Source organism: Chiroxiphia lanceolata, chromosome 2, assembly GCF_009829145.1.
Source record: "Chiroxiphia lanceolata isolate bChiLan1 chromosome 2, bChiLan1.pri, whole genome shotgun sequence".
In the NCBI taxonomy this organism is placed as follows: domain Eukaryota; kingdom Metazoa; phylum Chordata; class Aves; order Passeriformes; family Pipridae; genus Chiroxiphia; species Chiroxiphia lanceolata.
In genome coordinates this window covers 97869601-97991496 of record NC_045638.1, presented here as the reverse complement: position 1 = coordinate 97991496, position 121896 = coordinate 97869601, and the positions used below count along the sequence as shown (strand labels likewise).

At 40.3% G+C, this 121896-nt stretch overlaps 4 protein-coding genes across 10 annotated transcripts; 1 reads left to right on the top strand and 3 right to left on the bottom strand.

Annotated features, from left to right (window-relative positions):
* Positions 1 to 2019: 2019 nt before the first annotated feature.
* On the bottom strand, positions 2020 to 22825 carry ATG3 (autophagy related 3). Its single transcript, XM_032680214.1, has 12 exons — positions 22593 to 22825; positions 19878 to 19919; positions 16580 to 16629; positions 15279 to 15349; positions 14259 to 14366; positions 12193 to 12242; positions 10140 to 10221; positions 9592 to 9626; positions 8716 to 8871; positions 7946 to 8073; positions 3906 to 3974; positions 2020 to 2257 (listed from the first exon to the last, which is right to left on the bottom strand). The coding sequence occupies exons 1-12, from the start codon at positions 22662 to 22664 to the stop codon at positions 2176 to 2178; spliced, it is 945 nt and encodes a 314-aa protein (XP_032536105.1). The 5' UTR covers positions 22665 to 22825; the 3' UTR covers positions 2020 to 2175.
* LOC116782528 (translation initiation factor IF-2-like) lies at positions 22774 to 24133 on the bottom strand. The gene is made up of 3 exons (XM_032679280.1): positions 24059 to 24133; positions 23516 to 23660; positions 22774 to 23417 (listed from the first exon to the last, which is right to left on the bottom strand). Exons 1-3 carry the CDS (start codon positions 24131 to 24133, stop codon positions 22774 to 22776), a joined length of 864 nt encoding a protein of 287 aa, XP_032535171.1.
* SLC35A5 (solute carrier family 35 member A5) lies at positions 23002 to 88944 on the top strand. 6 transcript variants are annotated; one of them, XR_004355432.1, is made up of 11 exons: positions 23496 to 23622; positions 23734 to 23902; positions 24373 to 24525; positions 25271 to 25369; positions 26514 to 26650; positions 29785 to 29852; positions 31143 to 31938; positions 33674 to 33777; positions 35575 to 35689; positions 60235 to 60318; positions 88744 to 88944. XR_004355432.1 is itself a non-coding variant. In XM_032680211.1 (8 exons), exons 3-8 carry the CDS (start codon positions 24396 to 24398, stop codon positions 33740 to 33742), a joined length of 1299 nt encoding a protein of 432 aa, XP_032536102.1. In that variant the 5' UTR covers positions 23002 to 23064; positions 23734 to 23902; positions 24373 to 24395; the 3' UTR covers positions 33743 to 34023. The 6 variants fall into 6 exon arrangements, 4 of the variants coding, with proteins under 4 accessions (XP_032536102.1, XP_032536104.1, XP_032536103.1 ...); XR_004355431.1 differs by lacking the exon at positions 60235 to 60318; XM_032680211.1 differs by lacking the exons at positions 23496 to 23622; positions 35575 to 35689; positions 60235 to 60318; positions 88744 to 88944 and adding an exon at positions 23002 to 23064 and having other exon boundaries at positions 33674 to 34023.
* CCDC80 (coiled-coil domain containing 80) lies at positions 38129 to 59425 on the bottom strand. Of its 2 annotated transcripts, none has more exons than XM_032680205.1 (8): positions 58780 to 59425; positions 56572 to 58472; positions 52393 to 52549; positions 47828 to 47964; positions 47060 to 47208; positions 43727 to 43830; positions 42076 to 42156; positions 38129 to 39409 (listed from the first exon to the last, which is right to left on the bottom strand). In XM_032680205.1, the coding sequence occupies exons 2-8, from the start codon at positions 58462 to 58464 to the stop codon at positions 39063 to 39065; spliced, it is 2868 nt and encodes a 955-aa protein (XP_032536096.1). In that variant the 5' UTR covers positions 58465 to 58472; positions 58780 to 59425; the 3' UTR covers positions 38129 to 39062. The 2 variants fall into 2 exon arrangements, with proteins under 2 accessions (XP_032536096.1, XP_032536095.1); XM_032680204.1 differs by having other exon boundaries at positions 58817 to 59424.
* Positions 88945 to 121896: the final 32952 nt, after the last annotated feature.

Here is a 121896-nt window from a genome sequence, read left to right as displayed (position 1 = left end):
AGAGGAATGTACTCCAAGTTCAAGATCAAGAGATAGAGATCTAGAAGGCAAATAGAACCACAAGAGCTGTAAGATGTGCAGTAGGAAAGTGGACTGCAGCACAGCAGAACTTCTCAAAAGCTATTCTGATGCAGAGACAAAATTCAGACCATTAATGACCACGTAGGATTTGACAGAAGCTATAACTGAGGTTTACTACGTTCGCATATGTTTATAGCAGTTCCTACAGCAGCAATATTCCATTCTATCGGGAATTTTAAGTATTAGTCCCAAAAGAAGAGGGGGACTAAGGTACAGTACAACTGCTGCAAGTGTACCCAGGTCAAATTTGCTTGCTCAGGTACAGCCACTTTGATATGCAGCCAAGCAGAGCACCACATGTGAGTCACCAAGCTTTGGGTTTTGTAACACCAGACATTTCTGTGCTAAGAATGCCATCAAGTATTAAATATCATGGCGCTGATGGAAGCCATTGGCTAGTTCTCTTCAGTTCTGCTGTGCCTCTGTTGTTCTGCTTGGGTCAGAGAAAAATGCCTTCATTGGTTTATACTTTTTCTTAAAAGAAAAATAAAAAAATCACACCACTTACTTCCATCAACAGCCCGACAAGGAAGAATGTGATATTTGACAACTTACTGGAGACTGGTGAAACTAATTCACCTTCCTAAAGACGAACAGACACCTTTTAAGGAGAAGGATGTTTCAAAAGATTCTGACGCAGCAGAGGAAAAAAATATACATCATCATTATTAGTTATTTTAAGTCCTACTCCCTCTCTTTGCTCCCCTCCAAACTCCCCTCTTTATTGGGTGGAGGACAGCTACTTCCTTTGTTACCAGAAAGCCCAAAACATCTTTGACATTAGTCTGATAGGAAAAATCCTATGGCATGACTCAGTGGGTGTGGTTAAGTTTTAACAGGTTTCAGCTCACTTACATAGATATTGCCTAAGATACAGTCCAAAAAAGAGGAAGTGAAGATAGATATCAAAAGAGGAAAGCCAGTTTAAGCATAGAATGCAGAACTGATTACAGGCTCTCATGTAAGTAAGAGCACGGTACAGAGGACAGCCAAAACAGGGACCAGTTGTGTCAGGACAGGGACCAAACTTCCTACCCAACAGCAAATTCAGACCACTGCAGACACCTAACTTCTGATTACCTTGCAGAACGCAAGGTGGATGTTTGGGAGACAAAGATGCTGCCCTAAAAGCCAGTTTAAGTGAACCTAATGAGTATAAATATATACACATACATATAGTGAGAGATGACGGTCCTATCCTCCCATTTTCATTAATAAAGCCCTTAACATTTCACAGTGCAGAAAGTGGCTGCTGAAGCCTGGACGCATCTGCAATATCTGAATTCATAAATAACTCGGTTTATGTTTACTCCAAAGAGGAAACCATGCTATTAGACTACCAATTAGTGCCAGTGAGGCACACAAATAATCAAGATTGAACCTTGCTCTGCCACTGCAACCCTCTCCCTTTACCCTCAAGCTGTAATTTTGTCAATAAGACTGTTCTTGTCTTTATTAGAAGACGAACAGACTACATACCAATATTCCTGTTTTGTCTCCCAAAACATTCCATCTCAAAACACTAGTCTTGCTCAAGTGTAAATCTAAACCAACTTTCAAAGACTGGTTAGTTACAGTTATTTTAGTTTAAGATGTAGTCAAACTTTCCTAACAAGACAGTCACTCATTTTGTTCAGCTATCAAAATGCTCCTCCACATAGAGGAAACATACCATTCATAGGCAGGGAATAAACCCACATAACTCTAAGTGAATTTAAATAGGAGAGGAAAAAAAAAAGAAAATTCATATTTTCAGGAATCAGCAATGAAGCTAAAAGTATTAGGTTTCTACTATAAAAGTAGATTTTAGTTTCCAACATACACAAAAATAGTCTTCTGATGAAAGGAAATTGAAGAATCATGGAGAAAAAAAATCCCACTTCTTAGTGCAGCGTCTGTATCGGAATGAACGTGATTTATTTATATTACACACAAAGATTTTTATTAAAAAGGCTGGTAATGGAACATTTTATTTTAATGCATCAAGTTGATAAAAGATTAGTTACAGAAATTGTGTATAATGTTGTGTAAGTCACATGGATGGGTTATTTAAAAAAAGATTTTATAATTAGAGGAGTACATCTCTTATTTTAGTTACATTGTAAAGTGCCTCGTGTAGTCATATTCTATTGTTGGAATGACCGCCTGTACAAATTTCAAGAAAATAAGAAGGTACCTGAGTTCCATATTAAGGAAAATGTACAATAGCTAGAAATTCTGTAAAACAAAGTAGAATTCACGTTCAGTGATCAGCTCAACAGTATTTCTAGCTAATAGGAAAATAACACCTAGCAATTATGCAGTTAGAGACTGGGAAATTATACAGCAGAGTTCTGGTAATGATATCCAATGCTTGACCAAACACACAGATCTTCCTCTTTTAAGTTAAGAGAGGGAAACAGGAGCTATTTTCAATAAATCTTGCAGACACCACACAAACACTTACAATACTATTTACATACTTAGTATTTGTAAACAAATGCCAAGGTGAATTCCACCCAGCAAGGCTAATCCCTAGCTACCCTCCTGTAGTGGCAGGCAAAGCAGGATCCTCCTCAGTGTTTCAGTGGCTCAGAAAAAGAAATTGGTTTTCCTGTTCTGAACCACCCTTTGAAAGAGGTCCTTCCTGTTAATGAGTGCAGAGATTAGCCTTACTATGCTGAGCAGTCTGCCTTTGTAGAGGAGAGTTCCCTTGTATATATCACCTTCAAATGCATATTGGGCCTGACTTTGCAGTCTGGAGTATGTAAGATAATTATAATCTAAAGTGTCTCTCCATGAGGGAATGAGGCAGTCAGGGAACTGCAGAATTAAAATAAATCACAACTTTCAATTGACTATTAAATTGCATTGGTACTGGATAGAAGTAAACTCTACTATTTTGACGTATCAGTCTCATGGACCATTTCTTCACAAACACATAATGACGAGAGAAATCGCACATTAAAAATGCCTCAATTTGTTAAGTAATAATAAAAAAAGTAATCAAAACCTTGAAAATAAGCTATTTGTAACTGTTGAGGAGTAGGGGACTTAACTACCTTGCCAGACAATTATTTTCCAGTTCAGTTTCAGCTGATTGCTGCACAAATTGAGCAAGTCTCAACTTATACAGTAAATGGGAATTTTACCAATTCGAGACCTAGAACTGCTCAGTAATTCCTCCTTTCTTGCCTTACAGCAGCAAAGAGCACTATTCTGAAAGGACGCACTTGCTTCTAACATGGAGGTTACTTCAGTCAGAAAGCTTTGTATTTACTACAAAGCATAACTAAGATGAGTCAGCTTGCTGAAAGAAAATTCTAATGGTGAAGCATCTGATATTGATGTACAGAATGGTTTTAGTAATTTTCATTGCCTTTTTGTCAGTTAAATGTTTTACCAAGTTACTGCTCACGTGCAGAGTAGAAAATAATGGGACCTCTACATCTTTCAGAAACGAATTTCAAAGGTAATACAAAGCTGTTCGAAGGAGTGATTATACTCCAGATGGAGTCTATGAATCTCCAATCTCACCCTCCTACACTGGGATCTCTGTTTCATGCTCACAGCTACCTCCTTCACATCCCTACAAACAAGGGCTCAATTCTGTCCCTCCAATCCTACCTACCTTCCCCATTGCTCCTGCCATACACCACTCCCGGCCCCCCAGCTACTTAACAGAGTGTTTGTACAACGGAGCTCATCCGAGAACTCTAGCAAGTGCCACCCCAAGCAGTTGTTCACTGCTTTCACACACAGTTGCATTCCAGTTTAGGAACCTTGAGGTGACAGCTTCTTACAGTGGAGAAATCTCCAAGAATCACCGTAGTAAAAAAGGATACATATGAACTCCAAGTTCTCCCCCACCTTCTGCAACAGTCTCAATTATTTTCTTCATGACTTCTGCATGCCTGAAAAACAGATCAGAAAATATTTTAAGGAAAAAGTAATATCCCCTTCCTCTCAGTAAGATTAGGTTCTCTGCAAATCAAATAATTTTGGACTGTTAGTTTCAGAAACAGCAAGAGGAAATTTTCAGCTTACTGAGAAAATAAAATCCCAACAGTAACTGAAAGATAATACTAAGTGATGAACGTAACATTATCTTTAAAACCCCTCACAAGGAAAGTAAAAAATGTTCCATGCCACAATGGAGACTGAGTGTCATAATAAGAGTCAATATATACTGCTTGACACTAGTATAATTTTTAACTGCTAAATTCCAAGAAAGCCACCAGTTAAGCCCCCAGAAGGTAATTGTGACCAGCAGGAAGCCACCAGAAGTTCCTAGATTCCTCCTGAAGAAGATGCCTAGAAACTGCTGCAACATTCTTGGTTGCCTCTGCTGCACTCTTAAATTTGTAAAGCTTAAGAGGTTTCAAACACTAAAACAAGTCATAGTTTCCTAGGCAGGTTAAACTAACCCTGTATAAATTCGGAACTGCTGCTCTAGGACTGTTTTAGGATATGGAGATTTTCTCTGGTGGTAACTTGGGTTCTATAGCAAATCAACAGTTTCTAAGGTACTTTATTCTCTCTTGTGACTGTTATTGTAAAGCACTGCAGAGGAGGATAAATATTTCCTCAGGTCACTAAGTTTTTACATTCTCATCAGTGACATACCCAACCTACTATGCAACACACAATATTTATGTACAAAGCTGATCCTGGGAATATAACAGAGAATTACAGAATAGCTAAGGTTGGAAGAGACAGTCTTCATCTAGTCTAACCCTCCTTGCTCAACGAGCAGCAAACTAGAACAAATTGCTCAGGACGGACCTTATCTGGTCTAGTTTTAAATATCTGTAATGATGAAGGTTTCAAATCTTTTAATGACCAGGTACAATTTGCAATGGTCTTGTGTTCAGTTCTTACACCACTTAAACCAGGATCTGAAGAACATACCAAGTCAGAGGGGAAAACAACTGTATTTATGTTTTATTTATATACTTGTAACACAAACTCCCAGGTAGTGTAACTAATCTTTCTTTTATCTGTACTTCAACTTTGTTTTAAATGCACGATTCCTTAGGCAATCTTTATCAGTGATGTCATACAGGGCTATGGACATCCACGTACACAGCACTGCAGGTTGGTGAGCAGCAGTAGTCTGAAATGCCCATCCTAAAACAACCTACGTGCCGACTGGCAACAAGGCGAGCGGTAAGCAGAGTTTGCATAACTTTCTGACCATGCTTTGATATCAGTATGTCAATTTAAATAGCTCACCAGCAACTGGCACTTAGTAGTTACTCTGTAGTTAATTGTGCTGCCAGCAACTGCAAACAAGGAAGGAAGCTGTTGCAAAGCTACCAAGACACGTTGTAAACAGGAACATGCAAGTCCAGGGAAATACTAAAGGTCAGCATTTGTCATTTGCTCTTGATCTTTGCAAATCAACTAACCCTCACACTGGATTCCAATTCTGGATCCCCATGATGTCTGTGTGGAACACATGCCCTTTCAGGTGCCAAGGCCAGTTGCTTCTATACAGGAACTTGGCCACTGCCAAAACTAAAGTTTTGACATTATCCATAACTGTGGACTATTTTTTTTCTGATGGTACAGAATATGGGTCACCCTGAAGCTATTAGAAGTCTCTAAGAGCATACTGGCTCAATTCACTGCTCCTTACAGTTGCCTCTAGTTGCTTCCTTACAGATATTTAGAGTACACAAGAAGGAAAAAGAGTTGAGAAGGCTATCATCATTTAGTCTGAAATGGAGAAAAATAAGCCCTCGGAATCAGTGCAAGCAATTACAGTTAAATTGTAAATGTTTAGTAGTAACTTGTTTAATAGTCCCTTCATAACAACCACATAAAAAGCTGAGAATTGAGATTAAAGCCGCTTACAGCAATTAATGAGGAAGTTAACTATGTTCCTCCCAGTACCATAAAAATGCTGACAAGAAATAAAACTTACAGCAGAGCTGCAAGATGAACAATTTTAACTAACTACTTAAAATAGAAGCTATGTCAAACAGCTGCCAACAGCATCCAACTGCTGCTTCTTTCCTTTCTCTGACGCATGACGTGAGGATATTCACGTCACAAGAAACAGATAAGTTAGTTTAGTATCATACAAATATACTACATTACACAATTCTTGTAACATGATGGGAAGCAACAGTGGTAGCTAAACACTGGTATTTCCTAGCTGAATTAAAGACAATAGTTTCAGCTATCACTTTTTACCTCAAAACCCCAGACCTTCTTAGCTGTTAGCCTCACCAAATTAAAAAATAGAATAGCTCACCTTGGAAAGTAAGAGAACATATACTTAAAACCTTCATTCTTGATACACTGTTGGCCTCTTTCTTCACAGTTTCAAGATTACCTTTTCAAATCTTTCAAATGTTAAGCAGTTGCTGGTCAACTAGATTGCTCTTTGAGAAGAACTAGACACAATGTTTCCTCCACATTTAAGTTGAGCAGCAAATCTGTCTCACTTCATTATAAATCATCTCTTTCATTCTTAAAATTGAAACAAGGCTCATGATGCAAACCATTTCTTCAAGTGTAGATGTGCATTACATAACAAAGGAACTGGCACTTCACTGGCTTCAGGGGAAGAAGTGAAAACATGACCAAAGAGCTCTCACCCATGAAGAGACTCAATCCAAATTCACAGATTAACATTACATTGGTTCTTACTCTGCAAAGGTATTAGAAAAGTTAAGCAGAGGTCACAGGCCAGTATAAAACCCACACTTCTACCCAGTCAGTGAGGGTGGTCATGCCCAAATATCTGGTCATTAAGTTCCTTCTGAGAGTGCCCTCCCAGCCTGCATCCATCAACAGAAGCTTCTTCCCAACCAATTTATTAGCAGGGCTTCCAGAAAACACAAACTTTACTAAGGCCATGAATATACATCCTCATAATAAGATCAAAAGTAGCCATAAAATACTTCTTGCAAAGTTCCCTTGCTCTCTCAAAAGAATGGTATACCCTTCCCAAGACTGATGACCAAATAATGGCTTTGAGTCAGCAAAACCTACCATAAGCTTGTCAAGAACAAGCTGATTATTTGACACCTCAAATAGTGATAAAGACCCCTGATGTGTTTCTTTAAGTCAAAGGAAATTAAATGACTTAAAGGGGCAGTCTGAACTTTTTTTAAAAAACATAAACAATATTACAAAGAGTGTCTTTTTTTAAAATGAGATAAAAGCCCAAACTCATATCTCCAAGAACTTAACACTGTCAAGAAGTTGAGGAGTTACACTGTCTAAGATATCGGCTCTGTATCACTGAGACACCTAAAAGGATGATGGAGCCTATAGCTAAGACAGAATGCACCTTTCAAAGACCTAGAAAAAATACCTATGCAGCAAGTCAAACTACAGGCTCCCTCTGTCTTTGGTGAGAAATGTGGAAAATTCATCAGAAAACACCCTAAAAACACAAGTGTGTTTTGTTTGTGTGGCAATCAGAGGATCTCTACTTATAAGTGCAAAATTTCAAGGACTTCTGGGGGAGCAGAAGATAGTTAACATAAAATAAGAAATTGTTATTTCATGTTTGAATAGCTTTTTCTGCTGCCAAAGTACACATACTTCGACCCTCCCCAAAAAACAGCTGCAAGGACAGAACTTTATAGAGTTCTAGTAGTCTGCCATCTTCTGGAGTCTGTAGGGAAGCGAGTAAAAGCAAGTTGATCAGAGAGAAGACAGTACTAACTGCTGAACACGCTACAGTGAGCACTGGAATGAATTCCAAGAATTGCCGAACTCTTCCTTTCATACTGCCTCAGAAAATAACAGACCACTATGGCAGCCAACTGTGGAGGATGTCCAGAGAACCTGAACAAAATCCTTAATAAGGACACTGAAGTGCTTTGTGTCTGCCTGCTGAATCAGACCAGAAGCAAAGATTTACCTGCATGGATGAACTGAGCACATGGGAGGTGGAGGAAGATGAGGATGGTTTTCAATGGTCACTGTTTTCTTGACGTGATCTTGACTAATATCTTCGTACATGTGCTCTACTGTTAAAGGCTGCCGTTGCTATAGAGGCAAAAGGAACAGGAAAACAAAAGCATTAATAGCAAAAAATCTTGCTCTTTTCTAACATCATTAACAGGTCATGCACCATAAATTATAAGCACCTTAAACTTAACAGTTCTGGAGGTACACAAAATCCATATGCTATAGAACTAGTGCTGCACAGCTTTTTCTTTTTAATATACCAGGTGAATGATAAAGTCAATATGTTTGCCAACCAGCTAGGTTCCCACCTAGGTATTTGAGCTGTAAGCTCTAACCAACTTTAACTCAAGAAATTTAGTCATTAAAGGGAAGAAAGATTCATCTAATCCTTTCCCTCTGAAGATGATGGAAACACAAACCTACTTACTTGACTGAGTTTACTGGGGTTATTACCAGCTCTACAGTGATAACAGAAACTCCAGTGACAGAGCACAATTTGCTTCCTTCCAAATGTGCTCACTTACCAAGTGCACTTTTCATATAAGTTGTTCCTACTTCCTGCAAGTACCATAAGTCCTGCCTACAAGCCTGTTTAATCGCTTTCTCATCATTCTTTCCTTTAAATTTCTACTATGAATAAGCAACAAAATAGCCTTGCTATTTGACACAGTGAATCTAATTTTACAGAAGTAGGGAAAAAAACCCAACTGAACTATATACCTCATCATATCCAAATAACCAGAGCCTTGGAGTTTGGTAATATTTGTCATAAGTGATGTAGAGGTCATAGGTTCTAGTCTGTAGAATAGCATCTTCCCCTCCAACATCAACTTTAGCTTTGTTAGCTTCTACAATCTGTCTTGTGTCAAGTGTTGCCTGTTTCAAGATAAAAATGACAAGATTAGTACAGTCTTGTTTGAGTTCTCTCCTTTCCCATCCCAAGTAGTTATGTAAAGCTGTAGAACCTTTATGAATGTTCTTAAGTGAGCATTAAAAAAACCCTAGGCTTTTGGGATTTGTTTTTATCTTTAAATTATGAGTATCAGTTTCTCTCCCACCAAGTATTTTTGGTTTTATTTTTAATGGGGTTTTTTACTTTTCAAAAAAGGTCTGATTTCTTAAGAAGTATGCAACCACCTTGCTACATCCCCCTACCTTCTTTCACAAGTAACAGACAATTCCAATGAAATTCAGAAGGAAGAGGTCTCAGTTTATGCAGGTTCACGAAGACCTTAGGACAGTACCACAAATAATGGTGCCCTGTTTTCTCTCCTGACAGTCTGATGCATTAGTGGAATCTACTGAACCTACAAGCCACTCATCCTCCATATGTAAACCTCAAGAACAACCACTGCATTTTTTACTTCTCATGAATACAGCACTGTGTGAGCAGAGCAAAATGGATTAGCAAAACCAACCAAAATTTCTGTGATCGGAATCTTTGAGAACCCAAGGGTTTAGGTTACTGCAGTAGGTTGTCTGGAGACAAATCCACAAGAAACCAGGCTCAGTAATCCCACTACTCATACGTTTGTTATTTCATTCATTTGCTTGTGCTTATATTGTAACAGACAAGATAGAGAACTGTTCACTCACATCATCTGTCTCCAATAGCCCACTTTCTTCATACTCTGAAAAGAAGACCCATAAAATTCTATGTTCAGCTTGTAGCTAGTCATCATATTTGTCATTCATAAACAACTCTTTAATCTACATGTATCTAAAGATGTTTCATTCACGTAGACTTCCCAATCCCCAAACCAGACTATTCCTTTTTTTCATAAAACTTTGATCAAGACTACAGTAAGCAGGTGATGAGCAATCCTTCAGTGGTTTTATACAGGCAGATTGAGTTTAAGTGTAGATATGAAGCTGGAAGGAAGCTGTGCTAAATCCCTAATTTATACTTGCTTGGATCTGTTCTGCTACACAGATTAACTTCCCAGTCACTAACATTCACACAGGTTTTGGCACACAAGTCAGAGTAAACATGCATCAGTAAGACCATACAAAAGATGTTAAAGAGCATATGCCTGCTGAATGTTCCAGCATGCACTCCATGAAAATAAAGAGTGATTCTTAGAGAGCACTGCTTTACTTAAAGGACTGAAATAAAGCATGTCCCACCCAATTTAAGGAAATACCTTCCATGTCTGCAGCTTCTCCTTCATCTTCCTCATCATCATCTTCACAAGATGCTGAACACTCTGGTATTTTTAAATTATCCTTAAGAAGTTAAATTGAAAACACTGCTTTAAAGACTGTTGCATCTATATAGCTTATAGCCCCAGCAAATTTAAGGTGTAAGTCCAGTCAATACATTCGGTGAATCAGAAGAATAATTTCTGCAATATTAAGAAATACTACACTGGACTGAAATATTTGCTTATTAACTCATCTTAGTTTCAAAGTCCTAGTATGACATTAAAGATCCACTTAAAAAGTTCTCCTTTGACTTTGCAATCTGGAATGATTTAATTCCTAAGCAGAGTGAACACGGTGTTAAACAGTTAAAAGACCTCAAATGAAAGGTAACGACTTAACAGTTGAGATTAAACATGTAGGTTAAGATTTTGTAAGTCCTAACCCATGTCCAACTGTGCAGCAGTTATCATAAAATATCTCAATGAAGGGACTCATAAGGATGATTAAGTCCAATTCCCTGCTCCTTGCCCGAATACATAAAATCATATGACTAAATCATATGACTAAAAGTGTCATCCATTTCCACAAACTACGAGCCTTGTCCAGCTCCATAATTGTTTCTAAAACACAAGAGAGTCCCAAAAGAGATCACATTTTGATATCATAGTCCAAGGAAACATAAGTCCAACAGAAATGAATACAGCACAAGCCCACAGACAACTTTTTCTTCGGGGCCTTGCACAGCATTTGAATCCAGCGCACAACTCCAGTGAAATTCAGAAGGCAGAGGTTTCAATTTACACAGGTTTTAAGAAGACTTGAATACTCAAAATAATTATTATAATTAGAAGCTGTTCTAATTGCAAACATCAGGTGGCTGTTTTTTTAATTTAAAAAACAGGAAACACCACAGTTAGTAAGAAACTAAGTTACAACGTGCATTGTCAAACAGAACATTAGCAGAAAAGGGTTGTTCTCCTGGACTGGACCCATGGTCCAAGCAAGCAAGTTTCTTTTACATACAATAGATTAGAAGTGAAATCCAACTCAAAACACGCAAGAGTAGTTATAAATCACAGTAACATTCTGCAAGTATTGTGTTTGGCAGAAACAGTGACCAACTTTAGCTATTCTTTAGAGTGTTCCTTTCACCCTTATGTTACTGACTCATAAAAAAGCAGTATTTTTACGACATTTAGCACAGTCTCACTTGAATTACACATAATTCACAGTAACAATAGCGTTTTGAGGTGTTTACAATTGTGTGCTAGCACTGGGCAGTCCATTCTCTTTCCTCTAATTTTTAGAATCCAAAGTCTAGTGCTTGGACGGTTTAGCAAACTCTCGCAGCACAGAGTTAGAATTCCAATTTAACAACTAACTTATCTTTAAAAGCATTTTGTGTCTGTGACTCTCTCCACATTTCTTAAACATGTTAGCCAATACGTTGTCATTTCAACTACTTCCAACCGTTCTCAGTTTCCTGAAGACTTCAATTTCAGATTTTTCTCCTGCTGCAGTGACTTTTTGGAAACACATGCAGAAACTGATGACTTTGTAAGATGTATACATTTAAACAGCTTTAGTACTTATAAACCAGAAGCATAAGCCTGTCAAATAGGACCAAATGTGTTAAAACGCTGCTTGCAGTAGTTAAAGATTACAAAGTAATACTTTATATCCCTACAGTATTTTTCCATATAAAAATTTCTTTACATTGGATCTCCAAACAGTAATCTCTTGAAGTGCAAATGTGCTGTATCAGTGTAAACAGAACTTCATTTTCAGTTTGTAGAAGCCTACCTAAGGACATTCTAAAAAGACAAATGCCTCAGTAAACTCAGTAATAAGGAAATGCACATGCTTATAATGCATATGTGCATGTGTCTGCAGACTAATACCACGGGCTATGAAGGTCAATGTATATCTGCAAGACAACTAGTGACAAAGTACATTTTAATCTTTCATAGGGAGAACTAGATTGCTACAGGTAAAACTTCTATTACCTTTAGGTCCTGTAATAAAGCAACAAGAAAATTTAGAAACAAGTACCTTACTGTCTAGTGTGATCTCCTTAACTGCTTCTGTTGCACCCACTATACCTGTTAATTGAACAAGAAGTCACTGTTAAAAAAGCTTGTTTCTCTGTTAGACAATAGAATAGAAAGAGGGTGCAAAGATTTCAGAAAGAAGCATACCATCTTTCCAAGTTACCTCTCACAACAATTTTGTTATTTAGAAGGCTGTTCATTTGGTATTGGTAATGTGCTTAGTGCTGGACATCCAAAAGCAAACCATAGCAGTAACACGGAGCATCACAGCACAGCTGTGGCATGTCATACACAATTTATTGATGGAATACGGCGTATTTGGACTTTAATTTTAAGGTACTTTTGCATAAAAGTGAGTTCAGGATAGGCACTCCCATCACAATAATGGATCTCAACTTCATGAGAAAGGCACACATTTTTGAGTATTTCTGAGTATCTTGAAAGCAATGACAAAGCACAATGTAGGAGAACACTCAATGCTTTTAGTTGAGAGGAAGTGAGAGTAAAAACCATCCCAAATCCCAATAGTGTCTACTCTTGAGTTCCTCCCCATTAGCTTTATAGTTTTACTGCAGTTCTCACCCAGTACTTTTTGGGATACATGCCAAAATTCTGCTTTGACAGAGTAAACTTATCTAATTAACTCTTTAACTCAAAATAAGTTACATCACTGTGGAGAACGAATCTGGAATCACATAACTGCTCATCAGAAATAACTATTTAAAGATCAGAAATGCCAGTTGAATGCCGCTTGGAAATAATACATTTCTAGTGGCTGTATGATCATCTGAACACATTTTTTCCTACCACAAGTGGTACTATCAAAGACATCTATACAGATGGGTGGAAACAGACTTTGTTTTTATCTCATTTGACAGCATTTGGAGACCTGGTCAGGTGTAAACAGTGTGTTACAGTTGTGCTACCACAGCATGGTGCCCAAACCAGTCAACCCTAAATAGAAAACTTGGCATAGAAGTCTATTCACAGCAGGGATGGAGACTACATCCTTAATTCAAGGACATGACAAAGATATTCCAAACCATTTCTTTGGTGTGGGGTGTTCAATTGTGAACTGTGATGCATTTAAGAACTGCCGATGATGAAAAATATATGTCCAGAGAAACAAAAGGCATCATCTCCCACCCTTTTTCTCCCAACCCTGATTGAACTATTCAGCGAACTTTTCCATATTACAGCAGAAAATTTACAGCAAAGAAAGAAAAAACTGAGAGGAGTACCTTCTGGGTTTGGAAATGGTGGACAAAACATCAGTGAAGGACAGAATTTTATTAACTCATTATAGAACATCAAGAAACAAGACTAAAACAAATATAATTTCCAATTCTTAGAGAAGAGCAAAAGGATTTCTAAGAGGCTGCTAGAAAAACTGGTGAGAAAGATTCACGTAAGCAGTAATTTTTAGACTTCTTTATCAACACAAGCTTATCTAAGGACTTATGATAAAAAAGCATCATCTCCCACACATCTCTCTACTTAATAATATTTTCTTTCTTTTTAGTACTACACCCACTTCCTCTACTTACATCAGATACTAAGATTGCTATTTTCTAATGATTCCTCCTTTCAGCTCAATCCAACAATTCAACAGAATGGGAAACACTAAAATAATTAAGTCAGTTGAGGTCATAATTAAGATATAGATCTCAACGTGCTTCACATACAATCTTAACCTAAAAATAAAGAAATATTTCCATATTCTTCAAATACTTTAAACCACCATTATCTTCACAGGATTCCCTTACTCAGGAATGAGCCACTACACAGCTCATTTGTTAAAATAAGTTCCTAGAACTGCAATAAGAGAATACTGAAACTATTGCCAACACCTCTGAAAAGTAGCCTGTTTCAGGCATATACAGCCACAGAGTTAAACAGCTGAGCATTCATGTACCAATCAAGTGGTTAACTGATAGCATAACTTATTTCTCCTAGACTAGATATTAGTACACAGTCATCTGTATATAAGAAAAATTTTACTTTCAGAGAGTGTAAACTAAAAATCAGATTACCAAACACAAAGCCTGAGGCAAGACTTTTGAGTACCTGCATTGTGAAAAGTGTCCACCCATCCCCCATCACCATCATCTTCTTCTATAATTGCTTCCTGCTCATCTGAGTACTCCATCTGCTTACACCTTTTATAGCACGGCACTGCAAAAGATTGCAAAACAAAAGGAATGCAGTCAATCTTATACAAAAACAGACTGGAGCAAGAAATTATCCCACAAGGCCTTCTGAAATGTGGCAGTCTCTCATATGTCCTTATTTAGGGAATCCTAAACCTATACTTCAAATGCAAAAGCCCAAACTTGCAAAATTGATGTGCTGTACCAGATGTTTTATTTCATGTAAAATACAACAACTGCAGTGGCCTTGAAAGTTCATTCTTCTGTTACCCACGAGAGCATTCTCACCCAAACTCTTAAGGATTAGAAAAGAATTAACTTCTAATTTGCTAACAACTGGAGACAATCTATTACTTCACACTGGTAAACAACTTTTGGTTTAAGCACAGTTTTGCCTGGATTTGCATCAGTTTTCCAAATTAATTTGTCTTTAAAAAGGTAATCACCACAAGTAATATACATACACAACTTTGAAGCTGATATAAGTTTATTTAAAATTGCTTTTATATGATTGCTATTGACAGAGACAGTGACATTAACTACATATCTGAACTAGAAGTATCAGTGTCCTCGTGAAAGACATTTTGGGAACTCTTCAACAGCCTCAGTTTGCAAAAGAAAGAGGAAAATAAACACATTTTCCTTTCAGATACTGAATATGAGTTGAAGGATAGGAGAAAGGAAGACAGACAGAGGTTTACAATATTTGAATTTCATTTTTACTCCATCAAGGCAAGCTCTATCATTCATATAAGCTCCATTAACAAACAGCCTAAGGGAAAGAATTTAGAAGTGCAGGAAAAACTTTAATATTGCAAAGTCAGAGCATCCAAAGTGCAAGGTATTTGCTTCCCTTAGCAATACAGACAATGAGTAGATAGCATAGTCAACCATTCCATCAATCCTAAGAACACTTACATTTAAACTTCAGCCTTACCATTTTTAGTTACCAAGAACTGTTTGTCTGTTGGCAGATAAGCCTTGACTTTTAGTTCTTCTCCTGAAGCCCTGTAAAATGAAGTGCACCATTTGAGAATTTGATGATCTGCAAACAAAAGAACCCTTCTATTTTCAGCGTGTATCAGGAACATTTTATATAATCCTCTTGACCTACTCTAAGAATCTGTTTGCTATGACTCTTTCCTGTACACAGACTTTGATATAGATATGGGGTTATGAACCTTGGCCACCCCTAAACTGGTCTGGGATCAAAACTATTTTCTGCCTCAGAAACTACTTTTACCTTGAGATGGCCAAGCAAAGATGGGTTGACAAAATAGTCTATTCTACATAAAATTTTCTAGGATCAGCGACAACACAGTCGCAAATGTCTGAAGAAAGCAACTTCAGAAAAAGCAAGAAACAGACCTCTATAAATACAAAATCTGTCCATAGTCACTAGTGCTCAAGGAATCTTTTTTGATTTCACATGACTCAAGCATTTGCCTTCACCTTTCATGGTTTTTGGTTTGAAATAAGAGTAACATTCTAAATAGTCCATTCCAAACATCTGGCACATAGGTCAGACTCAACATCTATTTTCTCTGAAGGAGATGGCAAAGGGGTAAGAAACTATGATTCAAGCCTAATAATTCCTCCTTCAGCAATTCATGGCCTAGTATAGAGCCAAGACCTTGATGATACCAACTGCACAGACAACGCTCATTCAGGAACTGATTAGTTTCATAATGAAAGACAGTAGTAAAATGTGAGGAAGCACCTTATTTGCACCCTTATTGTACATGAAACATATGTACATGGGATACATAAGGGATTTCAGAGGACAAGCACCGCACAAAGTGTTCTGCTTCGGGCCAACTTTAACATATTTAATTAACAAATGCTTGTCTAAAATAGACCATTTACAACTACTTCCGAGCAATTCCAGTTGCACATGGGCTTTGCTTTTTCAATCACCAAGGCAAATTCAGGGAGACCTGCTGTTACTGCAGGTAAGCACAAAAAGCATTCACAGTATTTAACAACTTATGTCCTCTAAAACCTTAGAAAGACAAATGAAACAAACAAAAAAAATTCTAAACAAATCCTCATTCAACTACTGCTACACAGCAATAAGCAAGCGCCGCCTGACTTAAACATAGAGACATCATAAAAGTTCTCCTGTAAGAGTCTCTGTACTGTTCTGAAATGAGACAACTGTAAAGCTGAACCCAATGGAAACACATCAAAGCACAGGTAGGGATGCCAGCTTTCCATTATCCTTTCAATTTTACTTACCATTGCCAAGTGGGACAGTGGTGAACTAAGTGATCTCCAGCTGCGACAAACTGTTAAGGCAGGAAAAAAATTAAAGTACTGTTAAATATGGTATGAGAAAATCTGCAATTTTCCTCAGTATTATTATTTCAGTTGTACATTCTTTTGATAGATTAATTATGTAACTAACAACTGTTTATATCAGTTGGATACTTTATTTTAACTCCATTTCTCAGCTAACCATGAAAATGCGAAGACTAAATCAACTTCACCTGAATGAAATATGTACTAAGCCTCACAGCAAATTCAGTTAGTTTCAAAAGCTGTGGTATTGCCTACCAGTACAGTAAGAAGCAAAAAAGTTTCTAGACCTGGTAATATTGTATACTTTGTGATAAAGAAACTATTTTTCTTTGCCACTCTTCAAAGTTTTACAAAGACAACAAAGAGCTTAATGTAAAAAACATGTTTAATTCTCTTTCCCTGTTCAAAACAATGTTGCAGCAAGAAGAAACCCAAGAACAACATCAGTTCATTGAATCAATGAGAACTGCACAAAAGAATAAACAGTATGCATTTTAATAATACCATCACTATAATAGTTGATCGCTGATGTTAACTAAATATGGATTACCAAGTACTTAGTACACTGAAAAAAATTACATATAATTTGTTCTGAAGAAATAGTTTTTAAAAATATCCACTCTGCTTGTTCTTAGTATGAGAGATAAAGGCTTTTAAAAAATCTCATTACTATTTCAAAGTGATACTGTCCTATTAGACTTGCCAGCACTAGACTTGTGTACAAACTCAAATATCACTCAGCAAAGTCTAACCCACCAGGCTTCTTTTTTGCACATATAAACTGAGGAAGGCAAGCCTGCACTTAGGAGAAGTGATTTTTTGTGGTCCTTGCAGCAGTTAGGTTTCAATATGAGGTGCACAGAAATTGCTACAGTTGCTCTCTTGTCCTAAAATGCCAGTTTACAAGAATACCCTTCCCAGCTGAGCAGCTGCTGCTGCAGTGACACAACAGGCCTGCAGCGTGTCACAGCCATTTTCTCACATGTCCTCCAAAGCCAGGCAGGTCAGTTCAGGGAAAACACCACAGCACTGCCTAGGGATTAAGAGATTTAATCTTTGTGGAAGTGCTTCCCTTTCACCTATTTTTTTAACAAAAGCCTCTGGCGAAAGGGAAATATTCACTTTAAAGAAAACAGCAATCCTTCCCAATACATATGGAAATTTTAAAACTCATCACCCTTTGCATAACAAATAACAAATGAAACTCCAAAATTATTTAAAGCTCTCTGTTCAAGGAACTGGAACTCTATTTGTGACACCAGTGTTGAAACATATTATTAAAATTAAAGATGAAAAAACACAGAACATTGTTTATGGGTCTAACAGATGTAAAACCCTAAAACAACACTTGAAATTCCATTTACTTTTTTTCAGCTTAGGCAGCAAAATTATCTAGCTGGTTTCACTTTCTGTTTCTCAAGCACTGACACTATCTCATTCCTGAATCAATATTGCAAAGTGGAAGGAGATCAATTTTAGGACATCTTATTTCTAGTCCTGGAAAGAATGATTTTTTAAAGATTTGCCTGTATTTATATATATAATTAAAACAGGTGTCAACTTTTGGAGGCATTAACTAGTAAGAACTCAGGCAAGAATTTTTTGCAGTTAAATCAAGTACACAGATATATGAAAAGAGGGAGTAGGTGTTGAGTTTGATTAATGAGTCATCTTTAGCCTCATTGCTAATTGATTCATCTTCAGAGGCAAGCCACAGGAACCTCACAAAAAATCTACAGAACAGTTAGTATCCCAGACTAAAATACAGCTAAAATTACCCTAGAAATCCAAACTCATTCAAAGATAACATCCTAGCTCCATTGTCGATGATTTTCAATCCTTCTTTAGCAATCATTACTATATAAAGACCAAAATCATCATGGAAGACGAAAGACTGTCAAAGGGACAATCAGCAGATCCACACTCCAGCTTCATCTAAATTTAACAAAAATTTGTTCTTGCTATATAACTGGTTCCCTTGACTACTGTTTTGAAGGATCCAATTTATTCATCCCAGCAGCATCTATCTTGACACAGAGAACACATACTATTCACAGTCGTACTGGGGTTTAAACACTGCAAACTGTGTAATGTAATACAGTGTGGTTCTTCCTACATTCTACAGAAAATACCTTTTCTTTCAGTACTCCTGCAAAGTTTTCTCCCATAAATCAAGAAGGGATTAAGTATTAGCAGAACATTTTCCTAGACTTTATGTTAATCTTGTTTGTATATAATGAAGCTCATGTATTATTATTAAATATATATGATATATAAATATTTATATATACACACATAAATATGGTTATCAGAACAAGAGAACATATTGCTAAGCCTGTTTGTCTGCGTGGTACTCTTCTGGGTCACAGAAAGCAGCAGTGCTTGCTTGCCAGAAAACAGAGCAGAAAACTGCAAGGTACCAATGACAGAAAAGATACTTCTGTCCACGTTATCTACCTGCATCAGTCATCATTTGTTCCATTTTTTTTCCACCTCATCTTCACATTTCTGCATTCTGTTTCATTTTTCTTTCATTCTACACAATAATCTTAACATTGTTTTCTTAGACCTCTGTAAAGACAAGGTATTTGCAGATCAGTAGCATTTCAATAAGAGAAAAAGCAGAACGGGGAAGTCAAAACACAATCAGTGTTTTCACTAGTCCAGAAAAAAATCCCATTTGTTTCTCTTTGCATCAGAGTCCTTAAAAAAATACAATTGCTTGGCAGCAATGCAAGATAGCCTGAAGTAGCCTATAGAGAAGAGGAGGGAAAAATAATAATCACTGGATACTTGGTGTGGACAAGTATATGTAATGATCTTGACAGAGCCTTGGAAGGAACCAAAAGTGAGGTAAGCAAAGACTGTTCCAAAGATAAAGGTTCCTCTTTGAGTTGCTCAGGGGAAAGACTTTTTAAATCAATATATTCCTGCTTTAGTCCTGAACTCCCATGAGAAATGGAGCTGCTGACCCAGCTTCCTTTCAATCTTTTCACAACGTAACAGAGGAAAAAAGCACCCTACATTCAGGTGTCAAGTGTCATCTCAAGAGGAATTATGTTGATACATTTCATCTGTAGAGTAAGAAGGCCATTTACAAGTTTCTCTTTAAGAAAATTGTTTAAAGATGCAACAATTATTTGGCAAAGACATGAACTGTTTGAGATGAACATTTCATTTTGTGTAAAAAATTTACCATTACTTTCAAAATACTTTGTTCTTTCTAAACACTTACTTCTTCAGGTGTAATTACTCCAGTTTCCTTAAACTTGGACTCCTGCAATAAAAAGAAAAAAGTTTAGAAATTTTGAGAACTGCTGACAAATCAACCTACCCAACTTTACTGGAAAGACAAACACCTGCTCTACTTTTGTCTTGCAAACAGCTCTGTCCAAGGACCCATGAATCAGCCTGGAGGCAACCTCTGCCAGGGCTGATAGGTAGCTTCCTTATTCTACAGTATAAGGCTCACTAAAATTAATTGTTGCAGAATGTGAGGTATTACAAAAATGATCACATATACAAAATTTTTGCTACCAACAATTATACCAATAATGAAGAGAAAATCCCCAGCACTCAATATTATATTTGCCAGTAAGAGACAGAGAATCAGTGATTCTCACAGTCAGGACTCTGAAGTTCTAGGCACTGAACAGTACTGCAATGCATTAATACAAGGTTTTGCAGTTAAAAAAGGTCATGAAGTGAATGACCAAAATGACTTTTCTCTGGGCTAGAAAAACTTACACAGAAAGACTCAGTTATTAACTTTCTTTTAATGCCCATTTCTTTGCCTTCACCTTGGTAAGAGCTTTGATTTTTGCATATTGTCACAGGGGTTTTTTTATGGATGAAAGAATAGATGGTAACTAGACACACGACTTAGCTCTGCACGGAGAAAAAAAGTACTTTTGCATTAAAGGTGACATGTACGAAGGTTAAGGATAAAACATCTTTTATCATATTCAAATCTAGAGGAAATGTATTTTGTTTTGACTTCTGGTTGCATGTTTGTTTTCTTCAGAAAAGTCTCAAGTACCAAGGAAATCTACTGTTCCCCAGCATTAGAGCAACCCAAAAAGGGCTTTTGAAAAAGAATATAATTTCTACCATGGCACCGCTGAACACTTGCCCTAAAGAACTTTTTTTTCCTATCAAGACTAAAAGCAGCAACTGAAAATATCTTGATTTTGGCCACAACTTTACCTTATTCAAACAGTCAGAAAACATTAAAGAAAACCAGCCACTGCTTAATTTGGTTATTCCTGTTCCTTCACCCTGGTGTGTGATATCACATATGCTGTGTAAAATGAAACGAGCACACCTGTTTCATATAGTACTGGACACCGTCATTCTCCCTCATTTCTAAAGAAGATACGTTTGAGAACAAGATCAAGATAGGCAAAACTGCAGCTGTACAAACATCACAACATCATTATGTGCTAGCTGACAGAAATCAAAGCAATTTGAATTGCCGTAAGACCCGGAGCCCTCAATAACATGTTGTGCAACACCGCAGTGGAGACAATTTACTGTTTAACCTCAAAACGAACCATAAGGCAACATGCACAGACTTGTGTTTCTGGAATTGCAGAGAGAAAACATGTAAAATATCCATCCCCTGTTCCCTGAGGGTAAATCATTTTTTCCTCTCTGTGCATTCTGTGGTACATAAGCTAGTGAGAGACATAGGTCTAGCATCTTTCTAAAGTTACCAAGCTGGAGTATTTTTATTATTATGAGTTGATATACTCATAATACTATAACCTCCAATTCCTGGGAGGTTCTACTCCTGCTTCCTCTCAGTAGTTCACGAGGACACAAGAATTCCTCCACTATTACATGAGCTGTGCAACGACAACTGTACTACAGTAAACAAGTCACTTCACCTTTACAGGCCACAACTTCACTGTAGCCCACACATGTCACATTGGTGGGCAACTCTAGAAAAGTCCAATATCCAGAGGAGAGTATACTACATACCACAGAGGGACAAGTTCAATTAATAATTGAGGATCACTGCTTTCTGCCCAAAAATCTCAGCTGCAGAGTACAAAGCACATAAAAGGTCAAACCACAAAGCCACAGGCAGAGAGACTGCTGTCATAAACAAGTACAGGAGAAGTATTTTTCCAAAAACATTTGAAAATGCGAAAATCAGTAGTGAGAAAGCTCTTGGCTGTCATACACATAGTTGGGATTTACATAAAAAATTATTTGTAAATAGGGGTCAGAAAGTGCGATGCAGTCTAACAACTGCAGAAAATCACAAATTGCCTCTACCTAAACAAGCAATAACAAGAATTATAACAGATGTGCTGCCAACCTTTACAAGCAGACTATTATAAGAAACAAATGGCTCATTTCTACCATTCACAGTTACCGTAACACACGGAGGCTTGTAGCAACACAGCAATTCTGACACAGAAATAAGATATGCTGCATAATTTAACATCTGCTCACACAATTAAGAAGTGCTTGGTTTTGTTTGGTTTGGTTTTTTTTTTATGTCAGCTGAAGAAGTCGCCCTCTTACCCAAAATAACCATTGCAACGCATTTCCGAAACCAGGCTCCCAGCCTGGCTGTACGCTTGCATTTCAATTCCTGGTCACACAACCAGTTAAAGTTTTGCCACTTTGACAGAAACTAGCAGCAAATAAGTCATTCCTTGAGAAGCAGGACCAGCAATACCCGTATTTCAGTAGGCCCGCACCTTCCAGGTGGGTGCTCCCCTCTCCCAGCGGGATGTGAGCTCCAGCTCGGGCTCCCTCCATCCCGCACGGCCCGGTGCGGAGTAAGGGCCGATGGCTCTGCCCCAGCACACCCAGCACGGCGCCTTCCGAGACCCGCGGCCGCCACCTCGGAGCTCTGGGGCCGGGACAAGGGCAGGGAGCGGCCGCGGGTGTCCCGTCCCCCCTCCCCAGCCCGGCTCCCGCGCAGCGCCGGCACCTTGAGCACGGGTGTGAGGTACTCGGCGACCTCCAGGGCCTTCCCCTTGACGGTGTTAATGACGTTCTGCATGGTGGCGGCTGGTCGGTGGGTCGATGGTCAGACGGACGGATGGACAGACGGACGCTCGTCCGCCCCCCCACCCCTCTGTCACGGCGCTGCCCGCGCCCTCCCCCCGCGCTCACGTGACCCACGCCACCGCCCACACATGTCGCTCGCTCGTGACGTCACACAGGGGGAAGTCGCGGAGGGGGCGTGGCCAGAGGCGGGGCTCACGTGGGTGGGGCTCGAGAAGGGGCGGGGCTAGCGGCGTCCTCGCCGTCACGTGCCCGGTGGGGGGCGGGGCTTGGCCCGCTGTGCCCAAGGAGGGGCTGTGAGGGCGCGCGCCCCCCGCGCGGGGCGGGGCGGTGGCGCGGGGAGGGGCCGCGCGGGGGGCGCGCGCGCGCGGCCCCGCCCCGCCCTGCCCCGCCAGGTGAGGCCGGTGGGGGGGGCGGTGAGTCGGGTTGGGGGTGCGGGGGTGGATCCCTGTGGGACCTCGGGCGGGGTCCGGGGGAGCCCGGCCGGGGGCGCCGGGGCTGCGCCGCGGGGATGAGCGAAGGGGAGAGCGGTGCCGCAGCCTCCCGGGATCCGCCGCGCCCGGGAGTGCCTCGGAGCGTCTGGGTGCGGCGTCCGAGCCCCGGGCGCTGCCGCCCCGCAGCCCCGCCTGCAGCCCTCGGCAGCGACGTGGCCGGTGGCAGATCCGGGCGGGTGGTGCTCGCTCGGCGGAGAGGTGGGTGAGTGTCCCCCCGCGGGGCCGGCGGTCCGGTTCTCCTCCCTCCCGCAGGGCTGGCACGGACCGTCACCAGAGCCCAGCCCGCAGCCGGCCCGGAGGGACTGTCCCCCTCCTCTCCCGCGCGGTTTTTCAGGCCCCGGGGCCCGTTAACGGGCCGGGCGAGTAACGGCGGCGCTGGAGGCGGCGGACGCGGCTCGGGTGCTGCTCCAGCCGTCCCTGTGCCTCCCCCGCCTCGGTGAACGCCGGATCATCCCGGAGGTGCTGCTCTCGCTCCGCTTTTGTAGCACTTCTCCTTGCTGGGATTAGGAGCAAGAATGCTTAAAGAAATATTTAAGAATAATAAGCGTGTGATTTATTTAATCCTTTTAGCTGATCGGTACTCCATAGATGCAAGTCTTATGGGAAACCAGCCTCTTTCTGCCACCTTCAAGAGTCCTCCCTGCGTATATACATTGTTTATACCCCTTTGGTGGTCCTCGTAGCATATCCTTCTCTCCTTATCACTCTCAACAACCAGCTGAAGGGAGGTTGCAACCAGGTGAGTGTCTGTCTCTTATCCCAGACTAGAGACAGGGGGACACAGTCTTAAGCTGCACCAGAGAAGGTTTAGGTTGGACATTAGGAAGAAGTTCTTCACAAAAAGGGTGATTGGGCATTGGAATGGACTGTCCAGGGAGGTGATGGAGTCACCAACCCTGGAGGTGTTTAAGGAGAGACTGGAAATGGCACCTAGTGCCGTGGTCTGGTCGACAAGATGGTGTTCGGTCATTGGTTGGACTTGATGTTCTCAGAGGTCTTTTGCAGCCTAATTGATTCTGTGATTATGATTCTCTGATTCCCTTTTTTTTTTTTAAATAAGAAAACAATAACTGTAGAACAAGATTACGGCTTGTGATGTAAGCATCTTTATATAAATTAACACAAAGCAGTAAAATACACTTGTTACACCTGGTTTAAACAGTTTCTAGAAGTACTATTTATAGTGTGTTTTCATCTTGCTGTCCAAAGGGCATTGACAACGAGACAGGAGAATGAAGTTTGAGTGCCGCAGTCGATTTATGTGTTGCACCAAGGCAATCAACCAGACCTTTCTGCTTGGAGGAGTGTTTATTGTCTTGGGTTCAAGTAGAATCCTCCTGATGAAGTACTCTGCCAATGAAGGTACTGTTGGGCAAACATGGTGCACCTCAAATAAGAAAGAGTTGATGTTTTGGGCTAAAACAGATACACAAACCCCCTAATTTTCCACCTCAGAGTTCTTTGCATAAACATCCTATTATATGTATAGGGACATGTGTTTCTGCACTGGAATGTCTCTGTATAATCACTGATCTAAGTGATAATTTGGATTGTAGGGTATATGAGCTACCCTTAAAAGATGAGGCAGTGAATTATCTTATAGCTGATTTTTCAAAGACTGAAGTGTGTGTAAGCACTATTGATGGTACATGTCTTGACTGAAATATTTTTATTGCAACAGGCTTAGGCGAAAAATGGTATCATAAAACTGACTAGTATTGCTAGTTCTGGAAAAAGGTTATGTCATCCTGGAAGCCATTTTTTTTCTGAGAGTAAAAAATACCATACTGCTCTTTGGGGAAAACATTCCTGCTTTTAATTTTATTTTTTTTTTTTAAAGAGCGATGTTCTTGAGTTCTTATAAAAAAGTTCTGCTGTAAACTGGGACCAAATGAGGAAAGATTTCAACCCAGAAAGGAGGCTATTCAGGAAGCTATATATCATAAAATTTGGAGTATTTGTAATGAAAGTGCTGATATAGCCTTTTGCATTTATGGAAAGTGACCAAAATTCTGATTAGGGTGGTTAAAATAGGTTCTTGCTCAGATCATGAGTGTAAGAGTCAGAATCTCATTGTGTACTCTCTCTGATTTGCCTAATCCCACAGATAACAAATATGATTACCTTCCTACAACAGTGAACATGTGTTCTGAAGTAGTAAAACTGGTCCTGTGCGTGGTGTTGGCACTATGGAAGAGGAAAAAACGTAAGTACCTATGTTTAAAATAACTAAAATATGTTGACTTGCTAAGTATTGATGTCCTTCAAATATGTTCGTTTTGTTTGGGATTTTTTTAATGAGAGATGACACTTTCCATTACCCACAGATTTTGCATTGCAGGTGATTTTTCATTTTTTCTTTCTCGACTTTTCCATCCTGATGCAAAAACCTTAACATAACTATGAGAGATTAACCTCATAGCATTTCAAAATGGTAGAGAACAGATATTTAAATTGGAAGAGGGTGTCAGGCACTGGAGGCTCATGTTAAATTGAAGTGTTGTTTTTGTCCGTGGAACAGTCATGGCTTTGGCAAGCTAATGAAATTTTTACCTTCACAGTTTGGTACAGACTTACCTAAGACAGTAAATATATTCAATCAGTGTTTGCCATCGTTGGCTATTGCTGATTACATGTTTTCTGGTTTTCTTTCTTTCCTTTTTTTTTTTTCTTCCAGATGTCTGAGTTTTGCTGAACTCAATGTGTCGGTGCTTCAGGAGAGGATTAGATAACATTGTATAGTCTTAAATGTGTGCTAACAAAGTGCTTCTGTCATCAACTCTAGAGTAGTCTAAGGCTTATCACAGTCTTCCTCCTAAAGTTTGTGTCCTGAATACCTAAGTAAATGTCATTCTTTGTGCTTTGTCCTTTCTTTCTTCCTAGTGAGTTCTGGTTTAATTTGTATTTCTGGCATTACTGGCTGACCTGTGGATGCTCTGTGAAGGGACCCACTGTCTGTGCCATTGTTTCAGTTCTAGATTTGATCGATAATCAACAGAAGAGTCATACCCAGTAATGATGCCGTCATTATGTGGGGACTCTGGAGTGCTTTTTGGCCCTCAGAGAATGGTTGATACTTCAATTTTTGTTCCCAGTGATAGGGGTAACAAGTTCTGTGACATTTTCTCTGCTGAGACAAGAAAGTGAGCATCTATAGGCACAAGATTGCTGCTCTTGCTGTGTATTCTGCCCTGGAACTGCCCTCATCTTGCCAGAGGGGCTGTGATACCTTGGTTTTTAATGACCAATGATGTTCCTGAATAGAGAACAGTGGTACCTATACTGTTACACAGGAATGGGCTTTTGATAATAATAAAGATGATTTTATTACTGATTTCTTTTTCTTTCAGAAAAGAGTTGTATGGATCATCCCTTTGAATGTCTTTCCTGGAAGAATTTATGTAATTTGATGAAATGGTCAATTCCTGCCTTCCTCTACTTTTTGGATAATTTGATTGTCTTCTATGTACTGTCCTACCTCCAGCCAGTAAGTACACATATACTGAATAAAGGAACTTCCAATGTCTTCGTGGTAGGTAATACTGCTCTTAGACTATCTACTGTTGTAACACTGGCAAGGAAAAATTTACTAGTGAAAGAATAATCTGTTACCTGACCACCCAGACCTTCCCATTCTCTTGCCCAGTGCTCAGTGTTGTACAGCTTTTAGCAGAGAAGAGTCTTTGTATTTTCTCCATCCAAAGTGATTTAGAAATGTAAAAGGCTGAATTGCTAAAGTACTGGGCAGGTTTTTTTACTTTCCCTGCTTTGATTTCTTCAACTCTATATTTTTCTTTCAATCTATTTGTTCATCTTGCTATTATTTGAGCTGCACTTTTCTGTGGGGGTCTTGCCACTTTATGTATGTGACATAAAGTCAGTAAATGTAATCTCACAAGGGGAGTAGGTGTAACAGGAACTGAGGAGAGGAGGAAGAAAACTGACTTAATTTTTGTATTTGATAGTTATGTTAAGGCACAAGATTTAATTTGTACTTTCTTCTAGCTACATTCATTTTTTTGAGTGAATCTGCATATGCTCAGGAAATGGTACAGTTTTTGTGCTTTCTTTTAGTTTTGTACTATGATACTTTTTGGTTCAGAATCTACATTTGAAGTAAGATGAAAACAGATGGTTTGTGCTTGCTATAAAGTACTGTGGCTGCCCCTGTTGGACATTAAAAGGAAATGCTTTTCTGCCTTCTCTTTCAGAATTTCTCTTTAAAATATTGTCCTTTTAGGTATAGATTTCTGTTGGTGACAAGCTAGTCCAGAGTCTAGAATAGGACCCAGCTGAGAAAATCTAATTAAAATGAGGAGTTGGGTATCTTAAAGTAATGTGCACAAATGCTTGGTTCTGGGGTTTGTTGTGTGGGGTTTTTTGTTGGTAGATTTTTTTTTTTTTTGCTGTTGGTGGTGGGGGTTTTTTTCAGTTGGTTGGGTTTGAGGTTTTTCAGTTTTAGGAAGGAAATTCAGCTATAATATTTGCCAGAACAAAGCCTGATATTTAGGAGGTTGCATAAATACAATTGCGTCCTTAAGCAATTTGATTTGGCTCAGTTAAAGTAATCTTTTGTAGTATGCACAGCTTTTGTTTTGCTTACACACACCCCCAGACATACCTTGTCTCTTTCCCCTCAGAACATTGGCTATAAGATTCCTCTTTTTAGAACTTTTAGCATCTTTAACTGGATATATTCTATGATGGTTAGCTGAAATTGTAACATTATTATGATAGACAAGTATTAAAAGAGACAGCTAGACACTTGTAAGATAGAATATATTGACAGCATACAAGACTATGAATGTGAAAAGATGGAGGCAAGATGCTTAAAGGGATTTGGCTGTATCTGACTGAATTTGGTTTCATGTGAGTTTAAAAACAAAGTAGGTTTGGGACTATGTAGTACCTGGGTGAGTAGTTGCTTGAAGTATAAGAGTTGCTTTGCTGAGATTTTTTTGCTTGAGGCTTCAGTTATAGCCATGGATATTTTAATGGCTAAATTTCCTAGTGATAAGACTTAACTTTTAAAGAGTTTGTTTGTGACATGCAAATTAGTGGCATGGAGATCTTTGATATTCCTTTTCATCTAGGACAGAGGTCCCTTGAGGCTTCAGAGAACAAAGTAACTCCAAATTAGTTCTTTTTAACTACCCTTCTTAAGATTTTGATCATATTATGTTACCAGATGTTGGATGGAGAGCTTTGACTGTAAAGCAAAACCAGAGTACGCATGGAATGCTTTTACATTTTACATCAGAATCCTTTTTTCCTGAATGGTTTCTGCTAGATTTACTTGTTTATTCAGTATTTTTCTCTTTCCACAGTCTTCATTTAACATGAATATTTATTGAGTTTTAATTTTGCAAGGTGGAAAATTTGTGTATTCTTAGGCAGATATCTCTTGTGTCAGTCACTCCTCAGCTTACTCGAGACCCTGTGTTGTGCTGTTTCATGGGAATTATTATTCATCAGATAGTTTGTTGGAATAGAGAGGAATGAAGATAATGGGAAAAGGGTCTGTGCTTTTCCTCTGGTAAATGGGAAAGGCTCTGCTCTTGCAAAATTGGGAATGTGGAAATGCAGATGAGAAAACTCAAGACAAAGTCTGTGTTTTGTACTCCTGAGTCCATATATGCTTTTATATAAAACTGTCTAAAAAAGTGAGTTCTCTATAAGGATGAATTGGAGGAAAGACTTGAGATATTTGCATCTTTTGTACATGTACTGGCTACACAGGACAGGCCTGAATAACACACAGTTTCCAAAACATCCCAACCTCCAAAAAGAAGGGGTGAAGGGGTTTTTTTCCTGCTGGTCCTGGTAGATTCTGATCTTTGATGGTAACTGCAGTGCTTGAAAGAGCCTCTTCTTGGTCCGGTGTCCCAGTATAGAGTGTCTTAATACAGAGACAAAACAGACAATCCTTGCCACAAGCTTGGGATCATGGCCGTGGATTAGGGCACTGACATTATACAGTTATTCCCAAATTAGACAGTAGCTTTAGAGTTGTCTTCAGTTGTACTTTGAAATAGCTGACTTTTTATTACAGTTGCAGTCTTGAAAATTCATGCCAAGCACCTCCTTACCTTTCATAAATTATGCAGCAAATGCACTTGACATACAAGAAGTTTTATTTTCTGCAAGTGCCTTGTCCAAGTCTGGGATTACCTGAGCACTGCAAATAGCACTGCAGCCAGAAGCAGCCTCACCTTTTTATTCTTTGCTTATTTTCATTTTGGAGCAACTTCCTCCTTTGTGCTGACGCAGCTGTTTTTGCAGCTGACTGGTCAGCCTGGTTGGGGAACTGATCTGATAGAAAACTAAACTGTTTTCTGTTAAATAAGTTTTCTGTTGCATTGGTTTCCTCACATCTTGGTTTCAGTACAGCTTTCCCCACTACAGTTGAACTTGGGCTGCCTGGTTTGCATGAGAGTTTTGAAATGGGCCTTGAATGTCATTTCACGGGTGTGTTATTCTACCACTTGGGTGAGGAAGAAAATTCAGTACCAGTGCTTTTCACTCTGTCACCTTGCAGAGTGGTGAAGACTTGAAGTCTGTAGGTTTTTGGTGTCCCACTGTGTCTGGAGTATAACTTTATTCCCCTTTTTCTCTTTCAAGGCAATGGCTGTGCTCTTCTCAAATTTTGTCATTATAACAACTGCTCTTCTCTTCAGGATGGTACTGAAGTAAGTAGTATTTACTAAAATAAATGAAATTTTTGATCTTCCTAGCCTTGATGAAGTTAAGTTGCATTTCAACTCTTGATGGGAACAGTAATTCTCTTTTCTTGTGGCTATACCAGCTTGGAGAGATGGTTTTGTTTTCTACATCTGAAGGTATAGGAAATATTAGGTTATTAGGACTCCCTTCATATTTCTACACATTTGTTCAACTCTAATAGAAAACAATCATGATTATATAGTCATTGAATGGTCAGAATTAAGTTTGTGTACTTTCATTTATACATTAAATCTTTTATTTCATGACTACCAATACTTCTTACCAGTCTGTTGCAATGTAAATGTGATCTAGCAGAAGGGGATGAGATCTGTACGAGTGAAAGACAGAGGTGTCTTTGGTGTCAGTCCTGATGAGTTTCTGGTCAACTGCCTAATATGTTTTGAAAAGCAATTATACGTCCCTTCTTCCTTATTCATGTGACAAAAGCCAAACTCTGTCCCGTGTGTTCCACTTTGCCTGATTTATGCTCTTTATCATGTGATTTAGATTCAGAAAAGACTGACAGGGAAATGGATATTAACTTTACATTCTAAAATTTGCTTGTGTTGAATGTGGCGTAAAGATGTGTTTCCTTGCAGGTGTTAATAGTCTGTGTCTGACAGTCTGACTTGAAATGCTTTTTCTCAGTTTAGTTTCGTGTCTCTTGTGGTGTCACAGTTCGCTTAATCTTCCAAATTTTTGATTTTCACCCAGATAAACAGGCTTTGCTTGAGTGAAAAAACAGTATAAATAATTCTAACAGTCTTATAAATTACATTCATAGATTTGTAAGAGTTACCATCATAAAGAAAGGGGCACAAAATCATGGGGGAAAAGTGAAGTGTAGTGAAAGTTTACCAAAGAAATGGTGAAATTATTTGAATGTATGTAATTTTATTCATCAGATCAGTATTCTCGTGGATACAATGGATACAACAGTTGCTTTTAAGTTGTTAGGCAATCAGTATCTAGAAATAATGGGATCTTGAAAGAGTTTCCTTTTCCTTATCTCTTCTGGATACTCCATTTTGCATTTCTTTGATTACCAGGCTGGACCCCCTTTGCCTTCTAAAACGTGTTGCGTTTTGGCATTGTACTGTTAATTCTGAAAAACTTCTGAAAAGACTTTTCTTTGTGCCTGTCTGTCTCCTTATCTGTGTGGCATGATGTCTTTATGTGGTTCGTAGACCTGGTTCTTCTGTCGTTTAATTTATGCCACTGTGTTTCTAAATTTGGTGGCTCTTTTTGTCCACTAGGCGAAGACTCTCTTGGGTACAGTGGGCATCTCTGGTGATTTTATTCCTGTCCATCGTTTCCCTGACTCGAGGAACTGGAGGCCATCAGCAAAGCTTGGCTGCACATGGATTTCATCACAGTATGTTTTTTAGTCCGTCTAACCACTGCCTTCTCTATGCTGGACCTGAGGAAGCATGCGTGGAAAAAGGCAACTGCGTAGCACCAAGTTTCCTTCACAGCTTCCAATGGAATGTCACCAATACCATGGCAGGAGCATTGAAACCTCTTCGCCTCAGCCTGGGCCATCTGCTTATTCTAGTGCAGTGTTTTGTTTCTGCCCTGGCCAACATCTACAATGAAAAGATGTTGAAAGACGTGGATCAGCTTGGTGAAAGTATCTTCACGCAGAACAGCAAACTCTATGCCTTTGGGGTGCTGTTCAATGGGCTTATGCTGGCACTGCAGACGAAGGACCGGAGGCAGATAGGGAACTGTGGCTTCTTTTATGGGCACAACATCTTCTCCGTGGCTCTTATATTTGTCACAGCTTTCCTGGGGCTGTCTGTAGCCTTCATCTTGAAGTTCCGAGACAACATGTTCCATGTTATGACCGCTCAGATCAACACTGTCATCATCACCACAGTGTCTTTCATCATCTTTGACTTCAGGCCTTCTCTAGAGTTCTTTTTGGAAGCTCCTGTAGTGCTTCTCTCCATATTCATCTATAATGCCAGTAAAGCAAGAGGCCTGGAATATGCCAGTCTGCGGGAAAGGGGAAAACTCGTCAAAGGAGATGGATGGGAGAGGTCAAGTGGGGTAAGGCTTTTCTGTACTTGTCTCCCATGGTTTTCTCTTTTGTTTCACCTCCATTTATGCTATGGAATGTTTGGAAGACTCATCTTGGATGTGACCAGACTCATCCCTCAACACCAAAGCTCCTCAGTATTTCTTAAAATCATGGTATTGCTTTCTATATGCTGCATTTTGAAATCATGAAGTCTATGTAGGCATTGCTTTCCTGCTGTGACTTTAGGCAGTCCTGTGAGCAACTTCAGCTTTGTACAAGTCCTTTCTTGAAAGCTTTATGACCAAGACAGTTTGCTTGCCCAGGGGATTCAGAAATTGGAATTGATTCCTGGGAAATAATTGTATTTAAGTAGAACTGATAAATCTCTGTAGCTTAGCCCACATCATGAAGAGGTCGACATGTATGATGTTAAGATTCTTTCTACCTTAACAGTCAAAGATAGCTGAAGACAAAAAGGTAATATTCAAAATACTGAGTTTTAACACATTTTTTTCTTCTTCTTGTTAAATATTTCTTCCAGGCCTGCTAGTGGTTTTTGTTCTAATTTGAATAGTGATCTAGTTAACTAGTACATGTCAGGGAGGGCTCGCTCTTAGATCTGTCCATCAGCTGAGCTGAGCAGTGACCTGAGGGGAAGGGGTAGTGTCTGTGTGCCTTCACTCTGCCTGTAGGGACGAATTGTGGATACATGCTGAAACCAGCAGAGAGCACTGTCCCCACTGAAGTCTAAGAAATACTAAACTTGGAAGAGAGATTTTTCAGAAATTCCACAAGGTCCCTTTTTAGGTTGTTGTTTAATGAGCAGTAAATAACACAAAGTTGTATATTTTTGGTATGACAGGTGTCATCTATTTTAGCACTAACAAGGGAACAGCTGTGGTAAAAACAAATAGCACTATGTGAACAGGCTAAGCCAACTGTATCTTGGGTTGCATCAAAAGCAGCAGAAACAGCAGGTCGAGGGAGGTGATTTTGCCCCTTTACTCTGCTCTTGTGAGACTCCCACCTGTGGTACTGTATCCAGCTCTGGGGATGTAGATCTGCTGTAGTAAGTCCAGGAGAGGGCCACAATGATGATCAAAGGGCTGGAGCACCTCTCCTCTGAAGACAGGCTGAGAGAGCTGGGGCTGCTCAGTTAGGAGAAGAGAAGGCTCCAGGGAGACCTTGTAGCACCTTCCAGTATCTAAATGGGGCTGGCAAGAGAACTGGGGAGGGACCTTTTACAAGGGCATGATGTAGAGATAGGACAAGGTGGCATGGCTTTAAACTGAGAGTGTGGATTTATTTAGATTAGGAAGCAATTCTTTCCTATGAAGGTGGTGAGACACTGGAACAGGTTGCCCAGAGGACTTGTGGATGCCCCATCCCTGGCAGTGTTCAAGACCAGGGTGGATGGGGCTTTGAGCAACATGGTTTAGTGGGAGGTGTTCCTACTCATGGCAGAGGGGTTGGAACTAGATGATCTTGAAGGTCCCTTCCAACCGAAACCATTTTATGATTCTAGGCTGTTTTAGGCAACAAGTCACTACAAAGTATTAAAGATGCAGGGAATGTTTTTATGAGCATGTATATCCTAAACCTCATAACACACTGGTGAGAAATTTAAATTACAGCATCTTGATTTTATTATAAGTGATGCCTTCAAAATAAACCTTGCTCTTTTTTTTTTTTTTTTTTTTTTTTGGTGTTAATAACAAGATGACTTTTGCTCATGTTCTTCTCTTTTGCTTCTGGTTCCTGTAGGATGGAGAAGAATTTGAGAGGTTGAACAAGCCAGGCAGTGACATCGATACAGATGAAGATTCCCTCTAGCATGAGGCTGGCTCAGAGGAGTGCTATTGCTCATAGTGAGAGAGAGTTAATCTTTTATTAACAGGGTTGTTTTTCCCCACTGGCAGACTAATCGAAACTGTTTTGGGGCTGGATCTCAAATGTGGTTGCGGACAATATACAAGCTGTATATATGGAGATTTGTATTCTTCTGTGCCTGTCTCCCAGTGTCTGGGGAAGTGAAAATCTGGAATGCCTTTGTAGCAGCTGGTGAATTTTACATGCAGCTTATGTGGCCTAACTTTGAAAGAGCTTGAATAAAACAAAAATATGTTGAACAGTATGAATGCATCATAGGGTCTTTTTTTTTTTCATGTTTACAAAGGCTTTATGTAGAGGCTTAGTTTGCACTGGGGCCACTATCTGAAAACAAATATTATGCAGCTACAGCGATGCCCTTCAGCATCTGGAGCACTGAGCAAAAGGGTACAGGTGGTACTATCATCTGGTGTTGCTCCACCCTGTCAGACTGATAAGCTCTTGGGTTAATTTTGTAGAGAGAGAAAACATTCTGCAGAATGCCAGGCATAGTGATCTTGGAATTGCTGTTGAGGCATCTGCTGGATTGTATTTTGAGTGAGATGAAAAATTAGTAAGGTTCCAAATTATTCAGAGAATTTTGAAACTGGGAAGGGAATGGGGATGCTGATAAGGGGTTCTTGGTATGTTTCGAAAGCCTCTTCTCTTGTAGCAGGAGAAAACATGTTGGTTTATAGTTTCCTCCCTTCAAAAATGTGTCTTTCATAGTTGAAAGATACTGTCAGAAGAATTTTTAAGAAGATAAGCAATGAGTTCAGTGTCAGAGCCTCATACCACAGTGTATAGTAAGCAGTTAGTGATGCATTTCTCTGGACTGAAGACAGTCCTGCCTTTGTTCCCCTCTGCCATTCTGTCCAGGCTTAGTATATAAAGCTTACTTATGTGTACTGTATTATATTAATATAGCTTATTGCTATATTAATTAACTTAGCTCCTGTCATTAATCCATCAAGAGGGGCAGCCTGTTTCCATGTGTGACTGATGACTGTCAAATCATAAACTATGAATCTAAAATTATTTTTTTTCTGTATTAATTTTTGTCTAGTATATATTAAGAATGACTGTACAAAATTAATTTACTGTTGTGGTTGAAAAATCTTCTGCATCTAATTTCATTGTGCATGGATAGTAGGCCATTTCAACACAAGGAACCCTAGTTGTTTACATCTGTACTGAATAGGAAGGCATATTTCAGTGTAAATTCCAGAAATGTAGTTTTTATTGGTTTATGATGACCTATTTTGGGAGATGAAACTTGGAAAAGAATGCTCAAACTGTTGAAGACTTAGTGGCAATAAGACTTTTTTTTCATTACATACAACTGTGCAATATAAACCTGCCTGAGTTTGTTGTCTATTTCAGTCATAGCAGGTGTTTCTAAGAAGAGTGAAAGTACTGTTAGCTTTAGATTGCTTTGCATTTACATGAGCAGTAATAGTTTTTTACATGAAGTAAAAGCAAGTTAGAACATAGAAATCAGCCTCATCCCTGTAATGACAGGGCATCAAACCAAAGATGAATGTCATCTGTACAGATGCAAACATATGTTTGACCTTCCTGCCTGAAATATCAGCATTAAGAGAAATGAGATATAAAAATGACTGATCTGCAACAACTCTTGTCCTGCTGAATGATTTTCCCCTCTAATTTTCACCAATGCTGTCCTGTGTGGCTTACTTGCAAAAGTACTGGTGATACGATTGTTGATCAAAGTGTTTACTTGCACTGTGGAGTTGGTCCTGTCTAACATGTAGAAATCTTTCTTTTGGCTTCAGGTTGGAGGTCTCAGGGAGATTATGTTGGATGGCCAGGCAGGTTTCTTAAAGTAATGGAGGAGAACTGTATATCTCCTTTGCAGCAGCAGGAATGTTAACGGATGCCTAAAAATGGGTAAGGATTTGCATCGTCTTAGCAGTAAAATAGTGTGTATAGTAACCCAAAAGCATAATCATGCAATTTTTGGCAGCAGTACTACTCATGACAATGGTCAAATTTAGTATGTAAATGAGACTTGTTAGAGGAAGTGACTGTAAAGGATTGTCAGCTGGAGAGCAGCCCTAGTTAGCAAGGGGGAGCAATTCTCTAGAGTTACACATCTTAGATCATGGGAAATCTCTCTTGATTAAGTATTTCCACTGTATGGAAACTTCTCCATGTTGGAAAGCTTAACTATATTTGCCTTAAATAACAATAGGGAAATTTATGAGGATATTTTTGAAGAGCAACATTAGTTTGGCACTCATAGCATTTAATGAATACATTGGGCAGAGAACTTTTTCTGAGCTTTGATTTAGAGCCCAGATTCACAAACATTTGAACTTAATTGCTGCTGAGGATGTTATGTTCCTCCCTCCAGGTTTGAGGAAATAGTTCACAAAAAATCCCAGGAAGTGAGTTGTGTTCATGTTTCTCTTGTTTATAACAAGCCAATTAAAGCAATATTTATTTTGGTTAATTGCAGCTATTTTGTGAATGTAGCAGCTTCAAAGACAGACTGTGGATGAAAGCAGCCATCTTGGAGCTGAATCAAATCTGATAAATATGTATAAAAAAAAAGTTTTTCTTTATCATGTGGAATCTTCCCACAAGATCTGTAGGAGCAGGATCTTCAGCTCAGTGAATCTGTCCGTGAAGTGATGCTGCAGGGACTGATCCAGTGCTTTGGGTTTGATTTGTGTTTTGCCAAATGAAGTGTTCATTTGGAGTATTGTAGCTCCCGAATGCCTATAGCCTGCAAGATAACTACATGTTGTCATTGAAAGGATATTTTGGCTTGATGTTCCTTCTGGCTTTGCTTTTAGTTTTCCACAGGGAGAAGTAGGTTGCAAAATCAGGATTTTAAGTAATTGCTAAAAGTTACTGGTAATTTCGAGCCATTTTGTAATGAAGGCAGAAATGGGCACCAGAATGTAGAATGGTACAGTCTTCCTCGAATTTTATGAATATTTCAATGTGTACTTTTGTTTAAGATCTCAACCTCCCTTGATAAGTGGACAACTTGTTTGAAGTTGTATTTTAATGCAATTCCCACTGAATGCCTAGGCTGGGTTTGGTACTTGTCCAGCTTAACTTTGAATTTTGGACAGGGCTAAAAAAAAAGGCCATTTGGATTAGGTGTTGCACTCTTTTTTTTTTTTTTTTTTTTGTAAATTAACTGTATCTTCCTCCAGCTTAGCAGAGGACATTTAGTTTATATGATTTGTAGTGTGAGTTAAAAGGGCTTTCATTTAAAGACTTTACATGAAAACAAGATTACAGGAAAGTAAATGAACACCTGAAAGAAAACACCCCAAAGGCGTTTTTCTTTCTGTCTACAGGAGATGCCTGTTAATCATCTGGGATACTTTCCTCTGTTTTTGCTTCAGGCAAGGAAAGTTAGGCAGCTGACCTTAATATAGTGATGCACTTGTTTTCTAGAAATGAGCTACAGGACACTCCATTTTTTTCTAGAAACCTTTCCATTCTGTGATTCTTCTTTTTTTTTTTTTAATTTCTCTGTCCGCTGCTTTCAGCTGTGGAAGTGATGTAGTCAGTGAGAGCTTGGAAGCTCTCTGCAGGCAGCAGTCCTCTCAGACTGGTTCTGTCAAATACCTGCCTTCTCCCATTTAGCTCCAATCACCTGAGAAGGGTAAGTCAGGAGCTGTATCCTGTGCTGACTAGACCTTGTGATACGAAGGGCAGCCAGCCTCAGGGGATGACCAGGTTTGTAAAATAAGGCCTTGAGACCTCCACGTCTGTCTGCCTTTCTGACACTCAAAAGAGCAATCAACGTCTGAAGTTTTGTGGCTAAGTTTCTAAAGAAAGCATCTAGTTTTGAGTGAAGAAATCAGGAAAATGCTAAAACACATGCAGAGCATGCTCTGGCCAGCTTAGGGCTGTAGCCTTCTCCCTATTCCTGTGCTATTGCTGTGATGGCAAAACCTACTACCAGTGCCCTGTTGCATGTGTCTATATGTGATGTGCACCCACATCACGGATTATAAGAAGAAATGTGACTGGTCAGGCACACCTTCAATGTTAGAAGTGACCACTGTGCCACTGTGAAGGCTTGAATGGTACCTTCTTCACTTCAGGATATTCCATCATCTTTCTGCTGTGTTGAAACCATGGCTATATGTGCAACTCTTGCCACTGGTTTCATTAGAGTAGGGTGATGCAACAAATCGAATGCCCAAAGACACCCATGAGAAGGGAGAAGAAAACCATTTCAGAAAGTGTGCCAAAAATAGAGATGGTTTAGCAGATCAAATTAATCTCAGATAGTTTTATAAACATTTAATCTAGATCACTTTTATGGGGGAGGGTATGAGAAGAAGAGGTAAAAGAAAATTTGAAATTTAGAGTAATAGTTTAATTAAAAGCATTATTATAGAGAGCTAGTTACAACTTATTTAAAATATATGTGAATGAGATTTTGTTTTCTGATAAAAATAATGCTTTTCAGTTATCTGTATTTCAGACAATGCTGACTCTGGTTGGTGTTTCCACTTAGCTCTCATTAACTTGGATTTAGTTGTGAGATGGGCAGGACCTAAGAGAAGAGGGACTCCAATTAAAAGAATAAATGGTTATGCAGTAAGCTTTGTAGTTAAGAACTTTATATTGTATTGGAGCAAATTCTGCCATAGCCATAAATCTTATTTTCGTTGATAAAGTCAGCTAATTACAGTATTAATGCACTGTAGAAGGGGTGCTGTCTTTTTAAACAAAGTGTTTCAAAAAGATTTTATTATTGTTGTTATTTTTAAAGAGCACGCCCCATACTTCTTTCTTAAATTTTCCTTTTCTGGGGGAGACCTGAAGTGTGATCTTTTGTTTCTCCATAAGCATAATGAAATCTCACTTTCCAATAAATATACTTATTTTTTTTCTTCTTAGAAAAAATATTAAAAAGCACATTGCAACATTTGTTGGACAGTTTGTGTCCTGCCCTACCGCAGTGCCCATAGACTGGGGCTGGGGGGGTTTTTTTGTTTGGTTTTAATACAAACAGCACCTGCTGATGGCCTTTGTTTATAAAGGTTTAAAAATATAAAGGAGTCTTTATTGTTTAAAGCTTCAATACTACTGGTTTGAATTGCTTCACTGTAAAGGCTTCTGCGTTTTTTGAGAAGGCAAATGACCAAAGTCCCTTGATCGAACAGTAGAAGAACGAGGCGTGGATATCTAGTTGGCCTGGGAAGACTTTCTGCAACTGGCCATGTATTGCTTGGATAGCTATTAGAAGGCAGACAGGGGGCAGTCAGAGGCTAAGTTGCCCTTTTCAGTATGGATATCCATGGTGGTAACTCCCGTGGTGACGGTAGTCATCTTGGTAACCTTCCTGGTATCCCTGGTGGTAGCTATGGTAGCCATACCCACCATACTCATCATCTGGGCACTGCATGCCGAGCGACTGCTGAATTGTCATCTCCTGTCGCCGAAGCTGCATGGAATCAATCAGGTCATACACAATCGCCATAGACCACATTGGAGAAGGATACCAGGACTTGACGTTTCCATCTTTCCCCACTAGAAGCATGGAGAAATATTCTGGGCTAATTTGAAAATAATTTCGGATGTCTTTCACCAAGTTAGCTGGGATGTCTTCTCGGTCTACAGTTGAGCTTCCTAGAAAGTGATCACATAAAATCAGCATTGATGTTTTGTTTAGGCAGTGATGATGGTTTGTAGGTAAGCGAGTTAGCAACATGAGATAGGATACAGCCCAATAGTTGGCAATGTATGGTGCTTGTAATTTACAAGTTCAGGATTTCCTGGATCCAAAATGAAGTTGCTCTACTGTGAACTGTGAACTAAGGATGTATTTTGAACAGTTTTGTTAGATTTAGTAAACTTGTCCTTTATCTCTAGGCTGAAGCTACTGGAGTGTGGTACATCTTTTTGTCACCCAACTTCTTTGACTACTATACAGCTTGTGTCACCAATTCATGTATTGCAGAAGGCATATGTGAACAACAGTCATGGTGAAAGAAATCACAAGAATTGAAGCGTGATAGAAGAATTGAAGGATGAATTTGCTGGGTCATTAATGGCACTATAGAACCTCACTCGTGATATGTGAGGTGTGGTAGATGTCATGTCCACTTCGAAGTACATGTTCTAGTGCAAATCTGGTGAACTCCAAGCTTTTAAGTGTGAAGTCTGTGTTGGGTAAATGAGTAGAAACTATAACACAACTAAGATCAGTGGGCACATATATACATAGTTGGCTTGGCAGCTGAATGCTTACAAAGTGGCATCCTGCCTTACAGATTTGAGATTCTCTGAAGGAGGTCAGCAAGCAGGTGGTTAAGGGTGGCCTGGCTGTTACAGATTAAGTGGATTTCCAGAAGGCTTCAAAAGGTACTTTGATGGTTTGGTTGAAAAGCAGAAACAAGGTGGGAGTGAATGATAACCCGGAGTGGAATGAAGTCATCAGTGAAGTTCTGTGATTTTGCTGGGACTGGTGCTGGTCAGTGTATTTGTAAATAATGCATGTAAGGTATGAGGATGGAGGTTAGGAAGTATACTGAGGATGTGAAGTATACTGAGGATGTGAGGCATTGCAGAAGATCCTTGTAAGGCTGTGTGACTGATTAGTAAAATTAGAGAAGAAATTCTATTCAGATTGAAGAGATACACATGGTGAAAATTTTTCTGACTCCACATAAGAAATGGTGAAAATCTTTCTCACTCCCCATAAGAAATGATGAAGATTGACCATCACCACTTGACAGTGAGATCTTAGGGTTATGAAGGAGTTTCATGAAAGGCTAGTTCAGTGCTCACTAATGACCAGCAGCAAAACCAGATGTTATAAATCATGAGGAAAATAATAACGAAACAGTATTATTATTCTACTATGGAAACCTGTTGTTTGTGTGCATCTTAAGCACTGCATGAAATTCTGGTTCTCTGACCTCAGAAGACTACAGTAGAACTGGGAAAAAAAAAGTCAGAAAGGCAGCAAGGTTGATCGCAGGTTGGGAATCAACTCTGTATGATTTTATGTCCAAGTAAGTGGGGACTGCAGTCTGTCATGTAGATGGGTTGGGAGAGGTCTGCAGAATTGTGAATGTCACTACAGGGATGGATAGGAATTAAATGTTTACCTTTTTCCCCACACAAGAAATAAGGGGCATCAAACAAAGCTACAGGGGCCATATTCAGGACAGATAAAAGGTACCTCTGTAGAGGTTCTCACAGGAGAACACATGCTAGGAGTTAACATGGATCAAAGGGTCATTAGACAAGTACACAGAAAAGAGGACTCTTGATCTTTATAGAAACTATAACCAAGATCATGAAGCCTTCAGTGAAAAATAAGCAGAGGCTGCAAGAACGTTGATGGAAGTGCGACATTTGCTTCTTCTGTTCTTATTTGTTCTTATACATGGACTTAATGTTCCTGTGCTATAGAAGGACTAGGATGCTTTCATGCACAGAGCAGTTGGAACAGAGATGGGATAAATGAGCTCCTTTCTGTCTCTGTTCTTCTACTGATGGAGACAGTTGTTTGGATTAGGTAGTAGAGGAACCTGTAGCATTTGAAAAGTACCCTGACAGTGACCTCTCCTGAGAATATCTACTTGAAGTAGCCTGCTGAGATGCAAGTGGAATACTTAAGGGGTACTTATAAGAAAGACAGAGAAAGAAAGACTTTTTACCAGGGCTCACAGAGACAAGACAGGGGGTAATAGTTTTAAACTGAAAGAGGGTAGATTTAGATTTGATTTAAGGAAGACATTTTTTAGGATAAGGGAGGTGTGACACGGGAGCAGATTGCCCAGATGGATGCCCCATCTCTGGAAGAGTTCAAGGCCAGGTTAGATGGGGCTTTGAGCAACCCAATCAAGTGAAAGATGTCCCTGCCTATGGCAGGGGGTTGGAACTTGATGATCTTTAAAAGGTTCTATTCACTCCAAGCCATTCTATGAATATGAATGAGGGACCCATATAGGAAAATCTGCTGAGTGTGTGTTCTATTAGCCCTGCAAACTCTTGAGCATGTAAAAGACACAGACATCCCCTTGACAGCAAGGCTGGCAGAGGAGTGTACTGGGGAATGTAAATTTAGGTGAGAGATAAAAGTGTGAGTTAGCTTCTAGGTATTTGTGCTTTTACGTCCTGAAGAACCTATATAACGTTTAGCGCAGAAACACTTATGTCTTAAAAGAAACAAAACAAAAGGGAAAAACTGTCAATCCCTCTAAAGAAATTACAGCAAAGAAGCACTCAGCACTGTGTAATGCCCTTCATGGGTAGTACTGAAGAAACTGGGAGCTGTTGCTTACCATTAATTGGATACAACTCTAAGACGCCTCCAATATCTTCTCCAAGTCCTAGCAATTTGAGAATAGTTATGTGGCGCAGACCTGTGGAGGAAATAAAGAAGGTTGTGAGTCAGACCAGATCTTTCTGTTCATCCTTGGGCAGATTTCAGTTTCATCAGCCCAGGTCTGTGCTTGCTAAATTAGGGCCCAGTCTCAGCCAGCCCTCTAGAAGGAAGAGTTACTGATTTCTGTGGAGTCCCTGCCAGTCACATCACTTGTCCCAAACACAGGGATGAACTGGTGTGTTGCATGAATTGTAAATCAGTTGCATAAAAGCAGTTGCTGGTGTCCCAAGGACAGCAGTGTGGTGCTGTGGTTCTGTAGCATAGGGATACAAGCATCAGATATGCCAGTAAATTGCAGAGGCCATTCTCCAAATCTGTAATGTTTCTGCACTGTTTTGTTCACTAGTAAGGCTTTTACTTGTCATACGCGCTGCAACAAATTATTTAGAGGCAATATAATCTATCCCAGTTAAACTCTGAGTGAGGGAAATAGCTTATGACAGGTACTCACTTCTTTCATTTGTGCTGCACAGAGGCTTGGACTGTTGCCTCTGCTTTGAAGAAAGACCTTAGGGATGGCAGAAACTGCTCATGTAAAATGCATCTGTACAATCTAAAAAATCTTTGATGTAACTGTTTTACAACTTGGAAGTAAGATGCTTGGAAACATACCTCTTAGTTAAAACACGTTGACAAAGGCTTTAGAAACTCACTGGATCTCCTTTAAGCTGTCCCTAAAAGGGTGGGGATAATAACTGTTCTGGTTACATTCCATTCTTCAGAAAGCATTTTACAGTGGTCCATGTCGCAGTTTACTTTGGTAGTTACGAAATAAGATGACGCTGATGCTCTGAATGAAAGCCAGGTGACTATGAATAAACAATGATACTATGCAGATTTCCCTTCAGGTGTAATTGGAATGTAGTGATATAGCAGCTGTTGAATGGAACCTGTTTCATTCTATTGTGGGAGTCAAGTCTACCCCCTGTATGGTATTGGCATTTCTAGGAACTTAACGAGTAAGTCTCTCTGCGCTTCATTATGAAAAGACAGAAGAGTGTTTCTGGGTCTTGCTCTTAGTTGCCTGCTGGAGGAGCCCATGTCTCTCCACTGACTATGTAGTTGGATCGTTAAGTACCTAGTTATGGGTCTGGGAGGGCCTTTATTGGATTAAAGTGGCTTCCATTAATATTTTTACCTGTTTGGGCAATGAAGCAGCAAGGAAATCCATGCATCTCTCTGATACCTGGCCCAGTTCTGAGCTGGATGTTACAGGATCTGCCCTTCCCAAAGCATTTTATTTATGTCGTTCATTTGTGCAGTACAAAAAAGAAAATACTATTGTTCTCCTGAAGTACGAGCCTGGAGAGAAGCTTTGGAGCACTAGCATTTTCTGCCTCACACAAATGATTCCATGGAACACTTTGTTTAGCTGTCAGTGTGCTGTACTACCTGCTTAACAAACCTTTTCTGTTTGAATTTGGAGGAAACTTTTCAGTTATCAGACTTCTCAGACTGTCTGTGTTCAGACTTCAGCGATGGAATGCATCACATCATCAGGAAGGATGTGGTTTGGGGGAGCTAGAATATAATTTCTTTTGACTCACCAAAATTGCAGGCTTGTCCACTGAGAGCAGCAAGCTGCTGGGAATAAGCCCAATCTTCGTCACTGGGAGCAGAGATCACTACCAGCCTCCTTCTCCATCGGAACCTGAAAAGAGAGTGACAGGGCGTGGTCATGACATGTGACTCAAATTGTCTCAGCATTTTCATTTGCTGTAGGCTGAGACATGTCATACCTCTCACAACTTGTCAGTAACAGCTGGGTGGGAAATATTCCCAGTTCTGTCTGTCACTGGGAGAGGGTAAAGCTTGGTTTGAATTTTGCAATTCCGAAACTTTCATAGAAACACCTGCAGTGCCACTGCTTCACCAAACATTGGAAAGCTCACAATCTTTGCTCAAAGCCCCCTTCAGTAGTTACAGCAATGCAGAGAAGTGTATATTTAAGAGAGAAAGATTCCTGTGGAATTCCTCACTAGACATTTAGCTTTTACGTCAGTCACCACTACTGGAACTGCGCAGTTATTTTGCAGTTCAAGGGCTGTCTGAGAATTAGGGTGTATCTTCATTTCAGACATAACTCATACTTCTGTGTAAATAATCACTGACCTCCTTTTTTTCCTGTACCACATTTGCTCCAAATACCTTTAACAGGGCTTTAAATCTGAGCTTGCTTATAAGTATGTGGTTGTGTGAGCCTATGGCTATGTAAGGCATGCATGGGGCAATAAGATAAACCTTGAAATATTTCTTTAGTAGGGGCTGCACCATCTAACCAAGATTTTGCACAAAAAGGTCTTTCCATTTTCCTGTCAAGGAAAGGCAGTGCCATAAGGACACTTGAAACCTTTAAAAATTCTAACTCTACGGGATTTAAATACTCTCTCAACAATTTCTTTTTTGAATATAGTTACTTCTCCACTTAACCTAAAGAAAACAGATTTATAGGAATTTGCAAAGCTGCAGAGATATTTTTATAGCAGGAAATGATCTTTTAAATGGATGCAGATGTTACTCTGTTATAATAATAGCCTGCATTTCTGCAGCACCATGTGAAGATTTCAAAATAAGGGATAATGCAATGGGTCAATTCTACTTCACTTGAGAAAAGCTGAAGATATGGTGAAACTTGCTCAGTCACAGAACAAGTTGTTAAAAGAGCAGTGTATACTGATGTCTTTGTCTTGTTGATTGATACTTATATGTATTTTTACAATTAAAAATTAAATCCTTGAAAAGCAAACAACCCCAATTTTAATCTTTCCCAGGAGGAACAGCAAAGATGTGTGTGTGTACAGTTATGTGAACAGGAATGAGAAGCATTAGGAATCACATATGTGGTGTGAAGGAAAGGAGGGAAATTTTGTGTCATTATTCTGAAAATGTGTAACAAAATAATCTTTGTGATACTTTGTATAGAAAAGCACCTGGCTACATATGAACAGTGACTGAGAACGTAGATGTTGGATCATATTTTGCCTAGGGCAAAACTGTAAGTTTCTTTGAGATGCTCTTAAATTGCTTCCTATTTTTTTAATTATCTCCTTCAGAGATGCACAGAGCCGAAAAGTGTTGAAAGCCACTCAAGCTATTTATTCCCTCACTCCAGGCAATCTGTATATTTGGTGTGCTTGTCTGGGCCTATGTTTTATTGAGAAATTAATTCAGTTGGTCTGTCACAGCTGCTACTTCACCAACACTAATATACAGACTGATGCCTTATTTCTGACATCAGAAGCCATGGACCAATACTCCTGACAAATCTACCATACCTTTCCTGTGTGCATCCTTTCTTCCTCTTGTAGCTGTTTTGCATTCTGTTCTGATTTGTGAGCCCAGAGAGCAGTACAGCCAGTGTTGTCCCCACTGTTACAGGAGACCTCCCTCCCAAACTCAAGGTCTTCCTCCTTACAGATGTGGATTTTAAGCATTACTCAAGCCGGCTCTGGCTCTCATGGTCTCCTTTCGTGCCAGCCAGGCTTGTTAAGAACAATATTTGCGTTATTATAACTGACCTCTCCAATGAGCAACACCAGGGAGATGATGCCAGGGCTCTTGTTCAACTGGGAACATAACCTTGGACAAAGCTGGAATGAATCTTGCTGGGAATCTGACCAGTTAATGTGGCTAGAGAAGTCTACCCAATATTTAAAGCCTGATGCTTCTTTCGCAAACAACAAATGCATTCTGTACAGTGGCAGTTCTGTTTATAGATGCAACATTCTGTATTTTTTGGACCTGTTTTTCTAATGTGTGTTTATTACTAGGGCGATTTCCAAGCAAAGAAGGATTTGGGGCCCATCCCTTTCCAGAATACAAGCCTCTTTCTTGTGTTGATCAGCTGTTTCCGAACTGTGGTTCTTCTTGGTGGTCTTGGGGATGAATCACTGAGACCTAAACAGGAGGTGGTGAGGTGGGTGGGGTGGATCTTGCTAAAGGTTCCCTTTCTGTTGAAGTGGCCATAGAATTTTAAAATGTTTATGAACCAACAACCTATTCATTTACTTGTTGCTCCTTTCCTCCCTCATCAGAATCCAACATGTTGCCTCAGTTATTTTTAAAACCATCTGGCATTAACAGTGTATTCCCACAGATTCCAACAGTATGTGAGGAGGATGCAGTTGTAAAGTTGTAACAAGTAAAGCCTACCCAGAGTGATGGGGTAACCTTAATTTCATGTAAATTATCCTGTGACAGAGAGGGCTGTAGCTGCACAGCTCTTCTGTGGATCTGAATTCCCACAGTCCAGACATATTTATTGCCTAGAATTTAGGTCTCACAAGTAGAGCAATAATATGGCATATAGAGATTGCATAAACAAAACTTTCTTTCTGCAAAATGTCTCTCAAACATTTTGCAAGAGACATCTGCCAGACCTTTAATAATATGCATGACTAATACTGACCAAGACCAACTGTTATCTCAAGCAGGATAAAAAGGAAGTTACAGAGAATTAATTGCTGATTTGAAGTACATGGAAGGGATTAGAATGGGATTAATGAGATTGGGATGGTCGGTGATCGAAACACATAAACACTGTGCTTCATACATTCAAAGCACTGAGCTAACATCTGTGAATTAATCCTTATTTGCTCTTCTAATGTAAATCAGTGTTATGATCTCCATGTCATGATGGGAGGAACTGAGGTACTGAAAGTCAGTGTCCAAAGAAGGTGCAGTCAGTCAGGAAACATCCTTCTTGACTTCCAGTATTCTGTGCAAGACTGCATTCAGTTCTGGCTGTGTCTCTCTATTTGCTTAACACTGTAAATACTCAGTAATTTATATTTAAAAATCAGAGAAATAGTTGTATGGGTATTTTTCCTATAAAACAATAATCAGTAGAACTAGCAGCAGATAAGAACAGAAGATAATACCTGGATAAGAAGCTCTCAAGGGATTGCTTCTTATCTTCTTTGCAGACAATGCCCTCTTTTTTCTGTCTTTCCATGTCTTTAATTCGTGACTGGAAGGTGTCAATCAAATCAAACACAGACTTCATTGCTATGGGTACTTCATAGTATTGCTGTTAAAAAAAAACAAAACAGATGAGTATAAGGATGCTCATATTAGCAGCCTTTCTGCGTGCATCACAGCACCATAGGAATATAGAGATTCAAGTAGTCCTATTTACACACAGGTAACAAAGCCTAAAACATATCAGAAACCATGGAAAATATTATTGCTTTTGCAATCAGACTGCCCTTTGGAAGTGGCATATTTTCAGTATTTGCCCAATGTGATAAAGCCAGGACATTGCAGGCAAAAAATTATCATTATATTCTTCTGTCAGGCCATTCAACTAGAGGATTGTCCATATGCACTGTGCTGGCATCCCTTTGAGTGGCCAAACTGCATGCTTTAGAATGCTGGGTACTACATTAAAACCCCTGTCAGCTGGGGGTCCTGTTCCTCACCATTCCAGCAGAAATCCACAATTCCTGAAATCCCCTAAGCGCAGAAAATGAAGATAGCTACAAAATTCCTGAAAATTTCTTGCTGCTCTTTTTCTTGTCCTCCAACAATGACCAAGTCCAGCATTGGTCTCTTATGTACCTCATGTAAAAGGCTGCAATGTAATTTCCTAAAAATTATTTTTTTTCATATTGTTTCAATGCCTTTTCTTTGAAGAGTTGAAACCTCACCTTGACCTTCATGTCAATGTCAGTAAGCACCATGAAAAAGTCATTGTAGGTCATCCCATATTCTTTCCTCAACTCGCTGATGAGCTGCTGGTCCACAAGGTCTTCATCCTCTATCACTTTCATGGGCTTTTCATTATCTTAATGTGAGACAAAGGAGAAATAAAAATAGTTGTGGAATCACGCAGCACTCTGCCTTTAATTCCAAACTTGAAAGAAGGGGGAAAATTAATTTCCCAGAAGCTCTCTTCCTGCTGCATAGACAAGATATTAAAAACCATCAGTATGGTATTATGACTTTTAACTGTCCAGTTTTCAGTTCCAATATTCTTTGAAAATCAGTCTATCCTAGGGCATGTGCACTTCAGTATTTAACATTTCTTCATTCTTTTGAAAAATCTTCCTTTTTCCTGGAAAGATCTTTTAGATTTTTTTGGTATTATCTCATTCATGTATATGCATGTACTAATCGTTTCACCAGCTCCTGAAATGCAGCCATTTCTGGAAAAGACAGTAGAAATTTTGACAATGTGCACCATGTGCAAATGAAACAGCATGGATAATTTAGGTCAGTAAAATATAGCTAGAACAGCTTGAGGTTGGCCAGGACACTAGAGTTAACCTTGCCAGTCTTAAAAAAATTACATGCAAAGTTTAGTGACTACAAGAAATCAGAAACTGTTTAATGTGTTTTGAATGCTGCAGTCCTTACAGCACACCTCTCTATAGACCCTGCTTTGATACTCCCTCCTCCATCTGTGTGCTGATGTCTTTCCTATTCTAGCACCCTGACAGACCAAACCTTAATTCTGAGAATGTTTTGTACCTAGTCAGTGCTCCACCCCAGGAAAACATTCCTAAACATTTGAAGAGAAAAAGACCTCTGAAGACAGAGATTTGAAGACAAGCCTGTGGAGGTGGTGAGGTTCCTTACTTCCTGTGGAACCAGGGTGTATTGGGGTCACGTCCTGAAAGCCTCCCTGTCATCAGCTCAGCCTCAGCTCCAGCATCCAGCACAGTCCTATATAACTGCAACAGTGCTGGAACAAGCCTCCATATGCAACCGTGGGCCTGGAAAACTAGAGACAAGCTAAATCACACACAAAGGGAAATGTCACTTGGGCACCCAAGAGCTCCCTGCAAACGTTACTTGTCTATACCCTGTGACACCACTATGAATATTAATATTCACAGTCTCAGAAATCCCAGCCATGGCTTAAGTAACCTGCCTGAAGTCAGAGACATGAGAGGTGATCAAGAGGTAAAATCCAGAGGTACAACTTGCCAGTCCCCTGCTCCATAATTATTCACCAGAAAATAGAGATGAGATTAATTATCCAAGTTGATCACACAGCAACAGAAAATAATTGATGCATTATACAACAAAGCATTCTAACTAATTTTTTAAACATCCATAGCCTTTAAGGCTGTTTCAAAATTTGCAGTAGGTCCAATCTGTGTATAGACTGAATGAAACTTCTGAATTAAAATTTTGGGAAAATATCTGAATCAGAATCTGACCTTTAGGTTTCACACTTTGAACCCTCTTCTTACAGAATAAAAGCCAAACCAGCAAATTTTAAAATTTGGTTATACTAATCAAGCTATAGATGTAATATATATGGGTTTTTATGGATATATGTACCTCAGTTGAAAGTTTTGTAAAGAATTAACAGGCAATGTTATCAATTTCCCATTGGGTGGGCTGCTGCATATGCTAGTTGGTTATTCACTTCATAAAAGATATGTAAATCATGTATCAATGCTTCATAAGTGAGGTTTACATGTTACTAATGGCAAGCATGACCATTAAAACACAGACCAAAGAATCATATTTAAAGCAAAAATTATCTCATTGGCCTAGATGGAGGTAGAATAGTGCAAAAATTGTTATTGTGAAATTTGATGTACAGCAGTACCTTAGACCAACCAACCCATGGCACTCTTCTGCTTTATACTCTAGATAACAGTATGAAGTTAGCACTTTAGAGTTTCATTGTTGGGAGATCTTCTTTCAAAACTTATGATAAAAAGAAGAAAATTAAATTACAGAGAGTGATACAGAAAAACGTTTCAAGGAAAAAAATAATGCCACAAAGGCTGGCCTGCCTTCCAAACTTAGAAGTGATTTCTGTAGAGAGAAAAAAAATAATTTAACCTAATTGCCTCTTTCCAATTCACTACTTGTCCCTGACCTCAACCTCATGAAGGACATTTGGGTTCAGCATGACAAACCACAGGATTTGAGACTGTCTGCTGCTACCTGCAAAATTCTCACTCCCTTTGCTTTTTCTAGAAAGGTCACTGAAAGAGTGTGGAAATGTTTCTCCATATATCTTTGGCAGCTAGACAGGCTGGGAAGATGAGTTACTGTTTAGAAGTGACACTCAGCTTTTGTGTCATTCCAGTGGGAAACTGGGAAATACTCTTTGGTTTCACTATGAGCTGATCTTGGCCAGTGTCAATGAGCTCTTTCATTCACTAGTTCTAAATGTGTTTGAAATTTCAAGTGAAAAGTCTTTTCTGTGGACTTTTCTGTTGTTGTCTGTTTGTATTGCAATCCAAGATGCAGCACTCTGAGCAGACCTCATCATGCTGGGTGCTCAGGCTTCTCACTATATCATACATGCTGTGAACAAAACGTTTCTTAGGAGAAACATTTGCTACCTCTGGTGGTGACAGAGAGTGAGTCTTGAAGATGCCATGCAAACAGGAAGGGTAGGGGAGAAGGAGAGGTAGAACAGAAAGATGTTTGTATTATTTGAACTTTCTAAAAAGCTCAGGATTTGGTGTTTTCAGCAGCACTATAAGATGAACTTCATGTAAGGCTTAACCTATACCCTTCTAAGTCTCCTGAATTTCTTGAACAATTTAATTTCTTCTGTGAGAATTCAGCTGTTATATACAGTCATGTGGTTTGGGGAAAGTTTGGATGTAGGTAAAGTTTAGAACTGAAAGAGTATGGTCTATGTCAGAGTGAATATCTGTTTATTAGCCAGACTAGAAGCTAAATATAACCCTAAGCAGTCCACTGACAGGCAGATGGGTCTAGGTACACAGAAAGTGTCCTTGAGTAACCTTGGCCTGGTGTGGAAAATCCTGTACTGCTCCTGATTTGTCATGGAGATGCACAAATGGACAGTCTGGCAGGATTTGTGACTCACTGTCATTCAGGAACACAAGGCTAGGTCCCCTGTTAGGTCCTCTCCCTCTGAGAGTAGCAGAGGCACAGCTGGAAGCCAGACATAAATCTGTGATCTTCTGGCCAGTTATATGCCCAGCCTGCAACACCCTGGAGCTGGTGTGGTCCTGAGCTTTCTGTTCTATCACACATCTCTCCCCAAAGTTTGGTAAAACCAGATGAACTTTGAGGGGAAAGCTGTGGTGGACTTAAAAGCAAAACTAACAGCTTTTATTCTATTTGTAGAATAGAATTGTAGAATATTTGTATTTCTTCAGCTTCATCCAGCAAAGCATTCACAGTGCTGTTAACCTTTAGATGCAGACAGCAATGAGATAGTGCACATGGTTCAAGAGACACCTAAGCTTAAGTGCTTTGCTGGACTGGGACCCGAAATCTTTGTCCAAACATTACTATTATGATAGGAATGGTTCTCACTGGCTTTGGTGAGTGCTTCCCCAGGACCTGAACACTGAGAGCAGTTGTTTCAAAGCTGCCTAAGAGAAATGGATCCCCAGTCTTTAAATATCAGGTATGCTTGTGCAAATTTTTAAGGTTGTCCATACCTAGAGGCTGTGGTTGAAATCTTCTAAAAATAATACCTGTTTACCAACACAGAGAGGAAAATGCACCTGGACCTCTCCTTGCTGTGGGGGGCTGATCTTGCAAAAAAAAGGAACTCATGGCAAAGGTTTTAACTATCACCCTACTCTGTCCTGGGTTTAACTAGTGTACGCCTCTGAAGAATAAAGAATTCCAGGACCCTGTGAGGAGTACAAAGGCATGAGAAAATATTATATGGCAGTGGGGAGATAATGATGTTGAACTTCAAAATGGGATTAACTTGGGCCAAATTTTTAATATACTCTCAAACAATTCCCTTCAGTGTTTCCTACCCCCAATCTTCTCTCCTTCATGACAACAGTCAGTTTCTGTAAGTATCTAGCCACCCATGGCTGATGTCTTGCAAAAACCAAGGGCAGGAGGGCATTGTATTAGTGCAGTCTTTAAGTTGGGCAGTGAGGTTGGTATTCAGGATATTGGTAGAGCTCAGCTTAATTTCCTCTTTCTGTCCCATGCCCTAATCTCATTTTTATCCCGCCTTTTCACTGTTCCACTGTTTTACTGGCTTTAAGAATTCCCACAAAGAAAGCTGAAGGTGCTCAAGTTACAGCACTGGAAACCTAACCATGGAAAATACTAGAGACACTTATGTAAATATAACAGGGAGGGTAGTTAGCATGGAGGGAGGAGGAATGGGTTTGAAAGTCAACTGGACCACAGCAACAGATCCTGCTTAGATTTTGACCCAAGCTGGGGAGATTTCTTCCTTTGCTGTCTATATTGTGCCCATGAGATGTAAAGAAATCATTAAAAAAAAAAGAACCTAGCTGGAAGTGGTCAATTTTCATGCTGCTGTTGTTCATGGTGCCAAAAATTGTAATGACTGAGATCTTCCTCGTTGCCATCTTGCAGAAGCTCTCCAGATACTCGTCTCGCTGCTGTACGTACATGGTGTTGTCCGCCTTGGGGGTTGTGATCAGCTGGTTGGTGGCAGAGATAAAAGAGCTTGTTTAGTATAAGGAATGAAGCAGATGAGTATTTTACTGAAGGAGAAATAGTCACTGTTTGCAAATTGGGCTATCTTTCTCATAAAGCTGTTATTTATTTGTGTTTGGAGTGTACCTTCAGGCCCAGGTCTAACCCAAAGGTGTTCAATCAGCCACGGGAAAACTTTTGGAAGCATGTCCTGCTGGTTGCATAAGCTCCTCCACTGTCTCTCCACAATTCTGGTAGAAGAAAGCATTGGATTTTACAGAAAACCATGTATTTTCCTATTATCCCTTGCCCTGCCAGTCCTACCAGGTCCCCCTCACAGCCTTCAGTGGTGTCATGAATCTAGGATTCCTGTTACTCACTCACAGTGGGAGCGCTGGGAACATGGCAGCTGCTCTGGCCTTATCCCATGGTCCAGGCAGGGCTCGCAGTGGCTATTTTGTCTGTCAAGGGGTGAGTGAAAAGGGCTACATGAATACTTATGTAACTGATGGCCATATAAGAAGACCTTGAAGACTTGCTAAGGCCACTGTGATCTCATCTGAAAATGGCTGATTTAGCTTTTGTTTGTTTTAAGCCATTTTGATGTCTTTTGGGACTTATATTTGCTAGAAGACACGGCTATGGGGGGAGAGGAAGAAGAGGAATAATTACAACAACAAAAGTATAAAAACTCTGTATGGTTTGTAGTACTTATTTCAAAGCCTTCTAAGAATTGCAAAGATTTAATTTATAAAAAATTTAAAGCACGTGACTTAGATCCTTCATCAGCGACTGGGATGCAAATATTCCAGGGAAGGTGTGTGTGTGTGTGTAACACCATTCAGTGGTCCTATGCAGCAGTTTCCAGCAGAAGGTGGCTAGGGATGCTGCAGCTCTAGCAGCGTAATCCTTCTGACTAGCAGCAGTGGACTGCAATCAACCACCTGCCACTGATCCCCCAAACATAAAGGGAGCTGGAATCTGGATCCAAATTTTATGGTTTAAGGTCACAAATAATCACCAGAATCCTTCAATTGCAAGCTTATGCTTTAGTCTGTAACAGGTGGAATCATTTTCTAGCTGCCTTCTGAAGTTTGTAGGGCCTGGAGGTTAATTTTTATGATACACTCTTTATAAATCCAATTCATCAATTTACTGAAATGTAAAATATATTTCTGGGCTTATAAGATCTGTCTCTCATTTATGCAAAGGCCCGTGGCACAGCTACAACACTGGAACATGAAGGTGAATGAGAGTCAGACACAAAGAGGATTTGAGTTCTGGGCTACAGCATGTAGCACGTTGCTTTTAAATGGCATAGAAATGCTTAAATGGAACGAAAAAGAGTCATGAAAAGGATTTGAGGACTGAGATCAAAACCAGACCATGGGTTTTGTATTGTCCTCCTAGTTTTGGAGGTCATAAGCTGGAAAGCAGATGCAGGCCTGAATTTGATCTGCTTCATCAAACCTTGTAGAACAAAGCAGGGATCATTTAAGAGGCAAAGCAAACTGCAAATCAAAGCTTTGTGCCAGGACTGTTTTAACCCAGGCATTATATACGCTATATCTATCTGTGTTTGCATCATAGAATCACAGAATGGTTTGGGTTGGAAGGGACCTTCAAGATCCCCGAATTCCAACCCCTCTGCCATGGGCAGGGGTACCTTCCATTAAACTAGGTTGCTCAAAACCCCATCCAGCCTAGCCTTGAACACTTCCAGGGTCCAGGGTTGGGGTATCCACAGCTTCCACTCTTTTTCTTTATATGCTCCCTTTAGGTACTGGGAGGCTGCTATATAAACTGTCAGTCTGCATTTCATCACCACAGGGAAATAAACAAAGAACCCAAACTCACTAGCCAAAATTTCTCAACATTAGTAAGACTGCAATAAAAGCCTCACTATAGAGAGATGGGGCTACAGGACTCAAAATTGATACCTTTTTTTTTTTTTTACTTTCTGCACCTGGGACCTATATTTGTCATTACTTGAACTTAACCCAGAATAGCTTTCAAAAATCTGGGTGTTTGAAATTCATGCTGAAATCTTAAATCCTTAATGATCTAGAACTTAAAAACCCATGTCTCTCTCAAAAGACCTTTGGAAAAGGACTGAAGCAATGTCTTTGGGAACCAGTCTATTAAGGCATCTGAAAGATGCAAAAGCAAGAGGGAAAAAATTGCATAGAGACACTTCTGCAGCAGTGTGGCTTAAGTCTCCAGGGGAGGTTTTAAAGACTCATGAATGATAGAGTTCATCTAACTGGAGGGACTGACCCTAATGGAACAGAGCAGTTTGATAGGAAGGGATGCAAAAAGGCATATGTGTGGGTTCAAAGAATCTTGAGAAGTTCTCTTTTTTCCACGTGTTCCATTCATGGCAAAGAGATAGTAGAATTCAGCCACTGCTTTTACTAATAACCAAATCAAACCTATTCTCCAAGGCTGAGGATGATTTTAGGTTCTGGAAAAGTGAAGTTCAGCGTGGCATAGTCATATGTCTTCAGTGAGTTTTGGCCTGACAGCCTGAGATTGTGCAACTTTTTGCTTGGAGATCCAGCTGAGAAGTGGCCTAGTATCAGAAGGTTCAAATTTCAGACAACCCTTTAAGTTGCCAGGACTGTGGTGGTGTAATGAATTAGCAGCCTGACATCTGTGAGCTCTGCTTTTGACTCTTTTTTTCCAAGTTTGTTTTTATTTGTCCTGATGCTACACATATTCTTGAAAGTCACAACATTGAGACCAAATGTCAAAGATCCCAACTTTTGCATAATTTCTCTCTCGAGCTTTTGATTTGGCTAAATATTAGTTAACAAGTAACTAAGAGATATTATTTGCAAAATTCAATCAAGTTCAGATTTTTCAAATATATGGCTTTTTTCCACTTCCAATGCTAGCCCTACAGCTGGAAGAATGGAGGGGAGGAGAAGAAAGTTGCCTTCTGTTCAGGTCCATGAATCATCAGCAGAATGATTAATTAAATTCCAGTGGTTGGAATCTTAACTTGGCATCTTAGCTTGGCATCTTAGCTATTTGTATTGGAATATAGAGCATGAAAGTCAAAGGTGTGTTTTGACACTGACTATCAGACAATAACTGTGAAACAGGCCAGCTTGCAGTAGAATAATTGCAAAAAATCAGCTCCCTCAATAATATTTTTAAAGAACTGTTTTTCAAAGTGTACCCTTCAGAATATGTCCCATCTGCCAGAAAAAACATTTCTATTACAACTAGAACTGTTTCCTGTCCCAGGTGAAGTGGTTTTTATGATAAGTAGTTGGAAAAACATACAGCACTATTAAACCCAGGGACAAGTAACTCCAGATCACGCTGAAGTTCTCAGACATGAAAACTTATTATAGTGTTATAGTTTAATAAAAACAGCAGGAGAACAAAACCAAACCAAAATAAATTTTGCACAGGACCTCTGAAGATGTCTAGGAGATCTGAATGCCAAATTCCCATTAGATCTTAATCCCAAATTCCCCATCCCTCAGGGCATCTGATCACAAGCCTTTGTGCGTATCTTCAGTCAGACACGCACTAGTATTGCCAAAACACCTGGCTTGCTTCCAGTTTTAGGACACCAGCACCAATATGAAGCAGGTGTGCCAGCTGGCAGGACATGCTGAGCATTGAAATGTGGTAACATTGGCAAGTTCCCTAAAGTGGTGAATGGGTGTAATCCACACTGGAACCTCATTTTACTGATCATACTGATACAGATCCTGACACCTACATATCCACTGGAAACAAGATAAACTGATGGCTATATGGGGGCTCACGGAGGTGACTGGGAAGAAGTTTTAGTTTAATTTTTGGCTGCTGCATATAAGATTTCCAATATGAGTCTGCAAAACCTTCCATGTTGAATACGGTTGTTTGGGTCTAGAAATTTTACCTCTTGAACAAAAGCACCAAAAAGAGTAATATAAAACCACCGCAAACTTACAGTTCCACATATTCCTGCCAGGAGGGAGATGTGACTTCGTTTAGGTAATAAGATTCAGATGAACAAGGTACTTACGATGAGCCGCCTTTTGCCTTCAAAATATTCCAGGAGGTTGGTTGCTGATTTCCTGGGAGGCTGTAGGAAAGGCTTCTTATTGGGCTTGGGAAAATCCTCATTTTCAGTCCTGCTCCCCTTCTTATTCTTCTTGCTGCGGTCTTTGTCCTGCTTGCTCTTTTTCTCAGCTTTGTCCTTCTTGGACTGCTTTTCACTCTTCTGCTGCTTGTCAGGTCTGTCCTTCTTCTTCTTCTTCTCAGGTTTATCCATTCGCTCATGCTTCTTTGATTCTTTTCCTTTCTTTGGGGGAATATTTCCCACTGCAAACTGTTCCTCTAAATGGGAACTAGCAGGCTTGCTCGGGTCATATTTATCCTCATATTCATTACTCAGTATCTTTTCTTGGGCCTTCTTTTTTGGTGGTTTAGTCTTAATTGGTTTGTGTTGCCCTGGTGTGACATTCAGGTCCCTATGGTTATAGTCCTTTCTGTCTGTTCGGTTATCTTTAAATCTACCCACATTTGCCTTTGTATAGTGCACTGAGGGAGCTGTTGGGACTTCTGTGAAACTGTCATAGCGGGCAGCTTTGTTTGGTTTCCGTGTGGCTGCCTGTTGTTTCTCCGACTGTCCACGCTGACGGTCCCTGCGGTTTGCTTTCCACACAGGAGAGTAGAAGTCCTCAGAGGCTGTGACTCGTGGAGTGGTGGCATCAGGGGCTACTGGCAGCCTGTGGTACTCTGTGGTGGAATGTGACTTTGTGGTCCAGGTCCTCTGTGTGGTAGGGAGGGGTGTAGTTGTTGTAGACCGGCCTGCTGTTGTCACTGCACGGGTGGTGGCACGAGTAGTTGTGGTGGTGGGAGGGAGAGTAGTGGTCCTTACTGTAGGCAGAGGAGTGGCCACTGTGGTTGTCATTGGTTTCCTCACTGTTTTGGTCCTTATTGGCTGATTATTGTTCTTCCTTGGCTCCTCCTTCCTTGCTGACACCTGGGCATGTTCACCACCAGGGGTAGGCTGGGTGCTGCCTCCATTATTGCCTTCCTCAACCACTTGCCCCTCCACTCCAGCTGCTTTGCAAGTCTGGATGAAGCCCTTCTGCCTCATCTTCTCAATTTTTCTTATGGGGTTCTGATCAATGACTTCGTACATGGCCTCTAGCCTGACTGGATAAGGATACCTTTCCTCCACCTGCAGAGTTTTCTTCAACAGTACCATGCCAAATTTCCCTTTCTCCAGTTTCAGAAAGCTCATGAGCTTAGGGATGAGGGCAGGATCTAGTGGCTGTTCCAGGATTTTTCCTTCATTGGTTATCCTTCTGACTTTCCCCCCTTCTTCCCCTTCTTCATGGAACAACACAATCTGCTGGATGTGCCTCTCGGCCAGTTCACAGTAAACATCATTTTTCAGCAGGCTCATCATGAGCCGGTAGTAGCCCTCAGAGGCATGGGGGGCAGAAATGACCCACACCCGATTTTTCCCTGCAAAGCTGGCCAGGACATTGGGGGAACTTGACCCTGAAGGGAAACGTACCACTCGTGACTGTGAGGCAGAGGATATCCCTTCATCCTTAATCATCTCAGACTTGGAGTATTTGGCTGCAGCTGTGAGTCTCTGTACCCATCTCGTTCTGGTCCCCGTGCCCCTGGCCTGGGAACGTGCTTCCCCTTGGAGGAGATTGGCAGGTGGTTTTGGAGGTGTGGAAGAATCCCTCTTGGAGACAGGGTGTTGAGGATTTGGACTTGAATTCCTCAGGGATGCTCCAGACCTTCTTAGGACACTGCTTGAAGCCCTGTAAGCCAGAGGCACTTTCCTTACTCCATGGCTCCCTCTCTCTGCCAACCTCTCTGTCTTCTCAGAGCCACACACTAACCATGCTGCCCACAGCAGGGCTAAGCTGAGAGCTGGCCTCCAGTTCATTGTGCAATCTGTATAAGGAGGGGGAGGAGAAAAAGAAAAAGTTAGGCGGTAACAGTATGATGATACCTTGCAAAAAGCGTAGGCTGGCTGGTTTTTGTGATTTATAAGTGCTGATTACACCTCAGTCCTGCCCTAGTGGCTTTGTAGATTTTACAGTTATTTTTGGAAAAACACAATTTTATGAACAAATGAGATCATCCTTCTGTAACATGATATTGTCTATCCAAAAGGACACTGTGATCTGCATCCTTCTCTCTGTCTCTCTCATGCTCTCACTACACACACATGCAGACACACAGAGAAAGGGTCCCGTACCTAGAGCAGAAAGCCAAGAAGTTGACTTGAAACTTACACTTCCAGAGATGAGGTTTCACGTCTTTTTCCTTTAAAAGGAGACCATACAGCTTTGCTGCTGCTTAGTGATTTATCTTTGCACAGCCCAACAGGTTCCAGAGCCTGTCTTGTGTATCTTTTAACTCTCTTCTTCACCTTCTTGACAAGCAGGATGAGGTTAGTGGAAATTTCCTTTGTGATCTCTGCTTCTCCATTTACCTGCAGGTCTGGATTTTTGCTGTGCCGGTTACCCACACAGGCAGGGATTTCATTTAAGGAAAGGGAACTCCGGGCTGCTCCAAGTCTCTCTGTTTTATACTTCCCTTCCCACTCCTTGCTTCCTCAGTCCCGTTTAGCTTCTTTGTTTCCAGAGAGGAAAGCACCAGCACTAATATATTTTCCAGGCTGAAGAAAAACACAGGAATGTGATGCTGAAAAAAAAAGAAAGGACGCTTCTCTTTCTCCACACTTTGACAAAAGCAAATTGTAAAACACTCGTCTTTTTTTCTTCTTGGCTGGCCGTGGTCCCAGAAATGTCAGGGCAACCCCAGCCCTGCTCCGAACCCGCCTCAGACAACGGTGGCCACTGGAAATGGGGGAAACTTCACTCAGGATTTAACAGCTCAGCAGAACCCGCCTCCTCCCCAGTCTGACACAGGGAGGGAGGAGGAGGAAGGCTCAGGGGGCTGAAACACTGCACAGCATCACAGAGCACTTCAGAGAGGGTGACTCCAGCCTTAACTCTTTCCTTCACGCATCCCAGCTCCCTGGTGTTCTCCAACCCCAGCTTTCTCTTTCCTCCCATTTAACAGACACTAGTTGGACAAAAAATAGTCCTGTGAGAAGTGCGTTTCTCCATCAGTATCAATAACAGCTCTGGTGTTTAAGAATGATTATTTTTTAACCTCATAATTTCTACCTCCTATTCCCCCTTTCCTTCTTTTTTATTGCTTTCTGGGAGTTCCTCAGTGAAATCCAACTTCTCTTCACTTTCCAACCAATTTCTCTTTCAAGTCTTTGTGTGTGTCAGTATATTCTTTCCTGCAAAACATCATATGGGCATAGCTGTTTGTTAATTTGTAGTTTTTAAAGAGATCAGCTTGTTTATTATTGTACTGAAATTAGGGTCATATGTATTTCCCATGAATGTGCACTAGCAGTGAAAAAAAAAAAAGATAAAAGGTACAAAAATACCTAACGAGACAAGGCTAAAGACAGGGTCATGTCTTTTGCTCTCCCTTTATGGTGTAAACGACACCATTCTATTGAGCTGACGTAAACTGGCACGGCTGTGCTGCCAACACCTGGTCTTTAACAGATTCACACTGGCTTCAGAGTGCGCCCTGCACCTTCAATGTAAAACACTGCTTAATTTTAGTTGATAGGTTGACACCTGAAAATATCCAAGACCTTAATACTACTTTTACTGTTTTCCAGGGTTTTGCTTATTTACAGAGATGCTGTTACATTTTTGTGATAACACACTGGATTTGACCTTTGTTATATTGGCTGAAAGTGAAGGTACACCTTCTGCTTCCCTTGAAATCAATGTTTCAAAGAAAAAAAACCTTCCTTTTCTTTCTCTCTTTTCTTTTTTTCTTCATTTTTACTCTAAGTCTTCTAATGCACTGATAAACATTAGTAGTGATTTCACCGATATGTGTCCACAGTTTGGGTTCTGTGGTTAGTGGTTTGCCTGGGAGGTAGGGGAGGATGCTAAATGCCTGTGCTCACATTAACTTGAGGGCAAAAATGCTCAGCCTCTTCCAGAATATAATATCCTATCCTACAACCAACGGGAGGTAAGGGGACTGTATCTCATACAAGGATCACAAAACTGAGTTCTGTGGAGCAAGGGTGGGTAATATTTTCTGCTTAAATTAGTGTCAGGTCTGCTCATTTGTTAATCTTGACAAGGAAAAAATGTCTTTAAAAATTATACTGTTTCATTGTGACATTTTAAAGAAACTGTAATTAAAAATATGGGTGTTATTTCTATGTTTCATCCAGTTTTATCACAAAGATTTAAAAAGAATTGACCTGAAGCCAAGTATTTAATTTGGGGTAAATTAATTTTAAAAATTAAATTACTTCAATTTTGTTGGGTTTTGTAATAATTTGAAACCATACAGAGGCAAAACATCACTCATCTGCACAGGTCTAATGATGCCAAGGAAAACACGCTCAGTATATGATGACAGCAGAGGAAAGAAACAGATTTCCATACTAGCTTTGCTGTCTATTCTATCCAATTTGCTTTGCTTTCCCAATCTGACTAAAGAAGTAGCATGCTACAGAATTTGCCTTAAAGTATCAAAAGGTGGCAGATCAAGGAAGAAGATAGATCTTAAGGCACTTGTAGAGAGGGACTAGCACACAAGACATGGAACCATGGGGATTATTCTCAAGGCCAATGTTTGTCAGTATCTTTATCCAAGGTGAGGAATAAACTTGAAATGACTGCTGGAAATATTTGACATTAGAATCTCTTAGAAAGTAAATAAAAGTAAATAATTTATACAGGCCAGCATGGTACTACTGGTAAAGTGAACATATATTTTAAAGGACCAATTCAAGGTCATGCAGCAAGAAGAAAAAATAAATGCATAAAGCATGCTTAAGATAAAGAACAATATCCTAGAAGGCTGCTATTCAGTAAGAGACTTGAAGGTCACGGTATATAAGCACTGGAAATAAGCTTTTGGTGTGATATTGCAGCAAGGAGAAAGCCTGGCAGCAGCTCAGTGAGAAGCTGGGAAGTCGTACATAGTATCAATAATGTGGTTTATGCCGTACACATCAGGCTTTTCAAAAGGATTGCAAAGGGTTCAAAAAGTGACCTGGTGGATGGATATGATCCTATTGAAAGGGAGGTGGGGAAATAACTATGTGGAAGGCACAGCCACACATTGGACATGATCTTCTCATGCATACAGAGGAAAGAGATGTCTGCAAATAAATTGCTTTTTAATCCAGCAGAGGAAAGCAGAAGGATAACCAATGATTAGGAATTAAATCTTGCTAAATGCAGACTTGAAGTAATTGCAATTACTTGAAAATTTTAATTATGATCTCAGTTAACCCCTGGGATAATTTTCCCAAGAATGTGGTGGTCTGTGGCTTAGTCATCAAATCAGACCTTCTTGGCTGAACTGGAAGTAATCACAAAAGGATGGAATTAAATCCCTCAGGACACATCTACATGGAAAATCTGAGATCAAAATGGCACCCAGCCCTGAAAAGTACAACTCTCTGAAGACTTATAGAAATTAATTCTGTAGTCCACTGAACTGAAATGAGCAGTTTGAGAAAGGTGGAATGCAATGTAAAAATCCTGTATTCCCCAGAGTGCTTTTAATAAGGAACTGGAAGTTAATGCTATGATCACAAAGGGAAAGGTCTGCTTAAGGATGAAGTACTGTGAGTCTTTCTATACTCTGTTTTAGGTATGAGACTTAAATATATCATATGTGTCAAGGGATGTGCACACAACTACACTATTTTATCTGCTGAAGAACTAAGAGGAAAGTAAACTACCTCCTGAACAAGGATTCTTCCTCAGTCCTACAAAACCTGGAGAAATAAGGCAGAAGCAAGAAAGGAACAGCCAGAGGAGCAAATGGGAAAAACTTTCCTTTTAAATAGACTTCCAGGCAATTATTCAGGGAGTGTGGAAGAAACTGCTTTACAAGGGAGGTGGAAGGAGGCAATGGGCTTAGGAAAACTGGCATTGCCTGCTCTGTACAGTGCTGGGAAGCTGGGAGCCAGATAAACAGGTGTAGGTTCCCCTGCTGATGCTGGTGGGGGGTTATTAGAGTAGAGAGCACCAGAGCCTGAATCCCACGAAGCCAGACATTGTTGATGCTCCAAGAAGGGACACGTTTCTTGAACCCCGCTGGCTCCTCTCTTTCCTGAGAGGGAAAGAGGCTATTATTAGTAATCTGACTCAGGTCATAACCCAGCCAGCAGCTGGGGAAATAACAACTAGTAGTGTAAACAGGGGAACTGTGCTGCAGCCCCCTGTGTGTAAGCGGGAAAGGGAGTCAGTACAGGGAGGCTTGCAAAAGCAGTGACCCGTAATAAAAAGAGCAGTGCCTGGTTAGTCAGATCAAGCTCCTAAAATAGGCGCTTTTGATATAGGTTGGCCTCATTTGAATCTTCACTTTTAAAATATACATTTTTCCTCAAGAATGTTGCTTAGAAACTGGTGATGGAAATGTGACACTCAGGCTTTAAAAATATATATTACAAACTTCAAGGTTAAATGTTTTAAACTGAGGCTAAGCTTTTTAGCTACTTGGTAGGGTTGCAGCCCCAAATGTTCAGGCTATAATTGAGATGCAAGGAAATTCTGATGTCTGGATGTTATTATTGGCCTGTGCTTGAGCTGACCTTGACTTTAGCACCTCTGCTTGTCTGGTTTACAGAGCTTCCTGGTGAGAGGAAGGCTCTCACATATACCCATTTTTTATTCTACATCTGGTTGTCATCTGGGATAGAAACATCAGCCAGGGAGAACAAAACATCTTCTGGCCAGGATTGGCACAAGTTCTACATCAAACTGACTGATGCAACTGGTGCTATGTACACTAAGATGAAATTGTAATACATGAGAGCAAATGAATACAACATTGCCATCTGCCGGCCTTGAAAACGGTGTTACCAAGCCACAGGCAGGTGGGACTGATATAACCACAGCAGTGTACTCCAAGTGGTCTCTCATGATACAGCTGCTGAGGTGTAGCATTCAGAAAGCCACAGAAATAGTCTTGGAATAGTTACAGACAGACAGTCACAGAAATAGTTCATGAGATGAAAAGGAAAATGAGACTTCATTAGCTCAAATCATCAGCACAACATCCCTCTCTTACAGTGCATAACACCACTGGGAAGCTGTACTACAATCATCTCATAATGCTGATGTTGAAAACTGTCTCATGAAGTGCCATGAGTTACCACTCCCAAATCACATGCCTGCACAGCTAAATGAATTTGGCCACAGCAAAAAGTCACCAGCTGCAAGGGCTTGGATTCTCATCTCACTTTCGCACCTCTGCAGCAGAGGGCTTTATCAGGTCTGAACACTGATCTGTGCCACGTCCTTTCTCTAGTGTGCTTTCTTTGTCCTTCTCCCTTTGTCTGGGGGACTGCCAGAGCTGATGTTGAGCCTTTCTGAACAAGAGAGGGAATTGTCTCCTGGCTCTTGTGGCCCCACTTTGTGGTACAAAGCAGATTTAAGCGGGATGGAAGTTGGTGCTTATGCAACTTCTCTCTTTGTACAAATACTAAGACTCTGTTTCTTAATGCAGAGCTCCCAGGTCTGATCTCTTTGACAGCTGTTTTGTCCAAATGCAATCACTTATGGCTTTGCACACTTGGAATAAGATCAAGTAGAAATTGTCTTGCAATACAATCAGCTCATTCACTTACCAGGGAAGACTCAGCTGTCCTCTCCACTGGTAGAGGAACTTCAGTGAGATTCTGCCAGAAAACAGAGCCCACTGATTCAGTGGGGATTGTTCCTTACATATTTGTGGGCCTCATTATCTATCCTAAAATATCCTGGCTTACAAATCTTTTCTTGCACCCTGTAATTTAAATTAAAAAAACGTTGGTTTGTTTGTTTAGGTTTTTTTCAAAGAATTGTTTTGATTCTGAAATTGAAGGGGTAGGAATGGAGGAGGATCATGTTTAAAAACCAGATTGTGCTACAGTTCAGCAGTAGAAGAGTATTCCAAAACAGAGCTGTGCACAGTGATTACGCTCAGTGCCTACGTGTCAGCATGCTTTAGGGATGAATATAAAAAATTACTAGTTACATGGCTGCACACATTCTTGTTTAACATTCATTAGTAATCAATGGAGAACATTCAAATTCTCTGTTGGTTTTAAGTCAGAAAAGCAATTAAGCATATACTGAAATACCACCTCACTTTGCTGCTTGCACAGCTCTGTGGAGGGAAGTCAAGGCAAGGCAAGGCAAGGCAAGGCAAGCCAAAAGACTGAGGTAGAATGAGAATTTAACATTTATGTCCCTTTATTTCAGGTCAGACTGAAGACAGTTTGAGCCTGAAAGTGACAGCAGGAAATATCATGTGCAGATAACATAGCACTCTTTTTGTCAGGCTGTTTATGCTCACTTGCAAGCAAGCACTCACAGCACTTGTCTTTATTTGTATGCTATCAGGCAATTACAGCATTTAATCTTCAGTGGAGTCACTCTTTTCTCTTTCTTTCGTGTGAACAGGCACTCTTATGTCTCACTCAGTGGCAACCTTTGGCTCTCCCTTGTCTCCCTTGGCCTGAACCAAATCTTCTCTGCCACACACTTTTGGAATCTTTCCTTGGTGGGTGGCAGGGGAGGGGGGCACCCATTGCAGTGGGTGCTCTCTCAAGTGCTCCACAGGTCAGATGTCTGTAAGTGGGGTCATAAAACCGGGGAAAAGGAGTACAAGTAGTTGGAAACTCAGGGCTCTTTAGTTCTTTCCTTGAACTAGTTTTCAGCACCAACCCAAACCTTGGAGAAGCACACTGGGAGACAGAGAAGAAATGGACAAGTATCTGCTTAAACTCAAGTATTTAGAAAATCAAGTCAAAAGCTACAAGATCATTTAGAGTGGTGTGAATATCTATGACCTCCTTTAAAGGGCTTCATTTGCTCTGGGAAGGCCCATGCCATTCTCCTGAATATACTCTTTGGCTGGTGAATACAGTTTTTCCTGCTTCCTTGCAGAATTTTGCTTCTCTTCTGAGGCTGTGTAAGGGCAGAACCTACTCACATGAGAGAAGGGGAGAATGGCTAATCTGGCTAGTGTCATCATTCTACCAGACTACAGGAACATGAAAAATGTGACTTCCCTGTGCTACTTCTGGAAGTAGAAGTATACACATAATGATGTAGGCAGCTGGTTCTGCTGGTTCATAATTCATGAGATGGTGAGTGGTCAGCAGCTGGCAATACAACAATGCTGACTACTCCAGTCCTTTCAACTAGTAACATATGAAGATGGTGAAAAGTGTTGTGAGAAGTCACAACATTTGTCCAACAGGTTGGGAATTAGGAGTTTTGTTGTTTGGTTTTTTTAAGGTCTTTGATACAATCTCAGCTCAGATTGGAACTGAACCCTCATGCCATGTGGATAGGTTCCCACCAGGCCAAAAATTAACAATACAGTTGAATCCTAATGGTTTCCCTAGCAGTGAAAAAGCAACAAATAAGAAGGATCCTGGTCCTTGATAGTGTCTCAAATTAAGAAGATGTGCATTTGCATCTCTTCTGTTTGGTAATACTGGTACTACTTTTTAATCAAACAATAATAGAAAATAATAGAAAATCTGTGTTTTTGAGGTTGCTGACACGGTCTGCTTCACAGACATTAAATTCACATAAGCAAAATTGTTGCAGAAGGGGTTAGGACTTACAGCAAAGCTAGGGAGTGGTCTCTGCCATGCACAATCAGTGTCAGTATTTTCATTCAGGATAAAAAAATACTTTTTAAGGGTGGAAGAACTTATGCATATAAATTCCACGGCTCAGTTTTGCACTGCAGAGTAAGAGACATTTTTCACAGTTATTGACAAAGGACATTCCAGCAACTAGTGAGATCTGGATTTCATTATATATTTTGGGCTAGAGTGCAAAAGTACTATCTGCCAGAAAAAATGTGGTCAAAGCATGTTTTATTAATATATTGGTGCTGTTCTTGGATTATACCCTCGTAGAGGCTCACGTCTGAAATGAGACATCTGATTGGCTATATATTAGATAGCATTTCAAGGTTTATTTTTTGGATGGGATTCCCTTACAATATACAGAGACCATGTATATTCCTATTTTTAAGCGTTCAGAGACAAACTCTCACTGCCTTTCCCCAATAGATCATTACTGTATGCTGTTTAAGGAGCATGTTAGTACCTGTGTACTAGAAGCACAAGTATTATTATAGTGCAGTTAGTTCTTACTATTGAGTTTGGTACCTCTGTATGTATTTTATGACTGGAGAATGACTTTCTAGTCCAGGTAGCTTCTGTCTAAATGCATGGAGTAAAGCAGCCCAATGATGTCAACGTTTCTGTCCAATGAATGGGCTAAGCCACTGGAGAAACAGTGTCAGGAAGCCTGAGCAGACCTGGAAGACCAAAAGAAGTGCATTTATTTCCCTGTAACCTCACCTTGGAGAGTTAATAATAAAAACTCCCTGTCAAACCACGGTCTCCAAAAAGAACAAAAAAGAGGGAAATCTGTAAAACAGATTTCATCAAAGAAATACACAATAAGGACTGATATTTCCATTGCTTGTTTTGCTTTCTTATCTTCATGTTAAGGGCATCCTTGTATGTAAAGCCACATATGATCCTGATATATGGAACCCAGCTGCCTTGAAATCAATGGCAAAGTTCCTGTGTTCAGTGAAGACTCTTGGATTTTGCTCATTTTTATAGGATACAGTTAAGCTGAGAAGTTAAGAGAGACCACAGCCTTCCAAAATTAAAGAGAAGAGAGAAAGAAATGAGAAAGCAAGTATGTGGTGAAAGAGATCCCAGGTGAAATAATTGGTCCAAGTTTTCATGTCTGGATGTTGTTATTTTTTCCATAATTACTGTAGCAAACTCCTGCTTCCAACCAGGGGAGGTGACCTGGGATTTTTCCAGTAGCAGTGGAAATTTAACACAAAAATGGCCAGAACTGTTAAAGCTGTTTGACTCTCCCATGTCAGCACTGGGAGAATCAAGATATAGCAGACATCATTTAGTCAAAAGCAAAATTTTGTGAGTGTATGTGTGTGTTCATGCAATCAAAATGGAGACCGAGGAACTGAAAACTGCTGTCTACCAAGAAGAGATTGTCTTAAGTACCAAGTAATATACAATAATGTAGGCATGATAAAACATGATTTAGATATCTATTTCTTGCAGTTATCTTTGAAAGTCACATTGTTGGAATAGGGAAGTCGAATTTACACTGATACCACCTTCAACTGTGGAAGTATCTGGCGCATCATATCTACTGCTTTTGGAAATGCCACTGTATTCGGACCTCCAGTTCTCTTCAGCATCCTTTCTACTGAGGTGATTAGTGTTAAACAGTTGCATGATGCAGATGCTTATAAAATAGCCAACTCACTTCACCTCCCATAAGGAATAATTTTCTAATCTCCAGAAGCATGAGGGCACATATCCATGCTCTGCAAAACCGTTTGGGATCTATCACATCTCTGCAGGATACAAGGGAGATGATCAGAAGCTCACTCCATTTCCTTCCTTTTCCACAGACTTTCTTCTCTGATTTTCATTTGTGTTACTAGTATTATAGTTGCTAACCCTTCCAGAGGGGGGAAAAAAAAGCACAAAAAGCAAACAGAGAAGGCAACCCACATCCTATTATGGACTAACAACATTGCAATTTACCAAAAACTACCTACTGAAAAGTCCTGGTTTCACACATCCACTAATGCTCCCCACTGCCTTTCAAAACTGTCTTCAAATATCTATTGCTAATAGTTGTCTGGTGCTAAAACTGTGACCAACACTCTGAACCTATTTGTCCTTAATCTCACCCTTGCAAATACATTATTACATCTGATAAAACTTTATTCTTGCTGACTGCTAAAAATTCCTGTAAGGAGTTAAGGTTTTATTATTTCGTCCATGGTGGCTATTAGTAGCCTGGCTGTAGCTGCAATGCTATTGGACATCAAGAAAATATCTTCTTCAGGGGAATTATAATCTCTGTCAAGAAAAGGTGGATAGACAGATCTTAAGGGACAATGAAAGCATGGAGGCAGGGGTGCCAGGCCATTGTGGTAGCGCACCGGTGGCCAAAGTTATGTCAATTAACTCAGTGGCAGGGGTGTGGGGACATCTTAGCAAAGAGAAGGTTTTAGGGGTTTTTAAGAAACAATACAAAGGAGAAGAATGAGCATTTTTTCCCCAAATGTAACTGCAAAATGTGATTTTATTCATCAACAGTGAGAAGCGAAGGGAGCTCAGTACAGAACTCAGTACAGCCTTTCATTACTTAGTTCATTTAAGGCGAGATCTCAAGTTTTTGTGTTAGAGAAATATTTCTTTATTGCTGTGCTGGTAGCCAAAAATGTCTGACATCTGCATGACTAACATCTGCATGCCATCATGCACAGCCAGATGGTGGGCTATAAAATGTCAAGAAGTTTTGGTAATGGAAAGATCAGCAGCAGACTGAAACACACACAGAACTATTTATAGAGGGAGAGATTTCATTTTCTTTGAGAATAACAGTACAAGTGATTGAGAGACTGAGAGACTGACTTAGGAGGAGGTAGTGAAAAAAGCAGATACATAAAATTTAGGCAAATGACCAACCACCAGCTTGTGACATGAAGAACCAGAGACCAGGAGATTTTCTACTGGGAAGGCTAGAGCAGTGAGATCACTGGTCAAAGGCAAGTCTAGGGTGAAGCTTCTGAGGCTAAGGAGGAGATGTTTTAGAACTTTGGAAGTAACATTCCAAGGGAGATAGCTCATGGAGCCCGGGTCACTTTAATCTGAGCTGGGCAAAGCACTAGAGGATATCTTGTTGGCAGGAGAATAAGTCCTAGATGATTGTACTGGCCTTTATCACCCACTCCATCTCAATCTGGCATTCCAGTCCTGGACAGTATTGGATACGTACACACATTCCATGCAGAAAGAAGAAGGAAAATAGGAAATGTCCAAGCTTCAGGTGTGACTTGACCTTATGTAAACATGAGCCTGCTGGCTCTGCAGAACAGGCGCAGTTCTCGGCGAGGGATCTGAGCTCTCCTAGGCTCACACATCATCAGCAAACTCATTAGCTAAACTGTAAAGGCAGAACCAAATTGTTCTCCCCTTTCATTTCTGCCAATTCTAATGCCTCTGGTGCACCTACACAGCTGTAATTGAACACAGACCTGGGAGGCAATTGGCAGTGCAGTCGTAATTCAGAGCTAAATTCAGCTGACAGCCCTGGTCCAGGTAAGTAGGAGACGAGATACTGGCTTGATTCCCAAAGCTCCCAGCAGAGTGGCAAGCTATCTCCTAGCTATTATTTTTTTAAATGTTAGGATTCTATGAGAAAATCTCAAGTATTAATAGACATAGGACCTACCCATATAATTTTTAGAAAATCAGCTACGCAAGCTTTAAGGGAAGGCAGTGAACGAATTGGCTGCTTGACATTAGAAATGTGCCTGATAGAGTTTCCAAGTTAGGGCCATATTCAGTATGGAAACAGTCCCAGCTTTTCCACTCTCCCTGGTTTAGTGGATTAGCTTGGTATGAACCATTGTGTTGCTATACTTGCAGGAGTAGCAAGTAGGGTCTGTGGTAGAAAAAGAAAATGAATAGATTCTATGTGTTTATTCTTTCAGTTTATTCAAAAGAGATTTAAAATTGATGGGAGCTAGTACCCATAAACATAAACAGATTCTCCGAGGTGTTGCAAGTAACACAACCTTATTGTCTAAGCCTGTTACACAACCTTATCAGCCTTGTGGTTCGCCACTAAACTGTACCATAACTGTTTTGCAACGCCATCTAGTGCCACATGGGGATGCCTCAGAGGCACTCAGAATACTGCTTTTCTCTGGTTCTATCGCCCTGAATTGAACAGCCAATGGCTTTGCAAGGAGAAGAAATGTTTGCATGTAACAGCACTGACAATTAGACCAACAGATAGGAGAGGAGTTTTTGATCCACGGGATCTGACCTGCTAGTTTATTCTAAATGAAAAAAAAATTTCACTGAAGCAATAACTGATTCCCAGGCACTATTGAAGTTGGGGGTTTCACTCACAGTCCTAGCCCAGCTTCAGGTCTTGGTGTGAGGCTTCGTGATGTACTAATGTCCCTCTGCTATTAATATCAGTGAAAAAAACCTGCTGCATAGCAAGCTTCCAAGATTTATGAACCTCTGCGGAACGAAAAGGGAAAAGAGTGATGCAAGATCACAGAAAAACCAATAACCTCCTTCTGTAATCTTTAGCCAGCTAGAAATCCACAAATAATTTTTTCCCCATGTTTTTTCAAACATTAATATTTTGGAAAGTGTTGAATTTATTGTTGGATTTTTTTTACTTCGGAACTGATTTTTTTTCTCTACTTACAAAAAAAAAATGAAAACCTTATGCTTGAAGAATATTATGATTATGAGGAACGATGAAGCCCTTATTATCCTGTGACAAGTTTGTAACTAAATTCTCCCTCTTTCTAATGATATTTTTTACTCTGGTTCTTCATTTGCCATTCTTGTACAGCACATAACAAGAAGTTACTTTGCATCTACCAAATTCTTCCCATCCTGTCCCTTTTAAGGATTCTGGCTGTTTCACAGTGCAAAGGTTTGGTGGTGTGTTTTTTGCACTGAACAGAAAGTTTTGGAGCAATCCCTTAATCCAAAACAGACGTCTCTTTGCTCATCCTTCTCTCTAGCCGACTCTACAGCCAGAGGGCTGTGTGATTAAGGAATACGCAGCACACAGTGCAGGCCAAACTCACCCGTAGGGGGAAAGATGGTACTTAAAACTTTTAAAACTTTCCACTCCATGTGTACATGGGGCTAAAATAAACACATGCAGACTGGGGAAGTTCTCCATCATCCTGGTGCCCTCTAGGAGGCAGCCTGTGGTTTGAACAGAAGCTATGAGGGGACGTGCGATGCAGCAATAACTAGAAGCCCAGTTTGTGTGATAAGCCTGTTTTACTCGTAAAATCTCTGACCACAGATCCATGTCTGTAGAAGGTAAGTTTCCTCTCTGTTATTCCAGGAAGCAAATGTAATAACACACTATCTGACAGGTCAGAAATACATGTGTCTAGGCATTGCGACGTGTTTTTATTAGAATCGAGTGAGACAATGCAGAACAATGCCATGGTGCCTTCATTTAGTACGTTCACTGAGCCATCTCAGGCCAGTGTTTATATGAGGATCTGTACAGACTCATATAAATACAATCCTCAGTCCCTGTCGCGCCATTCACAAAGCAGATATTGTAGCAATGCTGGAGGTTTTTTCCTGTTTCACACATTGTGGCCTATCTTGGAGGATAATGTTGTCTATATCTATTATTTCCTATTTGAGATCGTAAACTGGAAGCTGACATTTAGCAATATGTAAGCCTTTGCAAGGCACTTCTGAAATAGTGCCTATGCCTCATGACAGCCTTTCATTAGCCACAGTTTGCAAATATGGAAACAAAGACTGTAGGAAATTTCAGTGGTTTGATCTGTCACTCCTTCTATTTGGAACAGATTTCAACAATGTCAGCTTCTACTCCCTATTAGTCTGCATAGGACATGGACTCAGACCTGCTGTTCTTGAAAGTGGGTTTATCACTCATTAGCTCTTCTAGTCGATGAAACTATGCAGAAGGGGGGGGGGGAATACATGGACAAATAAGGGGATGATCCTGCATTCTTGTGTATTACCCTGAAGAGCTTCCTAAGGATATGACACAAGTTCTATAATTTTAATTCTAAAATGCATGGCCTATAAATTCCCATAATGCCATGTTAAAGCAGCCAGTCTTAGGACAATGTGTTTTTTTAACTCTGGAATGTATGATTCATTGTTTAAAATGTATTTTTTCTGTTGCTGCTACTAGTGGGCCTCTCATCACCTCATTTGTGTATTTCAGCCTTTTCTATCCTTAGTGACAAAAGATAGGATTCCTATTAGTGCAGCTTTTCCATCCCATAAAATGCTACAGTGTTAGCTGTGAGTTTGTTGAAAAACCCAAAACTGTCCTGCTCCCATTTACTGAGCATGTTGATGGATAGCAATGACTATGTAGCCCTGATGTCAGGGAACGTTTCTATAGTTTAGCAAGCCTGGCAGGCAGCTGTGCATATAAAAGGACAACTAAAAAGAATGAAGATCCAGTATCACATTAGGAAAGCAGCAGGGAGAGGAGAGGGCTGGCTTCAAAACCAAGCAGCGAGAGGACTGAGAGAGCATGGACTTGCCTACCAGAGCATAAACACACTGGCTGGTGGAAGGATGGAGGATACAAATTGCAACTCACCACTAAACTTTCCCTTCTCAGCATTTTCCTTTCTACCTTGACCATGGCTGAGAAGCTTTTTCCTTTGGTTTCAAAAAGAGCTCTATATGCACTACTGTTCTAACTCTTCACACATGCCATTGTTTCTGAATGTGTTGTCATCTCTCCTATTCTTCCATAGGATGTGACCTCCTTTTTCTTTTCTCTCCACCTGCCCTGACTGGGGTGATTGGAGTTTAAACTTGCCTATGAATGACTGCATTGCTGCCTTAGCCCATTTCATTTCCACTTCAGCAGTGGCTGGATCTTAAATCATTGCCTGCAGCGCCAGATGTCAGCATGACATATTCGAGTTGGCAATGACATTCCTGGACATGAGCAACCTGACTCTTCAAGTTCAGAGTTTGAGTCCCAGCTATTAGAAAATTAAAAGCTCTGATGAGGAAGGGAAGGAGCATGTTGGAGAGCTGGTGTGAAGCAGCTGACTTCAGAAAGAGCTTAAATTTTTTTGGACCAGGTATTGGACCTTGGAGCCTGTATTGATCTTCGTGGAGATCATATAGGTCCAAAGAAGGATTAGAGTCAAGGATGAGGACAAGGACTGTGTACTGTCCTATATGAATTCCAGATGTAAGCAGAGAAGCTACATCCACAGCCTTCCTCTTGAGCTCAAACATCGCAGACATCTTCCTACAAAGCAGGCATGGCACGCTGCATTGCAGGTGTCCTCTGTACAGTAACAGCTTGTTATATTTTCCTCAGTTTCTACATAACGTTTCCTACATCTGAACGTTATGTAGATGGCTGTGTGAGAGAACCCGTTACCCCAGGGAGTGCTGTAATATGTAAGATACTGGGATGGGTTCTGTCAATGTCTGTGGAGCTCTGTGGTCCCAGATGGTTTGAGAGGAGAGAATTTTGGTTTGTCCTCAAAACCAGAGCAGGAAGAAGGAATTTCTAGGTACACTATGTTACAATATGCAGCCTTGGTGGCCACGGAGAATTTTTCAGACACAAAGATTCTCTAATTAAAGGTGGGATAGTTTGAGGATTATGATTCCAGCTTATTTGAAAGACCATGAGAGAACAAAGCTAACTGTTAAAAAAATCCCCAAAATATCAACAGGAGCAGAACTGTTCAGGGGAGAGAGTAAAAATGCAGTGGATACTTATGATCAGCCACTGCATAGGTTCAAGCTGAAGGAAGGAAGAAGGAAATGGAAAGCCTGCAAGGGATATCCATCCCTACAACTCTTGAAACTGTCAGAATTCAATAGCACTCTGCAAGCAGTGAGGTAAATTGAGTACCTTCATTGAGTTAACACTGGATATGTGGCATAATCTACTACTGATGATGGAAAATACAGCTACTTGATTTACCAAGGACAGAAAAAGTGAAAGTCCTCTGTGATGTTTTCTTTGGGTTCTGACTGCCTTCATCAGAATATTTGCAGATATATTCTGATGAACAAACGCTTACAGACATCATCCACCTCCAGTGCTATTCCTCTGTCAGTTGAAACAGATGCAAGAGAGTTCCCAAGCATTCATAAGACTTAGTGTTTATAAAGAGATTGTAAGAGGCAAATGGGAAGGCTACAGAAGGCCAGTAAGCAATAATCGAAGAAGATTCTGTGGCTTCTCTTTAAAGGAATACTTTGAAAGCTTCTCCTCTTTGGAGGAGTCACTAAAGACACATATTTACAGCCCAAAACTCCCAGTTTGGGAGAGTATCAGTTAGAACCTTGGCAATGCAAGTGAGAATGAACAAGAAGAGAGTAGCTTCATTGAACTTGTGCACTGTTCAATTGAACTGATGAACTAAGTCAGACATATCTGAGAATCTCTTTCATTTTACTAGATCTTTTTCAGGGCAAGGGTGAGTTGTGGAGGAAATGGAACCATCCCTTGAATCACGACATCTTATAGAAAATCCAACCTTTCTTTTGGTTTACTACCTGGGTAAAAAGTTTATTTATATGAAAAGCTGGATTGCTTTGTGAACTACTTCAGCAGGCCAAGCCAAGTTGGTCTTCCAGCACCATGAATTTATGTCCTTGCTGTGGCTTCCTGCCAGCATCCTCTTCATTGAACTGTATTTACATTAGCACTGTAAAACATTACTTCATTCAAGTGTCTGAAGTGAAGCACTCACTCACTCCATGCACTTTGTCCTCAGCTGTTGCCAGCTGGTGAGAAGGTTGCCTTTCCCAGCTGGGCCCTGCCATTCTGAATGTAATGAGAATTAAATGATGAGAAATAAATGATTCACTGGGACTGCTCAGGTTCCAGTTTCAGTTTTAGTTGTCATATATAAATGCAAAATACTGGACAATTAATTTCTTCAATTAAGATTGAAAGATAAATTCTTTGTTTGAAAGACAAATGCCTTCAGCAGGCATTGCTCTTGGCATCAGATCTTGGCATCCTTCAGTCTATGTACTGGTAAAGCAATCTGATGGTTTCACTGCATTTCAGTTTGTTTTTTTCTTCTGTAACTTTCAAAGCCATTTAGGAAGGGGAAGTGTTTTCATCTTATGGAAGGCAGAAGTGGCAGGAGAAAGAGGCAGATCATATTGTCTAACCTGGTGTAGCTCATGTAACCCCATGTGAAGCTTCTCTAGTCTGCTGAATCAATGGGATGGTCCCAAGGTCTCTTACTGACAGAACTAAGACAACTTCTATAGGAATAAAAGATAAAGAAGGTTTGACTCTCCTTAGTGTGCTCTAGTGCACAGGCTGTATTACTTCTGAATAAACACTTCAGAATGGAGTTGTTGTCATATGTTCTTCTACATGTTCTAAAAGGGCTTGCCAAAGGGGAAGCTTTGCTTTCTCTATTTCAAGATGAAGTTTAGATTTGTTAAATAGTTTGGAAATGAGATTTCTCATGGAGGTGTCCCTGTTTTGGAACACGTAACTATATCAGTGTTAACATGCAGACTGTGGTATCACAAAGCTTCTCACACAATAATCAATTTCTGGTTTAAAACACAGATCTGCATGTCAGGAGACTGCATTTCACTTTCTGGCTTAGAGGTCCTTGCTCTGAAAAGGGCAATAGCACTTACTGTTCAACACCAGAGTGTCAGGGCTGTGTCAAGTCCTTAAGATGCTTGAATAGAAAGTTTGAAGGAGCTAGTAAATACTGCTATCTCTCTTAGTGATATTGTTTCAATTTTATTCCTTCCTCATTCTTAACTTGCTCAGAGTTTATCTTCAGTCTGTGGAAACCACAACCAGAGAATAAGGAAATGTTTTCGTGGCTTTGTGGGAGGCAAGGGAAGAAAGTATGTTCTGGGGCTGTAAGGATGGTCAGCTATGACAACTATGGGCACTACCTTCTTCCCTAGGGGTAAAAAAAACCCCAAACAAACAAAAGTAAGTTTCTCTATTATTGTTGTGGTACCTACCAGTGGAGCATTGATATTCATCAAGGTGTCTTTACAACACCTTTAGATTTGAAAGAAAAATTAAGATAAATTAATGGTAAATTGTTGTTTTAAATTTGCTGTATGGGTGTTTGCATCTTCATGGGAAGAAACTGTTTCCACAGGTCAAAACCACTGGACAACTGCAGTCTTTCCTGGAGGTACCTCACAGAGGTGAACCTCACCTTTCACTCCTGGGCATACAGGCAGCTGCTGCCCTCTCTTATGTTCAAACAGCTTCCAAGTGCTGTGAGCCTGTTTGGGGGTGACTCTACCTCACTGAAGCAGGTCTCAGTTTCTGAATCTTAAACACACTAGCTCTCTCACACGCTGGCAGAAAATACATCCTGCCCTCCATGTTACCTGATACGCCACTGGAAGGATTGTCTTGGAGAAAGTGCAGGTGACACCTGTGGAGATGCATTTAAACTTGCCTGGGAACTTCGCTACTTTTCTTATGAAGAATATATTGACTACTTTTGTCTACAGGGTCATGGCTGGTCAGCAATGAAGAAACATTAAAGACTCTGGAAGTCCATTTTGGATCTGTCAAAGACTGTGAGCACATCTATTTATTTATTCTTCCCTCCCCTCTCTTTGGTGTAGATTAGAGGTAAAATTCTCCAGGGAGTGGATTCCCTATTAATTCCCTAATTCATTAAGATTTCCTATACCTCCCAGTATGCAGAGTCTGGGATTACCACATGAAGGGCATCCTGCTATTTTTGCCTCTGGTCCAGTCCCTTTGAAGGGACCCTGGAACACTTCACAATGGTGCAGATTTATGAGGACTGCGCAGCCTGCCAGAGCCTTTCTGACATACTCCTGTAAACTAATTATGGGAAACTGCCCCAGGCCTCTGTCATTAAAAATACATTCTTAGCATTTCATGAACAAAGCTTGGTTTCCTCCTTCTGTTCCTATAGGATATGATCCATTTCCTGACAGATGTTTATTCTAAAACATAAGCGATTGTTGCTGAGGAAAGTAAGTGAAAAATAATGTGTCACCTAGGATGAGTCACAATGTGAATCCTGAAATCCCAGCATGATCTGAACTTCTCCAATGCCCAAGAAAATTGCTTTTTGAGATTTTTAGTTGTTTAAATTCATCTAATTAGAGACTGGGCACTTTGAATTCTGTAGTTTGTTGTCAAGCCTTCCTTTTCAAAACTGCCTTAGCATGGCTTTTGACCAAAATCCATTACCCACCCACTGGCTATTTGGGCACCTGAACAAAACGAGTCTATCCATCCAACTGCTTGCGCCTTGCTGGCTCTTAGATGCTACAACACAGAGTGCCAGGACAGGCAGACAGATATAGAATAAACAAGAATGGTTGTTGGCAGGAGTGGAGCTCTGGCTCATGAGGGCAGATAAACACAACGTGTCTTGGCTGACTGAGTTGCATGTGTGATCCCAGGCCCTGGAGAGCAGGGCAGGCTGTGTGCGCATGGGCTGTGTGGGCCTGGAGCTGATTCAGAGGTTCCACATGCAAATGTAGATGTTACTGTTGTGCATATCATAAACAATGCCCTTGGAAACACTTGTTCCCTGTCTAGGCAAGAGCCACTGGGACAACGTGGAATACAGAGACCAAATTCAATTCACCCCTGTGGAGGAGACTGAGGCACCTTCTGGTTCAGACAGGTGATGAGGTTATCACCACTTACCTTATTATCTCAGGCCAATTGAGCTGCCAGAACTAGGTGTGCTTCAGATTGTCTAAACTGCTAATTACTGTAACATAACTCAAACCTCAGTGAAAGGCCTGACATTTGTCAAGTCATTCACCTGAGCTGTAACTTAAACTTGCATTTTGCCAGTGAGCAGGGTACTTGTAAGCACTTCAGCTTGTTGCTGCTGTTGCATGTGGAGGGTATCAGCTGAGGTCCTAGTTCCTGTTGGGACCTGAACTCCTGTGTGTGTTTCAGATGCAATATGTATGTGCACAGTACTCACATAGATCTTGATTTTAAAGGAGCTGAAAATTCCAGGGTGGAGTTCTTCCCAAGGCTTTCAGTTTGTGTATAGGTCAAGCGCCAGATGATTTGCTACAGCACAAGGCTTTGAACTGATCCCTGAAATTCTACAGCCATTCTCCTGCTATAAGCTTTTGAGCTGCCAAGTTAAGTGCACTGGGAAAAATAATATGCAGAAGGATGTCCATATTTTTCATCTGTAAATTCTTAAGACCAAAGATTCCAGAGGAATGGATATATCTGTTTTGTGATAGTATTATTGCTTAAGTTCTGATATAAATTAACCCCTCCTTTTCCCATTCTTGGTTTTTTTTTTTTTTTTGATGAGAGGAGAGTTGGTTGGCTGGTTTTGGGGGAGTTTTTGTTTGGTTTTTTTTTTGGTTGCGTGTGTGGTTTTTTGGTTTGGTTTGGGTTTTTTGGCTTTTTTTTGGTAGTTTGGTTTGTTTTTTTTGTTTTTTGCTTTTAATCTCTTACAAGGGATCCAGGTTAGTAATGGAGGCTGGGCCACAACAGGATGTTTACCATGAGGTCTTCTGCTACATAGATAATTTTTTTCCCCCTGCAAATCATGGGTCTGAAATTCTTCCTCAGAGGGAGATCAGAACAGGAAGAGAATCTGAAGACCCTCCTCCCCCTGGACAGAAGGGGAGATGAGGTCTTCTGTGGGGTGAAGATTTGCGGAGGCAGAAGGCCTTTACAAATGCTGCTGGAGATGACGAAGCTGCAGAGGCGTCAGAGAGAAAAAGGATATTGAGAGATAAGGTTAAGGGACATGCAGGAAACTACTGGTGCATGTCTATACCAACTGCAGTGAGTCAGAGAAGAATTGCAGGGTTCTATTCCTGTATCTCATCCCATGAAGAATTGTGCAGTCAGGGAGAGCCCCTTCCTAACATGGATGGTGCGTAACTGATTTCCATTAGCTGAAGCTCTGGCTATTGACCTGATAATTTTCTACTCATTCTTTACATTGGCGTAAATGATTAAAAAAATAGGGGAGTGGAGAACCAGGGTGTGAGTCTCTGGAAATACTGGAGAAGCAACACAGCACAACCTCCATTTTGAAATGGGTATGGGTGAGGCAGTAATTGAGATGTGCAGGGTGAGGAATGATTTGGTCAAGCAAAGAATTGGTGTAATTAGCTGTCTGTTTATGCATATGGCTCTTCTGGCTATTTTTCCTTTTCTCAGCAGCATAGTTTGGATCTGAGCCTATTCCAGACAACTCTGACTTTCCTCTTCCTAATTTCCCATAGTAAGGGTTGAATAAAATCAAATGCTAAACAAACTGTGGGCTCAAACTTTCCTTTAGAAGTTAGAGGAAACCCCCCCCCCCCAATTTCCTAGACTATTCCAGCCTGTTTTGTGAAAGATTCTCAGTCTTTCCTTGTGAAAGCTGATGGATGGCTCCAGCAGGGGAGCCAGCGAACTCCCACAGAAGAATGGGGCAGAGGTATTTGCATCCCTGTGATTTTTCTGGAAGGGGAAAATGAAGGAAGGAGGTAGGCTGCTTTGCAGCTGGAGTCCACCACAGTGTGAAACAATGCCAAACAAAAAACTCAGCTCAGAGCCCAGAAAAAAAATAAGGGATTTTGATGGCCTTTGGTCTGGCTGATAAACAAGCTACAGGGGCTCCATTCTGCTACAAGCCTTTTGATTAACCATACCCTCCAAACACATTACCTGCAAATAAACATAAACCAGACCTACACTAGCTGAGGCTGAAAAGCTGCGCAAGCACCATCCTCTGTGGACTTATCTTTTATTTATTTATTTATTTTTGCTACAAAGTCATGTGATAACAACAGTTACTGTCTCCTGTTCCGGAGCTGGTGCAGCACACATCAGCTGGAAGGCCATTTCCACCATGTTCCTTTGCACAGCATGGACCTGCTTTTTTACTACACCCTTGCTTCTCAGGGTCTGTGTTTGTGTGTGCAATCTGATGTCATTCTGTTGCTGCTTCATCAGCAGGAGACAAAAGCATTTTAGTGCCACTAAAGCTTATGAACCACAGGCTCCTCCACTCCAGCTTGTCCGTTGACTTCTATCCAGAGACAGGGGAAGAGCTGTCTTATTAATGACTTTTTTGTGAAAGCATGAGTTAATGTGGCACTGACTTTTTCAGCCCTTTCCATCTACTTCCACTCCAGAAGAAACCAAAGGTAGAAATGATATATTTGGTCTCACCTAATAAATCACTGGCAGTATGGAATAACTCCTACTACTCTAATGCCGGTATTTATTTTGTTGTATTTCTTGCAGTGTAAGTGCTCTCCCTTCCTTGTAGGTCTATTTCACACCCTGACAGACTCCACTATCTTATGTCAGTACAATGTAGACGAACAAGAAAGAGTCACTGTAGGAGCAACAAGAGTGATAAGAGGCTTAGGGAACATGAACTGTGAGTAAAGGCCGAGAGAATCCGTTTTGTTTAGTCTAGAAAAAAAGAACATGGCAGGAGCAGAGTGGGAAATATGAGTGTTCAGACATTTTCAAGAATTTTGAAGATAGGACAGTGATCAAACCTGCAGGTCAAGATGGGGTAAAGCAGGGAGATATTGGCCTAAGTTCAGTAAAGAAAGAAGACTTACGTTAGCTCTCTAAGAAAGGTAGAAAAAAAAGCCCAAAATCTTTCTAGCTGAAAGAATAGTTGAGCAATGGCTGTCTAGGGATTATAAACTTATTGCTCTCAGGAGGTTCATAAGAAGCCTGGATAGGTGAAAACTGTAGAAAGGGGATCCCAAAATTTCACTGCCTTTCCGTGGTAACTTTTGTGTATCAGCACCAAAACAAATTCTGTTTAGTTTTGACTAGATTCAGCTGCTTGCAACCATCTGTCTTTTCATTTGCCCTCCCTGCCCCCCTTCCTTCCAACGTTTAGATGTTTTCCTGTATCTTCCTCTCGACCCATTTCGTATTGCCAGATCAAAACACTGAGTGGTTGTAGATCCAAATTATCCTGTTCCTGTACCTCATCAAATTTGAACACTATTTTTGTAGAGTAGCAAAGCTCAGCATTTAGCTCTTCTTTTGTATGGCATCTAGCATAGCAAGATTCTTTTCCGTTACTGGAATCCCAAATGATCACAGAATAAGCTGAGTTGGAAAAGATCCACAAGGGTCATTGAGTCCAACATCTGGTCCTCCACAGGACCACTCCAAGAATCACACCATGTGCCCGAGAGCATTGTCCAAACACTTCTTGAACTCTGTCAGGCTTGGTGCTGTGACCACTTCCTTGGAGAACCTGTTCCACTGCCCAGCCACCCTCTGGGTGAAGAACTTTTTTCTAATATTCAACCTAATCCTCCCCTAACACAACTTCAGGTCCTTCCCGTGGGTCCTGTCACTGGTCACAGGAGTGAAGGGGTCAGCACCCGCCCCTCTGCTTCCCCTCATGAGGTCTCCCCTCTGTCTCCTCCAAGCTGAACAGATCAAGTGAGCTCAGCTACTCCTCATACAGCTTCCCCTCAAGGCCCTTCACTATCTTTGTATTCCTCCTTTGGACATTCTCTAAAAACTTTATATCTTTCTTATATTGTGGTACCCAAAACTGCACAAAGGACTTGAGGTGAGGCCACACCAGTGCACAACAGAGCAGGAAAATGCTGCAGGAGAAATAGTACATATAATACGAAGAATTGCAATTATCACTCTTCTGCAAATAACTCAGTTCTATCGGTGGCTGCAGTTAAGCACTAAAGAAAGAGTGGGATATTTCATCCAGTGTTGAACTGGATGAAATATTACCTCTTAGCTATGGTAGGATAACTGCAATATGGAAGGTACAGTATGTTTCAGTTGCAGGGTCCAGGACCGATTGTGTAATGCTTCATGACAAACACATTTGATGTTTTATACGCATTCACCGGGGAGCAGCAAATCAGCAGTAAGGTCTTATACTTTGAAAGAATACACTGTGCTACACACATTTTTACATCTTTGAACTAGCATAACTAGTTGTTTTGAAAGAAATCAACTGAAGACATATGATGCAACCAGACCTTGTGTGTCAGCTATGTATGTTAGCTGCCTAATGAGGCAGGACCAACACTGTAATATTGTGTGAGAGCAGCCCCTGACCCTGAATGAAACAGACTGGAGGCAAAAGGAGAAGAAATGAGTGTTAAATCATATGTCCTGCTTAACTACTCAGTGTCTTTGAGCAAGCTACAATCATCCTGTGCTTGACTTTCTGGAGGCATTACTGTCCCTGATGAGGAAGAAGAGGCTGAGTTCCTCCTCTGTCTGTACAGGACCACATGCTGCTTCTGCATTAACATCCTGATTTACAGCCCACTGAGAGTCATGTAGGACAGCAGAAAATGCAGCCAAGGTTTCCTGTGGAGAAGCTGGCAGCCCTCAGGAACCCCCTCCAGGTCCATCTTGCTCCCTGTCTGTAGCCAGGCAGCCAGCCCAGAGTCCCCCTAACAGCCCCTCACTCCTTAGTCTGTGGCTGTGACCCTCCCATCATCCTGAGCATTGACTGTCCTGGGGCTGCAGCTTTTCTGGGAGCACTGCAGCCCAACAGGCATTGGAACAATCCCTTCAAGGGAGCAGTGTCTGCCTGAGGAGTGTGTGTGTTGAGCTCTTGAAACATCTCTGTGTCCAAAGCCAATATCTTCAAGCTAAGGGAAATCAGAAGTTAAGGGTTGCTTGTAAAGGTTAAATTGTGACATTTTTAAAGGGCACTGAGTCTCAGTCAGTGCATGCTTTGGCAGTGTGTCCAGTCTGTTACAACCATATTGTGCCATCCCTGGGAGGCTGTGGGAAAAGGCAGCAGCTCACTCCTGCCCCTAACTCTGCTGGCCACCACACAGCCCACCCTGCTGGAAGGGGCAGGGGGAAAAGGACCTCCAGGTATGACCTGGGCTTCAGCACCACAATTGGATAAAGTTAGTATAAACCTTCTTCTCAATCAATTTCTGTCAGAGCTAGTGGCAGGAGATGCAAAGAAGATGAAGAAAACATCAAGCTCCTTACCTCAATGTATGTAGGCATTGTTTGGAGGTAATGGAGAGTCAGGACCAATGATCTACATGGAGATTTCCATGGGAAAGTATCTGGCATCAGGTGATAGCTGCTTCACTTGGATTGAACAGCCTCTGCCCAACTCGTCATTTTGTAAAAATAAAAAAGATTTGGTGGAGTGTTTGGTTTTGAGGTTAATGTGTAGAAAATGTGGGGAACGTACCCTTTTTAAATAATTTAAACCTGAACATGTTGCCTCTTTCCTCTCTCCATTTTCCAGAGTTCCCAGAGGTATAAGCCCTTCTATGATGCTTCCTCCTCCACTTGGTGTTTCCCCCCACCACTGATGTACCTACCAGCTGCCATGCAATTATGCTGCTTTTCAGGCTTTTCAGTCAGTGAGGCAATAAGAAGAAATTGGCATTTAAATTACCCCGTAGGATGTTGATGACATTTTCCCCTACTGTGTTTTAGACCATGCTGGCTCAAGCCATCTTGTATCTACCCAAAGTTATTGCAGACAAGGCAAGCTTTGATCTTTCCAAAAGTGCAGAAGTGTACGTCTGCTGTAATGTGATGTCTCTCCTATTATTGCTGAGCCTGGAACAGAATAACATCTTATAGAGGGCTTTGGAGTTTAGACTACAGCCCATTTATTTATTTTGCTGGAGCACTGTCCCATAAGGAAAATCCTAGGCTGGGTTTAAAGAGCCAGACAATGGAGCAGCCGTCACATTTAGATGTTGCTTTTGGAACAATACCCTAATGCTACATCACTTTGCTCTGCTGGGTTCTGCTTCTACTTGTCAGTAGCAGAAATCACAAAATCAGAATTAGTGAAAGGGCTTTAGTGATGTTTAGTGCAAAGCATGTTGAAAATCAAAACACCAAGCTCAACTCTGCTGAAAAAGCAGCTCTCTGGTTCCTAGGTTTCTTCTTGACCAGCGGGTAGAGGCATTACCTCACACTCAGTATGGAATCAGGCAATGGACTGTGTGTTTCAGACTTTTGCAAGAAAATAGTAATGTTACACTTAGAGTAAATATTAAGAGTGCCAAATGTATGTCAAAAATCTAGACCATTTACTACCATGGAAAGGGGCTTGAGATTCCCAGCATTTATAGAAAAGAAAAAGAGACATGTCTAGTCTTACTGTCTGTGAAAATAATCTTAGAACATTTTTGGAGTCTGCAGATAGCCCAAAATAAGAACCTAAAGCTGTAGGACTTGCTGTATTTACAGCCTACTGATTTTTAATGATAAAATGAAAAAAAAAATAGTATTTTTCACCAATATATTCTGTTGAAAAAAAAAGTTATCAACAGTTTTTAGTAAAAAATTTTTATATTGTTTTGCTTGCTCTATTGCCAAGCTCCTCCTCCTGCTCCCAGTTTTTAAAAATATGAAAGTGGTAAATATAAACAGGTAGAAGCAGCTGCATATTGGGAAGAGGCATGGGGTGAATAACTTTTTCATTTATTAAAAAAATATGGAAGCTATGATTGAAACTGGCAAACAAAAAATCCTGAAAAAACATTGGAAAGCAAACACTTGACATTTATTCTGTAAAGTGAGCTTTCAATTCTCATTAGCTTGATTAGAACAATTTATATAACAGTTTTGGTTTTGGCTTCCCTGTGATATTAAGCACCTCTTACAGATTGCTTAATACCTTAAACATCTTCAAGGACTTCCATGTCCCTTAAGCATCTCTGTTAAACTTCTAAATCTCACTTGCTCTCTTAAAATCAGTGACTTTTACAATGCAATTATGTGCAAGGATTTTGAAATCTGGAGTTGTGTATGCATATACCTGTATATATCTTTCCAAAACAGATACTAAGATACTGTGTAAAGGGGATTCTGTATTACATAGTAATTTCCTGATGAATCCATTGGCAATGTTAATACTTTTAAGGTTTGAGAACTACTTGAGATCTCTCTGTCACATCAGATTGCTGCAAAACCTTGGGATCTTGCCATGAAAATGATTAGTTTGACACGGATTTCATGCGTTTTTGCTAGTAATTACAGGAACAGGACATTTGGCAAGCTGGCATTTGATGGGGGCACAAGTATGACAGGTCAAGCAGGGTAACAGGAAATACTGGGAGCAGCTCTTTCAGCCAAGTTTGGTTTTTAAAGGACCAGGTCAGCAGTAACAGACCAAAAGCCTAAGTCTAAACCAGAACAGCCAAGACTGCTTGTGATACCCCACCTAATTGCTCAAATCTTTCTTACTTATTACCACTTTCAGTTTAAGCCCTGTGTTTATTATGAGTGTGTAAGGAGTTTCTGAGCCCTTGTGCTGTGTATGGACACAGAGCCCTGCATGTGTGCAACTGCTAAGATCCATTTAAAACTTACTTTGTGCACAGGGATATTCTATTGGATAACCTGAGAAATATCAGAACTAAAAACAAAACACACATGCTTGGGGGCAAAGCAAAGGCTGTGGATCCAACTGGGAGGCTGAAATTACTAACTTCTGAATGATTAACTGTGTGACCTTTGAAGAGCCTGTACTGTAGGAGCTTCATATCTTTGGGATTTTTGTGAGATACCAAGAGCGTAGGTCTGTGGTCTTTCTGCAGAATAATTCAAAGCTTGGAAACCTTACCTTTGGGGTAGACATATAAGAAGCTTAATCTATTCATTTCAGAAAAGAGAAGGTAAAGAGGTGGCTTGGTCAGAGCCCACAAGACTTTAGTGTGGTAGAAGGTTTCTGTGAACAAAGAACTCTTTTATGCAGCAGAGAGAGGCATAACAAACCCTGTGTCTGGAAGCTGCAGTGCAGTTTATACAGATGGGAACTGAGGTGCAAAATAATGGGCTTGAGGCAGAAATCACTGACAGAAATTCTATGCCTGGTGTTACACTGCGGATCAGACTGGGTCATCACAACCAGCACTCTTGGCTTTGAAATATGTATGCCTATGATTAACGTGATTCCCACATTATATGCACACATCAGCATTACATTTAGTCACTGAAGAACAGAGAGAACGCATTCAGTTAGCTCTGGGCTTTCTGCCTAAAGAGGGAAAATGAAGTGAGATTTTGTTTAAGGACAACTCTGGTAACTCTGAAAAACAACATGGAATTATTAGCATTTGGGCAGATTGAACAGGTTTTCAAAGCCCAGTACTTTGCAGAAAGATCTCTGTTCTCAGTGACCTGTGCAGAAAGAAGGCCAGAAGGAAGGCCTGTGCCTACCCTACTGGGGCTTAGTTGTGGTCCTAGAAAGCATAGGACATACTTAGATAAGCAAATCAGAGGTAGGCAGGGCTATACTAGAACCCTTTATTTCAGTAGGGATCTTGCATAAATAGAAAGGGGAATATCCTTTTGTCTGAGGATGGTCTTATTTTAAAAGGGTGGTATGGATGATGGTAATGGAAGGGAACTGCATCCTTTCCAGAGCAGCCCTGGTTTAAATGTTTCATTTTGTTGGAAAACTCCTAAGTTCTTGTAAGAACTTTATAAGAGTCACTTTAAAGTGTTCCTGACTCACATGATGGGAATTCATTCCATTGAAAAATCTAATTTTCAAAATGAAAAAACTATGATTTTCAAATGTAAAAACTGCACTTTCAAATCTCATTTAAGTATTCAGAGGGTATCAAAATGAAATTTGTTGGTGATTTCAGATAGAAAACATTTTAATAATAATTATGGTGCATGAGTAGTGTTTCATCCTTTGATGTTTATTCAGATTGGAAATACTTTGAAGTTGGTTATCTCAGAATAACAGAATCACAGCCTGGGTCAGGTTGGAAGGGACCACTGGGTTATCTGGTCCAACCTCCCTGCACAAGCAGGGCCACCCTAGAGCACATTGCACAGGATTGCATCCAGATGGTTCTTGAATATCTCCAGTGAGGAAGCACAGCCACCCACACAGTAAAGAAGTTCTTCCTCATGTTCAGGTGAAACTTCCTGTGCATCAGTTTCTGCCCATTCCCTCTTGTCCTGTTGCCTGGCACCACTGAGAAGAGCCTGGCTCCATCCTCTAGGTGCCCTCTCTTTAGGTGCAGGACTCTGAATTTGCCTCTGTTGAATTTCAGAAAGTTCCTCTCTGCCCTTGTCTCCAACGTGTTGAGGTCCTTCTGAAGGGCTGCACAGCCCTCTGGGGTATCAGCCACTCCTCCCAGCTTTGTGTTGTCAGCAAACTTGCTGAGGAGGCTTCTGTCCCTTCATCCAAGACATTGATGAATGGGACAAGAAAATCACTTCCTATACAGTCTTATTTTCTGCTACCATGGGGTGCATGTCACCCACACGTATAGACGAGTCCTTTCAATGCAGCTGCTTTGTTTTGCTTTTCCATTTTTTCCATCAGAGCACCCAGTTATTCCAGACCAACACTTGTATTTTTTGAACATTTCCTATCATCTGTCTCCAAGGTCCTCAGTTTAAGCAGAGTGCTGAGGCATGGATAATTGAACTCACTCATTTTGGGGTCCAGGTTGTTGTTGACTTCTCTTTCTCTTCTGTCTTGCAAACTTTCATTTTAAAAGATCACAATTTTCTTTGCCAAGTTGTGAAACTTGATTTTGGGTTTTTTCATCTGTTTTCCAGCCACCTTGCAAAGGAAGTATCATGTGGAGTCATGCTTTTGATGTCACCTAGGACTGTGGGTCTGCACTGTGCAGATCTGAAATAGCTGGTTTAGACCCTTTTCATTTTCATCTTGTTGCTTTTGGCAGGAAAAAAGGTGTTCAAAAGTAAGAAAATTTGTTCCCAGCTGATTTGAAAACTGAATGGCTCCCTGTTTGTTTTTTTCTTTTCTAAAAGTCCTTTACAAGGGACTGTTTTTTGAGGGCTTGTGATCACGTGTGTAGTTTGCTCTCTGTCTAGCCACAGCAATTTACCACTTACAAAAGAGTCTTTCAGCACCTGACCCTATATTCAGGGCAAGATCTGCAACCTTTAATTGTTTAATTAGCTGGTGCTAGCTTAAAAATATTTAACAGAGCTCTCTCAGGTAAGTAGGTTATTTCAGGAAGCATCCCCACAAATTATTTTCATTCCTTTTCCTTTGCTACTTTACCCAGCAGAAGGAAGCAAAGGTTGTGATCTTTGACAGTGATCAGCCCACCTTCAAAATACTTGCAAGTAGCCCTCATCTTCTCAACTAATGATATAAAAGCCTCTATCGGAACTCTCCTGTACAAGGCTGTTCGTGTCTGATGTGCTCTCTGCTGAGGAGGGGTGTGAGTGGTGGTGGCTAAAAGAAAAATGACCTGATATCTTTTCATTCCTTCTTTGTTTGTTTAGTGGTGAGTGGGCAACCCTTTCATCGGAAAACTTGTGCATTCTTTTCTATCCCATAAAAGTGTGGAGTCAAATATAATCCCAAGTTGGGTAGGAAGGTACTTTACCTACAGTAACAAACAGTACACGGAACAAAGGCTGCTTGTCCTGACTACCTCTGTCAAAAACAAAAGATGATGAGTAAAGGTGAAAGGTAGTACTTCTAAAATGTATCCTTTTAAACATCAATTAACTGCAGAAGGTGACACTGACATAATATGAGGTTTCATTTTATGTGTTTGCAGATTTTGACATGATGAGGAGAAAATTGAGCTCCTGAGAAGTTTTTCTTCTTTTAGAGACATTCAGACACTCGTGCTACAGGAAGATGAGTTAGCATTTGCCACCTTCATCGTGCTGCCAACTGACCTCTCCCAGTTTATTTCTGGTAGAATTTCCAATATTTTTAATACCATAATGCTGGCAGATAAAAGATTAAGAATAAACTGCCTCTATTCCTATCTTTTCTGTGAGAGATAAACAATAACGAACATGAAGTACATCAGCAGCATTTTTATGGAGCCACTTTTTAAACTGTAGCTTGCTTTTGAAGTCAGCAATGCACTTGGCTCAAATGATGAGATGCTGACATTAAACACTACTCAGCCAGAGCCAGTGTTAATATTTTCAATGCCTTATTAAAAAGGAAAGAATGTAAACTAATTCTACTTCTGTTATGATGAAGTTCCTTCATAACATCTGAGCAAAATCAAAGCTCTTTGAGGACTTAGGCAAAGTATAATTTTTCTGCTGTTTATTTGGGGCAGGGAGCAGTGAGGGAATGATTTTTAAAATGCTTACTGAGAGTCAGCTAATTTTCCTCATCCCTGTTTGAAAGTTTCCAAAAAAGGAGCATGAGGAAATCAGGTTGACTCCCATGGTCAACAGCAGCCAATGCCAATGAATACATGTACTGTTGGTTAGTGAAACTCATTATCCCTATGTGCCAAAACTGAGACAATGGAGACAAAAGTCACAGCCTTTCAACTCCAAATATATCACTGGGCTAAATTGCCTTACATGACTAAGAAAATAATCAATCAAAAGAAATTACTATGCAAGAGAAAAACCCTTCTTCTCTATCACCAGTCTCTTGTCCCCTCCTGCACCTGGCACTGGCTACCTAGTCAGTCTACAGGACACTTAACTGGGTGCTGTTATTTAGCTACAGGAAACACATAATTTCTGCAGCAGATGAGCACTAATGCATAAATTCTCATAACCTCACTGCAAAATATTGATATGTTAATCTATCCATTTTGCAGATTAAGAAAAGGGGCAATTGCTAGTGTGCCCCTTCAGCGTTACTGTCTGCCTTGAGTCCTACCCATGTCTGTATAGTAGACTGACATATGTCAATTCTAGCAGGCTCACCTGCCACGTGCCTGCTTTAGAGCCTGAACTGGTCTAACACCTCCACTCTGTGTTGCTAAAGTTGTACCCTGTGCAGCTCACACATTAGTTCACAGTGTGGTCGCTGTGTCACCCTCTGTTCTAGCTTCTAACCATGGCAAGCTGGTGGCTCTCAAACACTAGGGATGTTGCAATTCATCTGAAGAGGGTTCCTCAGATGAAAATCTGGAAATGAAGACTGCTGACTGAAAAGCAAGAACCAGACTGTCTCAGAACTAGACTATCTGATAAACTTCATTTTATGAGCTTGTTGGATCAAATAGGATAGATCAATACCATTCCATCACCACAGTTTATCATCTGGAATCCCTCTGTAGCTTACAGTGGCAGATCTTAAGAATGACAGTTCCTTTCCAAATGCTCTACAAAAAAATATTGGCTCCAGTTGGTGTTAAATAAATTAGCTTAAACAAAGTCAAACAGTTCAATGCTTTGCATTCCATAGAAGTTAATGAATATTTCTTGCAACTCTCTTTTTATTCTTTGGATGACACTGTCTTCCTGGAGGGTTGATAAGAATATGAAGTCTGTGAAGATAAAGCAGTGATTCTTGCTGTGACTCAGGAGAGAAGGAAGGCGAAACAGACCGTGAACTAGAATCAATGGGATGTATGAAGATTGCATACTTCTTGTCCAAGTATATTGGCTGCACAATTCTGTATCATGATCCAAGGTTATGCCTGGTACCAGCTCAGCTGTATTTCAGCCAGGTTTTCGCTGAAGAAAGGTGGACTTAAGGAATTTGTTCTATTCTATTTAGTCTCCACGTTCCAGGAGAAACCCGGTGCTGCCACAGCTGAGGAAATGGTATAATATACATATATGTTAAAAGAGATGAAAACCAAAAGAGAACTATGTACTCATGGTGAATAAGTAAGAAATTAAGAACATATTTCTGTTGTAAGAAACATTGAGGTACACACTATTCCTCTCTCCAGTTGAACAGTACCTCCATAAGCAAAGAAGTTGTACTAAAAAATACCTTTATCCATGTTCCTAACTCCTCCAATAAGAATCTAATTAGGTCCAAAGATTCACCAAACCTGGCTCTGCAAAGAGACAAAAGCAGTGAAGATGTGAGGAAAAAAAATCATTTTAGTAGTTTTTAAGCTACTGCCTTCCATACTTACAGTAGTGTATTCAATTCTCTGTTACAGTGGGAAAGGGAGATCATCTTGTCCCACCCTGGACATCACAGTCTAATCTGTTCTTTTTATTTAACTGGTCTCTTAGTTCAACAGCCAATTATATATTCACCAAGTTCTTGGTTTAAAATCATTCTTAGGCTTGTGGAATTTTTGCTGCCAACCTCAAGATTCCATCTACTTGTCTTTGCTAAAGACTTGTATCAGCTTAGACAAATTGCACTTGGCCAGATGGCAGTGCCCTTGCCCCTGGTAAACAGAGCTTTGCTACACAAACAGGCCTGGTGTCATGAGTGTGCTGCTCAGCAGAGGAGGTTTGAGCTAGCTGCAGTAAAATCTGTTGTCTTGATGTAAAAATCTTCTATGTGATAAGAATCTTCCCCATATGGATGAGGAAAATCTGTTCCTTCTTTCCTTTGCTGAGCATGTTGAGCTCTACAGATGTAAACCTGCCGATATGTGCTAAACACATCTGAGTATTTTCAGGCATTTCAGTGGTACTGTGAGTCAACAACATTGTGAAAGAACCTGTCAGAAGGTAGAGAAATTATCTTTGAGAAGCTGGAGGTATTTTTTTAAGAGCCAGAGGGAATGAAAAAAATCAAAATTTTGTCAGGAACAATTTTTTAAAACATTTAGTCCAATGATTTGCTAGATGTTAGATCTATTTGTTGAAATCTGTGTTCTATGTATTAGAAATAGCTGCACTGTATTTAGGTGAATATTTATAGAAAAGCTAAGCCCTGGTCCTAGAGCTTGTCTCTGCTTTTCTCTTTCTTAAAGCTTGCTATTTATATCATCTAACCATAGGATAGTTTGGCTTGCAAAACTGTGGCTGACCAAAGTCCTGAGGGCCTGCCACATGAAAGATGACTTCTCCACTGGTTAAACCCCATCAAAAACAGCTTTTCCACTGGATGTGCCGGGAAGCATCTCACTGAATAAATCATCTTTTCTAAAGAGAAAAAAGGTTTGTGGCATAATTCTGCTGACTACATTGAACTTCTGCCCCAGAAGGATTCTGGCCCTTGCCTCTCGCCTTTGCTGTTATAAACTCTTCTGCTTTTAATGAATAATTGAATCTTGATGAGTTTCTTCTAAGTAAGCTTACACAGCAGTAAGACTGCAGCAAGATTTTCTACATGGCAGCAAATCGGAAAGAATAAATAACTGCAGTATTTTTCATACAAGCAAAGAAAAGAAACCAATCATACTCTCTGTTTGAAAACCTTGGTAAGTTTAATGTGAAAAGCAGAGACCATATAGCTCCCATTTCAGAACATCAGAAATGTGAGATCCTCAAGTTCTTTTTGACAAGCTCTACCACTTTGGTAGCAAAAATTAGCATCATTTAAGGTAAAAGGCCATTGCCAGTTTCATCTGTGTCTTATAAACAGAAATTATCTAAAATTGGAATTTTACCGTCTTACCCATCCAACCACTGAGGTTTAGTGGAATGCTAAAATGAGCCATCCCATGTCTGTACTAGCAGAACAAAACCAAAATTGGTGAGGTTTGTGGCATCAAACTAAACCTGCCTCTCATAACAGAGATGAGAATAAACTGAAATCTTTTATCTGAGTCACAAACTGTGGTGGTTTACATGAGCAGGGACCAAAGGTCCAGTTGCCCACAGAAGGCAGAATGCAGCCACCCAGGTCAGAGTCTGGCCCCAACAGCAGAGTCGATTTCTTGTAGTTTCTGAAGAGAAAACTGGAATATCTCTCATGATCAGAAGGCTGTCTTTCTACTCAGAGAAACCCTAAGTGTTGACATCATGATAACAAGCTGTAACCATTACATCTGCAGAACAAGCTCTCTCCTTTGCCATTCACAGCAGGGCACTGTACCCAGCTCTTTGGGGAAGCAATAGCTTCATCCATAATTAGTGGCTGAGCGGCTACACACATAAAATGCTCTTGTGATATTCTCTCCTTTTATTAGTTCTTTTGCTGCAGAGACAAGCATAAGTGACCTTCAGGTTTCATTTGGATTTATTAATCTAATGACCACCTGTGGCCTCAGAATGACACTTGACATATATCACATGGCCATTTGATGACATCACTCTTTACTGAAGTTGGCCTATGTTTTTCATCTCCGTGTTCCAGATGAGTTTGCTTGGCCTCCATTGATCTCCCACCAAGAATGATATTTCTATTCAGGCTTTAGATAACCTTTCCAAACCCAACTCTCTTTCTGCTAATCTTTCAACTACTTGGAACATTCTTTTTTATCTTTTCTTTTCCCCCTCTATTAAATACACAGTTATTTTAAAGCTGAAATGTGGAAATGCCTCCATTAAAAGGATATATGTAAGAAAAACAAGGAAACAAGATTGGTTCAGTCACGCAAGCTGTAATTTAGTTTAGGGTCTCCTAGCTGAATTATCTATCTACCATACTTGAGGATGTGAACAAATAGATAACTGAAAGCACATGTGTTCTTGCAGAAAGTCTGACTCCATAAAAATGATGAAATTTGCATTTATGGTGTTTAAACAAGATAGTTTTTGACTGACCTTTGTCCACAGCACCTTGGAATGCTTTATGTCAGCTGTCTCTCTCTAGCAGTAATGCTCTGTCATTTTCTAATTAGATCTGTGCAACTGTTCACACTGGAACTAGAACTCAGCTCTAAGGTTGCAGCGGGATGTGTCTTCATTATCTATTTTTCTCATCTCATGACTCACGCTGAGTTACATTCTGCTTAAACAAATCAATATGGTTCTCACTATTGAGAGCAGAAGAGGGCAAATATCATGCTAGTCCATGTTGTTTTGTACAGTATCAGCAGGTTTTTATTGAGGAAACAGTATTATGTTGTTGAATATTTTTTGGTCTCTACAGGCCTTATTGTTCTGTGTTGGCTAGGGTGAATAAGAAAGTACTAAATCCTTTGAAGAGTTAGGAAATTACAGTAACTGGAAGAGTATGTACTCCACAGCTGGTGAAGAACCAGATGATCTTTTTTTTTAATTTTTACTGAAAGCACTGATTGACTTATGATGGTTTTACTGAGAAAAAAAAAAAAAAAAAAGGAACTTTCTTCTGTTTTCCTTCTTCTAGTTTCAAAACTATTGGAACATAACACTGCTCTTCCAGAGATCCACCAGCCCTGAACTGTTTCACTATATCACTGCCTAAATAGCTCACCACATTTGCATTATCTGAACATGCATCAGTTTCTTCCACTGTAAAATATTTTGATCTCTTAAGAAGACTTCCCTTTCTCTAAAGGTTGTGAACAACTTACAAACTTAGAGATCTGAGGCTGAAAAAATGAAGATCACACTGTAACTACTCAAAAAATTGATTATAGGTCTTCCGTTCTGACACTAATGCTGACAGGTGTCCAATAAGGCATATGTTTTCTTTCTTTTGCATGTACATTTCTCTGTGCTCTACACTGGGGCCCCTAAGTTTTTGCTCTGTTAAGTGATGAATTTGACACTGAAAAAAGGTCTTTCACACACACTAGTGAAGAATCGGGCTGGTGCACTAAGTGAAATTTGTGTTTGTGTTGCTATCTACCCTTAGGTAGAGCACACAGGTTGCAAATGGTACTTGCAAAAAAACCCCTATTTCATGATGTTTTTTGACGGCAGCCATGAGTTGAATGACTTTGGACTGCAGGTCCTTACAATGGGGATTCTTTCTGTGAGTCAGGTCAGAGGGAGAGAATCAGCCGGGGAGGTGGCAGAGGTATGAAATGTCTCCTTGTTCTCTACCAAGTCAGCTTTTTGGGAGGACAGCTGTCTTGAATATCTCAAAGCAAGAAATTGTAAGAGATCAGAGCTCAGCTCTAGACTTCATTACTCAGTTTTCTAGTGTGCTTGTGCCAAAGCAGAAGGTTTGGCTTGCTTGAAAGGAACATCCTCGTGGAATGGGGACACTTCTTTTAAATGAATGAAGCTGGATGGAGAAGAGTGGGGAAGACTGAGCGCAGAATTTATCCTGTTGCACATTTCACATGATGAAATTTCCCTTGCTGAAGCAAAACAAGCCAAAAGAAAAAAAAAAAAGGAAGGGAAAGAACTGAGGGTTTTTGTCGTAGAGCTGTGCTTCACATGCTGTGTTATGAAATGAACCGAACTGTATTCAGCAGACTTTAATTAACTTTTTATTAGGAGAAAAAATCAGCTCTACAATATAAAAGATTATTTAAAAAATGAAGTATCTTGGCTATTTTTCATCCCAAATGCACAAAGGAACAAGACTACCATACATTCCAGTGGCTTGAAATATTTCTATTGGAATAAAAAAGTGAAGTTAGTTTTGAGTCATGCAAGAAGACATCGACACATCCTTAGGTTTCATTGCTTTTATTGGAACTGAAATAAATAGAAATAATTTTATTCTGAAATTGTGAAGAAATTACAGCACCACGGTTTAGACCTTCGTGGTGAATTTCTGCTTTGGTGGAACATTTAGAACTAAGTTGCTAACTTCTTTAAAAAATCTTTAGCTGAATGAGACAAGTCTGTGAAGAAGAACGCTGATTTTGGGTTTAATATCAGCAGTATATCTGTCCATGTCAGAAATTACATAAATAAAGCAGGAAGCATGAACTTGAAGGCCCTCATCCTCTTGTTCCCACTGCTTAAAAAATTACTAACTTATTCTAACCTACTCTCATTCTAATTTCCTCTGGCAAATTTTCTCTGGTATGTTTTCTTAATATGATGTAAAAGGAGATTGGTTGATTGGTTGTTTTTCTTCTTCAGCTGAGTTAGTACTCTATCTTTTCTAACCCTAGTTTTCATCTTCATCTCGTAAACTTTTGAACCTGATGTATATCTCAAAGATAACTATTTCCCTTCAGGTTTTGTGCAACTTAGAAGAGAAAAAAGGTCCAAAGTAATGCCATTATGAAGGAGACACAGAAAGCAAGCAGTGTTTATTTTCACCAGCCATGCTATCTCTTATGCAGGAGTGTACACGAGGAGACCTTCCAAAGAGTGGAAATTGGCTTTTTTGTAGGGGAAAAGAATTGTGCAAAGTAGGGGAAAAGAATCTTACAAAGTCATTACACCAAGTAACTATTGTTTTTATAATTTTGGAGCAAAAGGAGTCAAACCATTTCGGAAAAACGCTAACGCCTTCCTCTGCACCAAGAAAAGGCAGAGTATAGCATTAAGCTAGTCCTTCTTTTGAGAGTTATATGCTTCTGTCTGAGAACTCACAGACTAAATTTTGTTCAAATTCAACTATTTTCTAGATTTGCAGAAAGAAGAATAAATAAGATGAAAAACATTGGAAGAAATCTTTAAAGGTGTAAATTTGACACAACTTCTTTCAGCTCTCAAAGAAACACAGCAAATAATCTGACATCCAAGATCCAGAGAGCAAAAATAGATAATCCAGTGCAAGCATGTCTTCTCTCACATTCAATTATTCTTGAAGACAGCAAATCTGTCTTTTTGAAGTCTGCTATTCCTGTGTATTTTTTATTAAGAAATAACATATTCCGAGAGCCATCTGAAATTTTTCTTAATGAAGCCAAGAGGAACACTGTGGGAAAAAATTGCTTAAGAAGACATGCATTTGGCCCAGTATTCGTAATTTATCACCATATCATATTTTCTAAAGATTGTTGTCCAGAATAAATCATAAATTTATGAAGTCCAGAACTGAATCCAAAAGGATTTTAATTCCATGGAATCACCATATTGCCAAGGGGCATATTTTTTATTCCACTCCATTAGCAAAGTCATTGCTTCTAAACCACAGTATTCGGTCTTTCTTCCTCAACACAAAAAGTACACAAACTTTTTTTGTCATTGTTAGAATACACATTTCAATCTTCCATGATCTAGTGTAGGTATAAGTATTTAATATTTTTACAGTAAAATAGTACATCAGAATATGGGTGGAAATTTTAGGTCATAAATATAGAAAAAGGTCCGTAGCTGAAGTCTAAAAGGTTAATACTTTAAATTCAGACACTTGTTGTTGGGGAGTACATTAATGTTTTGTGCAGGACAAGAGAGCAGGCTACAGGAAATGTTTAGTGGCTGCACACTTTGGAAGGCAAATTGCATTGAGGGGCACGTGCCCAAAGCAAGACAGCCTCTGCTGTGAGGAGCTCACAGCCTGAGACAAGTATCCCCAGGGTCTCTGGAATCACTGGCTGGCTGAAAGAGCCGTGCATGATCTGCCTGCAGATCATAACTTCCTCAGTATCACTGCCTGTGCGTCAACAAAGGCTGGGGGCCATCAGTATAAGCAGTGGGTATAAACTGAACTGGGAAAAAGGGGAACTGGAAACTCCTGGCATCCAGCCCAGGCTTCAAACCACACAGCTATCCTATGTATTTCTCTGTGTATCTGAACTGGGGTTCTGTTTGGGGTCATCTTTATGATCTGTGTATTCACCCCAGGACCAGTTCTATATATAGCACATTTGTTTATGTTGCCTTGCTGTGCCAGAAGCCTTCTCTCCAGGAGATCCACATTGTTGACTCATTTCATCATTTTTCTTTCCCATCTCTTGCTGGTGAAGGGCTTAGTTGTTGCCAGCTGGTACTCTGCTGAATTTGCAATTCACTATATATCAAATAACTTTTAAATTTCATAGTTTGATCTTTCCAGTTACACACAGTCTCCAGCTTTGTGCTGCTGTTTGATTCTCATTATAAAATAGAGTTGACTCAAAGAGGAGGGGATTTCTTAAAAGAAAATCCGTGTGTGAAGGGAAACAGGAAGGAAATATCCCAGAAGTAGTTAACTGGAAGATATATCTGGGAGTAAACCGTTCAGATTTAACATGTTGCTTTGTTTCCACAACTTTCAGCTCTTACAACACCTGTGAGCTATTGTTCATCCCAATGTAAAACTCCAGGGTTTCTGGTGACCTCCCAGTGATGGCCCAGAGGTTACTGCAGCATCTCCTGCCATACAGAGGGCAGAGGTCTGAGCAAATTAGGAATATAAGGATAATTCTGATTTGGGGCAGCTAGATTAATTCCATCCTGTGGTTTTCTGTGGTCCTCTAGTTTTCAAATTGTCCTATTCATCACTAGAAATTAAGCCTATCTGGTGGATGAAGGCAAACCCAGGAAGATGAGTGACCACACTGGGGCCGCTCTGGAGCTCAGGATGAGGATGACACAGTATGTGGCCAAAGAGTATGATGTTCACAGAATGTCATCTGGTACTGATGTTATTAGGAGCCTTCAGTGAGCAATTGCAGTGAGGACGGCTTTACATGCTGAGCTTCAAGATAGGGTAGAATTCATTGATGTGCTTCTCTCCCGGGGCTGCAGTACTACTTACATTTCTAGCACTACTGCATGACTGTTTCTCTGTACCTCCCTAAATCTGCCTTGTTGAGCAGAAAAATTGTGGTGAAGCTGCTGCACAATGGTGGGTAGTTACAGCATTTTGGCAGGGAAGGGAAAATCAGGCTCACCAGTGTCAAAGGACTAGAGATTCTTTACCTTCCCTAATTAACCTGTGCCTGTGCAGCGCATGAACATACAGATGTGCATGTGGGATCTAACCTGCACTCAAAGGTGTATCCAGCTGCTTGGGTTGGATGGAGCAGACACAGAGATATCTCAGCAATCTCACAGCTCATTTCAGACAGAGGAATAAAAAAATCAGCAAGTTTCTCCAGTGAGGAGCACCAATTTAGGTAGGTGAAAAAGTTGCTGTGGTGAACAGCCTGCTGCAAAGGTCTGCAGAGCAAAGCAGCATCACAGTGCACATTTGTGCAAGACAGATGGGAAAGCTGATGAATGGCTAAAGCTGTGAGGTTCAGAGCCTGCTAGAAACAAACTGTTCCCATGCAGAAAGGTCCCTGGTGAAACTGTCAAGTTCTGATCTGTTATTCTGAACCAGAAAAATCAATGTTTTCTTATCCTGGCTCAGCTTCAGCAAAATCATCATAATAACAGTTTACTGTGTGGTCTGAGATGAAAAAATAGCAGCTCAAATTGGTTTTTGTTCAGATTCAGTTCAGCACCCTCTCCAAAAGGCACTTAATCTCTTGAGGAACTGCCCATTCTCAGAGTGTACCTGTGTGCCTGGATGGTAAGAGGAAAAGTTTTAATTGCTCTGTGGATTTTGACCTCAATTTTACCTGTGTTTTGTTGCCCCTGCCATGTGTAAATCTCTATGTCATTGCTCCCTAGTCACTCAGCAGCTTCACTGGAATGAGCAAGTGGGCCACATCTTGATTTCTAGTAGGTAAAGACCCCTCTTTACAAAGTTGCTGCTATGCTTCTTCCTTCATAGAATTAAAGAGGCCAGTGGCTGACTAGGCCATGGAAATGGGCTTCTTGCCCTTAAAAAGGAGCCTGGAGATTAGGGTTGCAACACATCAGCATGTGCTATCTTGGCAGTAGCCACTGCTATAGCTAATCTCTGAACACGTGGAAGATATAAGGCTCCAGGATCATCAATCATACATTCATTTATTTTAATGAAAGGAAAGAATGAAGGCTTCAGTTTCCCTGGAAAAGGATGAAGAAAAGTTTGACCTAATGCCAGAATAAAAATGATTAAAGGAAGACTGTCCCTTTCCCCTTCTCTATAGATATGTGTTCTGCCAGTTCCTGGGCCCCAGACACTCCAGTCACTGGAGCAAAAGAGCTGTCTTCCGTGCTATTCTCTGTGCAACAAATGTAGTGTTTAGACCAAGGTCAGGCTCGAATTAGTGCTTTTCCCCCCGAGGGGCATCATCACTGTATTATGCCAGAACCAGTCTGCACTGGGTAAAGTTCCTTTATGGGATTATCCCTTCCCATCCTGTCTGCCTCCATGTCCTGTGACCCCCAGCCTATTCACAGCAGTGTCCTTTAGGGCGCCTGCAGCACTGGGATCCAGCTGGCAGCTTACCCAGAGTTGCTCTGGTAAAGGTTTTGGTGGGCTATTCTCCTCTCCCTCGCTCCCACCCTAAAGCCACACGCTTTCATACTTAATGTATACACAGACATAGGCACATATGTACTTGGGCAACAATCTGCTTTATCAGCTTGGGTCTTTTCATACAGTGAGATTTGCACTCACAGCTGCCATGGTTACAGCCTGACTTCACTGGCCAGGAATTAGACTACTGCATGGTCTCCTAAACTGTGTAGGCATTTGAAAGGCAACTGCTTTGCAGTGAGCAAATTTGTTTTGCGCAGAAGGAGGCAAAATGATCAAGTTATCAGTTTTATTTTATTTTGGGCCAAATCTCCCCAACTGAAAGACCTAAAAATCATTGCACACATGGCAACAAATGAGAGAATTTGGACTGCAATATTCAAGGCCGTTGCTATAGATAGGGTGACACAGCCTGTCTGGTAATGATGCAATGTGCTGTATAACAGTCCCTTTCAGCTGTGTTTGGGCGGTAGAACGCTGTTTTGTTTTATAGTAAGGATTCCCATTTAAACTACTGCTGAATCAGTTCCATTGCCATCAGTGAACTGTTCCAAAAGAGCCTTTATTTTCCCTTGTAAAATGCATCCTGCAGTGACTCTTACTTTTGCTGGTAAAGTTTGTAAAATATTTACTGAGAAGTGTGACAAGAAACAAGTTTTACTGGATGGGTTTATTTTCCATTGACAAAAGTTTTGCCTTTTGGTACCGCAGAAGAAAGCAACAAGAAAAGAGCAATAAAATAATAACTGGTATAGCTGAATTATCATAATGTCTGTAACTCTAGCTTATTTTAATTCTTGCAAAATAACCTGTGAAATCATAGGCAGCCCACTTGGCAAGTACATTTCTCTCACCATTTGTTCTACTGCATTTGGTCTTCTGTAAGCCATTTTATATTTCCAAAAATATAAGGTTTGCCACATGGGATTAGTTAAACCTATTCTGGTATTTTGTATCCATATATTACCACTATGAATTGCTTCAGGAAAACTGTTACTGTCTCAGTAGTCAATACTACATGACTGGCTATCAGTTGAAATTATGTCCTTCCTCATCTTGCTCAACTGGTGAGAAATTGGTTGTGCCCAGCATAATACACTTTGTAGCATATTCTGTCAGTCACCCACTCTGATTCTGTGTGGGTTTTTTCCCTTTTGAAATTTCCAATTCCATGACACCAACTCCATGCCACCAAATTCCTGACTACAGTGACTGCCTCAGTAGCTTCCTGGTTGGTTTTTTTTTTTCTTCTCTCTGACACGGGAACTGGACTTCACCTCTTCGGAGTACTACTCACCTTTTCAGTTTGATGTTAATATGGCCAAATTTCCCCCCACTATAACATTCCTCGAAATCATTGCACATTTGTGACAGCAACAGGATTGGGTCCATGGTACTCAAAGCTGATGCTACAGATTTACACAGCCTCTGTGGTAGTCATCCAATATTCAGCAATGGTGCAATGGTTTTGGATAACTTCCTGATTTTATTTAAGCATCTTCATTCTGACCACAATAGCCCTAGTCTCTCCCTCTACAGAAACTTTCTGTGCCTAGACATATTTTTTACTTAACTCTGGAATGTCCTCTGTGGCTCTTTTGGAGGTGAATAGAGTATTATGGGCAAATGTGTGCCATTGATTCATATAATGTTATATAAAGTTCAATATGTTATTTCTCATTCTGACATAATAAACAGTTTTTTAAGTTTTAGGAGATGAGCAGATAATGCAACATTTACTATCTTCTAGTCATCCATCACAGAAATTGTTGTACATGACAGAAGCCCATTGTTTCATTTGCAGTTCATCCATTCTGTTCTTTGGTCCCATCACGACTTTTGGAGTGTCTGTTATCCAGCCTTTTCTTTTGTTTGTTCATTCAGTGCTTCTAGTTTCTGACATATTGTCCGAAGAGACTAACTCCAGAGTAGACTTCTCAGTGTTGTTCATTTAGTCAAAGGCCAAGGCAAGGAAGTTTTTCTACAGCAAAATCCCTGTGCATCAGATACACAGGTTGCCCATCCAGCTGATTTCAGAAACACCATGAAAATATAGATTACAGGAGCATTTTGTCAAAGGAAAGGAGTGATGAGAGCAATTAGTAGTAACATACAGAGCCTTTCACCTGGAAGTCAGTAGTTCTAATCTGTGATAAACAAAACTTGGTTAGCCCTTAATCTCTCTAGTTGTTTTGTGCTCTCTCATATTGTAGTGAAAGCCTGTGTAATAACAAGCACTAACAGCTCCAACTACAGTGTATTCTGCAGCAAGGCAGGCTGGTTTTAAAGTAGCAATGAGATGGATTTACACCGCTCCTGTACAGCTTTCATAATGGGGAAGAAGCACTCAGAAAGCTGTTAAACTAGTGCTAAACAAAATTTGAAAGGAATGCACTTACTGATCAGTTATTTGGGTATGAATTCTTGTCCTAATGTAAACACTGGAAAAACTCCCCCTGAATTCTTCTGAATTTTGCCACAGGCCCCTGGAATATTCACGTGAATAAACATGGGATCTGTTAAAGAAGGTCCCTGGCCAAGGTGATACAGGCCCCTGCCTTACAAAGTGGCTGTTAGACAGGTTTTCCAGTTAAGTTTTGACTTTTGGTATTTATCTAATATTTTAAATTGCTTGGGAGGGGAAAGTCAGGAAGAAGTAGATGGAATTTTACCTTATCTGGACCTGACTGCTGTTCCACAGCTCTGATCAACGTGATCAGTTTATCATGATCAACAAGGAAATGCTGCAGTGAAGTCTGTATCGTTGCCCTGACCTCAGCCACAACCTCTCTCTGGGTGTGAGCTCACATATGTCTTTATGGTGCCTACTCTGAATATTTGCAGGCTGGAACAGCAGTTTGAGCTGCTCTCAAGCCGGAAGGGAGAGCCAAGGTGCATTACATCATGTGTAAGGAATTCAACCGAGAGGCACTAAGAAATTCAACCGAGAGGCACTTCTACCCGGACTCACTGAACTTCTTTTTTTTCTCCCTCTTCTCTTAGAAAGTTATTTTCCATTGTAACAGGTGTTAATGACATATTATGACTTTCCCGGAGTGCCCAAATGGCCTGTTGAGAGTCAGGGAATAAACTATCATTAAAGAAGTAAAAATTAATCACAGCAGTATAGTCAGAAAAAAATATATTCGACCAAATTTTTCCCTAATCCCCTGCAGACAAATGCTCCATAAATAGCTGTCTCACTGTTATACAATATTTTTGTGGGTGCATCTAGATTTGTGTGGATCCTTATAGACAGTGTCTCCTAGGATTCTGTGCAACCAGTGATTTGCTCTCTAGGTAAACAGATGTTATGTAGAGAAAAAGCTATGATAATTTCTTGTCTTTTATTCTATGCTTTCATATCCTATGATTTCACAATAATCCTTAACTCTCTGCTAGCACTTGCCTTCAAGAAAAACTTCCCACTGCAAAGTCTTCAAGCAAAGGAGAGACTATTATACATCCAGTCATTATGCAAAAGATTGAAATCCCTCGTACTCATTTCTTGAGTATTCTCTTTAAACTAATTTGCCTCAATATTGATTTCTAGTAATGAGATGTTATGGAGCAGTTGGGCTAGGATTAAGCACATACTGTTTTGGGCAGAAGCACCTTCTTACATGCAAGCCATAAATCTTGATTCTCCTTTAGATGTGCCAACAAATTCTGCACGAGGCATTGCTTAGCTGTTGAAAATGAAAAGGACTTCCGAAGATAAGGATGTGCCCCATGAATCTTGGGAGCATGGTGTCAGTAACTACATTGGGAAGACTGAATAAACTAAACATTTATTTTGCCACAGCAGTGGCAAAACCATTAGGGAAAGTTTCCTGGAAAGTTTGAGGCAGCATATGTTAACGAGAGAGGGAGACACTTGCTCCAACATCTGTCTGGTATCTGTTGTTTTGTGCAGTAAGGTCTGGTCTTTTTTAATCAATGAATATTATAAGTTAATCCTGGTTTAGTGCTTGAGATGTAGTGTATTGTAAAATTAGTATATCATTCCCTAGGAGACTGACAATCCTGCTTCAGTAGATCTTATTTCCATTTGTGCAGGAATGTCTTTGAGGACAAGACATTTTAACACTCAGAGATGGGGAACAAGGAGAGGTAAAGCTAATATCTGACTACTGCATGGCTAGGAGAGGAATTGGGGAGTTTGTCATGAGATCCAATCAGACTTTACTACTATTATATTGCATTTACACTTCATGCATGATCAAAGCACTATTACATTTGTATGTAGAAAAGAAGGTTCAAATCTGAATCTGGAAAAAAGACTTTGTGAAGTTCCACTCAACATCAGTCGAAATTTGCTTTTATCAAAGCTGATGGCTTACTCAGGTTGGGATGAGGTACCTTATCTCTCAATTCGTGTTATAACAATGGCTCACAATTAGTTTTAATGTAGCAATCAATCGATTTAGTGAAAAGAAATTGTTTTTCTTCTGCTTTTTCAGTCTTCAACTTGATCAGGTCAACACACCTACATTGTCAAGAGCACCTTCCCCAGACTAAGTGGTGTAGTGTGGCTTATAGCTGTACTTCTCAAGGCTAGAAAGAACTCTAGAAAAATATGACAATGTACACACTGAACCTCCCTCCCCTGGATCTCATGCATTTAGCCCTAGATATAGTCAATACTTTAAAATTTCCCATTCAAAATGCAGCTCACAGGGACGATGTTTTCATCAGATTAATTCAGTGGTATAAATTACATGCAGTGCAATGCATATAGTGAGGGTTGTTTGGAATGTGTGAGAGTGCAAAGCATGTTGAGATCATGCTGTAAATGTGGGCTCGGGTTTGATGTGGTTTGTACCTATAGGTTATGTCTATACCAGCTGTCTGGAATGGACCTTAGAATGAACAGTCCTGCTAATAGGGTTTCCTCTTGCAGAGACCCATTTGGCTCACTCCTGACAGAGCACGAGGGGTAATGGAACCCATATGCAGCACAGATGGACAGGTATTCCCAGATTGGCTGGGAAGGAAGTTCCTGGACAATGAAGACACACTTCTGGGAAACCTGTGTGTCAGTTACAGCTCAGCCATAGGCCTTGTGTATGACCTGAAAGAAATTATTTAGTCCTCTTCACACCTAGTTTTCCCATCTAAAAAACTTCCAATACTTTTCTTATCAACGTAGTGTTAAATCTACTAACGGGGAGTCTCCTTTCTTTGTGTAGAAAATTTAGCACAGTAAGATGGCTTAGTTACAGCTTGCAGGCTCTGCTATAATAGAACTGGTAACCATAGTAAGAAAATAAAACATTCAGTCATTGCTTTTGTACATTATCATCATCTAAAAATCTGATGTGAAGAATATCCTTTTTTGTAGTGTTTTTAGTGTTCTGGCCTTTTAGGAATATTTTAAGCTGATACAGCTTAATTTTCCTCTTTCATAAATGAGCACATACATTAACCATGTGGAAAAAGGAAACATCTTTTTCACACTCAGGCTTTCCTGCAATCATCCTGTGCATTCTATGCATGCCAGGTTGAACTGGTCAGACCCTCTGAAGCTGTCTGCAGAGATGGAAGCTTGCTTTGGTTGGTGTCCAACATAAAATGATTTACATTTTTTTCTGAGAGCTCTTGAGATCTCTTACAAAGCATCAGCCCTGAAAACTAATACAGAATTCCTGGGACATGACAATAACACCTGAACTGTTGTTACAGAACTGAGTCACTGATGCACAAACTGAGACAGCATAGAGGAAAAGAGGACCACAGTGATGGGTAAGATTTGCAGACTCTCTAAATTGTTTTCTGATGTTGTTATCCCCTAGTTTTTCACTGTTCATGAACTCATCAAATTCATCTTAAAACACCAACAGTTGTTTACATTATTTTGTCAGCACTAAAAGGGATTCACAACAACCTACTTTATTGACTTCTGTATATCACAGCAATGATTCGAAAAACTTGGAATCAATCCCCTCCTTCATGTTTGAGGTCCTGCTACTAACCTGGGCACTATTTAAAGATGTACCTAAACAGGAGTGAGCACATCAATCAGTGAGTACAGCACTGTTCTTCAAGATATGAATGTACTTAGCACCTTATTGAATTTATGTCCTTACTTAGACATACCGGCTCCCCTGTAACCAGTTCACTAGGGTTTTTCAGAACATGATTAGCACTCCTAAGAATCCAAAAAGGTAGTAAAGAAATTCTTTTGAGGTGACAGAAAAGGAGTAGAAATCCTTTGCTGTGTATGAGATGGTTTTACATGTCGAGCAGCAAGCTGAATTGCCCATTCTGCATGGTTATGTGATGAAATACCCTGTTGTAACAACATGAGACATTCAGGGAGAAGGGGTTGGAGCTGCTCTGTGAACCTTCAGTTTGAACTTCCCAATCTTTCTACAGTTAAAATTTTAGACAGCCTTGCATGTGTGCATTCTTTTGACACTGAGAGGGTGGCTGTTTCGATTTTGGGCAAGGGACTTGAAAACACTGTTGGATAAATAAATGTAAATCAACTGCAGATGCCATTGTCTGACTATCACTCTTCCCTAAAACTCCTGCAAATACTAAATGTCTGTGTAATGCAATGAGTGGGTTTTGTTAATAAGGTAATTTGAAAGGTGTTAGGGTGAGGTAAGGGAAAACAAAGGATCAGTGAAGTGCTTATGAACTTGAGTCTGTTTTTCCTTTCACTGGTAGTGCAGCCAAGTGCTGTACAAAACACACAGGTTTTGCCCTCTTCTTTAATTCACTTTCCTCTATAAATTCCAAGCAGGCCTAACACGTCTGAGTGTTAAGCACAGACCTGTTCTTCAGGCTGTCCAACAGCTGCCTTTCCAGGTACAGCTCTCAGTCTCCTGTAACTTGTTAATCACATGCTGCATAACTGAATATGCTGGATGACTATGTGAACTCTCTGTGACTTAATATTTACAGTGTACTAGTCCCTCATGCCCCATCTGAGTTTGGCCCGAGTAATGCAATATAATTTCTGCCATATAATGTACAAACATGCCTTAAGAACAGTATGTTGGAGAGACATGTGAGCCAGTCCTGTGTATGGAGCCTCATCCTCTAAGCAAGGTCAATTAGCCCAACAGGGTTTCCTTGCTAAACTGTTTCTGAACTGGTTTTGGTACCTGGACAGTGCAAACATAACTCTCTAGAGACGAGGCCTGAATCTGGGCTGTGGACTTTGCTGCCATCCTTTGTACATATGCTAGTTAAAACTGCAAGCCTCATCTTAATAAACTCCAAGGCACTTTCAAGTTCTTGACAATGTAAGACTGCAGGAACATGAGAGCAGGAGACAGTACGATTTTCTGCCTGAGCAGTGCTAAAGGTTTTAGTGTAAATGGTGATTAAGCTCTTTGATTCTGGATAATACAACACAATCACAGACACTAAGTCCTTGGAATTCATTCTTTTATTTCCCCCGAAATGAGAACAACCACCGTCCCAAGTCATGGGCTTCTAAACAGGGAATATTTCCGGATGGAAAATGGACTAAGCTCTGCACAGAGAGAGGCCTCTCTGGTATGGAAAGAATGAATAAACTATGATACATGTCCTCCAGTATAGTGTAACTTTAGTAAATTCCAAGCAAGATAAAATCTTTTATTCTCTACAGGACAAGGCAATGTATTCATTCAATAGATTCACCTTCACATGTTCTTCTCCCAACCTCTCTGTGAGTATATTCTGGTTACGAGTCATCCAAGTGTCATAACCAAGGTCTAGTAATACCACACAATACCAGTCTCATGCAAGGTATAACTCCCACAGGGATGCTGAGCCATGTAGTGTTTCAGTCATATAATTTCCTATCTAAACACATTTTTGCAGCCCAGCTCAGGTCTAGACAACTGTACATCACAATCCAGAAAAATCAACTTTATACTCCTAATCTGAGGGATCAGAGGAGAAGAAAGAATTGAACCTTACTTGGACATGGTCAATAGCAAAAATACAGCTGCTCCCTGGCTGAGGAAGATGTGCTCTTGAAGACAGTGCTCTTGAGGGCTGAATTACTCAGAATCTGCCTGTTGTGCTCTTTATGGAGAAAAGTAGGTCTTTTGCCAGTAACTAGAGCACCAGCACCTTCCTGAACTGCATAGGTAGGGAAGGGCATAAAACTGGATTGGCACCAGGATTCCCACATCCTACTTCCAGAAATGGTTTGGATTCTCTGCATGGCATCTTACTTTTCTTACAGAAGAAGAATTCACTCAGAAAGTTTGATTAGTATTTTGGGATCCTGTGTGACAAAGACAAGTAGTGGAGACACAGATAATCTACTGACAGTAACAGAAAGGTTATAAATGGTGAATAAAACATGGTTTTCTAAAGAAAGATTGGTTCACATAAGATTTGCCCTCAGGTAAATCAATGTGACTAGGAAACTGCAGTGTAAGTAAGGATGTGTCTCATCAGGGGGTCAAGCAAGTTGCTTTTTTACCTCCGTTCCACTTCAGGTATATCTGGAACTGAAATTATTCCTGCTCAGTTTCAGTTCAGGCCATTAGAAGTTTGTTCACTATGCTGGTAACTTGGAATTGACTCATAGCAGTCAGTTGCTGGAAAAGATTCAATGGAACAGAGCTTCAGGCACAGAAAATATTACCTCCCTTTGCTAATTAACTCAAGTAAATTTTGAGAGGATCTAGTTCCAGTTGAGGTTCCACATGGCTCCAAAACTACTCTCCAATTCTAGTTCAAAAGAAAAATGACATTTTTAAGGGGCTTGGTTGGGTTCAATTCTCTGGCTGCATTGCCTGCAAGCATGGGGTCTTAGTCACCTGCTCTAAGATGTGATGGGTGCTACAAACAGAAAATCCTACTGACTCATTTACTCAGTGTCCCTAATGAAATGAGTCTATTTTATTCCCTACATTTACAATTCCTTAGTCCAGTTAATTGTATTTGAAACAGTCAATAAAGCCTCTGTTACATAAGAGACCGCTGTTCTGATTAACAGATTTTCCTATCAGGAAGGTCCCTTAATTTTCTTACTACTTCTTCCAGCATCAGTGTGGATAATTTTTTCTCCAAGGAGGCCAGACCAATTAAATCTTGTGGTAGCTTTTTCTCCCTCTGTATGACCCCATACAGAGGGCTAGATTTGCTCCCCCTCTCCCCATTGATAACTTACTCACATGAGTAGTCCCACAGAAAGGAACACACTTGTATGACTAATCTGCTCAGCAGCATACAAAGTTCACTGTCTGGACTAGAATTAAATGACTTTTCTAAAGAGTGCTACAGAGGTTGCAGAGGGGGTGGATTAAAACTCAAAAGTCCCTAGTGGCAAATGCCATACTTTGAGAACTAGACTGTTCTTCCTGTCTAGCTAAATTGTCTGGACACCAAAATTGTTTCTCAGACATTTTTTTTTCCCTTAAAAAATAAATAAAATGCAAAGGTTTTCCTGTAAGGGTCTCCTAATTGTACAACTCTGTCTTAGTTGGATTAAATGCCCGAAAATGTTGATGGTCTTGTTTTTCCCAGACATTTGCTTGCCAAATTTGTTGAGCTAGCAGGCGTATTGCTGTATGTTGGCGCATACATTACCTCAGCTTAAACTAATTTATGGGATGTGGCACCTCTGACACAGTTCCCCTGTTCCAAACAACAGTCTTAATCAGTCACACTCAGAAACATGTATAATGCTGAGAAGCTGTAACTACTAGTAGCTTTTCTCTTGATTAGGACTCTGGCGCTGGTCCATTATTCAGCCCTCTGTGAACAAACGCGTGAAGCAGCTCACTGAAGCAGAGATGGCACTGACAGATGGGTCAGAGAGGGTTTTTTTCTGTCCGGAAGAACAAAAATGTGTTGAGACAACTGGGGGACAGGGAAAGTCATACAAGAGACTCTTGCCTTCTAAAATTTCCTTCTTGAAAAAAGATGTTTGGAGTGGGCCTGCACTAGACCATGATAGCATTTACTTGTTGTTTCTTGGGATGCTGTGTAGGATAGAGCTTTCTGAGGTAGTGAATACCTCTACAGTCATTTTAGAAGACAGGGATGCTGATGCTAGCTCTCTGCTGTGCCTCCTAGAAAACTGCAAAGAAGGCACAGACTCATAGAGGAGAATAAAAACTGGATTTGTGCCTCTGTGTGTCCTCTTTCACCACCTGAAGTACCTTGAAGTTTATGTGGCCCTCAGTATAAGGATAGCCAAGAGGCTGCTTCAGGTTGTAACAATGTTATATACCTGTTTGAGGACTACAATGGATTTTGGGAGGAATAGCATCTGTACTGTATATCTCTCCTAGCTGTATTCTGCTTCATCTTTTCTAAGCTAAGAACTACATGAGAACTCCATAAGAGAGCTGGTGGTTATGCACCATACTTGTTCTTGCATAGGCTGTGGTCACTTTCTCAGCAAAGTTGTGAATTTAGCCTGACATCCCCTTCAGCACTGTTTTTACTGAGAAAAGGAAAGAAAAGCAGGAACCAAGGGTTAAGAATTTACAGAGAAATGCTAGATACAGTCAAGTACAGACAAATGCTAGGTACAGTTAAGTACAATCCTTGGTCCATCTGTTTCTGCAGCTTGTTTCATAACTCAGAGAAAGAATTAAGGAAATTAGCTAAAGGAATTCACTTTAAAGAGTGATCAACATTTAGAAGTGTTTTCCTTAAAGTTTGCCAAAAGTATTTTTTCTATTTAACTTAAAATTTCTCACTGCCTCTTCATTTATTTTCAGCTGAGTAGGTTGTTTCAAAAAATACTTACCTGTCCTTTAAATGAAAAAGGAGAAAAAAAGGGAGGAAGCTAAAAAAGCGGTCAACAGAACCAAACGAAACCTTGCAACTTTTTGCATTTTCACTAAATAACTTGAAACCATGAACAACCAAATCCCTATGAAGTTTGGTTTGGCTTTTTTTCATCCTAAAATATGTGGATGCTCAATAAGATGGATGAAATCTTACCACAGGCAATGGGCTCGTGGTGAAGGGCCCACTGGTGAGGGTGAAGCAGCTTCCTGCTAAGCCAGCATGGCTGGCAATTTTACCTTACTTTGCCCTACAAAGGACACCCTGAAATACAAGGTCTTTCACCCCACATTTCAGACAAAAAGCAGTTAAAAAAGAAGAAAATCATGACTCTGTCCTTGGTTATTTTTGTCAGCCTGGGTAGGGCGGTGCTGCTAGCAGTGTACCAGACACCGGAGCTGGCGTGGGCTGCACTGAGCTGGGCAGGAAAGAAAATGGAGCTGTTTTCAAGCACTCTCAAGCTGCCAAACCACCCCTTCACTTGGCACTAACCCTGCCCTGACCCTCCTACCCTGCAGAAGAGGCCATTCTGCTCTACCAGGCCAATGCTGCCTCTGTACAAGGCTTCAGCCCGTGCTGTAGATGTGAGGGTTATGTGATGGCATTTGGATGCTAAACATTCCTGCACCACAGCTGTGAGGGCAGGGGAGAGGAGGACACCCTGTGGGCAGGGCACAGGGAGCAGCTGTGGGAGAGGAGGCATGGGCAAGGGTTTGGAGGGGCTGTTCCTGTGGAGCAGCAAAGGGGATTGGACTCTCTTCAGCTCCTGCCAAGGTAAGAGGTGGTGAGCTCTTTTGAGCTCTCCTGAAGTGGGGATAGAGCTTGGGCTCTCTGTTTGTCCAGTCCTTCTTTTCAGCTGCTGCAGTGCAGCTCCCTTGCACTCATTTCAATATTCCCCACCATCAGCTCCTTCCTCCCCTCTTCCTCCACCCCACCACTCCCCCTTGCTTTTACTCACAAATTCTTCTACTGACTCCCCTCCTCTTCCCCCAAACAAACCACCAGAGTGAGACCCAAGGGCTGCTACACAGCTGGGGTTCCATTTGCTTTTCCCATCTTACACAGTCCTGTCCTTCAGCCAGGTGGTATGGGCACTTCATCTGGGATACACGTAAGGCTCCGGGTATTTGGGTGAGGAGGGAACTCCTGCTTCGTCCTGCTTCTTTCAAGCCTGATAAATACCCTGAAATCTGTCACCTCCACCAAAAACTAATGGGATGTGCAAATATCTGGAACACCACTCACCTACATATAATGTCCTATCTGCCTGGAATAAGAGGGGTTTTTTGCACCTGTCTAGAATGAGAGTGGACACTGCGTGACTTTTGAAAATACAAATAGGCATAAATTAGTCCATTTTTCTCAGTGAATAGTGTCTTGTCACATAAGAACTAAACAATAAGAAAAAAGTGCAAGAAAAATTATGCCTGAAGGAGAGATTGGAAGTACCTCTGGTGTTCTAGCTGTATCCTGTTAGAATTACATCCCCTTAACAATCTGCAACCAGCCTTCTCATCCCTCTGATTTAATGAGTTTAAGACAAATGCATTTGATTGTGTACTAAGGGCTGAAGAGAAAAAAAAGACAAAAATATAGTTAAAAGCCAAAAAGTTTGTCAAAGCTAAACCCTAAAACTTTGTAAGTCAAACTTCTCACATTTTCCTTCATAAATCTAACTTCTGTGCATTAAACTAATCTGGCACCCTCTTTTCACTGGTAACTCCAAGTAGGACTAAGAGACTCAGCACATGCACCTCTAGGTTTGTTTTTGTCAGCACACCGTGCTCTCTGACTGCCAGCATCCCCTAAGAAGCCAATTGCCATGACTAATAAGTTCCATCTCACACTTCACATGAAGAGGTTTGGTAGCTTTTTCCAGACCCTTAAATTGAATCAGGGATAAGCCAACAAAGAGATTACAGATATATCAAGAGTTTACTTTGCGTGATTGCCACATGTTTGATGCCAGATACAGTATCCTGTTTTCCCTCTACACTTCACTTGGAGATCACATCAAATAAATCTCAACTTCTCAGTTATGTAGAAGTAAAGCAAACTGCCCTCCAGTTCTGAAATTCTTTTTATATAGCCAGTTATGAAAAAAATAAAATCAAAGGATAGGCATTATGCTGAGGGAAATCACTGTGATTTGAGAAGAGATTTTGGTGAAAGATTTTTTCAAGTATTGATGAACTGTGAACCCAAACTATGACAAACAGGATGGGGGAGGGGAGAGAGAAAAACAATCCACTGTGGACTTTTTCACTTAGAAGTATTTTGGCTATTTTCTGAGAGCTTTTCCTCTCAGCCCTGACCTATTTCCACCTGCTGCATGGCATTTGCAAATCACTATAATGAATCCATTGTTGCTGTTGGAAATAAATTTCCTCACTGACAGAGGTTAGGATTAGGATGCTTTTTACAGCCTTAGACCTTACAGTTAGCACATATTTGGGTGGTTTCTGGAGCAGCTCCTGGTGCTGCCTCTCCTCTTAGGCGTCTTGATGTGACTGAGCACAAGTGACCTTTTCTTCTTTCACCTACAGAGACCAGTGTAGCCTCTGTAGCAAAGTAGCTGCTTGTTACCCAAAAATGATAAGTTCATAAAAAATGCTTCACCTTTTACCTCTCACAATGAAAACCATGTTGAATTGCCAGTATAAAAACATCTTCAGGCTAGTTATGTCTCAAGCATTGGCATATTTAGAAAGTTTAGCTGTCTTTAGTTGTGGTCAGTGAGCAAGAGGACTAAAATGATCCTACTGCTGAATGCTCTTGGAATAGACAGGTCTTAGTGAATGCAATTGGTTCTGGTAAATAAGGATGTGTGAGTCTGTGGTGTCCCAGTACATTTATCTGTGAGCACGTGAGTCATGGCTGCATGACTTATATGCCCACCAGACTTACCTGTTCTCTCCCGTACTATATATGCACTGCTCTGCTTACAACTTGGGCCAGCTCAGAATATGGCTTCTGGAAGTCAAATGAATCTATTAGAAACCTGTCATTCAAACAGCCTGTTGCTATTGAGGTAAATCCTTTCTAGCTGCTGGTGGAAAAAAAAGTCAGCTGATCCTATGAAATGCAAATTTCACTCCAAGTGATCTAACTAGAGAAGCAGAAGTTGCAAACACTGATATGGAGGATGGAGCGGGGTGCCGGGGAAATGCAGTTTATTGGCTTTGATGGGTGTTAAATGTTTGTATGTGTTTTGCCATGGATGTTTAGTGCAGGAACTGTGCAGACATATATAACTTAAATCATCCATCTTCTATGTAAATCACAGGGTACTTAACAGCAGATTCTGAAGGCTTTAGTGTCATGGTAGGTAAAATGTCTGAAGATGTAAAAACATGCATTGTTCTGTACAGAAGAAAAATAAGGCAGATTCTTGCCCTGGGAGCTCATCAGTTAGATTCCAAATGCTAACACCGAATTCCAGCTTTCAGAATTGTAAGTACCAGGAAGGCTTTCCCCATGCCTTGAACTCAGGGATTTGCTGAGGTCTCAGCTCTTGCTATGTAGCTCCAACCCTTTCTTTCTCTGCCCCTCAGGGCTGGCTTAAGAGGCTGTTGCACTGTGAGCTGTGAGAGAAACAAATGATTATTCCAGTAACTATTGATTCCAAGATTTGTAGGGCTCCGAAATAGGTAGAGAACTGGGAAGTGAATTTGAAAATTTATCCCTTGGCACTTTCTCTGTAACCTGCTGAGCCTAATAGGTGTGAGCAGGGCACCTCTAGTGAAATGTGCAATCTCTAGAAGAACCAGCAGTGAGTTGGGGCCATCACACACTCAGGCAGAGGGAATGAGACCAAGGCTGCTTTACTCACTGCCTTTGGTAGCTGCACTGTAGTAATCTGTCAGGATACTGGGTGCTTTCCTCATGATCCCCAAGGCCTGGCTTTGTTTTTTCTGATTAGAAACATATGACTCATGTCTTCACATCCCAGGGTTTAGAGGAAAAGGTTGAAACTCAGTGGGAAGCTGAACTGGTTGGCTCCAACCCAACTGTAACAGGAATAAGAGCCTTAATGGATATAGGTGAATATCAGATCTGAAGTACAAGGACTTGACAGGGTGGGATGGAGATCACTGTTGCACACTAAAGAAGATTCGACTTGCTCTGACCTATAATTTTTTAGATGTGCTGCTTTTTCACTGAGAACCATTTCAACCCAAGAATTTGACTGTTCTCTTCAGTTCATGTTATGGAAGATAATTCTGTTCTACACATCCTAATATCACTGGGAGAGGAAGCCTCGTTGCATAACCTTAAACCCTGTTGAGTTTTGTTTATTCCTACCAACATGTTGCATGGATTGTTGCCACATTCTGCGGATGGCAGGAATCAATCTCAATGAAGTACCTAGAGAACAGTTGTTGTCATGCTAAAGAAATCGCCACAGCAATAGACTCCAATTCATGTTTTCCAGCAGAGGTTTGTGGACTCAGACAGTTGCTGTCTCTTAGTATCTTTTAGCCCCTTACTAGAATTTCTGTGCATCAGGCAAGGGCTGATGAAGAGGACATAAGGAGAGAGGCTATATTTTTCCTAATAGGAACTTAATTTTTAGAACTCTCAAGTAAGCATTAAGTTCATGAGAAAGAATATTGACATTGTCTTACAAATGCTTTTATCTGTCTCCGGGGCAGAAAGCTGCTTTTCTGGAGCTCAAACTGTAGCCCTTAAAGCATGTAGGCTTTGGGAGCCTGTTCTGTGTAGAGAACAGGCTTGCCAGTGAAAGTTACAGGAATTTGCAGTTTATAAGTATGTAGCGCTTGCAATAACATCATAAATATCTCCTTTCACATCACACTTGCAGTTCCCAGCACTGTTAATACAGATGTATTGTTAATCCCCAGCCACTGAGGAAGGCAAGCTTGTCTGGAAACTGGTTCATTCCTTTACTGGAAGGCCCACTCCCTCCCAAAGTCTGTAGTGAGCTGGTTGTAAAGTGTGGGCCCCTGGTTTCCCTTCTAAGCACAAGGAGATTATTTTTGTTATTTCTTCCCTAATAGAGGCTCTGTGGTCTCTCATCTGACTTCCTGACATGTTTGTTTATCCCAGGGTTGAACAAGCCCTCCACCTTTTAAAGCTACAGATAGAAGAACCATGTCTCGGTGTAACATCTCAATTTCTTTAAGTCTGTTGCTGGATAGGTGGTAAAATCATCTGTGCTGCCGATTTTATCAGTGATGCAATGAGAGCAGGATTGTAGCAGCAGTAAAACAATGCTACAAATAATGAATATTTTTCCCTTGCAAGGCAATCCTGGTATACACACATTAGAATCCCAGCAAGCTTCCTTAATCCTTTCATACTTCTGTACATCTTAACATTTCTAGAAGTAGTTAGCTATGAAATAATCTGAAAAATAAACTGACATGTTGACATGAGAAATTAGCACAATTTTATATTTTTTATGTATCTTTTATAATAAAAATTTTTAAAAATCCACTCTTTGCATTGAATCTGAGCAAAGAGTGAATCTGAAAAAGAAACTGATTCTGCTCTTTAAAGCTTTTCATGTACAAAGTGTGGGGATATATTAGAAATGAATGGCAAGATCTGTGAGAATATAGGTGGAGACATCAAAACTCCTGCAAATTTAAAGAGATGCATGTCCCTAGAACTACTTCATCATCATCTCCAACAGCTAACTTTAAACTCAGAGTTGAGAGTCCAGCAAAGAAGATTTTTGCTATCTTAAGTTGTACTCACTCATCTTTGTGCATGTCAGATAGTGGCCCAGAAATCTGAAATGCCATGACTCAGTCCAGCAATAGCCATGACACCGTGCCTGGTGTAGCTCAGTTTCAGCTTTGTTGGCACTGACAAAGCTCCATGGAAATGAAGAACACTATAGACATGATGATGATGATGATGCATTTGCTTAAGACCTGAAGACATGGCTTTAGGTCTAAAATCTTTGAATACTACTGAATGTAGAGCCTGATGGACCTGCTTTTTCAAGTGTGTTATTGAAGGAACCCACTGGCTTTACAGCTATAATCTTGCACAATTTCCATGTTTCTTAGGGTGCAGCCCTGGAGAGCCCAGATCTCACTGAGTACCCAAACTCTACCAAGAACTAAGAGCTTTAATTCTACCACGTTTTTCGAAACCTGCAAGAGCAAAATCCTCAGTGGAACCCTGCAAGGGGGATGTTACACATCTAGCTTTCTGCAGGGAACTTAGATGTGTAAGATTTGACTGTCAAAACCACCATTGTTTCTGAAGAGAGTATTATCCTGCCTAACAACACAAACCCAGATTATAAACCTTTGATGTCATCTTGTATACTTACATAAGTATGCAAAACCCAGGGATACATTCCCCCAAACACAGTAGGGGTCAAGGTGTCTCTTTGTTTTCAGTTCTTAGCATTTCAGTGACTGCATGGTAAAAGTGCCTTTCTAGACTTTTTCTCAGAGTTCCCAGTGCTGCTACTTATATGTTGAATTTTGTTTCTTTTCTTTGCTCTCACTCGCACAACTTTCTCCCCTACTCTAATCCACAGAGAAGCATGCATGCCCTTGTGATATAAATATGTACCTTATGAAGCAGTTTTGCTGGTGTGTTTTGAGGTTTCCAATTTGCTTTTCATTTATCTGTGCCTTGGGTGGTTAAGGTACTTGTGGTTTGAGGTTACTATCAGCTCATATTGTTAGTTATCAGACTTTGATAAATTGTTCTCTAATGACTTTGTGTTTAATGACTTTGTCCAAAGGACTCAGACGATCTTTAAGGCAGATTTTAAGAGCCCCTTTAATTTCACTCTTTTCCAAATCCAGATAAGCAAATTGATGAGGTAAATGCTGATCTCTCTGAAAACCCAGCTGGACTTTTTCTATCCAATCTCATACATTACCACTAAGAAATACTCTGCTGAAAGTGAGATGACAGTTACATTAGCAGTGGCTGTTGCAGACTATACCCCACCTCGTAATGGGTGAGGGTAGATGTGTAAACTTGCTTACCAGGAAACAGAGCAGTCCACAGTCCAGTCTCACGTGGAGTAAGAACTGTCCTAGCAAAAAAGAGCAGAAGAGAGCTATGTGGCGCCTTGGACTACTCACAGGGGCAAACCCATGTCAGTTTACTTTGTTGCTTTTATACAAATAACCAGGTTTTGAGTGAGATTTTATTTCCTCTCCCAAAGTTTGTATATTCAGAGTAGCATTTCCTAATACAGACTCTGTGCTCGTCCTATGTTCGTTGTCCTTTCATCCCCAGCGTTCCAACATTAATATTTTGGTTCTGTGTTTTCCTGACCGTTCTGTAGTATTACTCATGGATGCCTCCAATTTAGCTAACGGCATGTGCTTTGAATTATTATTATTATTATAATTATTAATATTCCTATTGTTATTTCTCAGAAATATAGAGTCCTTAGACAGAACCACAGCCCTACTGCAACAAGTGCTTTATACACTAATGCACTGTCTCTAGAACACATCTAGTTTTCTAACTATTTCAATAAATTTCTAATTTGCTAGCGATCCAGAAATTTTCAGTATTTCTTCAAGCAGATATTTTGTTCTTTTTTATTATGAACCCGAACTTTTAATTGTGTATTTGCTTTGTAGGGCTTGTTGCCCTTGAGTTTTGATTTTGTAAATTTTCATCCTTTTCTGCTTAAGTCTCATTGCATTTCTGTAGATATATCTTGTCAGCCTTGTCTTTAAACACCTTCAGGGAGAAATAGAAAGGAACTATAGTATTCTCTGCGTAGTACCAGGTATAACATTTGTCTCTGAGACTCTGCACAGACTTTGATGCACATGGCTGCTGGTCTTTGCAGCCAACGAAGTCTTTATATTTCATTGTCTAACACACAAACAAGCACCGGCTACATAAAATATTGTTGATATTGAAATACAATGTAGTCTTGCCCTGTGTGAATCAAGTTGAGCTTAAAGCAAATCTCCAGTTCCTGTGAACCTAAACACTGGTGAAATTTTGGATCCTGGTGTGAATCCTGTAGCATTTTAATTGCTGGATATTGCTAGGACTTGATTAGTACCTGAGGGTTCAAATGCTGACAGTGAGTCATTTCCTGCTTACTGCCAAGTGAAATGTGCTTCAATATAAGGCAACAGAGAGGAAAAAAGGACAGGAAAAAGTCAGCTCACTGCCATTTCATAAATGGCATTCGACTGAAATCTTTTGTCCTGGGAATTTTTTACAACAATGCATGGTCTATAAAAAATAAGCTGGAAAATCTCCATGTTGAATCTCTCTAGATCAGAGCAGGCTGTGAAAGCCAACAATAAATAAACCACAAAACTACTTTTAACCAAAACCAAACAGACAAAAATCAAAACTGAAAAATCCATTGTGAGGCTTGTAATTTAGGACAGAAAATGTAAAATACATTAGATAGACTTTAAAAAATAAAAAAGGCTTGTTCTAACTGGTTGCAGTGACCCATGAATTCTATCACTCCTCTGTTCTTCCAGTGAAGTAGGATAGATTTATATGTAGTTTTAAGAAGGGGGAAAGAGCAGATTCTCTCTAAAATCAGTTTGATTCAGAGCACAGTCTGGTGTAGCTCTGCTTTCTGTCATCAGTGAATGAAACAGCATTTTTTCTTCACACATAAAAATAATAAGGGTGTTACTTTCTCTTTTTTTGTTTTCCAATTGCTCTTTCTATTCTTCTAGAAGTCACTGTTCTTCCTGGAAGAGCATCTTGAAAGTGCTTATGCAGGTCATAAGCATGTCTTTATGTCTTATGCTGGTAATACTAAGAAAATATCCTCAGTACATGATAGCTCATTTGCTCCTTGAAGTCAGCCAAAAAACCTCCGATTTACTTTAGTGATCTTTGGCTCAGACTCTGAATGTTGATTTACTAATGTCACAATAATAAACATTGCTTGAGTTTTGTGAAAAACAGCTAAAGGCTGTGTATTTATGCTCCTTAACTAACTTTTCTCTTCGAAGAAGACACACACATCCTTAAGTCAAGCCTAGCCTGAATTTACTGCTGTCAAAGAAAATCTGACATAACATAGCTGCTTTAACACAACATTATTTAAAGGGAGGAGTTTTTTAGCTCTCACAGTGTTCTCAAACTCAGAACTGCTATGTTAATAGGACCTTGTACATATAATTTTGACTAAAGCATACTAGAAAGCTCCCTCAATTAGCCCTATCCCTTTTGGACTGGCGCTGCTTCCGTACTTTTCATTAGAAGAAATACATCTGATCTACAGTTGTACTTCTAAATATGTTTCCAGAAACTTCCTCTGCACATTACCAGAAAGCTGCCTTAAGATACAGCCACCCACATTTCCTTAGAGGACCTTTAATGATAGCAACTTGGAGCAGACTGCAGTTTAAAAGATATTTAGTCTAAAACATAATGGGTGAGCAACAATGGGCATGTTGTTGTCATGGGTGTTGAGCTGTCTCCTTGGCAGAAAATAACTGGGTATGTCAGTTTGTCTTCAGGAGCTCCCTAGTAATTTTGATGATGCTGCCTATCATGAAAATGGTTCCATTTCTCTGACTGCCTCCACAGCATCAAATTTTATGACAGGTTTCAGCAGTAGCATAAGAATCAACTCTTTTCCATCCTAACTTAACAACAGGACTTTGTATGCTAATCTGCTTAGTGACACTACTGCGGTTTTGTCCAGGCACAGATGTAAGGAAATGAAAAACAATTGAAAAATATTCAAAAATATCTGAAAACACTTATGTTCACTTTTTTAGCATAAATCCTACAATGGTCTCTTCTACAACAGGAGGAAATATTTACTGAGAGATCTATTTCAATTCAGAAATACGCTTGATGCATAACCAGCTGTAAGCACATTGAAATACTCCTAATTTAGGATGTAAACATAAAGATCTTTGTGTAAATCAAGCTCACAGTTTTGTGATGAGATTTCCTATTATGTCTTTGTTAATTTTATGAAGTAAAGAATGTTTACTATAAATATAATGCATTATAATAACTTAGCAATGATTGCCAAAGTTCCTTTTATAAGGAGCAAACTTGGTTTATATTTTTCTGTCCTTTTATGTAGTGAATATTCTTTTCAAAATCCCTCTTTTGGCCTTTGTCTTCTGGTCAATGTGGATTACTGAAACTGTTATATCATGAGGATTTCTATGTAGATTGTCATGAAGCTTCTGTTGCAGGTACAAGTAGAACAATTTACCTCTGCCTCTAAATGACACCCATCAAAGGGTTTTACTCATGTTGCTTGTCCTTCCTCAAGAAGAACTTCTATTGGTATTTGCTGACTTTCTCAGAATGTGTTGGGTGCGGATGAAATACAGGGTTGTCACTCCCAATGAAATTGAATTCTACGGCAGTATCAGATATTTGACTTTTATTCCCTTTGTTAAGCAGTTTCTAGAGAGGGTTTAAGTCCTGAATCTGACACAACAAATACTAAAGAGAAAGCATACACGTTTGTGAACTGTTGGAATGATGTTTCAGCTGCCTTGAGCTGAACATAGTTCCTAACAGATGAAAAACATTTTTGTTCACTTGAGATAACTGCAAGGCAGCCAAATGATTACATTCAAACTTTCCAAAGTTTGCAAAGATTTGCTTCTGAGTCACAGCCAAACATCAGTAACTGCTGCCCAGAAGGGATATTGTTGTTTGGAAAGAGAGAGACAGCTATAACTGATTGCCATGCTGAGCCTGGAAATTCCATCTCAACCTTATCTTCAGCATCATGCTTTTGCAGCGCTCTCACAAGCTCCACCAGTGCTGAAGCAGCAATCCAGGAGCAGCAGACCCACCTTTGTGATGCAATGAACTGCCCCAACAAAAACTGTGGTGAATCCCTACATCAAGAAAAAAGTTGTGTAGTAAGCAGGTAGCCTGCAGAACAGAAAGAAGTTGTCAATGTTTCTTCTAAAAATATGTATGTGCTGCATAAAACTGCAGTGACTTTTTTTTTTTTTTTCATTTGATTCTGATTTTTTGGTTTGCGTGGCCAAACAAGATGTTCTGCCAGAATTCAATACAGGTTAGCCTTTATTGAATGACTGCGAATAGCTGACTATTTAACAGAGAATTTGGGCCTTCAAATCTTGGCCTACAGCAATTTATTTTTGTGTGTTGTGAATGAGATTTCGTCTGTTCTTTGAAAAACAGTTGTTCTTGGAGTAAGAACTAAACATTCCTAGGAGGTGTCATAAATTAAAGATAAACAGGTAGAATCTTTGCAGAAACA

Excerpts from the sequence above, each read along its gene's own strand:
- LOC116782528 (XM_032679280.1), bottom strand. The coding sequence starts at position 24,133 with ATGACCGAACACCATCTTGTCGACCAGACCACGGCACTAGGTGCCATT. Across the intron at positions 23,661-24,058 it reads TCTCCTTAAACACCTCCAGG|CAAGGAGAAGTGCTACAAAA; the intron begins GTTGGTGACTCC and ends TCCTAATCCCAG. Across the intron at positions 23,418-23,515 it reads CGCCGTTACTCGCCCGGCCC|CCCTGCGGGAGGGAGGAGAA; the intron begins GTTAACGGGCCC and ends GGTCCGTGCCAG.
- SLC35A5 (XM_032680209.1), top strand. The coding sequence starts at position 24,396 with ATGAAGTTTGAGTGCCGCAGTCGATTTATGTGTTGCACCAAGGCAATC. Across the intron at positions 25,370-26,513 it reads ACTATGGAAGAGGAAAAAAC|AAAAGAGTTGTATGGATCAT; the intron begins GTAAGTACCTAT and ends TTTTTCTTTCAG. Across the intron at positions 31,939-33,673 it reads GATGGGAGAGGTCAAGTGGG|GATGGAGAAGAATTTGAGAG; the intron begins GTAAGGCTTTTC and ends TGGTTCCTGTAG.
- ATG3 (XM_032680214.1), bottom strand. The coding sequence starts at position 22,664 with ATGCAGAACGTCATTAACACCGTCAAGGGGAAGGCCCTGGAGGTCGCC. Across the intron at positions 9,627-10,139 it reads AGAAGCTGCAGACATGGAAG|AGTATGAAGAAAGTGGGCTA; the intron begins GTATTTCCTTAA and ends TCTTCTTTTCAG. Across the intron at positions 8,074-8,715 it reads GGTTATTTGGATATGATGAG|CAACGGCAGCCTTTAACAGT; the intron begins GTATATAGTTCA and ends TTGCCTCTATAG.
- CCDC80 (XM_032680205.1), bottom strand. The coding sequence starts at position 58,464 with ATGAACTGGAGGCCAGCTCTCAGCTTAGCCCTGCTGTGGGCAGCATGG. Across the intron at positions 47,209-47,827 it reads ACATTGACATGAAGGTCAAG|CAATACTATGAAGTACCCAT; the intron begins GTGAGGTTTCAA and ends TTTTTTTAACAG. Across the intron at positions 43,831-47,059 it reads CTTGAGAGCTTCTTATCCAG|GTTCCGATGGAGAAGGAGGC; the intron begins GTATTATCTTCT and ends CTCTCTTTTCAG.